At 34.4% G+C, this 138,184-nt stretch overlaps 2 protein-coding genes across 4 annotated transcripts; both read left to right on the plus strand.

Annotated features, from left to right (window-relative positions):
* The first annotated feature begins 9,981 nt into the window (after window positions 1-9,981).
* Window positions 9,982-97,504, plus strand: LOC149421377 (plasmolipin). The gene is made up of 4 exons (XM_089634366.1): window positions 9,982-10,401; window positions 84,191-84,358; window positions 90,082-90,195; window positions 94,225-97,504. The coding sequence occupies exons 1-4, from the start codon at window positions 10,258-10,260 to the stop codon at window positions 94,312-94,314; spliced, it is 516 nt and encodes a 171-aa protein (XP_089490492.1). The 5' UTR covers window positions 9,982-10,257; the 3' UTR covers window positions 94,315-97,504.
* Window positions 97,505-102,418: 4,914 nt separating this feature from the next.
* Window positions 102,419-134,814, plus strand: LOC149421378 (uncharacterized). 3 transcript variants are annotated; one of them, XM_089634362.1, is made up of 5 exons: window positions 102,419-102,569; window positions 130,159-130,294; window positions 132,683-132,871; window positions 133,704-133,820; window positions 134,522-134,814. In XM_089634362.1, exons 2-5 carry the CDS (start codon window positions 130,181-130,183, stop codon window positions 134,594-134,596), a joined length of 495 nt encoding a protein of 164 aa, XP_089490488.1. In that variant the 5' UTR covers window positions 102,419-102,569; window positions 130,159-130,180; the 3' UTR covers window positions 134,597-134,814. The 3 variants fall into 3 exon arrangements, with proteins under 3 accessions (XP_089490488.1, XP_089490490.1, XP_089490489.1); XM_089634364.1 differs by lacking the exon at window positions 102,419-102,569 and adding an exon at window positions 103,009-103,207; XM_089634363.1 differs by lacking the exon at window positions 102,419-102,569 and adding an exon at window positions 110,852-110,994.
* Window positions 134,815-138,184: the final 3,370 nt, after the last annotated feature.

The raw sequence follows: 138,184 nt of genomic DNA on the forward strand, positions 1-138,184 counted from the left end.
ATAATATTAGTAATAAATTACAGAACAAGTAATGTGTACACAAAAATATTATTGCAAGTGATACAGTTGTTATGAGGAAGCTATAAGCCAAAAATGTGTGTATTCTTGGTATACCTTATATTGTAGGTAATAGGCATTAAAATTGCTTGACTAACGGAATCTAGAAACATTCGAGTTCAAGCACAATAATGGTTTTTATTTATTTTGTAAATAATTTTATGAGAAAGCAAAAAATTTAATCAAGTGAAACTGTCTCAGATAATCTTAGCTATTATACTGTAATTTTAAAAAGTTGTTTTCTTTACGCGTTCATACATTTCTATTGAAAAAATTTTTTTTAGTAGTTTACTTTTATATTTTTTATTGGGTAATTTATTTTTTTATTTGTATTCTACTCAAGCGAAACGATAGAAAAACCTTCAATTTAACTAAAGCATATTGTTTGGTATTCATAATTTACATCAATTCGTTATAAAGATCAAAATAGTGATTTAGCAGCTTCGCCTTAATAGAAGTGCAGTGAGACAATACATAATTAACACTTGAATAAATAGTCAGTGTAAAAACTAATATTGCGTGTGCAAACAAATGATTAATCTTAATATTCCTACCATGCTAGGTATTAAGAGTATGTAGAAAAAATTTAATTTTAGATTATTTTTTTTCATCCTCTGGGACAATAATCACGTGGTATCAAAATAAAAATTTCAAAAATATATTTCAATTAAAATAGCTATTTGTTGCTTAGTTACCCAATCAAATAGTTACCCAATCTTAGTTACCCAATCAAGTAATCAAATCACAGATTATAAATTTGAGATCTCTCTCCCTAAAAGTTGTTGTGATTGATTTTAAAGCATAACTTGCAAAAGGTTTGTTTTCATATATGAATTAAATTAACGCCATCTATGAACGCGTAGACTATAGAATATTTACCACGAACCTGCCAAGCCAAGCTACTTAATTTGTCTTCGAAATTTGTTCGTCACTTTCATATAATTTCTTCACATTCGAGTTTGATTGTTCGTTTTAAGGTTAAACGCAACGCTCGTTGTATTCTACGTGTTCACAGATGGCGTTAATTAATTAATTTTGTTTAAATACGCTTTTGCAAGGTATTGCTTTACAGTATTAAGACAAATTATTTGTTTGCGCCCTCATATACGCAATATGAATATGAATAAATAGTTTTGTCCATATAAAAACTCAATTCTATCGAGAAAGGCATACAAATACAATATTGGATTGAATCATCGGTAAAATATTGTATTTGTGTGCCTTTCTCGAAAGAATTAAGTCTTTAAACGAACAAAACTATTGATTCATATTCATATTGCGTACCTATATACGGGCGCAAACGACACGGACAGTGACGGTAATGTAGCAGGTACCTGTAGGCACCTTTCAACAAATTACTTATACGGGAAAATACGTTTGTCAATGATTTTTCAGTAAGAACGTGATTTAAAAAAAATCATTAACAAACGAATTTTCTTGTATAAGTGATTTGTTGAATACGTCACGTTAGGAGATTAGAAGAAACATTTGGTTTGAATTCCAACATCAAAAATTGACTGGTATCCTATCTATCCAATCGCTTACAAGCCGTGAGGGTTGGAAATAAATTATCTAACTTCGCAACACTTTAGTGGATTACAAAGCTATCAAGGATTGCAACAATAACATTTGGCTGTCATCAGTTGTTTTGTTTTACTCTATCTAAAATTAATTTTTTTCCATTCTATTTTGTTTTCTGGCCAAAAAAAAGTGTAGTGTGTTGTGCCTTGAGGTTTCTTCTCCCTTTTGATCTTCCAGGAGTCACTTTTCGCTGCTGATTTCCAGATATTTATAAACTTTTTTACTTCTGTCATTTTTCATACTATTATTGTAGTTGTTTACTGTTGTGAATAATGGAGGAAGATTTCCCTCCTGGACCCCCTACAAAGCCCCCAGATCCCTCTCCGGACCCCCCAGACGGGGAAAATGTAGAAATTTCTGACAGTGATTCTGTCATTTTGACTTCTACCAAAAAAAGGAAATTTACTCCTTCTTCCCCAATAAAACTTGACTCGCCTTCGACTTCACAGTCCCCACCAGCACTTTCTCAACTTCCTCCAACAAACTTTTATTCTCCTCATTCCCGTGGCCCATTCATAGTATACGCCCAAAAAACTGAGCAAGGAAAAACCATCCACCCTCTTGAATTTGGCAAATTCCTATCAAATAGCAAGAATCTTTCAATCAAGCCTGGAGGTGTAAAAGCCGAGGGTCGCTTCCGAATCTCCGTCGAATTCCTCTCAGGGTCAGCTGCCAACAGTTTCATCAAAAATATCTTCATTTCATCTAATTCAAAGTTTAAGGCATATATCCCTACTTTCAATGTCACTCGCATGGGCCTGGTCAGAGGTATCTCGACCGATCTGTCCATCGAAGAAATTCTGTCTTCACTTTCAACCCCCCAACACATTGGCAATCCCATAAAAGCCAGAAGGCTAAATTACAAGGACTCCTCTGAGGGTATAATTTCCTGGAAGCCCTCCCAATCTGTCGTTATCACCTTTGAAGGTCAATCTCTTCCCTCCCATATATATTTATTCTTCAACTCATTACCAGTTGAAATGTATACTTATCCCACCACTCAATGCTTCAATTGCTGCCGTTTTGGTCATACCAAAGCTGCATGCAGATCTCAACCCAGATGTTTTAAATGTGGAGAAAACCACGCAGCTGACCAATGTCCTTCTTCCTCCTCACCTAAATGTTTTAACTGCTCAGGCTCACATACAGCTATCAACACATCTTGCCCAGAACAATCTCGCCAAAAAAATATTAAAATTTCTATGGCCTCTCAGAACTTGTCTTTTCTGCAGGCTTCCAAACTATTCCCGCCTGTCAAAAAATCATTTGCTGAGGCTTTATCCAGCAACTCCTCATCCAAACCTCTTCCCTCCACTACAACAACTTCTTCTCGTTCAACTAAATTCACATACAAAAACGCTATTTCTAAACCGGCTCCTGGATACGATCAGCAACAACACAACTCACTACTCTTAAATCCCAATGGTTCACCTCTTTCAAATGCCACAAATGGGTGTGCAAATAATTATAATCCGTCCTCAATGAACTCTCTTAAACTTTCTGAAAAACTCTCCCAAGACAATTCTTCATTTATCCAAACTCTTATTATGCTTCTAATTGACCTTATTTCTTCTCAAACTAATCTACCGTCCAACGCTGCTACTATTATTTCCACATTAAAATCATTTATTCAAAATGACTCTTCAGGATGTCAGAATACTTCAGTGGAATAGCCGAAGTGCTATTTCTAACAAATCTGATCTCCTTAACCTATTAAATTCCAACATTATTTCTTTGGCTGCTATCTCGGAGACTTGGTTTACTCCATCCACCCACTTTAATGTGGAAGGGTATTCCTGTCTCCGCGACGACCGCCCGGAAGGTTCGGGCGGCGGTGCTGCCCTTTTTATTAAAAAATCCATATCATTTTCCCCAATAAATAATATCAAACCCCCCAATGCTGACTTCCAAATGGTTGCAGCTAAAATAAAGGACACATCCTTTATTTCAGTCTATCTTCCCCCAACAGCCCACTTCAATAAACAAACTTGGTTGCAAATTGTAAGTCAACTAAGCCCTCCTTTCTTTATATTAGGCGATTTTAATGCCCATTCCCCCGTCTGGGGTTCTGCTTTCTCCGACCGAGATGGTCGAAGTGTGATGGATTTCCTAGATCAATCCAACCTTTTCCTTTTGAATGACGGATCTCCTACTAGGATCTCACGCCCCAGCACAAACCCCAGTGCAGTGGATCTATCGATATGTTCTACTAGTCTGGCTTCTCTCTCCTCGTGGGTGGTGTCCCCCGACCCTTGCTCCAGTGATCATTTCCCGATCACCATTACTTATCAAACTTCTTTCCAATCAGACAAGTCTCATATTTCGACAAAAATTAAAACGAAACACACCAAATGGGATGAATTTAACTCTCATATGGACAAGTTCCTATTAAATTCACCCGCCACCGATATATTTTCCGTCAAAGATGATTATAATAACTTCAAATCAATGCTCATAACTGCAATAAATAAATCAAATCCTCCCCCTAAAACTAAATCTCTCAAAAAACTCCCTCCAACTCCCTGGTGGGATGAGGAATGTTCTAAAGTAGTAAGAATTCGGAAAGCTAAATCTCTTTCCTATCGTTACAATATGACTATGGAGAACTATCTTATATACAAAAACGCTGAATCCAATGCCAAAAGGGTATTGAGGTCAAAAAAAAGATCCGGGTGGTACAACTTCTGCAGTTCAGTATCTCCGAACACTCCAATTTCGGAAGTTTGGTCTATGATCCGAAGATTTAGATCTTCCTTCAGTTCACCATCTCCTCGAGCGTCTCATTCTAAATGGATTGATGAATTTTTGGACAAAATTGCCCCCCCTTCTGTACCTAACTTAGATGAAATAACGCCCATCTATAATACTCCTATGTCTAATCATTGGCTAGACTCTCCGTTCACCTTAATTGAGCTAAAAAATTGTTTATCAACAGTCAAGGACTCATCTCCAGGCAGAGATGGTATACCTTACAGCATAATCAAAAATAGTAATGATAATGTTCTAAACCACTTCTTAAGCATCTTAAATAAAATCTTCCAGACTGGTATAATGCCTGATGACTGGAGTTGTCAAATAATCATCCCTATTTTAAAAACAAACAAATCACCAAATTCTGGATCCAACTACAGACCAATCGCTCTTTCATCCACCCTCAGTAAACTTTATGAAAAATTAATTAAAAACCGATTAGAATTTTTTGTCGAGAGTAAACAGCTTCTCTCTCCATCTCAATTTGGATTTAGGAAAAAAAAATCCACTCAAGATAACCTTGCCATCATCAGCACTGATATTAATTTATCAATTTCTAAACAGGAAGTTTGTCTTGCCGTCTTTATAGATATAGAAGGCGCCTTTGACAATGTTTCCATCCCAATCTTGAAAAAAAAACTTCTAGGCCTTGGCCTTCCCCCCATGTTTGTCCAATCTATTATTAATCTATTTCTAGATAGAAAAATTTTCATTGAACTTCCAGATATTTTTCCTCAAAGTAGGTCTATTTGGAAGGGTTTACCACAAGGCGATGTATTGTCCCCCTTACTGTATAATATATACACATATGATATGCATGGCGCTATTCCCCCACAAGTAAAAGTTATTGAGTTCGCAGATGACATAGCTTTCTTCTTATCATCCAAAATCATCCCTCTCGCCGTCAAATATCTTAACGAAGCCATGAATGCCCTTTGCACATGGCTCACGTTAAATGGTCTTGAACTTTCAATCCAAAAGACTCAGTGTGTCACCTTCTCAAACCGCCATAAAAACCCCCCTGTTCAAATTTTATTTAAAAATTCTCCAATCCCCAACGCTTCTGAAGTAAAATTTTTGGGAGTAACATTTGATAGGAAACTTAAATGGTCTTCACATATTAATAATTTAGTTACTAAATGCGAAAAAAATTTAAATATCATCAGATCATTATCTGGCGTTTGGTGGGGTGCTCACCCTACTTGCATTAAGTTGCTTTACAACGCACTTATTCGAAGCCATCTTGACTATGCCTGCCCACTTTTTAGTACTGCCTCAAAAAATGTACTTGATAAATTAGACAAAATTCAATCTAAATCTTTGCGAATTATAACTGGAGCGATGCAATCGTCACCCATCAATTCCCTTCAAGTAGAATGTTCTGATCCTCCTCTTTATTTAAGGCGTCAACTATTTGCTGACAAATTTGTTCTTAAATGTTTAAATTCTAAATGTCATCAGGTTATCCCCAGCGTCTCGTTGTTCATTGACTCAACCCATTCATCTACAAACAGAGCTTCAACTAAACCTCTTCCTGACATCTGTAAAAATTTTAAGTCTCTCTCAGAGCTTCACATCATCCAAAATGATCTACTACCCTTATACAAATTAAAATATAGTCACGTCACCCTATCCCCAACAATAATAGAAGGGATCGGAATCCTTAAAAGTCATTCCAATCTCCCGGCCCGAACTGTCAATAATATGTTCAATGACATTATTTCATCTAAATGGCCCAACTTTTCTCTTTTATTTACTGATGGATCCAAATCTCCCGACTCTCCTAACTGTGGTATAGGTATTAACGTTTACCACAATAATTCTAATGACAGAATATTTCATTCAATTTCAAATCAATTTTCAATATTTTCAGCCGAGTGCATTGCTATAATAGAATCTCTCAAATATATAATCAAAAATAATTTTGAACATTCCCTCGTTCTCTCTGACTCTCTCAGTTCCCTCCAAAAACTTAAATCCAGTCCTCTTCTTCATCCTGATGATCACTTTGTATGCCTTATTCGAGAGATGATAGCCTCCATTCAAAGCTATGGTAAAACTGTAACTCTGATTTGGATTCCTGGACATGTTGGTATCATGGGTAATGATATTGCGGATGCCTTGGCAAAACAAGGAGCGTCCAACCCTGTTGTTACCCTCGTAAACCACATTCCCCTATCTGACATTTTTTCCATCATCAAAGATAGATCCCGCAATGTTTGGTCGGAGTATTGGCACATTGCTAGTCAATCCAAGGGAGCCTGCTATGCCTCAATACAAAGGACTATTCCATCAAAACCGTGGTTTCAGCAATTCCCTCATTTTTCCAAAAAAGAAATTTCTTCACTCATTCGAATGAGGATCGGACATTGTTCCGTTCCTTCCCATCTTTTTAAAATTCACGTTGTTGACTCCCCAGATTGTACATTCTGTGGTCTAGAAGTGGGAACTTTAGATCACATATTTTTTGGTTGTCCCTCTCTAAACAAATATCCTCTATTCTATCAAGCCTTATCTAAAATTGCCTCCCCTCCATTCAACATCTCGTCTCTTCTAAGTCTGAACTCGACTCCAATTTTCATTATAATTTTGAAATTTGCCTATTTAAATAAAATTAATATTTAAATTCACCTTTCATTTCTCAATAATTTTAAATGATGGCCAAGAACACCCTTGAAGGGTGAAAGCCAGAAATAATGTTAAAAAAAAAAAAAACACTTTAGTGGTACCACAGGGATCCTTTTTGGGTCCACTTCTCTTCATCCTTTTTACATATAATGTCGCCAAAATAATCGAGTCATTTGGTCTATTGTCTCACTGCTACGCTGACGATCAGCAAGTTTATTTTTACTGCGCTCCAAACGAAATTAATAATCTCATGATCCGTATAACTGAATGTCTAGAAGCAATAACTCGTTGGATTTCTTCAAACAAGCTGTAGCTGAATCCATCTAAGACTGATTTTCTCTGGGCGGCCACAAACAAACGTCAACATTTCATAGAAGATTCACCTATTTCTATTTCCGCCGGCGATATCATCCCAAAACAACAGTCAAACTTCTCGGTGTCAATTTAGATCCAGACTTTTCGTTTAAAAGTCAAATAAATAGGACTATAAGCACCGGTTTTTTTCACCTAAGACAACTCAAGTCTGTCCGAAGAAATCTTCCTACAGAAGCAACAAAACTACTTATCAACTCTTACGTAGTCTCACGTCTCGATTATTGCAACGGCATTTTTGCCAACCTTCCAAAATATCAAATTGACAAACTTCAATCAGTGTTTAATGCAGCAGCACGGCTCATAACCGGGGTTTCAAAATATTCGCACATTTCAGAACACCTTCGTAACCTTCACTGGCTCAAGTGCCCTGAAAGAATCCAGTACAAATTGTGCTGGATGGTGTTTAAATCCATCAATGAAATGGCCCCACCCTACATCTCTGAACTATGCGTCCCGGAAGACACAGGTCTGAGGCAGTCAACTCTTAGATCGGCAACATCAGCAGCTGTAGGCAGACTGATGGAATCTAAGCGCAAGCCAAATACTAAGTTTGGTGATCGCGCTTTCGGAGTATCATGGCCGAAGGCTTGGAATAAACTCCCTCCGGAACTAAGATCCTTAACAAGTCCAACAGAATTCAGGTCTAAACTAAAAACTTACCCCTTTAAGCTGTCATACCCTTAAATTAAAAATACCATTCCTGAGAGAATGTCCAGTTTTATCCAATTTTTCAATTATGTCCTAAATCCTGTATCTAAATTTCGCTAATAAACAATTAATTTATTAATTAATTGTTAATGTCAAGTGACCTACCAGGTAAGTATTGTACTGTATATTATCTTGATATATAGTTAGTAATATACATTGTAGAAATGTATTGTAAATTTGTACAGCGCCCTTGAGGTGATTTTGCACAAAAACGGCGCTAAACAAATCATCCAATAATTATTATTATCTACCTAGCAGTAGCACATAACACAAACATCTGGAGAATCTAGAATTGATCCACTAATTCTAAAAAACGTAACTCTTCGCTTGACCGAACGTTTTTGATGTTTCGTTTCGATTTTTGTGTGTTTGATCTTTATGGCGATCATTATTTTAATCAAATAGCAATTAGAAATCAAATTGGTACCTTCGTAATGAAGGTAATATCTATGCCTCGTACCAACTCTAATGAAAGTTTGAAATAGGCCAGTCGCCTTTCTTAGCAGACACTAATTTCAATACAATATCTGTTAGCGGTTCTGATTAGCGATACAATTGATAGGAAGATCATTTGTGGGGTGGTTTTCATATTTTTATACTGGCCTAATTGCGGTGAAGGTAAATTTACAGTAAAGTTGAGTGCAGCGTTTTTTTCTTGCGTACGGGAACGCATTGAACGCAGTAATAACAGTTGTGTTGTTCTTCCCCGCGCAAGAATTTACCGAAGAACTGGAATGGAAATACTAGCGTCAACATTGAGGTATGCCAAACCTTTTATAGCAGTAGTTATTGATCGAAAAAGAAAGTATATTGTGACAAATTAGTAGTTCATATTTCTAAACCATATTAATATCGGAAATAATACGATTCTTGTATGTGCATGTATATATGATAAGATGATAACCATATTATGCATAAATAAACCCATAGATATACCACACACCATAAATAAACCACTCACGACATATGATAACTGATAACTAAATCAAACAGATTTTTCATCTCTTAAAAATTGATCATTTAATTTTCATTTTTATTGAGTTGACCAAAATAAAAAAAGTAGGGTACGTACCTACTTAATATAAATTCAATTATTATCACGGGAAAATTTGTTACAAATAAATAAATACAAACGGCAAAAGTATGTATTATCTAGAGGTAAACAGCATTTAAACGGCTTTTTAACCAGCATTCAGGTAAGGTAGATCTTACCTGAATGCTGGTTAAAAAGTTCCCCTAGTGTCGCAACGCCTTGTGTGTGCACCCCAGTTATAATATAAAGGGTTTTCCAATAAGAGGTGTTATTTTGATATTCAAAGAAAAATGCCATTTTTTAATATAATTGTGTTAAATCACAAGATCTCGGTGGCCAATTGTGATCACCTCTTCGAGAGATAACACGGTCCGGAAACTTTTCCCGTAAAAGATCAATGGTTTCGTTGCTTATGTTGCACTTAGCGCCGTCTTGTTGAAAGTAAACGTTCTCCAGATCAATACCATCCAATTCATTTTATGGCCGGAATTAAATACACATATCACCTCTTATTGGAAAACCCTTTACTATACCGCAGTAGATTTTGATGCAGCGACGCAACTGTTACCCGCAACTAAAGTTGCTCGTGTACGTCTAGCGGTGTGTAGGTTCAGCTGGAATGAGTTCTCGAACCCGAGTCCTTTACGGGAAGCGAATCCCACTTCTACTCCTTTTTGGGCAAAAGATTGTGAAAGTTTTGTTTATTGTTAAATAATATTGATTTATTAATATTAATATTGATTTATTTATTTATTAATTTCAAATGTTTTCTTTTCCGTGTACCGCGTTCGAACCCCTGCTTCTTTGATTATTCAGATTGGTGATGGTGGTGGGAGGGAGTCCACACCGCTAGCCGCTACTCGCGCCGCACTCTCCGCCCGGTGAACACCGTCCTCAGTAGTTCTTACCTGCCAACCAGTCGGTGGACGTCTCCCTTCGAGTTGTCGAGTTCTCGCGTACCACAACACTTCGTGTCGCAACGCTCGCAGCCCGCACGCACTAACATTCAACTTCCCAAAGAGAACAACTCTCTTCGCGCGAAAGTGGGGTATTGCCTGTGCCGGATCGGTGTGTGATATATTTATTATTTAATTCTGTGAAAAGGTGATTCGTGTAAATACATTATGATGGCACCCGAAACGGTTGTAACGATTGACAATAATCAACCTGGAAATAAGGCGGCGGAACCCGAGCAGCCCTTGAGCTGGCTCCGGCTAAACATCGACTACTTTAAAACTATCCCTGGTATCTTGAAACTAGTCGAATTGGTAAGTCCATATTTTCTTACAAATCAATTATCAATAATTTATTGTTGGTATTGTCTTTGAGCCGCTTAATGTTTTGCGATTAACAATTATAATTACTGTTCTAGTGAGTACATAATAATACCTACTACGTGTTTATCTATCTTTTGTTTATTTTTCTCATATCTCTAAAGGCTTTTTAACGCCGCCAAGGACACCTGTTTGTACTATACAACCTACGCTACGGGCTCCATTATGATATTATGAACAATCTCCTACAAAGAGTCGATATTATAATGTTATTGTAATTACCGCGGAGCGTATTCAAGCGGAACCGGTTATTTACAAGTGTAGGATTGCCGCCATTCACTAAAAGGGCACTGGCAACACTGACAGCTTTCTCATTAATGCAACAAATCATGGAATCTTTGAATATTTTATAAAATTTTAAAACCAAGTGGTTACTCACATCACTGTAATCCTTACATCGATTTTCAACTGAATTTTGGTATCAAGAATACGTAAATGCATTTTTTAAAATTTCATACGTCTTCTAGAAATGATGGTAAATATTGAAATACGTTGAACGTCCGATACGCACAAATTATTTTAAAAACACTTCGTATCAGTTCAATTACAACGAGGAACATCTATTTCAGTCTCCGGAGAAGCAAAATAATGTATTTTAATATCTATTTCGTTAAAATTAAAATTGACAAATTCATCATGTTCAATTGGTCATTTACTAAATTTATGATAATAGGCTTTGAGGTTATTTTTATATACAGATATGATGTCAAAATATGGCGTAAACAAGAGGCGTTAAATTATCCGTTTATTAATTTGAACGAAATAGAGATTTTACTTCTCCTGAGACTGAAATAGATACTCCTCATTGTTATGTTTTTTTAATGATTTGTAATTTCAATAAAGGATGTCTAGCGTATCTGAAATACCCGGATATTTACCCTAGAAATTTAACTGTTTCAATTGTCACAGTGGCCAATGTAGGACTTGCAACGTGTGGCAACATTTATCACCTATTAAATTAGGTAATCGATATATTAATATTAATAGGGTGGGCGAAGTTTATGAAAAATGCAAATGAGAAGTCGATCCATACTGCGTAGGTACCTACTTTGCAGTTTCCAGTCCATGGGCGGGCGTGCTTCAAGGCGTTCTCCTCATTTCTAGGTGCCTTTAAAACTATCCTCATTTTCGGTAGTTGTCAAGATTTTATCTACGATTGCTATAGAAAACAATTATGTATTATCTAATTTAACGGTAAGGGTATGCGATCAAAGCTATTGTTGTGACATGTGGAACATTCCAGTGGCGGTCGGTCACCTCGATTATTTTGCTTATGTTTTGAGATTCTATGTATTATTTATCCTTAGTAATAGACAAAAAATATTCAGAATTATTAATTAAAACATGACGGAGAAGTAAACATGGACGACTAACTATCTATAAAATTAATGAAGCTGGGAAATAGGAATCAAACATTTAATATAGTGACTTCTTATATTTTGTGTAGTAAAGGCAATAGAAGCTAACTTACGAAAGGCGCGGGTTCAAATCATGGTGTGCGCAAGTAAATTTTATCTGATTAATTTGTGTTATTTCACAATTTATTCATTTAATATAATACAAGTATACTTGCGTCACGTTCCAGAGTGGAAGATACTCTGAGTATCGCCTTGGTGTAAAACCACCATTCAGAATTGAAAAGTTGCTCGAAATTGCTTTAGCCGGGTTTGCTTCCTCTTCCCCTCTATCCTCCATCTCCTTCTCCTCCCCATAACCTAAAAAAATCTTCTTATCATCTCCACTGAGGGTGGAAAATGGCGCTAGTATCATATAGTAAGTTATGCAAATATTTAAAGCTGAAAATGTTAATGCATAACTCGGAAACAGTAGAAATTCTTACTTGATTGTAGATTTAGGAACAAATAAACATTTTAAATAATTTTGACAGTAGGTTTATTCGAATAGTGCTCTGTTTTTGTGTATTGCACACCCCTACTACAAACACACCAACGCTAATAAATTTATCTTGCCGTTGCAGAATTACTCATACAACAAGACCTAATACAATATCCACATTAACTCACTGAAATGTAGTTACATACTTCATTTCAGATTTACCTCGCAAGTGCCGACGCGTTGTGACTTGCACCTTACCTACTTTGTAATGTTTTAAAATTAAAAACACACCAAGCACGAATATAAAAAGATAAAAGTAATGGCAAAAGTAAATCATAATAAAATAAGCACACAAATTACTTGTGTAAGCTCTCGGTTATCTCCAATCACAGATAAATAATAATACCTCGAAAATCATAACTACAACCATAAATCAAATAACTACAACGATTAATCTACCTTGGATTAACTGGCGAATTGAAGGAAAACGAAGCATTGGTTGACAAACTCGTTAATAAGAGTAGTATCATTCTACAGTTCTAATAATTGCAGATAATCTTTTAACTAAAGGGTTTTCCAATAAGAGGTGTTATTTTGAATATTAATTGAGGAATTAATGATAATGGCCGAAATTGGATGGTATTGATCTGGACAAGGTTTACTTTCAACAAGACTGCGCTACGTGCCACACAAGCAACGAAACCATTGATCTTTTACGGGAAAAGTTTCCGGACCGTGTTATCTCTCGAAGAGGTGATCACAATTGGCCACCGAGATCTTGTGATTTAACACCTTGCGACTTCTTCCTTTGGGGCCACGTGAAAGAGAAGGTCTACGCCACAGACATAGGAATTAATAGACGAGAAGATAATGGCGAGGGGTAAAATCAACTGTCGAAGAACGAAGCGGGTAAGGCTGACTGTGATTCGTCAATAAATCAATCTGACAGTAAATAGGCATCTCGCATTATAATATCACCATTTAGTTCTTAAAAGTAAAATCTGCTTTTGAATGAATAGACATTTTTACATGGGAGCGCAAATTACTCGCCACGTTATGAACTAATTTGCGAAGTCCAAATTCGGCAAAGTAAGGCAGCTTCTATTTTCAGAGTCGTAGTTAGTTTCAGAGTATTTAGTTAAGACACTTTTACAAATGTTTCATAATTTACTTACCCCAGTAAACAACGATGAGCACACTTGAGAATCGCTACATTGTGATGTGATAGTATATGTTTCTAAAACTGATCCATACAATACGGTGTGAATAAGCTTAAAATAAAGTAAAATAATGCTTACTTATGGAATGTAATACGACAATTGGGTTTATTCTCTTTTTCACATCTATTTTTACAAGTTTTCATATCACAGGTCAACATTTTGCAGTGTTATTTCGTAAAATGAACCGATGATGCCTCGACCATAGTTCGCACAAGAATGATGACGTCACGTTTTCAAATTTCACTTGAGGCCATACGAGAGCACAGCCGGCTCCAATGGAACCGGTATGGGGAGTGGGGATAATACGCTTTTAATCACTTAGGGCAGGTCTACTAATATTCATATGTCTATGGTCTACGCCAACAACCCAGCGTCGATTCAAGACCTCAAATATGGAATTCGTGAGGCTATCGAGGACATAAGGCAGCCACTTTGCGATTTGGTTATGGAAAATTTCATGAAAAGGATATGGTCCTGTAGGCGTGGTCGTGGTGGTCATTTGACTGATGTTATTTTTCACTATTAACGGCATACCTTCCTCTTTATAATGAAATAAACATTCGATCATTTATAGTAAAAAATGGCATTTTTCTTTGAATATCAAAATAACACCTCTTATTGGAAAACCATGTATAAATGTAATCTGTTTGTGTCCCCTGACACAGGGCACTTGGCGTGATACGATTTGTACCTTAATTAACTTAATTTCTAGTAAGTAAGTAGCATATATTAATACGAATAACGTACAAACGTCCTAACTGCTCCCAACCATCTGGAGCTAGTGAGACTATGGCATCCCCAATTGGGGTATGTTGTGAGGCTGAAGGTAGTTAGGAGAGGAAGGATATGATGAAGAGGAAGGTGGGGAATTACCTGGATATTCAGATCTGGTCACCAAACACTGCTAAAGCCATTCCAAGCAACGTTTCAATTCTGACTGGTGGTCTTAAACCAGGGCGATACTGAGAGTATCTTCCACTCTGGAATATGCCTCTAATATATCTTATGATTTTAAAGAAATAAATTGTGAAATAACACAAATTAATCAAACAAAATTTACTTGCGCACGCCGGGGTTTGAATCCATAATCTACGGATTGCTAGCCGAAAGCCGCACCCCGCAAACATGGAGGCCGTCAAATCGACTACTCTTTTCAATTAGCAAAGTTATTTCCATCATGGACTATGTAGTTTTAAATTATCCGAAAATAGAATTTATATACACGGAAACCAGTCCAATTTTCACAACGCCAGAGCTCACTCAGAGTTATGGCTACTTCATTAACACGGATATTCTTATAGATACCTATTTTTGTGATTGAAATACTTGAGTCTTAGAGAGTCTTAAGATTTAGAATAACACAGGAGTATGTACAATACGATATAATGGATATAAGGAGTAATAAGGAGTATGTACAATACGATATAATGAATGTGAATGACGCAAGGACTGTGCGCCGAGACAGAGTTGTGTGGCAGTCTGTCCTCTCTGCCTACCCTTGCCAGGAAACGGCGTGATGTTTAGTTTTGTCCTTGGCCGAAAGCTAGAAATTCTATAATGATATACGTTATAATATAAATAATAAAATAAACTAATTTATTTTGTCTAAACCAAAGCTTTGAACTGTTCCATGTTTTATCAACAGTTATTTAGCTTTCGGTTCAAGGCCTTAGTAATTTGCAAAACGTGAGTGTAATATTACCCACTGACCGTTAAACCCCACCTTTTACTGTTACTGTTACTAACCGGTTTTGCCAGGAGACATCTTCATTGCATAAACTGTTAAACAGACGTCGCTAAATAAAAATCCTTTCTGATTTGTCTTTAACACCTCCCACGCTGACGACCAAATCGAAGTAATTTATTTAGCACACCGAGAAAACTTACTGATTTAAAATTTAAGAATCTCTTCAGATTATTCGTATTCCGGTTAAAAATCTGACTGCAGGCCTTTAACGAATTGATTGACAGGTTTCCTAATAAACTATCAGTAAAACACGATTGTTTTATGGGAATGTCGGAACTCGGAACACGTGATCATAAATTTTCTAATATTTTCTTATTTCGTTCAGGAAAAACGCAGGTGCATGAAAACGTGTACCGATATATTAAGAATGTACTAAAAGTTTAATAGGAAACGGCATGGTGGCAACAGGATTTTAATAAATCAGCAATACTATTTTAAGCTAGATTTAAGCTTATTTCAGATATATTTGCCGCACATTTCAAACTGGAAGATTGAAGCGTTGCTTGAAATGGTTTCAACCGTGTTTGGTGACCAGATTGAATAGCCAGGTAGTTCTCCACCTTCCTCTTCCCAATCTCCTTCCTCTCCCATCTACCTTCAGCCTCACAACTTACCCCAATTGAGTTTTGTCATAGTCTCATTGGCTCCAGACGGTTGGGAGCAGTTGGGACTCTTGTGTAGGTCTCACATAAAAAACTGTAAATCGTATTAAACATACTAATTTCGGTTGTTGGTGCATGCATGTATGCGTGGTGTGAAATATTCCTGTGTAAATGTATTACTTCATTCAAGTTCAATGAAGTTTTAATTTAAAATTAGAACTGATAAGTATAAAAGCATATCAGACAAGCGATTACGTAGGTACCCACAATTATTTTATTTTAATAACTAGGTGACCCGGCGTTGCTGGGGGTTATCCTTAGAAAATAGACATAATACTATATCACACTTTTCTGTACGCCTGTTCAAGATGTACAATTCTGTGTACATTATTTTGATGTATCCAATTAGGTTTAGCCAGCATTAGCAATGTAAACGCCTGAAAATATATTTTCTTACGACTTGATTACAAAACATTACGAATTTATTTTATACTATTTTGAGATTATCAACAACTAACTGTAGCCCGCCACGGTGTTGTTTAAAAAATAATGTTTTTACCTGTCACAGGATACATCTATACAGGGTGTATCGGCACGTACCCGACAAACTTTAACCAGCTATTCCTTAGCATATTTGGAGTAAAAAATGTTATGGGCACTTTGCTGTCCGGTAACATTTTTTTTTATAAAAAATTTATCATTCATATTTTCACCACATGTCACCACTGTTTTATCCTTTGTCACAGTTTGAAAACCCATCTGGCAATATTTTATTCGAGTTTCGTTGAATAATGTACGTACGTACCTACATTGGCGCGCTTTTACAATCACAACGAAATGGCATGGCACCATTCGTCTCATTTTTAACTATTATTATTTAGTGTGTATGAAAGAGCGAAGACGCTTTTTGACACACTTGCTAATAACAGCTGTTGAACACGAGAAACAATGCCAATGACAGTGACGGAGTGTGGATTTTTTTATAATTTTTTGTTTATAATTGAAAAAAAAATGTTACCGGACAGTAAAGTGCCCATAAAATTTATTACTCCAAATGTGCTAAGGAATAGCTGGTTAAAGTTTGTCGGGTACGTGCCGATACACCCTGTATAACGTAGGTATACAAAAACACACGCGTATTCAAATGCAAAGTTGTGTCAAAATTTCAAAGCAATCTGTGAAGAACTTTCTGAGATTTAAGATTTTAAACAAACGAACATTTACATATTTATTTATATTTTTATTGATATATAGATGATAATAATTCTATATTTGAAATTTGTATTTATTTTCTTTACATTTTGAAAGGCCGTTAACTTGTTTGATTTTGTAAGTGATTAAAATCAATTAATTTCTCGTGAAATTAAGCGTGTTTATTTATTTGTGTCGAGCTTTTTCGGTGAAAACTGTTTCGATGGGCGTCGGAATAAAATAAACAATCTGCTGGGATTAAGAAAAACACACAGAATCGCTGAAAAGAAGATTAAATTATATTCGTATCTCCGCTTTTCTTGTCGCTGCGTAATAGTAATCATTCATCTCGTAACTAGGGCGGTGTTTTCCAGGCCGACCTAATGTCCACTTTTATAAAATAAGTTGAATTATTACATATTTTTATCTTATACTGTTTACATGTATATTATGTTTTCTTGTGAATGTACTGGAATGTTAAAGTTCAAAACAAAACTGGCCATATCCAGTGGTTTTTATTTCAAACCTGGCCATCTCCAAACGATACAAATCATTTATATTTATATTTATAAACGATTTATGTGATCTTATGATCCCTGGTAAAATTGTATCTTACGCTGATGATACAGCAATAATAGTGAATGGATAATCATGACCTGAAACTTTTTTTGAAGGCAACAAAATGTATTACATATGTTTCATCATGGCTAAAAATAATAGATCCTTCTTAAACTATAATAAAACATTTCACCTAACCTTTTATAAAAATAGTAAAAATAAACCTCACAATAACCTTAAAATTAGAAAACATAATGTTTACTGTAATCAAGAAATATGCTCATCTTGTTTTGAACTCGGAAAGTTGAAAAGATAAAATATTTAGTTATTATTATTGATACAAAATTAAATTGGCAGTCACAAATTAATAATACCGTCTGTAAATTAAGATATCTTACATACACATTTTACAGACTAAAAGTGCTTAATGTTGAAAAAGAGAAAATTATTTATTTTTCTTTGGTGCAATCTTCACTCATATACGGACTAATAGGATGGGGCGGTGCGCTTCATGCACATATACACCTTTACAAATAACTCAAAATTATATTATCAAAGTTATGTACAAACATGAAATACACCTTAAAAACAAAAATAAATTTGAAATAAATGAAAACAGAATCAACATTAGAAATAATAATGTATTTTATACTACCCTATCAAAACAAATGCAAACACACTGCAGTTTCATTGGACCTCGTACTTTTAATCTTTTACCGAAAAATATTCAAGTGATTACTAAACTTCCTCAATATTTAATACAGTTGAAACTTTTTTTATTTAATTTGTATCAATGTATGTTTCTCATAAAATATTCACCATTTATTACACCAAACACTTATAACTTCACTATACACCAGTGCTCCGCAACCTTTTCTCACCTACGACACACCAAATTTCTTCCTAGAATTCCGCGGCACACCAAAAGCTAAAATACATAGGTATTAAATTGATACACAAATTTTACAATAATTTCTTGTTTTTTTATTCGAAAAGTATACATACATACATATAACTATAACATATTTATTTTTACGCAATCTTAATAATTTTTATAAAATAATAATAAATTAATGAGCGATTAATTGTTAAATTAACCTGCGCTTGTTTCAATGAACACAAAAGTTTTATATTTGGCTCGGTTTTTGACAGCGCAACCCGAAGTTCTTGGTCAAGACCTTTTAAGCATGACCGCTTATCATTTTCAATTAATACAAGCGTTGAAAATTTTTGCTCACATAAATATGTCTTTGAAAATGGAAGTAGTGTTAAGAATGCTTTGACGAAAATGCAAGGATATTCTTTTTTAACGTAAATCCAGAAAACATCTAATGGATCTTCGGAGAAGTGAATTTTTAATGTCATGTAATTATTTAAATCTGTAAATTCCTCTCGAATTTGCAGAGGCAGTGCTTCCATAGAATTTATTGCATTGGTTGCAAAAGGATTTTGAATCCAATCGCATTGTTCCGTATTAATGGAATAAAAATATTGATCAAATTTCTGCTGAAACAAACTTAAATGTTGTTGGGCCAGATCCACAGTTAATTGTTTTTTTTTTTCAATTGTACTATGGTTGGTCCTTTGGTACATTTCCAAACATCCCTTTTGCAACTCTTTCTGCCAAAGTTCGTTATTAAGTTCATTCAAATGCTCGAATATATCAGCCATGTATGCAAGTTTGGCTATCTAGTAATTATCATCTAGGTGCTGATATAGTTTGGGCATATTTTGATTTAAAAGAAACTCACACACCTCGTGAAGAAGCTAGATTTGGCTGGAAACAATCTAGCCAAAACATTGCCTCGGGATAGACAACAAATTTCAGTACAAAACAATAAGGATTCATATTCGGCTCCCATTTCTGCACAGAGTATTCCAAAGATTTGTGAGTTTAGGGCTCTTGATTTAATTATGTTTACGATTTTAATTCATTCATTCATTCAACTTGTTCCAAAGTTCCTCCGTAAATTTTTGACCATCAATGCTTCTCGATGTATGCAGCAAGTGTGTAAATTGTAATGTTGGATTTTTTTGTTTTAAACAAGAGACAAAACCCTTTTTATTACCCGTCATTGCCGCAGCGCCATCCGTGCAAACAGCAATGCAATTGCTCCATTTAATATTATATTTTTTAAAGAAATCATCGGTTACTTGAAAAAATTCTTCACCGGTAGTTCGCTCTGGAACCTCCTTACAAAATAAATAATTTTCTTTAATAAAGTCCTCGTCAACGAAACGTACAATAGCTATCAACTGTGCTTTATTTTTAATATCGGTTGTTTCGTTGATCTGAAGCCCAAATTTTTCAGCCAATAACAGTTTTCTAATCAGTGTTTCTAATATATATCGTAAATACCTCTTTTAACAGTATCGGCAGACAATGAAAAATAGAAAATATTATGACAAATATTTTGTCATTGTGTATTAAATACATAATGAAATATTGTAAAATGTCAAATAGATTGAATTTGACCGCGGCACACCTGTGTCCGGCTCACGGCACACCAGTGTGCCACGGCACACCGGTTGCGGAGCACTGCTATACACTATTGTTAACACTTTTTATACAAACCGCTTAGACAAAATGTAATCTTGTTTTAGTTTTATATGCCCACAGTTTGTTTATTTCTAGGTACAATAATATAATAACTTAAATATAGTACCCATGCACAGGCTGCGCATTAGTGGGTTCCCATTATTCATATTGATTTATATAATATTGTATGTAATTAATGTATAAATTTTGAAAAAAAAAATACCTTGAAATCAATAAGCGCATCTCTAAATAGTATAAAATATAGTAGCTATCTGCGTGTGTTTGTTTGTGCGTTCGCACTTGAAGTGAAATGACACTAAACTGCTCTATACCTTAGTTCTTCTAAACTACGCAATAGATTTTGATTTTGAATGTGTTTTCGGGCTGTGCACTGTTGTTGAAGGAATCTATAACGCCCGTTGTCTGGAGCATCTACCATTAAAATATTGGTTTAACAAGAATTTCATTCAAAGACTGAAATCCATTCGTTATAATGGAGTAGTACGTTTTTTTAAGTGATTGATTGCTTCCATTGACAATCAATAATTTTGACAAAAACTGTTTACTATACATAGGTACATATTGCATTTTAATCAATTTTAAAAGGCCGTCACAAACACCCGTGACTTAGGCATAGACCCAAAGATCTTACCACTAAGCTACGTAGATAACTCTTAGAGATAATCAGAAAGCCATAATCTGCTCTAGTAATCCATTGGAATTAATGTTATAATTAGTTTGATAATAATGTTATCATCACCAGAAATTATTTATCAATTGAGTTAGTAGGTGCAGTTGAATTTCTTTATTTGCCGTAAGTACCTACTAACGAAAATTTTCGGAATTGAATTTAATTATTGTAATGAACGTATGTCTAAATGTATGAAAGAGATAGCATGATAATGCTGACGTATAAATGGGTATGCCTGCTTTTTACCAGTAACCTTCCTTCAAGTAACTTGTACAATTAGTGCGACTTATGAGTGCGACAATAAAGAGTGTAAATAGTGTACCCAAACTTTGTTATTAATAAGTAACCATGCTGAATATTACTCTACGATAACTTACTAAATCTCTACGAGAATTACCACACTAAAGTATTAAAAACTGGAACCAGTCCACCACAATTGGTGAAGTCAGGATGATCACAATTATATGTATAAGTATCGGACAGCTAGGCTATATTATTTTACTACAGACTATTAGGTCAGTTTTAAATGTGCCATTGGCTACCGTATTACTTATGTCTCGAAACATTGCCGGAAAACAGCGTTAGCAAATATCTGAATTTTGTCATTTGTTTATGACAGTTTCGTGGTTAATATTGCGGTTAAAATGTGAAATTATTCATTTAAACCAGAAACAAGGAACAATACACGATATATCATTTGTCATTATTTGTCAAATTACTCAACGGTATAGTAATATGAATGCCTTGTAATTGATAATCATTAACTTTATTACCTGCTTATTCTTATGCTGTTCAAATTGACTCGAGAAAGTTGTGTAATTATTACAATTAGGCAAACACTCATTATTATTATTAGATCGTTGTAATGATAATGAAGTTACAATCTGAAGATTAATATTGCGTTAAATCAAATGGATATAGGCGTCGATCGTGCTCAACTAATTGCTGAAATAAAATAAAAATACGACTGGTTTCGGTTTTTTCGGCATAATTTGGCGTTGTTTTGTAGGTAGTAGAGATGTCGTCACCTTTCTTACAAATTGCATCGTCATAGCTTCGACAAGAATCTGTTTTAAATAAAAAATATACTTTTTAATTGGTGTACCTCAGATGGTAAAATAGTGATACTTTGGTACTAACAAATAAAATAAATTATCTATACATACTTCAATTTAATTTAAGATACCTTCGCCTGTGAAATATTATAACTGCCTTCATACTCACAACTCACTTAAGCCTCCATCTCCCTACAGTCTTAAAACTTACTTTTTGAGATCATATAGTGGGATTGGTATCATCTTGTTATAAACTTCTTGGATTTGTGATAACAATAAGCAAACAATTCTCCAAGCCCGAAGCAATGACATCGATGTTCAACTGCGTTATATGATCTAAATTAGAATACGCTTCTGCTGTCTGGGCCCCATACCAGCAAAAATACATAGAATTATTAGAACAAATTCAAAATATTCTAAGATATATGAGAACGCATGGTGAATACCCACGATTTATGTATCACATAGATTTGCTCTTCGAAACGCACTACGAAAGTCTCCAATCTAGGAGAATTGGGACCCTTAAAGTAACAGCTTTTAAAATCATGAATTATTACATTGACAGCCCATACCTCTTGGACTGCTATAAATTGTTTATTCCGAACAGCTACCGTTAGGGTCGAAGCCACGACTTGCTCTGTATTCCACACGGCAGAACGGACGTTCTTGCCCAGCATAGCACGACAAGAGGTATATGGTGCTGCTAAATAATACCTCTAGGTCTCTTGACATTTTCAACATTGGCCTTGAAGATTTCAAAAGTCATTTTAGGCAAGAACTCTAAAATATTAGTTATTGAAAAAGGTTTCATTTAAAGCTTTGTATATTTCATGTGTATTGTAATAGGATTACAGCAATCTGTAATGCACAAAAAAAAACAAACAAAAAACTCCATTCAGCATCAACTACCTCAACCTCACAACTTACCCAATGGAAGATGACTCAGATTGGCTTCGAACAGCTGTGATGCTTGTGCAGTTATACACTTGCAAAAGTAATATTTATTTTAGGCTTGTACTGGTAATTAATTCTCGTAGCGAAATATAAGTTTGTGTAATAAGATTCAATTGAAAGTGAATGAATTAATCTCGATTCAGTGCGACGCGCGACATGTAGAGTGTACAGTAAAGTGGCTGACGCGTCGGCGTCGATCTGCGGCGCCGCGTCGTTGCGTGATGCGTGCTGTGTATATTTACTCGAACTCGGCCCAGACGCGTCGATGGCAATCTCGTTCTCGAGATCGGGTCTCACGACCGGCGGAATCACAAATATAATCGGAACAATGGCTCGGTCCAAATATACGCGTGGGTGAAAATACTGTAAATAACGGATGACACCGAGAGACTAGGCACTTTAGCGGGTCAATTGGCCATAGCGAAGGGTCTCTCCCGTTACAATATTCTGTCATAGGGCATCTTAGCACTCTGCCAAGGTGGCCGCCGATGTTTTTTACAACTTGGATGTTTATTAATTTTCTCAAATTCTTAACCCTAATCTAATATCCACCATAAACAAGGCTGACGACACTAAAACCACGCACATGAGCGGGTCAGTTCCAGTTGGTGTAACTGGTTCAGTAACCAATTATTAAAATAGAGGACCAAAAATATACGAAATTTTATTGCATTAACTGTAAAATGGTGCCTGTCTATGCATACACCACCAAAGGAACTGTCAGTGTCTAGACAATTATATACGGTGTTCGAATCCTCGTAGTTCAAGCGGGGAACTGGTGAATCTACATCACATTTAATTTGGAGTCGATTTTAACAACTTTTATGATTTGAGCTTTCATTTAATATCTTTTAAAATGCTTGGAAGTGTGGCACTGTCTCTTTAAGAATTCATCCCATTATTTGTAGAAAAAAATAAAAAGTTTTTATTTTATTTTAATGTGATGTAGATTCACAAGTTTCCTGCTCATATTGCTAATTTCCGTACACCGTGTACTGAAAGGTTAATCAATAAAGTTGACGTATTTTTAATGCCTTAGCTTTTGTTACTGCTTTTTAATGGTATGACAAATTTTTCGTGTTTAGTTCATGAATCTATTAACCCCGATCTACTATCTTTTGCGATATTTTTTAAATGTAGTAGGTACCTAGATATTATCCGATAACCGAGCGAGAAGGGAACAAGCTTCTGTAGCAGACTAATAGTTAATTCATTCACGTGAGTTTACACAAGATATCGATTTCATTAGCATCTAAATCGGTCATAAAATCTGTGTAAAAGGGCCAATATCAGTTTTTCGATATTTATTTTTTTAGATTACACACTAGAAAAACGCTTTTCTTAAAAGTTAAACTTGATAAAATCAAATTTTACACAGGCTTCTTGAAAATTGATGACATTGGTCCTTTTAGAAGCAAGCTACAGAAATTTCCGAATAATAATTTTAGAGTTAATTTTTTTGTTAAAAAAATGAAGACAATGTTGGTAGTTCTTATTCGAAGTATGATACAGTTAAAAGTGACCGAAGAGGATAGGGTCCCATTAGCGCAGTTGGTAGAGCATTGTCCCGGAAAGACAAGGGTCCTGGGTTCGCGTCCCAGATGTGACCGTTTCTTTTTCTGATTTTTCTGTTTCAGATTTTCGTTTAAAAATCACTAATATTGTCTTCAATATTTAAATATTACAATTTGAGGTTTTACTCAATAAAAAATATTCCGAAAAATAATAAGTTAATTTTCTCTTTGCGCCTCAACTCGTTTTGGCATTTCTTTGTATGGTTTGAACTTTCACATTTATTGTACATTGTACATGCTTACATTTAGAGATAATTATTCTAATGTTCCACCAATACACTGTGGCAACTCTCGGCCATGACGCGGCCAGCGACAGTGCCACCGCGGGAGGTGTTGGGGTGGTGCAGGGTGGAAGGTGGAGATTGTGTTGGTTGTTATAACCAAGTAACCACTGGTCGTGGGGTGGTCAATGGCCATTTCTTTACAAAAACCCGCCACTTAAGAGTTTAAAGGTCAATCGCCACATGAATCAGGTGTTAAAAATAACAAACCCGCAAAAAAAGAAGCCTGTTCGTAGAATTTTTATTGTGTTGAATAGTCCTTATATTGGGCTGTGGTTCACATGAAGTAGCTGTGTGAATAATTATTACATCATGGTCATCGTTTTAACCAAACTATGTATATCGACCATACCATATAATGTATATTAAATAATAGCATGCAAGAACTTCTGTTACGAACATTGATTGCTCGACTATGTAAGAATACAACGTTTTATGGCAATAAAATATCCCAGATTTCCTCATTATTTTACGCGAACTATCGTTTTTTAACGTATTGTTGTAACGCTCTTGATTTTAAAAAAAGACTGAATAACTTTTAGAAGAGTAAAACTATTGGTAGAGTAGGTATAAGATGTTGGTGAGATGAGAATTTAGAATGAGATCTGTTCTGCCGTGGTAAATAAAAACACAGTCTCTTCATTGAGTGTCTCAAGGAAGACATGGTGTTTTTAGTTATCGCGGCAGTGTACCGTAGTATGACAAATAATACGACAAGTGTAATTTTTTTGAGCAGTAAAACAAAACTTAAAATAATGGAAATAATTCAGAACAGAGGCATGAGGTCTATATTGTGCTGTAGGAGATATACAGGGTTTTCCAATAAGAGGTGTTATTTTGAATAGCCCGCTATTTCAGTAAATGTTACTTTTGAAGCTGTCATTTTTTGACATTTGACAATTAGAAACTACGCCATTAATAAAAATGGAACGATACACGCTTCGACAACGCATTGAAATGATTAAAATTCACTTGAGTGAATCAAATGCAAATCATCTTGAGTGATGAAACCCATTTCCACCTCGGTGGCTTCGACAACAAGCAAAATTGTCGCATCTGGGGCTCGGAAAACCCAAGAGTTATTGTTGAAAAGCTTCTTTATCCTCAACGTGTGACTGTTTGGTGCAGTTTATGATCCGGCGGAGTCATTGGACCTTACTTTTTCGAAAATGAGGCTGGAGCAACAGTTACGGTGAATGGATTGCGCTATCGAGAGATGATTAATATTTTTTTATGGCCGGAATTGGATGGTATTTATCTGGACAACGTTTACTTTCAACAACACGGCTCTACGTGCCACACAAGCAACGAAACCATTGATCTTTTACGATTGAATATCAAAATAACACCTCTTATTGGAAAAACCTGTAATAGGAAAAACAATGCAACGCCAACTCAATCTTCGAGTGTGTGGCAACGTTTAGGACTCTTTAGTCCAACCCGAAGCCCGATGATCATAAAAAAGGTTTAAAAAATTATCGTTATCTGAGACCATTTTACCTCTCCAACTGGTCTCTCTTGACCTAACGCCTTGCGCAGCAGCGGGATGGATAGACCATTCGTCCGTCACTCATGGACACACTGATCCGTAGTTTCCTACCCACCCCTCATACCTTTTTCCTTCCCAGAACTTCAAAAATACCCTCAACGTAGAATCCCCAAAAATGACATAGGCCCTGAGGGAATTTTGGAATTTGGAGAGGGGTTAAAAGGTCCCCCGCCCTTGCTTTAGTATATAATACCCTAGTTACATATAAGATTAAAAAAAAAAAAACAAAATGTTACCAGATTATATGTTGCTTTAGTCTATAATACCCTAGTTACATATAAGATTAAAAAAAAAACAAAATGTTACCAGATTATATGTCAAAAGGTGTTAGTATTAAGACTACAGTCCATGGCTATCCTACGAGAAGCTGCAACGATTTTAGGCTTCCTAAGACAAATTCCTAAGCAACAGAAAATAATAATTTTTACTATAAAGTTTTATAAATGTTCCATGAACTCCCCGTAAAAGTCTTGTAGCTTTTCGTGCGATATGGCTCAATGTTGTGAAGTCCAAATAATAGTACGTAGGATATATATTATTACAATAAAAAACACACAAATTTGTTATTGACTACTTAAATTTTATTTACACTCTGCAGGTTTCAGAAGAACTCTTCTTCAATTCTTCAAAGAACTCCAATAAACACACCGATCAAATTTAAACACACCTATTACTGAAGATACTCGGATGGCTTTATTTTTAAATACAAAAAAAGTAATCCCCAACATATACGCATTGATTACTAACGTAGGGCTTGGGTTGGGAATGTGTCCGATGAATGTTTTTTGGTGGAATGCCCAATATAATTAGCATCTGTTTTTGGGTCAGCTCAGAAGAGACTGCAGTAGGTACTGATATTAACCGTGCAACAGGATATGATGCGTTGCATCTTCTAAAATACAAAGAAAAATATTTTTTACATTAACCCCACACAATATCGCAAGGCGATGAATCATTGGATGAGCCAGTTGGAGAGGTTGAGGGGTCTTCCCAAACCAGCCTCTCTCAATCTGGTCACCCGACGAACTCGAGCACCCCTGCTAAACCATTAAACGCAGCTAACCACTTGTGGTGATCTATGGCAGAGGTGTTGGTTATCCAATAAATGGTTCCTGGGGCGGCGAATTATTATAACTCGTACTCATACTCGACCTTCTAAATAATACAGGGTTTTCCAATAAGAGGTGTTATTTTGATATTCAATCGTAAAAGATCAATGGTTTCGTTGCTTGTGTGGCACGTTGTCCAGATCAATACCATCCAATTTTGGCCATAAAAAATCATTAATCATCTCTCGATAGCGCAATCCATTCACCGTAACTGTTGCTCCAGCCTCATTTTCGAAAAAGTAAGGTCCAATGACTCTGCCGGACCATAAACCGCACCAAACAGTCACACTTTGAGGTTATCCTTTATAGAAGCTTTTTATTTTCTTTATAGAAGCTTTTCAACAATAACTCTTGGGTTTTCCAAGCCCCAGATGCGACAATTTTGCTTGTTGACGAAGCCACCGAGGTGGAAATGGACCTCATCACTCAAGATGATTTGCATTTGATTCACTCAAGTGAATTTTAATAATTTCAATGCGTTGTTGAAGCGTGTATCGTTCCATTTTTATTAATGGCGTAGTTTCTACTTGTCAAATGTCAAAAAATGACAGCTTCAAAAGTAACATCTACCGAAATAGCGGGCTATTCAAAAAACACCTCTTATTGGAAAACGCTATAGAAAGATTATCTGTCAATGTCTGATTTCTAAAAATTCCGTGTGAAGCCCGGGAAAGACCGAAGACTTCAGCTAGTACGATATATTTTTCACCAGCATAACGTCTTTCCTGTTAACTTCGGTTGAATGCCTGATTTGTGGATATGATAATACAATGCTTTAAAAATAGAAAATTCTTTTTATTCCAACGATTAAGTAATTTAGGTTGCTACTTCTCTAAACATAGACTACGCTGCCTTCGACCACGGAATTGTTATGTATTACTACACCCTTCAATCTTTACAGAAATAGAAAGAGCGTGCTTTACAATAAATTATAGGTTGTCTCGTACTAATTTAGTTTCTATTTTTAGTAGGATTTACGTAGCATAAATTTTCAGCGTAGACTTTTTATACGATTGTAAGAGTTCGAAGTCGGAGACAAAGCGTGTGGAAGTCTCAAAGTAAATGGCGTAACTCTTTGTTTATTTGTGGCAATGATCTGATTGTCATCTGGCGTCATGTTGAGTGCTCCCGGCTCATCATGGCGTGTCTTTCCTCCGAGAAAGTGGAGAAATTTCACATTGTCATCAATCATGGCGGATCGACCGGTAAAACCGGTAAACCAGTCGGCGACATTCAACCTGCCGCTGCTAAAGACTGTTGCTAGTAGTTGTTGTCACCGACTTTGTCTACTGTTAGACTTGACTGGGGAAGTGTAGAAATCATTAATTTAATCAGACTACATTAAACTGAATTTCATAGATTCCGTGAAAATAGATCACACACAGCGAAAACTTACTGATATTAAATACTGTTAATTTATTAAAAATCTGGTCAAATAATTCGTTTTCTGTTAAAAACGCAGGCCTTTAACGAATGAATTGACATAATTCCTAACAAAATATCAGTTAAAAGCGACTGTTTTATGAGGACGGCGGAACACGTGTTGATACAAAAACTGATATCGATATTGACGTACTGATATATTGTCGCTTTCTGTCATGATGTTTATTAGGAAAAAAACACGTGTTCTTGATATATTCTGAATGACTAACATTTTATCAGAAAATTGATCAACAGACTCATTTTTCATGTGGATCAGGATCAAGTGGGATCCAGGCTTAAGACAGAGATTGCATTTTTCTTCGTGTAAAATACATCAGGTAGAATCCTGGTAACACAGAGATCGCATTTTTCTTCGTTTAAAATACATCAGGTAGAATCCTAGAAAGACAGATTTCACATTTTTTTTATATTCGCTCCACACAATATTCAATCCAATCGCTCCATACTTGTAATATTTGGGGATGCTGTGTGGGTTTTTAAAGAGAGGAAGATCTGGGAAGTAAAAAGGTATTAGGGGTGGATAGGAATCTGGGGTTCAGTGCGTCCAGTGTGACTGATGTTTGAATCCATCCCTCCAACTATGGTGCATAGCGATGAGTCGAGGGAGTCCTGCTGGTGAGGTAAAACGATCCCGTGAGGGAGTTATTAATTATCTCACATCAATTTGTGCTATGCAATAATGTTCCGTTCACGACAAGACTCTTTTAGTGCGTGGTTTGTAATTAAGTAATTATTGGCGTTCTGATTGTTTTATGAAATCTGACTGTTCACACGATATTATGTTTCCGAGTATTCTAGAAATAGAGGCTCGGAGATTTTTACTTACAAATATGAACGGGGTTTTAGTAATATTACAACGCAAATCTCAGGCCATAAGTTTTGTTTTATTCAGTTTAAAAATACTGAAGGATTAGTAATGTAACTTTTCATGGCTGCTATCTTGGTATGCCCTTTTCTTACCCGCATTAGAGTTGTACTGGTAGCCGACTGTTAGAAACAATGGAAACATTTTCTTATCTATAGGAATGTGTAGGTGACCCCTTGAAAATACGACTGCATATTTATTAATATTACATTGTGACTGCAGACCACCCGTGCACGCCAAGAGTGATTGCTGATTACGGAGTGATTGTCGCTTGCAGACCTTCATAAATATTCTAACACAACACGGGGTTTCCCTCTTTTCTTCATACATTGTGCACGAATTAATAACGCCTTTCTATGATGCATTGGCTAGTCAGGTAGATACTTAGGTTGGTAGGTAGGTACTCGCTAGTTACCGTTGTAGAATAAATACTGTCATCCATTATTTATCATAATACCCATGTGATATGTTATGAAGCAACTTCAAATTACGCGTCAAAACAACATTCTTTTGTTATGCAATTATGCAACTGGATTACATTAAATTACCAGAGATAACAAATGTGTAGCAGCAATACTCGTTTTTTTATCAAGTCGTCCGCAGTCACCACAACTTTTTATAGATACCACACGACAGAACAGATGTTTTAGCACAGCATAGCATGACAAGAATGACATTTCTACAAATGTGTAGGTGCAATACTCGTTTCGCTGTCAAGTCCTCCGTAGTCATTGCGACTTTTTTTAAGATACCACACGACAGAACAGATGTTCTAGCATAGCATAGCATGACAAGAATGACATTTCTACAAATGTGTACGTGCAATACTCGTTTCGCCATCAAGTCGTCCGCAGTCACCGCGATTTTTTTAAGATACACACGACAGAACAGATGTTCTAGCACAGCATAGCTTGACAAGAATGACATTTCTAAAACAGTGGGTATTATATTTCTCACTCTTTAATAACCTATCTTCCCAAAGTTATCTTCTAGGTACATACTGTAAAAGGATAATTGAGTCTACTTGCAATTTCGCTCTGGATATTTCTGTTGGTTCTGACCTTCACAAAAAATGTAAAAATAAATAAAGTGTATATAAAAACTCACGCGTATTCGAATATACAGGGTTTTCCAATAAGAGGTGTTATTTTGATATTCAATCGTAAACGATCAATGGTTTCGTTGCTTGTGTGGCACGTAGCGCCGTCTCGTTGAAAGTAAACGTTGTCCAGATCAATACCATCCAATTCCGGCCATAAAAAATTACTAATCATCTCTCGATAGCGCAATCCATTCACCGTAACTGTTGCTCCAGCCTCATTTTCGAAAAAATAAGGTCCAATGACTCCGCCGGATCATAAACTGCACCAAACAGTCACACGTTGAGGATAAAGAAGCTTTTCAACAATAACTCTTGGGTTTTCCGAGCCCCAGATGCGACAATTTTGCTTGTTGACGAAGCCACCGAGGTGGCAATGGGCCTCATCACTCAAGATGATTTGCATTTGATTCACTCAAGTGAATTTTAATAATTTCAATGCGTTGTTGAAGCGTGTATCGTTCCATTTTTATAAATGGCGTTGTATCTACTTGTAAAATGTAAAAAAAATGACAGCTTCAAAAATAACATCTACCGAAATAGCGGGCTATTCAAAATAACACCTCTTATTGGAAAATCCTGTATAATCTGGAATAATAAACATAAATAGTTAAACAAGTTCCGGCCGGGTGATGTTCGAATAGATATTTTAGTTTAATTGTTTTCGTTTATCGCCAGTTAAATATGTAATGAACAATTCATTTATATTTGTATTTTATGATCACCGCAACTAGGTCATTTCTTTAGAATTTCTATCGAAATATCTATCGCCATTTTTGTGCTGTCCTTCAGATTGAAATCAACCGTTAATTATTAATAATTGAACACAAAATATGACAAGCTGCCACTGACGGTTCCATGATAACTCAACACAGTGACAATTCAACACACTTTTAAAAAGTGATATAAAGTCATTAAAAATGGTGATTTTTTTAAATCTTTTAACCTAACCTAACCTACATAACCCAGTTAATAAAGTTTTTGTATCATCACTTTCCATGATTTTATATAACTTTTTCAAGACGTGATGAATTATCATTGTGAATTATCATTTATCCGTTTACCATATTCTGTCTATCTGCACAGAAGGACTGAGCCACAGCAATGCGGGACGGGGTTTTGAATAAAAATATCACGTTAAAATCTATGAATCACCTACCTACAAACATTTTTAAAAACCATTGATCACATTATTAATGTTATTTTTATTCATTAAATTTCAAACAGATCCACTTAATGTGCACTAATACGAACCTACATTTTAATGTACACTTTTTCAATCTTGTCTTTAAATATGCTTAACTAGGTGTAATTTTAGAACTAAGCTACACCTTTGAATGCCTTTAAACAGTAAACAAATCTGTGTTTATTATTTTTACAATATTTTTAGTCTAATGTTTTCATTCTCTCTTTTGTGGTGAATGTGGAAGTCTTTATTGTTATGTAGTTTGTCTCTAAAAAAAGTCAATAAATTGCTAAAAACAATGCAGATAAAAATTAAAACGTTATATAAAATTCTTTGTTTTACACTCATTGCATCTAATTCCTATATTGATTCACATGTACTATACATTTGGACATTTTTTTATTATGGAATCGATAGTTTTATTACTAACGAATAACATAATAATACACACTCTATTATTTCTTTCAATTTGTTCCGAGAAAACCCCGACGCTATCAAGGCTTTTGGCCCAGTTACTCAAAGAGATAACAATTCTCTATGTTATGCAACTTGGAGGTTTAGCACGGACGATCGATAAAACCCTAGGTCAATACGATTTTTACGAAATCCGTCATCTATGGTCAGTTACCGATATTTGCGAGCACCGTCAGAAATATAATTTCACTAGACAGTCACTAGACAAAAGCCGCTACTTTCAGCGCATCTTCAGTGTCGGATAGGCTGTCAATATGCACAACTTTTTGTATAATGTCGTTCGTTGAGCAAAATAACTTGCTTATTAATGAATGGAGGTTGATTAATTAAGCTCTTAGAACTGAAAGAAATAGTACACACGTTCCACAGACTTAATTAATTCATTTAAGACGCGATCAATTGATTCCGTTCCAGCTTCGAGGAACAAAAGCTGTTAGTTATGTTATGACTTATGACTAACGACCTCATTAAATTATTAACTCCATTTTTAGTGTAAAAAACGCACACGCTGACTGCCAATGTATATTAAACGTTAATATTACAATTCGACATTGTCAATTAATTAGTATTTTTAACTTTTACATAGCCGTCGTTTGGGAATGTCAATTCATAGAAAATACCTCCAGTATTGCCAGATTATGTCTACCTCTAATTTATTACATTATCAATATCGGTATGGCTGTCAACAACCCAACCGTGCTCGGTAAATCGATATATAATCTTCGGTAGTTACGTCTATCGACCCGATATTGTAAAGTTATCGATTTCTCTGTGATAGATCCCCAGTTACTCAAAGATGTTTCAATTCTGTATGTATTACGCAACCAGGTACCGAGAAATCACATGATTGAATTACATTTTTCAATCCATTTTAAGACTTATTTCATAGGCAATCGATTTAGGCCGCGTTTACACAAACCACTGTTTGTTTGAATTTCTAATTGTATTTCTAGTAGGTTACTAAAATAACCATTCAATTTCAGTTCAAACCGTCATGACGTGTTTCGCGTTGTTTCTGAGAAACGTCGGGACGCGTCGATGCAGTTTTGTTAGCACAGATTTTATTGCTGTTAATATAAAACTCAAATAAGCTTGTGTGGGTTTTGGCGGAAATGTGGGTTTACTTGGTATTTGGCTTGTGTGCATGGCATCCCGATCCCACTGACCAGGCTTTGGACATGCGAAACCTCGATTGGAGTAGGGACGGATTGGTGATTGGTGACGGATTGAGCCCGCAAAACTTCAATTCAAACGGCCTTTTACAAACATTTTTTATGCATAGATATAACACTACCGTTCGTATTTAGAGCCAATAGGACTGTACAGACATACTGTTTTAATAATTAGATTCTTACATGCCCATTCAACTTTGGTGTGGTAAAGCCGGCCTTGAGCCTGGTTTCAACCAAGTTTTTCACTGTTCTGACCATACGTGGCGCGTAATATTTACACTACGTTTTTAGTACGGCTGATTGATTGTGTTTCACGCCCATATCACGAAACTTCATTGGTTGATATATTCACCATAATTTAAGAAAAAAAATTCATAATAGAGGGAAATAAATAATAATTCATAATAGAGGGAAATAAATAATTCGTTCTTTATTTAAACGTTTGGCCACATGTACAGTTGAGTTTGAAAATGTATTAACTTTTCAGTTTTCGTGGTTTTAATGGATTTTATATTGTTCTATTTAGGTACCCCCGCCCAATTTTAATTTTCAATTCAATACATACATAGTATATAGGAAAGATAGAGAGGTTGCAATGGAATGCCAGTCCACCTCTGTCGTGTAGTAATACGAGTGCTTCATATTTCATGATACTTCTGCACGATCACTTTACTATCGCTATCGCTGAAATAGCGTGGGATTCGCTTTCTTGCATAATTATTAACACATTTCCAAGTTACTCATTCTGACAAAATGCCTGAAGAGTCATTAATTACAAGTATCCAACGAACACAGCCGTGAACGGATAAGAAAATAAACTGTTTTTCTAATAAAGTTTTTATTACAGTATATAAAGGCAATGCCCTGTTCATGCTGGGAGTGAAAATTAAACTGCCAAGGTAACAATGGCGACCATAGCGACACTTTTTTGACGTTCTCATTTGGCTACAAAATAACGCTGAGCTGAGTGCTTTTTGAGCCCCCAATGCGAAAGGTCATCTAGCTCTCAGAATTTGGCGGTCTCTGTTTTTTAAATTTATTTATTTTGAAAAGATACATCACATTATATGGAAGGAAGCTTTTGACTGTCCAACTAGGAAGGTTTCCCGTTTTAGGACAGTCAAATTAACAGGTTTCAAAAAATCATACATGTACACAATTACAATTACATAACAGTAAAATTACATAATAATACAGAAAAAACCAAGAGATTATCCAACACACCTAATTTTTGAAGAATTTAAAGTATTAAAATTTAATGATCTTGTCCAAAAAAACATAATAACTCAAATAATAAAAGAAAAACAAAATCAGAGCTTTTTAACTGAAAGTCGTACTCGTCAAAAACATATATTTCCAACACAAAAATGTAACACCACTTTTGCTCAACATCATTGCTATATATCTAGGAAAAAAATACTTCAACAGCCTACCCGAAAATACCAGAACAATAGAAAACGATAAACACCTTCTAATAGCAATTAAGGAGAAGTTCAATGTAAAAATATGAAAATGATGAAACTATCTTTTTAATTAATTATAAATTTTAATATTCATAATTACAAACACTAAATATTCCTAATCTTGATACTCACCACTCTTCTAGACACAAGCGCCAGCTTCAATAGAAGAGGAACATTAAAAAATCAAAAGCAGTGAAAACTAAGTGTATAATAGTAAGCTGTCGTACCCTTAAATTAAATATACCATTCCTAAGAGAAAGTCCAGTTATATTCAATTTTCCAATTATGTCCTAAATCCTGTATCTAAATTTCGCTAATAAACATTTAGATAATGTTAATTAAGTGTTAATCTCAAGTGACCTACCAGGTAAGTATACTGTATTTTATCTCCATAAATAGTTAAGTAATAACATAGATCACTGTAGAAATGTATTATAAGTTTGTACAGCGCCCTTGAGGTGATTTTGCACAAAAACGGCGCTATACAAGTCATCCAATTATTATTATTAACACAATTACATAATAGTAACACTATCTTGTTGAATAATATGACAAGCAAATTGAGTAGGTAATACACATTTTAGTGTGCTATTTTATTATTATTTACGTGTTATTTTTTACTAAATATCGTCGTATTTTATCATTATTTACGTATTGTTTTTTAGTAAATGTCGTGCTATTTTATTATTATTTACGTATTATTTTTTACTAAATATCGTCTTATTTTATTATTATTTACGTATTATTTTTCTTCGCCGGTTATCGAACCCTCAATTTCTCAACTCAATTCAAGTCAAATATGAAGGTAATTTCGCCATGGAGACCGTTAGTTTTGACATAAATGTCATATTAAGTGACGCGCGTCAGCAATATAAGCATGTTTTCTTTAATGTTTTTGAAATTTGTATTATGCGACACAAATGAACTTCATTAGCATGACGCGGCGGGTGGTATCAAATATACTCGGTGCAAAATTATTATTAATATATCGCGTTACCTTCGCGATATGAAAATATGAATATTGTAACGGGAAAACTTCGGAAAGCCATTCGGCCACTGCGGTCAGAAACAGGCCCGGATTTCACAGAAGGCTAAAAGGGTTATAGCACGGCGCGCCCCAGGGTGTATCGGCACGTACCCGACAAACTTTAACCAGCTATTCCTTAGCACATTTGGAGTAAAAAATGTTATGGGCACATTGCTGTCCGATAACATTTTTTTTTTAATAAAAAAATTACTATTCATATTTTCACCACATGTCACCAATGTTTAATCCTTTGTCAAAGTTTGAAAACCCGTCTGGCAATATTTTGTTCGAGTTTCGTTGAATAATGTACGTACGTACCTACGTTGGCGCGCTTTTACAATCACAACGAAATGGCACAGCACCATTCGTCTCATTTTTAACTATTATTATTTAGTGTGTACGAAAGAGCGAGGACACTTTTTGACGCACTTGCTAATAACAGCTGTTGAACGCGAGAAACAAGGCAAATGACAGTGACGGAGTGTGGATTTTTTATTTATTTTTTGTTTTTATTGGAAAAAAAATGTTACCGGGCAGCAAAGCGCCCATAACATTTTTTACTCCAAATGTGCTAAGGAATAGCTGGTTAAAGTTTGTCGGGTACTTGCCGATACACCCTGTATAATTAAAAGTAACATGACTTTGGGCTGCAAAGAGTTTGAAAGGGAAGATATTAAAAATATAATGTATTATTTAAATCAATTGCGTAAAAAAAAATATGATGAAATATTATGACATCACGATAATACAATAGTATTTAATTAAAAGCTTATCAGGAAACCTATCAATTCATTCGTTAAGGGCCTGCAATCCCGTTTATAACATACATCATCACATTACATTTGGAGTCAATTTTTTGATGTAACTTATTTGATTTGAGCTTTCGTTTTCGAATAAATCGAGTCCGAAGGTGGAATTTTTTAGGTCAAATTTGGAAAAAATCAGTTACTAGCGGTTTATTGTATTTTTGCGTCCAAGCGTGGACCCATCGTAGACGCGGCTCCAAAAGTTTTTTTAACCATTTTGTTGCCGATAAAAAATAAATAAACGAAAAAAAAACACGTATCATATAAGAAAAGTTATAAAGGAGCTCTCAGTGGCAGGGCCGTACCAGCGACAGGCCGTAACAGCCAAGGAGAAAGATCTTTTTTCACATTGTCTTGAATAAAAATACAAAAATATTATATTTGATGATTTAATATTTTTTTTATAATTTACTAGCTGACGTATATTGCTCTGGCACTTGTAAATGGTTTGAGAGAAAGTTTTGAGGTTGTGATTTCTAGAGTACCTGACAACTGAGTGCATTTTTACAGTGGAAATAATATTATTGGTAATAAGTATTGGTTTCACTTGATTATGCCATGTATTCCTCGGGCATCCCCAACTTCTTTTACCATTCAAACCAATCTCTAAATACTCCTGGCGCTAATAAGAACAAACGAGGATGAACAGTATAGGAACGCGTACGGGACAAACAAAGAATCATTCATTTATGTATATAGATTTTTGGATGTCCCCATTTTGTTTTTCCAGGTTATCCGGCCCTATTTAGCAAGGACGATCATTAGATCGTTGAATTATTAACGTGATTGAAATGTTATTGCATTTAGTTGCATTTTCAAGTAGCGATAAGCTCCATGCCTGATATGGTGGCATGCACAGCCATCAACCATAGTTACTAGTCAGCCATCACTGCATCAGTCACCAGCCAGCATACCATCCAGTGACCATACATGAGGCCGGTGGTGGTGGTACTAGCTAGACGAGAAAGTATGGGCGGGAGAAATGGCGACCATATTAGAAATGAAGAACTGTATATCTGCGCGCTAGAGCAACGGGACTCGGTAAATACAAGTTACTCCATACTCTATGCCAGCCAGTAGTTCCACGGCTAGTTCTTGCGGCCAATGAACTCTGAGATAATGTACTAACTAACTACTGGCTCGTAATATAGATTATAAACAATGCTTCATAGAAAATTGCATTTTCCCCCTTTTAAAAAACAAAACAATATAATCAGTGTTGACTAATACTGTCTTGAATTAATTAATACTGTCTTGAAGTCCAATTAATATTTGCATAGATCCACCAGAAAAACCACAAAGTCTTAAAAGTACATTTTCAAGATTTTAGACACTATGCAAATTAGAGAACTTTACGTTAAATCCGCAATTTTTCATCTGTTCAAATCCAATTAACAAAAATAACCAGATATTTAACAAACTACACCCTAAGGATGGATTGTATAACATAATTAGAACAATTCATAAAATTTCAAAGTTAAAATTCAAGTTCTGTTAAAGTTCTATTCAAGTTTTGTTATTATCTAATAATAGTCCGGTTGTTTCACTGTACATGGATAGTAACAGATCTCTAATAGGACTTTCACAGAACTTGAATATTGACTTTGAAATTTGATGAATTTTTCAAATTTTGTGAAACCACCCGTCCTTAATATTACCACCCACGGATAAAGAGACTTTATGTATTACGCAATTTAACTATATAATCACACTCGTACACCATTCAAACAATCCAGAATAAACCGACACACATAATTTACCACAATGTTTCGATCTGGATAAAAACAAAAAGTACAGATTTTTTTTCATAACTTAAGAACATCAGATCAAAGATAACCCTATTAAACTGTTCACCCAGAAGAAACCCTTCAAAAACAAATTAAAATGGAAGTGTTATGGTGTTATACATTGACTATGGTGTTATAGCAACCTCAATATGGAAAATTTTGCGATGATGAAGATGCAGGGGACGGAAGGGAGGAGGAAAATTGGGAAGAAAAATATCGCTAAGAACTTGGTGATGCTGATCTGGTTATTGCATAGCAATTGTGCTTTTAAGAATGTTTTGGCCCGAACCACAAAATGTCTAAATTCCTCTGCCACGAAGGTGGTTATTAATATTATAAGAAATAATGTGCTACTTTCCGAGTTTTCGACATTCAAAAAGCCAACATGGTCGCCGTAAAAGTCATTAAAGGAACTATACCCATCATTTTTCATTTTCATGTTGATTTTAGTACTTCCGTAGGTACATTCATCATCGCTGCTTTCTAATCTTACATATAAGTAGTACGATAATCTCGTCATCTCGGATGTTGATAACTAAATTAATACATACTAATTTAAAATTGGACTTTAATTGCAATAATATGCCTTCAAGCACAACCAAAATTTCTCCAGTACCCAAAATAGATTAACTTCTGCTTACTTAAATAACGTGTGTGTGTTCACATCCGCTTTGTCCGCTTATCTATCTAACACAGGATGGTTGCCATGATAATAATGCAACGTTCACAATGAATTCGAAATTTGTATGAAGAAAAAAACTCGATATAAACGTTTAACAAAAGCTATTAACGAAATTCCAGTCGGTTTTTGAGTCGCTTCGTCCAAATAGCTTGGCAAAGCAATGGATTTATTAAAACTATTAGAATAGAGGTTAGCCATCATCTATCTACACATAACCACTTGCCGAAAACAGCTCCAAACAACACAGCAGAACATCACTTGTGACAGTCACCCATTTCATCTCTTGGCCTTACATTCTATCAATCATCTGCTTCATTTTTAATTACCTATATGATTGATAGAATCGTATTCTTGGCCATTCGAAGAAGAACCATGAATGAAGAAACCATGAACATGAAGAATGGAAATAATAAATAACCATGCAGAAATTTCCCTCTTGGTCAGAATCAAAATCAATATCAATCACCATCTACTAAACTCCCGAAACTTTCCATAGTCCTTCTCAAAGAACCAACTTAACCTTCTTTCGACCTCTTGTGCGAATGGAACATCCATTGTAATAGTAAGATTCCGGTAAAATTTAGCGATGTTGATAGGCCCAGAACTTTACTAAATTTCTTGAATCTCTTGTTTTCACTTGATCCAAACATTATTGTGTCTTGTTTGTTGTTGTTTTACGTTCATTCATATTGATGTACATTGTTATTGGACGGTTGGTATTTATTATTTGCTTTTCTTTTTAAATTTACCCTCGTCTGTTGTGGACATTATAAATAAAGAAAATATACATTTAATGTATAGATATATCTGTCCATTATGATTAGATCAACATCAACAGGTATCTTCCTATCTTCCGTGTCAATGCTTAGCTTCTACTTATATTTCTTATATTTAAATAAATTGAAATTTAATGTCTACAACCGACTTTGATATTCGACATTATTTTGTCACATTTTGGACTGATTGAGCTGTCTTATGCGCTGTAAATTATATTGACATGTCAAAATTATATTAACGTGTCGAAGCCATTTTATGGTTTCTCCATATAAATGCTCATTGTGATTCGCACATCTTCCGTGGCAATATTTATCATGGTCGCCGTATAAGTTTTATTGCCACGACAGAATCTAATTTGGGAATTCCGTGACATAGATTATATAAAACATTAAACCGAAATAATACCCCAGCCTTGGTTTTGAGTTAGAAAATAAGCGTTCGGTATATTTGTGCGAAACTGAGGAGTGGGGACTGCAGACTACGGTGATCGCATTAATTATCCTGATCAGTGGTCGCGATGATCACCCTTGATGAAGTAACTATTGCTAAGGCGATGATTGCATTTGGTGCTGACTGGCGTCTTCTGACGCCACACAAGAGTCCCACTGCCAGTGGGACTTTGACAATCGATGAATGTTGTGAGATGAATCGAAAAGGAGGTGTGGAATATTGGGAAGTACCATGGAAGTAAGCAGGCTTTTAGGAAGGAAGTACTGTTTTAAGGAGGCTTTTAAGATCTATTCAATATTGATTTATGCAACAACAAAAAACATCGTCAAATATTTATGATTTATTTTATTTTGTGAAGTTCTGGCACAAATATTAAAATGTGTTCCGATCATAATCCAAAGAACTTAATGTTCTACATTTTACAATGATACCATTTCAAAAATAGGGTTTGAAAGCAGGAGATGGTACCATTTTTTATTGGTCCTATACTTCTTCGAAGACTATTTTTGTCTAAGACTCAAGACTAAGAATTCTCTACAATATCAAAGGCCATGCATAATATCTATAATATATGTAAGCGATCAAATTTTTAAAACTTGATTTTGCATTATTAGCCATTTTGAACGAATGAAATCCAAATACCAACCATTTTTATAAAATTTATAACATGTAATTAAATTATGTGTATAAAATGTATATTTCTGATTAATTTAACGTAATTCAAAATCGAATAATGAAGCACAAGATCTGTTTACTAATGTAACAATAACTATCAAACAGTGCCCTCCATCGTGAAATTTGCACAGCTTTTTCTATTTGAAATTCATAGGTAAACTGCTTGGTCATATTGCTTTTTCCTTATTTTTCGATTGTTCATTCGAAAATAGTTGTTGTGACATTTTAATATATATCATTAACGTTCTGCGTCCTCCAGCTACTGTAGGCATGTTATCTCCACCCACGGCAGATGATTTCTTAGCTAACAATTATTCCGGAGGTGATGTAATTGGTCAACTGTTAATCGAGTCCACTGTCTGCTTCTGTCCGGGCTCAACATGGCTGTATGGGCTCAACACAACACGATACTGCACACGTTAGTGAATCAGCGCTTTATCTTTTGACCAGCTGTTGTTTTCAACTGAGCACTCTTACTTTACAACTGTTTTGTTTGTTTTTTTATTACCTGCTCAGACCCGTGAAAAATCACGGGATATTATAATTGTAGGATTTTTGAAGCTGAGAGTATTTATAAAATAGTTACCTTAGGGTCATCATTGCCTTTCAAAAACAAATAATTTTGTCATAATTTTCTTTATAATGTAATTATATTTTGTTGTTGACACATCTGTCAGAAATTTACCTTTTGAATTAAAACCGTAAGTGAACATAAAAAATCACGAAATATGTCAAAAATTTAAAGAAAAGAAATATTTAAACATTTCAAATACACAATTATCTATAAAATAATGTAAATGTTCGTTTGTTCAAAATCTTAAATCTCCGAAAATTCTTCACCGATTGCTTTGAAATTTTTACACAATGTTACATTCGAATAATAGCGTGTTTTATTTACATATATTATAAAGTAGACGTAAAAGCAACACGTGCTATTGTTTCTCTATCAGCACAGACAGACTGAGGCACAGCAACGAGTGGCGTGGTACATCTTGTTAATTATACTACCATAAACCTTATAATATACATGTCTTCACATTCCTTATATTATACATGCCTTCACATTACTAGTACCTAATTAGTACCTACTCCGTTTCGCCCACTTTTCAATACTCTGTTATAGAAAAAAAAACTTTTTGAACAATGAAAAATATAGATCAAACAATATGGCGTCTCATAATGATTTATTTTTGGGGTATTATGCCGTGTTTTGCCTACCTTCTTCTTTAGCCAACGTTTCAGATGTGAGACACCTTTTCTCTGATGATGGACACTGTAACTCTGGTCGTAACGTTAGGTAAAGAAGGAGGTAGCGCAACACGGCATAATAACCCAAAAAAAAGTCAGTATAATACTTTTGGTCGCGAAAATCTCAAATAATTGTGGCGTCTCGTCTTATTTACTTACTGAAATTTTTAAAACTTCGTAACTCGTGATAAAAATGACGCTGCGGGCAGAAAATGGTTCAACGGACATAATTCTAGACAATAATGTTGGATACCAAAGCTCACTGTTTCAAAGTAATACTAAGTACTTACCACAAAAGTAAAAGAGATTTCGAATCAGACAGGTATATAATTTGAGAAGTAGTTAGTTCCACCTAAAATGGCTTTAGAAAGTAGGTATGTCATGTTTACACGCACACTATCAATTATTTAGAACAAAAATAATCATGCGTCAAAAATTGTACTTTTTGACGATAATAAAAAACTGTCATATATGTTTTGAAACTAGCTGACACGTACCCGGCGTGGCTCGGTTTTGTGTAAAGTTTTGAGGTTATGAATACAGTACCTGATATTATTGTATTTTAAAAAGTATTTATTTCACTTGATCGTGCCATGTCTTCCTCGGGCGTCCTCGACCTCTTCAACCATTAACTTCCACGTCACACATTGTCTTTACACCTCTCCTTTCACTACTACTTATGTCTTCCTCGTGCATCCCCGAGTTTTTCTACCATACACTTCGTGTAGTTTCGTTGTACCCTCAATATTACTGTTAAAAATTTACATTATGTCGACTTTTATTCGCCTCCTTATCTCATTCCAGTGCAGAGATAAAGACTGTTAAGGCGATGCCATACGTAGTAATGCAAAATCGTGTGTTTTTGGTTTGAAAATTTGGTCACCTAGAAATTTTTCAGATGCTTTAATTAAATACTGCGAGTAGAATACATCTTGACCTTTGAAATAATCGGGTATTTTTTATAAGCTTAGAAAAAAATAATGTAAAGGCCTGTGAAAACTGCTTTAAAGTTCAAAATCTCCTACTTACGAACCCATTTTCGGTAATGATTTTATTGTATAATGTGGAAAATTAAGTTATTTATAAAATGATCGGAAAAAATTAAATATTTATGCCTGAACATCCTCAAAATAAAATAAAAGGCACTTTTTGGCCATGTTTTTTTCTTGCAATTTAAACCTTATCGCCATTTACGTAAGGGTTGTTATTGATAGCGGCTCAATTTAAAATATTACACGACGTAGTGCATCGCCTTAAAGTCTTTCCTCAGCGTCTCTGACCATTCAAACAAACCTGACCTCTCTCTAAACACTCCTGGCACTAATAAGAACAAACAAGGATGAACGGTATAGGAACGCGTTAGGAACATTCATTTTAATACATTTTTTATTAAATAAAATCTGGTTCCACGTGTTTATGTTAAAAGGTAAGAAAGCGAAAATTACATATATTGTGTTGGAATTTGATAATAAAATTTTCCGGGATTTTGAATAATAATATGTCTAAGGGAATTGAAATAATTTATTTTCCAACTTCATAGGGATTTCTCGGAAATAATGATTGGCTGGCTCTCACCTTGTTCTCAGTAAATAGCCTCGAGGAAAATATTTACCCTTGATTTATGATCGTAAAGAACAAACATATTTTTATCGTTGCCATCACTTCACAAGTTCGAAATAAAATTATTATGAATATAATATTATAGGTATTTTATTGAAGAAAATATATTTGAATGCCATTGAATAACACGACAACTTAGTGGGTTGTTATCTGCCGTCAAAACAACGCAATCTATTTGTAGTTTAGTTTTGAAGTGGAATCCATTATGAAAACTATTTCCTCAACGTGTGGGACAATCTCCTATTACAGAACTAATGGACTGCACTTATATGATATTGCTTAGTAATATTATTGTACTTAACCCCTCAGGCCTCTGGCATATTCTGGTAAGTATTTCCGCCTTGCAATAAAATCAACATGATTTGATTATTTTTGAACGTATCCAAAAAGTATAAACCGTTTTTGAAAGGTGTTAAAATTTGCTTTCAAATTTCATTATTAGAAATAAACTTAGTATATACAGGGTTTTCCAATAAGAGGTGTTATTTTGATATTCAATCGTAAAAGATCAATGGTTTCGTTGCTTGTGTGGCACGTAGCGCCGTCTTGTTGAAAGTAAACGTTGTCCAGATCAATACCATCCAATTCCAGCCATAAAAAAATCATTAATCATCTCTCAATAGCGCAATCCATTCACCGTAACTGTTGCTCCAGCCTCATTTTCGAAAAAGTAAGGTCCAATGACTCCGCCGGACCATAAACCGTACCAAACAGTCACACGTTGAGTATAGAGAGGCTTTTATCTTTATTATATACCGATATAGCGGGCTATTCAAAATAACACCTCTTATTGGAAAACCCTATATATGTATTTAAAACAAACATAAAAAAGTTTTTAGAATGGCTGATCTTACATATTTTCTAACTAAAATTACTGACAACGAAAAAAAACATATTTTATTACATTCAGACAAATGTATTTATAAACGTTAATTATCACTTCACTTTTTATCGTTTCCTATACAAAAATAATAATAAAAATATCTTAAAATTTCATATTTTTTTCTCAAATTGTGGTAGGAACCTTCGGTTTCATAAAGGTGTACATTTTAATTCTTATGGGGATCACTTATGGATTTAAATATAAAGCGTGGTGTTTTCTCTTTCTAATACTGTTTAGATCATATTTAACAACATGGGAGTAAGGGAGACACAATGATTTCTGTGAGACCATATGAGTTGTTCCGAAAAGCGAACAAATTAGCCTGAGCGGTTAATTCATATGGCTGTGAGTCGTTGGGTTTCACAACGGGAACTTTAGCTTACTGAACTAGTTTGGGAACCACCGCGAGCAGTGGCGTGCGGTCAATGAACGACGAATATGACGGCCTCCGTGGTTGAGTGGTTACGTTCCTTGGCTATTATGTGATGCCGCACAAGAGTCCCAACTATTCCCAACCATCTGGAGCCAGTGAGACTATGGCATCCCCAATCGGGGTGTGTTGTGAGGCTGAAGGTAGAGGGGAGGTGAAGGAGATGGGAAGAGGAAGATGGGGAAGTACCTGGCTATTTATATGTGGCCACCAAACACGGCCAAAGCCATTTCACAAGGGCGATACTGAGTGTCGCAAATATACTATATATAAATTATGAAAAATCACAAATTATTTAATTAAATTTACTTGCGCACGCCGCGATTAAAACCGGCGAACTCCGGCTTGCTAGTCGAGAGCCCTACCCATCGACCAGTGAGGCTGTCAACATGACATGTGACATTTCACAATTAATTAATTAAAAATAATGTGGAATATATTTGCGAAACGTTCTAGAGTGATAAATACTTTCAGTTTTCAGTACCGCCCTGGTGAAGGACCACCACTCAGAATCGAAATGTTGATTGAAATGGCTTTAACCGTGTTTGGTGACCAAATCTGAATAGCTAGTTACTTTCCTACGTTCCTCTTCCCCATCTAATTCCCCTCCCCACTACCCTAATCCCCTCAACATACACTTCTCACTGGCTCCAGACTATCTTGAGCAAAAAAACAAACGCCGAAAAAATACGCATTTCTTAAAAGTTTAAAATTTTGCCACAAAAGGGCCCCAGGCTTCCCACCTAGATAAATATATGTCCTGGTTAATGTTATTCTTAAGGGCTTATTACATGATTAATTGTATACAAAAATAGTTGCTCAGTTATAATAGGTATTATTGTTTTTCTTCCAAAGTTGTTGTTGACGACAACATTGATTAAGTCACAGCTTATCCATGGAAGAACAATTAGTACGCCATTGGTTATTGATAAATGACTTAGCTTCCACACAGCACGTGGCTACCACATTCCAACATTGTTGAATATTAATTTTGGGAACGGGTATTAAATTTGGTATCTATGACACCTCGTCCTTGTGACGGAGTTATTAATATATATAATGTACTGCCTTATAAATCATTATTTTCATAGTATTTGGCTAAATTTGTAACTAATTCGCAAAGTATTACGAAATTACCTCAAATGGATTGTAAACAAATATATCTCAATTACCTATAAATCAAAGTACCTACTTACCCAAAATGCCGTAAAAAACATTAAGATTAGTGGGATGAAATTCAAGGTTAAAACTGTAAAAAACATAAAGATTATCGAAAATTGCACAGTAGTTACATAAGTAGACTGTAACATAGAAAGCGAAATATCGTGTGCTGAGACGACCTAGGCTTTGAATGGAGGGTTTTCAGCGACTTCTATTATCTTAGTTCTACTTTTTCACGTTTTGGGTAGGGTATTTTCAGTAACTTCTATGACGATGTTTTGGGTAGGGTATTTTAGTAACTTCTATGACGATGTTTTGGGTAGGGTATTATAGTAACTTCTATGACGATGTTTTTTTTAAATAATAGTCAATTTTCTGATAATTCCCTAAGCAAAAATTAGATGGATTTAATGTAGTCATTAATTGAGTTTAACTAGGTTGGATTTTTTTGTATTACTAATACAGCTAAAACATTCATAGCTTTTTTGTCCAAAACACACAGGAGTGTATATATATACATATATTTTTTTAAATTATTATAATATATAGATAGAGCAATCCCGATGAGTTACAAAACTCATTGTAGGACGAGAGGAACAAAATACATTGGTATTTTGATATCAAAATTATATGTTTCACATACAAAACAGTACACAAATAGAAAAAGGGGAAGTTAAGAGAACAACCAAGAAGAAACAAACAAAGGAAACAGACATAGATATACACAGAGTCAATGTAGGAATTTAGAAGAAGGTACTTACCCACTAATACATTGGCAAAAATAGATTATGCTCAATTACAAATACAGGGGATAGAAAAAGAGAGAGAGAAAAGGTACAACACGACAGGAATTACGTATTTTCGTTTTTATTGAATGTAAAAAATATCTTTTAAAGCCTTTGAATTTTTGGATTACGCTTACTGTTTTTATACATATCTGGAAGAGAGTTATAGAGTGTGTAGGCAATATAGTTTATAGACATTTTATTCCATATTTCGTAGTGTGTGTTAGAGGTATGCGGATTTTATTGTTATTCCGAGTATTGTGGTTGTGGATGGCTTGATTGTAAAGTAGCTTGATGTTAGTATGGGTTGATTGTTAGATAATTTGTAGGATGGTGGTCGTGTATTTGGGAAGAACTGTGATTGGAAGGATACCGGAAATTGAATAGATATCCACGACATGTGTGTCCCATGGAAGACCAAGAACATTTCTGAGAGCTCGGTTTCGGACCACCTGCAGGTCAGCTATCAGTTTCTTTGAGGCAAAGCCCCAGATATAGCAGAGAGAGAGAGGATAGGTATGAATGTACCATGACATAATACACCGAAGGTAGTTATGAATGGATAGTAATATTTAGTTTGACCGTTTGCTCTGCTCTGGTTATATGAGTATGTGAAGAGTGCCTTTTTGCCCTTTTTAAGATGATGAACCAGAATATTTCCAGCATAGGTTTTTTGTGTACTTGAAACGTCGAACTGTAAGATTTTTGTTGTTGTCCTCATGGGGACCTTTAAAGTGGTCTTTATAATGCATTTCTGAGATATATTTAGTCGTATTATGTGATTTGATGCTGCTAAGTGGCATGGAGTGAAACATTAAATGGAATTGAGTAGGTAACCCATCTCTTCGTCTTCCACTAACTTAATGTCAAAAACTCATTGATTTATTAAAAAAACAACTCGACAATGAATTCATTTTACACCTTACATCTTTATCACCTCCTCTTGATTTACATAAAGTTACTACATCAGGTATGCAGTAGGTATCTACGTATTGTATGTTGAATGCGCGGACCACTCGGGCTAGCTATACCACGTTCTGGCACTGGGTCACGATGCGCACGCGTTCGACGCGCACTCCCATTAACGGTTCAAATGTGATTTCCGCTCGTTGAAGAGGAATGTGCCACTTGAGGAAAATGCTCCAAACTCGAATTAGGAAATAAGTGCTTCCGATTTGGGTGTTCCTGTATGAGGAAATGTTGACTTGGGAGAAAACAATCAACTACAAACGTTACTAGTGTGTGGGTTACCTAGAATACTTCTTTTTCGGTTTTTAATATAATCTTTTTAGAAAATTATACCACTTTGACACCGTGTTACGCGTATTAATCCTCTTATAACCGGTATCTCCATATTATAATTAGTTAAACTGATGCTGTTTTTGGGCGTTTAGTTTTGGTTTAGCCGTCAAGTACCGGAATCCAAGGACTGTTGGACTTCAATTGCTTTCGTAATTTGACGTGCTGGATGCGTTTTGGCTCATCCCAGGACTTCGGGAACATATCCAAAATAATAGTCGGTTTCTATTAAGTACCTTGCTACCTACCATATATATTATTATTCTGAATACTTGACATTAAAATAAATGATAAGATAAGCATTATAAGCAACTCCATCCTTCATTAACTAAATCAGCGCAAATCCACGGGATTTCGTTATTCCGATAACTGTTTGGATCCTACGTTATCTGGACTGGCGATTAATTCGAATGGTGATTCCTAGATTGGTGATATTATTGAACATGCAGCAGATTTCCAGTGTCAACAGAGGCAACCACCGGCCGCAGAAAGATTCTGATATTTCCACCAGTTTAGCGGTCATTCACCTCTGCCTTGCAGGTCCCAGCTCTCACAGTCTCAGCTATGTTGGCTGCAAATTACTAGATACATGGGTTCTACTAGCTACAGTTATATGTTATGGTTCTACTATCTCGTGCCTACCGTCGCACAGTGGGCTGAAAATCGCCTTTCATAGACATAGAGACTTGAATTTTCAAGGGTATTTTTTTGGCTAGAAATGGATTCTGCTGATCATTACTATGCTATAAAATGTCATACGAAGCAATTGCGTGTACAAATGAAGGAGTTATGATTTTTTTAAGAAAAATTTGTATGGCGCTGACATTAAAAATGAGGCTATTTCTGGAATCATAAGGTTGGCCGTTCTATCCTACACACAGATAATACTACTATTTATTTGTATTTTTTTGACATACTTCATATCGTGGCGCAACTTGCGATTTTTTTTTTTAAATCCTCAAAGTTGAAAAAAACCCCTTTTAATGTTGATGATTCATTTTAATGCTTAAATGCTTTTAGGCTTGCAGTGTAAATAAAATATTGTAAACTAGACAAAGCATACTCATATGTAAAGCATTTAAGCATTAAAATGAATCTTCAACATAAAAAAGTTTTTTTTTAAACTTTGAGGATTTAAAAAAAATAAATCACAAGTTTCGCCACAATACAAAGTATGTCAAAAAAAATACAAATAAATAGTAGTATATTTGTGTGTAAGGATATAATGGTCAACCTTATGATTCCAGAGATAGCCTCATTTTTAATGTCAGTTCCATACAAATTTTTCTTAAAACAATGGTGACTCCTTCATTTGTACACGCAATTGCTTCATACAAAATTGTATAGCATATTAATGATCAGCAGAATCCATTTCTAGCCAAAAAAAATACACTTGAAAATTCAAGTCTCTATGTCTATGAAAGGCGATTTTTAGCCCACTGTGCGTCGACTGAATACTTACTTGACTTCTATGATTCAAGTTCGTAGATAGTACAGCAGTATTTGCGTTAGTTATCTTATCAATGCTGAGGGTTTATTAAGTAAATACCTATTTGATAATATGGATATTGAGGTAGTAGGTTCTAGTCAGTGGAAATGGTATTCTGTCCATAGACATAAACATTTTATTGTAAAGATTGGAAGCTATTCACCGCTCAATACAGTAATGAATATAAATAATAGGTATACATTTCCATGGCTCCATGACATCTCAGGACAGTGGCAATCAAAGTTGTTGTGTTCTATTATCTTTGGCGGCTATTCAATATATGTTTGAAAAGTTTTTAAGGCGAAGCTTAATATCTTTATTACGAATTGGTTTACATTTTGAATACCGGTATTTTTTAAATACATTGAAGCTTTTCCTTTCGTTTCCCTTGAGTAGAATTAAAATAACATTATTAATTACTCAATACAAAATATAAATATAAACTACAATTTTTTTTTCAATACGACCGCATAAAAGAAACAACTTTAAAAAATACAGTATTATGGCTAAGATTATCTTTGACAGTTTCCTTGACTAATAATATATTGTTCACAAAATAAGTAAAAAAAACTACGTTTGCGCTTGAAATCATGCGTTTCTAGACCCCTTTCGCCAAGCGATTTTGATGTCTATTACCTACATTCGTGGCAATATAAGGCATACCAAGAATATACACATTTTTTGCTTGTAGCTTCTTCTTAAAAGTGATGAAAATTGTCCTATAAACCTAACTAGACGAAACCTATTTAACCTAGTTTTTTCATCACTTTTCATGACTTTATATCAGAGTTGCTCGGTTACCTGTTGCATGAATTTAATCTTACCCCTTTAACATTTTTATTTCAGTTTTTATCACTCAGTTTAATTTTAATTAAAAATTATTGTTATGGTTTATATGATGTTTTTGTGAATATATTTTTTTGTTTCTACATTTATTACGCTTTTTATTATATTATGATATACCTAACCTATATATGACTTCCGTGATACGGGAGTGAGCCTATTGGCGAGATAAATTAATTATAGTGTAAAATGTATATTAAATTATAAAAAAATGCAAAGATACATTTATTTATTTATTCGTTTCATCTATTTAGGTAAGTACCTTTCGTATTCGTGTCGTAAAAGGCGTAATCAAAATTTGAAATTGTTTGTAATAGTGTTGAACTCGATGCATCTTGTGCTGCATATAAACAAACGGGAGAATTTCCGCGAGCCGAACCAAGCAACCGCAAACGGCGCGAAACGCAGCTTGCGGTTGCTTCGTTACTTTTACATAATTCGTAGCTCTGCTCGCGAAAATTTTCTAGTTTGTACGCAGCATTAAACCTGTATAAAGTCTAGTAACTATCTGAGTTCCCGTTGGTAGTTATAAAGCTTTCGACGGTGAAAGTCTAAACACACTGTCGCCAACTAATTTCATCGCCTATTTCCAAAGCATTTGCCATCAAGTTTCACCACCAATATGGATAGATTGGATAGTTTCATTTTCAACAGGTTTTTTAAAAATATAAAATCTAAAATTATGGTCATAGATTGCTTACACGACTATCCGTAATGCAGTGTTATTACCATAGCACATGTTACCGTTTTACACGATGTATTTTTCATCCAGTTTCCACACGTAGGTCGTTTTTTCATAAATATCGATTCGGGATGAAATAAAGGACGTGAGTATGTAGCACGGTCGATCGATTGGGGTATTTATCGATAATTTCGGTAACTCTTCATCGTTCCCGAGCACGACCGGAGATGACACAACGATTAAGTATTCTTAGTTTATTTATTGTTTGTTCGTTGGCGATCTGCAGTCATGACAAGTTACGATGACAAGTTATCGATAAAATCTTTATCGATCGATTGTGCTAGATACCATGGTCTATTTGAATCTCGATTTTTGTATAGTTTAAGATGGCTGACATTATTTGACATTACTGTCATTTTTTACATAATTATTCACATGAATCTAAATTAGTGGTACTTTTATGTGGAAATTTAATGTTTATTTCGTTTTATGTTTGAAATATTTATATTAAGACTATAAACATGTTTATTACTTATTGTGAACATGTATTACTGTTCGATATTGTGAATTTCAATGGCGAAAGCAAATGACATGTTATCTATGGTTATCTTCAAGGTGTTGACATTTTTTGATGATTAGTACCGTCCTAAAATATTATTTCTTATCTAAAATGGCAACCATCTTTCTGCAGTCGAGTATGAAAAAATTATCGTGCTAAGCTAAGATTTTTTTTGTGGGTCTTGATATAGTTTCCATATAGGAATCTTTTGGGGTTGGGTATATCTGAATAATAATCAGGGCGTCAGAAGTATCAGTTATTGCTATTGATAGATATTATGATGTACCTACCTACATGCAGGAACTATTCAGGTGCGATTTCACGTTGCTGGTTGCAGATTTATTGCGCTCATTCAATATTCTCGCTTGCATTATATTATACGGGTTGAAGCTGTTTAGATTGCATATTATCACGAATCGAACCAATGACAGTTTTATTATATCTCGTAAACCTGTCTGTATACAATGTGGATGTGGATGCACACAACTCCACTATGACCATGAGCAGAAGCTGTGTACTTTGAATCTCAGCTTTCACGATAATATTAGTAATATAAGTTGTCTAGACATCTTTTTATACCTTTGTAACTCTGTCATAAGCGATAATTGTTATGGCATTTTAAATCTTATCACTTCAATTAATAATGTTTTAGACCAAACCAGGAAACCTAGGCAGAGTTCTTCCCAACAAATGCTTCCATTGAGATGCTTAAGGTGAGGTCTCAAACCTGTTCAAGTATTTGTTCCATTGTGGCTCCAATATTTATTATTTCAATTCAGATTCTACAATAGTGACCAGTTGGTGAACTCACACCGATATCAAGTATAATTTAGAATCGGTAGCATCCTATAAGCTGAAGTCCCAATATTTGGTCAACCTGATTAACCTCAAACTGATTCACAATAATATTTTCTTAACAGATTGATTGCTGTCTCCAATCGGCATACGAAATTTAAACTGTATTTTGAACTATGGCGGTTTCCTCTAAAGTGCATTTGTGCAGTGAACTCCCATAAAAAAGATAAGAAAATAAGACAAACTTATAATATAATTTTAACACATTCAGCGCGCCATTCAAATTCCGTGCCAAAATATTCTTCCGTCCGCCTCCGTAATACTGCCCACTGCCCGAGAGCTAGTCCAAAATTAATCCCATATGTGCGTTATGAATTCAGCGCCTTAGGGATTTTCTGTTCTAAGAAATAGTTCAAACAAAACATGCTGGTGACGCTACAACGGTAAGCCTTGAGAGCGTGCAAACTTTGAGAATTTACTTGCTGCCCAGGTGTGTAGCGGCTTTGCGATTTGTTACATCAAATTTGTACGGAATAGTATATTGCAAGAATCAATTGTTTTTCTTTCAGTGATTTTCTTGTTTTAATTTGTTATTAAAGTAAGTTATTTCTTGCGTAAATTGTGATTTTCGTATTTAAAACTTTTTTGTAACCGTGTTTCATTAGCAACGTTTTAATGAATGGTCGAAATGTTCCTTATTGCTATGACGCTAATTACTGGTGCAGTGATGTGATATAATTTCTTTAGATATCTAGGAGAAAACAGACCACTGTTTCTGCGTCTTAGGATAACTAGCAACATTAATCCTTTAAAAAAAGGTTCATGACACCAACACGAAATTCTGTGGGTTAAATAGGAACACACCTGCTTGTTTACAGTTGCTTTCGGCATCATAAAACAAGTCGTTTCTCAGACTCATTATTATGTAAAACGACACGAAAAATGTGTGAACTTCAGGACGTCCATTATTATCTTTCCTTCGCCCCCCGTTAAATGTAAAATACCACAAATGGTAACACCGGGAGTCGAGTATCAACTATGCGTCAGAGTCAGCTAGAAGTTACAAGTCACCAAAACCAGATAGCATTCTGAGAAACCAGTCCACTATCACATTCGTGAAGTAGTATTTCCTTTGCTTTGTCCTCACTCTGTATTCAAAGGTGTAAAATTACACTTTGCATTGTTTAAATGTAACACAAGGAAGAGTCCATTGTATATTTGTTTTGCATGGTTTTATTTAACAAGTTTTCTTTACACTTTGTTGCGTTAACGCTAATCTCGATTTAATTGGCATACAGCTTCCTTACTTCTAGAAAGCTACGCGCATAATCAATTTCATGAGAGATATATACGTTCGTCAAGTTGCAACCTGCTAGGAATCTAATCCGACTGATAACATTCCTCAGTATACTGAAATACCGGCCCTCAATATTGTTTGATATGTACCACCGTTCAGAATCAATGTTTAGTGACTTGAACATAACCGTACTTTTCTTTCCCTTCCCAACTTTAAAATGTCTTTAAAATGCCTCAAAATGTTCTCTAAATCAGGGATTCTATAGTTAAACTGGCTCCTCATGTCGATTCCTTACCGGATACCGGTCTATGAGGAAGCCGTCTTAGGCCCGGTATATCAGTCAGTCCGTATCCTCGCTATGTACGACATTCCTCGCTCAAATGCATGCTAAATCAGCCGTTCAATCCTTGATAAGCCGCAGAAAAGTTTACCTTTTAGACGCCGAGACGTTACCAGCAACACATGTCATATTTGACATGTATGTAAATAATTGCATACGTCCATATCAACGAAATTTACGTAAATTGCCTAATTTTATCACTGTGGATTATTATATTCGTCGAGAGATGTGGAATGTTGATGTTATTAATTATTTTTTTCATACTTAATTGTATTTCATATTTTTTCCCCACTGGGATATCCCGTGCTGGGGAAGAGATTTTACATTTTGATAAATAATAAATAGTCTTGTAAGGTATCATAAGATGGATTTTAAAAGTTTCAACGTTAGAACAGTTTGTTTTCAGCGGTTAGTTTGTCATAATTTTTTGAATAGTGCACTGACTCCAGCAAAACAAATACTATTAACATTGGAATCCTCGCGTATGGCACCATGCTGATTGAAGCGGGGTTATCAAAAATCGAATTGTAAATTAAACTTTGTAATTAATATTGGTGATATCAAGGCATACCATCTATATACGACTTATGTACCAAACCGCGCTAAGCTCGACATTTAAACCAAGCTGAGCTTAAAATCAGCTGATGTACCGGGCCTTAGACTTACTGAATGCAATACTTCGTTTTTGTGAAAGTTTTATTAGATTTACTTGTAGCTTTGTAATTTACCTAATTCAAAATTCAAAACTCAGAAAAAGCTGGGTAAAACTGCTACTAAACAAACAATTAAAAACGCGGTGTTCAACATTAATGAATCGTCTAAATTTAATGCAGTTATTTGCCTTTTATATTGTCAGTAATTGCGGAAACGTCCTCAGTCACAAATCATCCTCAATTCGCATTATGTTGCTGACATCAAATCTGACAGCGGCGACCAGTCTGTAAATATATCTGATTTGTGTGTCCAGTTTTATCCGATAATTCCAGCAGCAGAAAGTTTTGCAAGTGTCCTACTGCCCCCGGCGTTACTAGAGAACTCACCACTTCACAGCCTACACTGAACAGACAATGCCAAGAAGTGCCATCTGTATTCTAACCGTCTTACTAATTATGTTACTAAACGCCTGTTCAACGTTGATGTAGTAAAGCCGGCCTCGAGCCTGGTTTAAGACCGTTTTAAAACAAATCGTTACCAAAAAAACGCCGTGGTAGTAAGTGTAAACAAAATCTACTCCAAATAAAAAGTAGATTTACCAGTTTCCTGCTTGTACCATTAGTTGTTCATGAAAATCCTAATATTTTCGAATGTCGTCACTATTTTTTTTTTTTTTTTAATTTTTTAAAAGAAAGACAAACATTCCCGGGTTACGAATAACCCAACAATGTTTGAAAATCTCCTACTACCACCACAGAAAGCCGAAAATGTTGCTTGTGTTGTGATGGAGGATTTAGCCAGCCGAGGAATCGAACACGCGACGCTCGGGTGAGACCCAAGCGCTATGCCCACTCAACCACTGACTGTCTTATATTGGCAAAAATGCACGTGCATGAACACGTGTTCCGATATATTAGGAATTTACTAATATTTTATAAGGAAACGGCCTACAATACCGTTTTTATCCGGATTACAAATAATTTGAAGAGTTTCGCAGTACTCATTTTTCGGACAAAACCAAGTAAGGACATTTTGAACCTACTTCGGACTCATCCACACTTGTCCTTGTTCATCTGTGTGGTGGTAGCTACTGGCTACTGACACTGACTGGTCAGTAGGTCGATCTGCGAACGCCTGCTGAATGTTAAAGCTTCTAGAACTGTGCAGACTGTTGACTGTTTTGACTCGGAACTGTTCCAGATTCTCTGACACGGATAGCTCGTTCTCTTTCCGCTCCCAAAACATGAACAGCGCACAACACAACCGGAATACTGAGCAGATTCGTAAAACCCGTTTACAAACAACAGTCAATGGGTCTTGTCTTCATTTCGTACGCTAATCTGGGCAGAAAGGACTTACTCTATAGTGCAACTTTAAATGTGAATACCGCCCAAGAGTTCCAACTACTCCTAACTGTCTGGGGCCAGTGAGGTGAGTCCAAGGGAACTCCCCACCGGCCTCAGTATTGCGTAGGAAAAAAAGAGAAGAGTACACGGAGAAAAATGAGTATTGCTAATTTATTAAGAATCTCTTCAAATTTTTCGTAATCCAGTTAAAAACGGGATTGCACGCCCTTAACGAATGAACTGATAGGTTTCCTGGTAAACTTTGAGTAAATACAAATGTGTTATTACGATATCAGAACATGTGTTCATAAAAATCCTAATATGTTTACATTTCGTTATTATATATTATCAAGGTACATGAATACGTGTTCCGATATATTAGGAATTCACTAAACGTTTTTCAGGAAACGGCCTGCCAACCCGTTTATAACCGGGTTACCAATAATTTATTAAATAAGAAATACTCATTTTTCTCCCTGCAGAAAGAAAAAGACCGTAAAAAGTCTATTATTTGGCCAACTAAGGCATTCTGCCTTCAAGAGACAAATCTGGAGAGATATTCATAATTATTAGAAAATACAAAAAGTAAGGTAGACTCTTTTCGATGTATCTGTAACATTGAGATATTATAATACCTACGTCCTTCTAAATCTGCGAAAATTTTTGAGAGGGTTGAAGGAATCATAGGTCTCAGAAACTCCGAGAAATTATAAGTCTCGTAAAGACGCATGATGATTACTTGATCACGATTCTCAATCCTGAGGCAATGACCTGGAATACGCCATAATGCCTCAAAGCCGCAAATGTCATCGAGGAGAAAGGTGGGATTAAGTCCACTCGAAACGCCTTGATTACCACGTCAAGTTTCGTGCAGCCAACAACGGTAATGAATTGATTTCGCTTTTACATATTTACACTGCATATGCCCGAACAAATGTCTGAACGACTTCCTTCAGTACCTGCGCGTGCGAGCTCGTTTTTGTTGCAATTACGAAATAGTTACGATTAATACGGTTGAATGCTGAACGATAGTTGATCACCTAATGTAGGCAGTCGCTAGAAGCATCCACAGAACTAAAGAGGCTTCCCTTGTAGGGATAAGCGACCGGTGGGAGTGCGCCCACCTTCCCAGCCTCCTCACACAGAGATGTATTGCGTCATCAGACAGATAGATTTGTATCTCTTTAAGGTGATATTGTGTTTTCACTTTTTTCCCAAACAGATGTTCTGAACGGAGAAGTGATCTACCCAGCCCACGCCACAAACTACGCCAGGCGTTCTGGTCAAATTGGCACAGATTGCTTCAACCGCCTCGCCTCGACGATTGCTGATCTAATCTTATTTATCTGTTCTCGTTGTAGGTTTACGTTAATCACATTATGATATAATTATTGGTTATATTTTGTTTATTAAGACTGTTTTATTATATCGTGTAGAACACATGTTTGCGTGTCATTATCCACTTAGCAAAAATCGCAAGAGAATTATAATCACTTGTTCAAAACAACAGATGTTCGTGGGAATTGCGACTTTCTTAAGAACTGAATCATTCCTAAAATTCACGGATATAACATTCCAACACGCTAAATCACTAAACTGACAATTTGTCTTATTTTGGTTGGTTTTTAGGTGTTGTGTATCCTCCTTCTTTCGGATTGCCTTGGTGTGATCATCGTCATTGATTTGACGCCTTATGATGCTTACTACAAAACTCTAGGATGAATTCAAGAATCAAATCAAATAACTTATAATATAATAAATTTTGACCGCGAGAAACTTAAACCATACCAGAACTGTCTATGAATATGTCTGCAAAGTTTCGTAATTATTCAGAAATTTGTTAGAATTTTCCCTTATGCAATTGAATATCATTATTTGTTTATATTATTATGATACCTTGCATTTTAAACGTCAACAATTTGCATGAAACTGTAAATTCGTGTAGGTGTCAGACATTAGAAATTGCGCTTTCTAAAAGTGACGAAATCTTAGTGATTCGGAGTTAAAACTTTAGCATTTTATTTTATTAAGCCTAACCAGAATCAGGTGCCTGTGCCTCTATCAGTGCCTTTGCCCCTACCTACAGCTCTTCTAGCCCACAGGCAATAGTCACTTTCGTTTTTTGGTCATGGTCGAGAAATATGTAAATTGTTGAAGCAACAGACGAACAAACCCTAATTTTATTTGTAAAATTTCAATGAAACGCCGGTCATTCTTTCATCTAGCCATTACATAGTGCAAACTTTGTAATACATAGTAATAAAGCAGTAGTATATTATGTATAGGTAATTGATTGGCTATAAATAAATCCTCGTTCTAGCATTGGTCATAACATGATGATTAATATGAATGTAAGTTTGCAATCATACTGCTTTTATAAGTGTATGATTAATCGCGTATCTTACTTTTAATGATTTCTTTGTTCTTTGATCAAGTAGGTAATGGTTATGCATAACATACATATAACCCGAACATTTTAAATAATTAAAAATTAGTTTAAAAATATATATTTTTAAAACAGTTGCAATGAACAATTATTATCATTTTTAAATATGACTTATAAATATGTACAATTAATTTTGTATCCGGAGTGTTCTTTCGATATAAATCAATAATCAATATCCTAAAATATATCATATGTGTGCAGAATTGGATTTTTTTAACTGTAGTAAACAAGGCACAATGGTACACTGCTTCACGATTTCAAACACTGCAATTATTATTATTTTTACCTCTTTATGAACGTGTGCATTACATTTCAATTCACACAGACTACAATATGCTATTGATTACGTTAATAAATAATATAACAAGCGTCTGAAGTTTAAGCTTTGCACACAAGACAAAATAATAAACATAAAATATTTAAAGATATTGTGCATTTCCATGCTCATTTTGGAAAAACCGTTTCTCTCCTGGTTACACGTTCCGTCTGTATGATAAATCTGACGCTATATACCTATAACCTAAAATTGTTTACAAACTATCGAAGAATAGCCAGAATATGTCGAAGAATTCTCATTTTACTGTACAAAATTGTTAATTTAAGATTGGACTGCCCCGATGCCATAATTTTGTTACCACTACATACCTACACCTCCGAAACATACTAGATGGAATATATTATTTTAGAAGAATAACTTCGTGTTCAATTCTGTTATGGAAACAATACATAGACTGGGGAATAAGCTTATAGATGCCGCTGATATTTTCGAGTTAAATCTTGATACATTCAAAGCCAAACTAGTTCAGCACTTTTTAGATGATGTAAATTAACGAGTAATAACAATTTAGGATTCAAGAATTCTTTTTAAATTTTAAATGTTTTATTAATCATATATAAATTTAAAGGGTTTTGAATCAAGTACATTGTATTTGATGCTTTATTTTTAAAATCTTTTTTATTTATGTTATACTGTTGTTTTCAATTTAATTTATAATCGTTTTGTAAAGGCACAGCACGGCGTTGTTAAATAAATAAATAATCACATAATTGCACTACACATATTTTCAGATGACGTGATTTGTTCATCTTATTAATCAGTGCGTTAGGTCAATTTTCGTTTTTTATCAGCGTTCAACATCATTGTAAAAGCTCGACGACTGTTTACTTACGGACCGGCACAATGGCCAATTGTTTTGCTCAGTGATATTACATAAATTTATCACATTCGTGCAATCAACTGCCTGATTCTCAATTGTCTAATTTGTCTGATCTCAAAATTTAAATTTTTACGACATCCATGGCATAGCGGGAAACGCAATCGTTCGAAACCTGATATGGGCAATCAAAATTGGTTTTATTTTACGTGGATTATTTCAATTAGGTATAATGTAATTGAAATTAATATACTTACTAGCGCAGACTCGTGAAAAATCACGAGAAAATAAAAATAATAAATAAACGTATTTAAAGAAATATAAATGGTTTCCTCGTTATGTGATTTTTAACAACTACTGCCACTGAGCAATTTCTATAAATGTTTTTAATAATAACAAAATGGAAAATACCCAATCATATTTCTGTGCACCTGGTATTTTGTTCCTTCCGGCAAGTTCACGTTTTGATATGTTTATTTAATTTAATAAATATCTACTGCAGACCAGTGAAAAATCACCGATAGTCTGAATTTCGACAAATCATTTCCAATTTTTAAAATAATTTAATGTTGAAAATATTATATTGTAGATTGGTAGGTACGTTATCCCTTTTCTGAATTCTCTAAACGAACACTTTCAAATATTGAAAATTAGACATGAATTCAAAGCAAAAGTTCTAGAGTTTATTTATTGAACCGGAGTTACAGAGAGACAAACTTTAGCAACCTGAAAAGTCAACATTATGCAACAGTACTCTTCCCCTTTTCTCTATCCTTCCCCTTTTACCTAACCTTCTCTCTTTCCCTAACTTTCCCCTTTTCCCTAACCTTCTCCTTTTCCCTATTATTCCCCTTTTCCCTAACCTCCCCCTTTCCCTAACTTTCCCATTTTCCCTATTCTTCCCCTCCCACAATGTCTTCATATGGAATTTAGATAGTATAGCTTGACTCGGTTAACCTTGTGGATACAAAAATCAATGCGTATGAAGTAAGTTCGTCTTTTAATCGCCTCAAAAATGAACGGTGTCAATTATACTGTCCAAATACAATGGAATTTTAAGCAGTGAATAGCATCATGGCTTTCGTTGTAGCTACATATTTAAAAAATGTAAATAATTTAATCAGATTATTTAGTTATATGGTTTGGAATAATGGCTTTGATATCGCAATTCGCAAGGCCTTATCGCTGCTCAACTTATTCTCTGGTGACATTCCATCAGTGCTGCCGATCGCCAGATTAGTAGTTTACTTTCGTAATTCGCATTCCTCGTGTGCATTACTTTTATCGCTTCCCGTTTTATGTTTTTAATAAACATAATCAGTAATCATGAACCAAGTATTTATTCCATGCATATTCTCTGGCTGGAATTTTTAAAAGTTTTTTGATAGTCATGAATATTTGATTTAATTATTATTTTTGTATTTACCAGCGTGTCAACACGCGGGCAGCTGGGAAGTTACTTGTTTGGCGCGCTTTCTTTTTAATGTTTCAAGTATTCCAATACGAAAAATAATTTTGAATATAGGCCGGTTTACTATCGTAAACTGTCAACTTTATGTAGCGCCACTAAGTGATACAATCACCCCAAGGGCGCTTATATAATAAATAATATAATATCATTCAGGGTGATAAAAATTCAGAAACAGTAGTAGCCAAGCCATTGCAGGTCCTAAGTCATTGGTCCGATAATGGCAAACAATAGAAAAGCGTCAGTAAAGATACCCGATCAGGGCGTAGCCTCGTACAGCCAATAATAACTAATAATCAGTATAATCACACATCATCATCGCATCACATCACTTAGACGAGAGGAGTCCTTCACGCGCCAGACGAATGATGTCATTGTTACACCAAGCAACCAACAATCACTCGTGCCTTTTGATGATCTTATAAATTAAATGGGCAGGTGAATGCCTAAATATTCGCAGATTCAATGTCAACTTCAATATCTGCTTTTGTAGGTAGACATAGGAAGTAGTGGTATTTATTAAATATTATCATAAGTTATTACAAACAAAGCTAACATTTAATTGTTTTTATTTATTGTTCTGTAGTATACCGTTATCCCTTAACCCTTAAATGCATGATTTATTATTTTTTCTGGAAAAAAATATATTTTGTAGATATTTACATGCATATGCAAGGAAATATACAGAATTTATTTTTTTTGTAATTTTTTAATTATATTTGATTTAAAAAAATTGTTGCAGATTTACAACACCATGTATTTAATAAAAAAATAATATGAACAATTTACGTATGAATAAAAAATAAAAAACCTAAAAAAAATTCTCAAAACTAACAAGTGTACCGGAGTGATTACATATAAGTATTGTATTATTGTATCTACTTACCTAAGAAAATCAAAATAATAACAGCAAAACCAAACTGTAATTCTAACCCCCAACCAATTTTCGAGAATCTTCACTTTGTTAAAGAAAAAGTGACATTTGACATTCGCGAAAGAAAAAAAAGGTGATGCCACTCGATAAAATATATTACCGTGAACTTGATAATTCTAAAACGGCATGCATTAAGTATACACCAAAGAGTTAAAGGTGGTTTGAACGGTATGTTGCCGTTTTGCAACATTACGCATTTAAGGGTTAAGTGATGCAGTGAACAAAACATACGTCTGCGACGTTAACCCTTAAGTGCCGCTGTGAACAAAACTTCAGTACCTATGTGATTTTAAAAACTTCTCAAATTAAAAGTTATAGTTTATATGTGGTTTTAATTTTTTAATCACAATTCTTTCAACAAATAAGAGATATTTTCACTGTTGAACTTAAGACGGCAAAATTGCTTTCACAAAAACATAACATCCATAAACAATAATTAAAATCTAATAATACACGCAACACGCACAAACACATATATCATTATAAATGCCGATTTACATTCTCTTTTGATATTTTTCTTTTAGTGTTATAATTATATTTTAATTTTTAATCTTTATTTTTTATTTTAAATTTATCTTTATTTTAATGTTGTTTTTCTTTTATTTTTTTAAATGTATAAATTCTTAAATTATAAAATGGGGGCCTCAGCACGGGTAAACAACCCAGTGAGGCCAACATTACTAAATTGAAATATGAAATATTGTAAAAAAAAATGTATCAACAACAATAAAAAAAAAAATCTATAAAAAATATGACATCTTCCTTACTAAAAATGTATTTTAGTAACGAAGTTGTAAAAACAAAACAACAATAACTTTGAGTCTAAAAATACTGGCAATAGGTAAAGTTACATGTATTTTGGCACTAAATACTACACATCTTGCACGATCTGGGATTGAATCTTCGGTTTACAGTTCCTACAATAATAGCTGACGCTCGACAGTGTCTATGAGATATTTGTGGTATTATTATGGTATTTATGGTAATATTATTTATTTATTAATTTAAACGCCCTGATGGGCTTGATGATACATATTTTACGTCATTTACGGCATAATACAGGGCCAACAGAAGATTTTTATTTTTTAAACAACGATTAAAAATAATAATATATAAATCAAGTATGTCCGTACATGTATACTGTCATTATATTATGGTATTTCTGGTAATATTATTTATTTATTAATTTAAACGCCCTGATGGGCTTGATGATACATATTTTACGGCATAATACAGGGCCAACAGAAGATTTTTATTTTTTAAACAACGACAAAAAATAATAATATATAAATCAAGTATGTCCGTACATGTATACTGTCATTATATTATGGTATTTATGGTAATATTATGGTAATTATGGGATTTAGTTAAGATATATATTATTGATCGAAGTATATAAAATTAGCTATGTCATTCTTTATTAAGGAATCGTCTCATCATGTCTCCAAAAATCGTATTCCAGCATCGGTATGTTATATTTTACAGTTACCTTTTCTAGTTACTAAATTGGTTTTATTGTAACTTGTAACAAGAAAATGAACAAATATTATAGACTAGCCCCGTGCTTTTTCAAGTTGAATTTCGTGGGATTTGCGAAGTTGAAAGTAGTTATAAAAATATTTGCCTCAAGATTTCAAATGTTTTTATAAAAATTAGAGATTCGTCAGAAATGTACTTTTTGAATCAACACGGTTAGTAAACTTGTGAAAAATAATAATATCTGTCAAAAATATTAACAAAAGAAATAAAGATTTCAAATATAGAATTTTTATTGAAATCAAATAATTTTGTTATAGTTACCTACTTCTTTATCGCATGGTACCAGTTCTTCTAATATCTTTGCATGGTACCCACATTAAATTTCAATTCTTAATTTTTTTTTTATTTTTTATTCATAACAATATATTTGAATACAGTTTTTTATATGCTTTTCGACTACAACACTAGACACATGTCCGTATTCTGGTAGTCGAAATTTGTGTATAATTATATAAATGCAATACATGATTCATTTGTTAATATATTATTTTGTGAAATGTAATGTATTTGTGAAATAGGTAATACTTTAACTGAAAATAAGAAAGAGATGAAAATAAAGATAAATTAATTAATTATTTTAAAAAGAAATTTTAAACAGAATTTAAATGAAAAGAAAAGAATAATAAAGCAAATGAACTTAATTTAATGATCTCAGGCATTCTTAAAAATAGTTCCTTCCCTTCATAAATAACCAATTCTGAATATATAATATTAGGTAGATTGAATCTTGTAAAAATAAAGATACAAATAAAAATAAGGTAGGATACAAATAAAAATAATAGAACATGTTAGGGATAATAGAAATAAAAATAAGAATAATCGCATCAGCGTAATATAAAGTTTTTGTTGAAAGTTAATTTGGAGATCAAATTTTTACTCGAGAAATATGAAAAAATAAGAAACGTGTTAAGATGTAAGGCATTCTTTATAATATTTCCTTCCCTGAGCAAATAACCAGTTCTGTACATTAATGGCACTCAGTAAGTTGAACATTTTAGGCGCTATATAAGAGAACTGTCGTTGGGCGAAGGCTGTTTTTGTTGGAGGAATTTTACATTTTTGGTGTGATGAATAGCGGGTGCGAATATTTTGTTGAGTTTAGCGTGTTAAATCATTTTTTCCTTATGTGTACGAGAATTGTCTTAACTTATAATTGTCTAATGTCTAGGATTGCGATTTTTTTAAAAAGTGGGTCTCAAGGGTGAGATGGGTGACATTTTAATATAATCCTTAGTAGCAGTTTTTGAATTAAGATCATGGGATAAATAATTGAAGCTGAACAACCTCCCAATTAAAAGTTCATTGAACTTGAAAATTTTTACGCATTACGCAGGAATCTTTTACATCAATTCACGCATGAATCGATTCTCCGTCTACCAAAATTAGCATGTTTAATTAACCTTATAATATAATTCAATTTTAAATTCAATTTTTTTGGTAAGATTCCTCGTTTTTAGAAAGAATTTTTACGTCCAAATATTACTTTGATGACTGGTAACCACAAATATTCCGCATTTAAATAAAGTTCCCAAAGAAAAATCACCCTTTTCTCAATAGCAGGTAGGTGACGATGGTAGGTAGGTACATATTATTTCCCCCGTTTCGTTTAATTGCATATGTTATAGTTTTCCCACCGTTAAAATACGCTGTTCGCTATAAAGCTCAAGTACCTACTGGAGTAATCCCAAGAGGTCGCGAGCAGGCGGGCTTTTACAGGTAGGTAATATTATAACGTATGGCTTATGGCGGCACAGCACGGAAAACAATGAATTATTAAATACGTATTTACCGTCAAATATCTGATCGCGCTTGCTCCGTCGTACCTAACTGCTGAAACACAAGGCGGCAAACAAATTAAAAACAGTGAGTTGTCGACCTTCACATAATTCTCTCGGCCGTCTCTAGCTCCTAGCCCTGCCCGGCTCACCTGGTCTTGAACCGGCCAGACCCGAGCTAATGAAAGCCCCCGAGTGGGAAGGTGGAACCACATTCCTCTCCTTTAATTAACAGGGTAATACGCGAAACGCACCTATTCAGAAAGTGGCATCAGCCTTGCTTTTTTTGCTTGCCTTGATGGAAACCAAATTCTTAAGACCGCATTCCACCTGCGGTGAACAAGTGAAAATTATGACGGAGTTATTTTTTTTTATAAAGGCTCCACGAAGTTATAGATAGTATAGATACCTCCATACTCTATACATTTCTACAAATGATTTTATCAAAACATATTGTAAGCGTCTCGCTTATATTCAAGGATATCATAATTATGTGCTTATAATATTATAGAAGATTAAGTGTATGATTACATTTGGCTGAAGAAATCAATTGATAGCAGTCTTTCGGGTTTTTAAGCACATACTAAGGTCAGTACTGATCTTATTAAAAAAATTGGATTTAAAATGCAAGGGATACCTGAATACATTTATTTTTTATGAGAATACCGCACAAGAGCCCATCTGCTCCCAACCGTCTAGAGCCAGTGAGACTATGGCATCGCCAATTGGGGTATGTTGTGAGGCTGAAGGTTAGGAGGAGAGGAAGAAGAGGAATGTGGGAGAGGACCTGGCTATTCAGGTCTGGTCACCAAACACAGCTAAAGCCATTTCAAGCAACGTTCCAATTCTGGCATGTGGTCTTACACCATGGCGATACTGAAAGCACCTTCCACTCTGGAACGTGCTGCAAGTATACTAAATATTATGTTAAATGAATAAATTGTGAAATGACACAAATTAATCTAATAAACTTTACTTGCGCATTTCGGCTTGCTAGTTCGGCCTGAAGAAGCTACGATTGTAGCGAAACCCGGTCGGGATTAAGTATAATAAAATAATGTGGTGTTTACTGAGTTATTGTTTTATTTTAAATTAATATATCATTTAATAGTTTACCGACAATTATTATGAAAACGAAAGGAGTACACAATTTGTGGGAAATTTCCTAGACGCAAGGTAGTTGCGATAGGTACCTACACAATAAACAAAATGGACTGCTAGTAAAAATGTGTTTTCGTTCTTTATTGAGATAGGCGACACATTACGCTATTCGCGTCACGGCTTGGCCTATCACAGGCAGAATAGCGCGGTCTGTCACAGGCATGATACTTCTGAAACACCGATGTCAGGTGGGTAGGCAGTAGGTACCTTAGATAATATACAGTTTAATGTTTTTATTTAACCTTATTGTTACATTTTAAAGTCTCTTCAATAAAAACACTCGTTTGAAATGAGTTTTATTTAAAAAATTAAACAATACATGATGATTTTAAATAGATATCTTCACTAAAAAGGGTCCGTTATCTCGTTCCCACTCCCCCTTTATATTTGCATTAAATCACTATCTATTTGGTGTTAAAATATAAACCATATTATTTCACTTCTTTAGAAGGTACTCCACTAAACATAGTAAACATATACATACAATTATTTTGCAGGTTAGTCTGTTCTAGAATTTATTAATAAAACAACAACTAAATTGAACTAGGTAGCTTGTTAAGCCATTAGAAATACCACCAAACTTCTAAGAAATTTCAAAGAAAAATTTATAGGTCTATAAATTTATTTCGGAATGCCAATACAGCCCTACTAAACCCTATTTACGCATTACGAATTTGTCCAAATCTGTGATCATAAAAATACACATATTCATATTTTCTCTTTGTGTGGTGTTTTTCATAACAATGTTTGCCTTTAGTCGTTTGCTTTTCAGATTGTGATAACAAACCATAATATCTACAGATAATTCCTAACGTTGGTCTAGGTTGTGCTGTTGGGTGTGGTTCTAGATTCTATGAAAAATTATGTTGTTGTTATTGACAGTCAATTTCTATGAATTGACATTCAACAAAACTAGTCATGAATCTTTGAAATACCTTTTAATATGCCCAAAAATACGCCAAGACGCCTCATGGTTTGATTCATAATTTTAATTTAATCACTAGAAAAAAATTAGAAACCTAGTATTAACTATTTGGTAGTTTTTTAATCCAATACTCGTCTAATAATGTCAATTAGTTGCCAGTTGACATTATATTATATTTAGCTTTATATTTAGCTGTATTATTGGAATCTACTTGAAAGTTCTTCAACAAATTTATTGCACTATTGTTCAAATTAAAATAATTTAAAAGTTTTATTTCTTGGAAGTTTATCTTGTAAATCTGAACCTTCGACAAATAAGTTCCAGTATTCGTATTTTGTTTTAGTGCTTACATGCTTTGGAAAGCGACCTATTATTATCTATTAAAAGAGTTTACTTTCATAACTTTCGGTGATACGTAATACGTAATACACAAGTTGTGATTTTTAATTAGAATTTAAAGTAGAAATAATTGGAATATTAGGTCGTGAACTGAACTCATTAAAAGTTATATGTCAGAAAGATCAGGTCAGGATTCAAAATGAAACAATTTAAATCCAATACGGTGTTCCACAAGGCAGTGTCTTAGGCCCGATTTTGATGTATATCAATGATCTATGTAGTCATATACTCGATATTAATGATATATGTAAAGAATAACACGAGATATTATGTTCGCGATCGTGTTTTCAGTTTAGGCCTATATTTCTATGCAAAACTGTGTTTTACCATCATCACGAAATTCAAAATTATGGCGATATACAACTTCAGGCAAATATAAGAGAGACCGTGTGCTAAATGAATTAGAACCAAAAGGTACTAAGTCAGTAGCATTCAAACACTATAAATTTTATACTGAAACATGTTCACGAATAATGTGAATGCATTCGATTTCCTGATTACAAAGTGGTAACATAACGCCTGCAGAAAATCTATCAGGAAATCAGAACAGAGCGGAGTAGGTGTGCAACGAAGTGCGCAGGTTTGCGCTGTTTTCAGTATTAGTGCGCACTGCACAGGTGCGCCATGTCCCTAGATAGAAGAACGGCTCATCAGCATTCAGGACGCGTTGACAGAAGCGTGAAAGAATAAATTATTATAAGAATGGCAACAAATACCTAACTATCGTTTTCAAATAGTATTATGAATGCATCATTGGTATTATTTAGTCTATGAAATGCATTCATTATACCGAATTCTAACTAAACGTATTCATGGAAGCAATAACGGTATCAAAAAACATGTTACAAAATATTTTTACGTTTGCACAACCTTTTTTATCATACTGATTTTCGTTTGGCCTTTGGAGACCGCGTCACTTATAAAATTCGATATTTCTGATTTTTACTGTATTCTATCTTTTGTAATAAAGAATGTTTGACAAAGACGCCAGGTGATATTTTCCTCACAGTAATCAGCAAAAGCTGACACGACAGCATGCTGTTAATTAACGTTTATGATAATGAGCAGTAATTTAAGCAGGTACCTACCTCTAATAGTTTATCTGAACGCATTGTGAACGCTGCACGTAATGAACGTGTTGCATATTTAGTCATTCGCTTGCCTAATCGTGATGCAATCTTCTCAAAGCATCACTGACATCACGCATCAGCAAAATCAGCATCTCGGGCGTCCGATGACATCAAACATCTGTCGCGACTTCTGCCTGTTGTTGTCTGTTGACTATGACTTATGATCGTACCGAGTCTGATTTCAGGCTACAGGAACCGCGCCGGTCAAGTTTCATCATAGGAAATGGGAAGTGTGTAGGCTTCCATTATTGAGATCATTCTGCATTCAGAGAAATTATTGTGTAAGACGTTAATTTACATAATTCATTCACAGCGTCCACTGGGTTTTGAATCGTTGTAGCCTTTGGTTATAGCTATAAATATAAACATTTATTTAATGACAACAAACACTAGGGGTCTGTTTTGTCACCGATATTCAAATGTAGCATTGTCAGCAAAGCGCCAATCAACGCCATTATGTTTTTTTTGTTGTTTATATTTTAATTGTCCCCGTTAAACGCCTATTTTAGGCCAGCTCAGCTTTGTGTTCAAATGTTTAATCGGGTAAAAATCGGCGTTTAACGGGAACGGAAAAAATAAAACGGCATTGATTGGAGCTTTGATGACAATGTTATGTTTGAAAATCAGTGAAACAACTAACTGTATTTCAGAATCTTTTTATTTTCATAGAAATTTCACTTTTCAACGGAGAATTAAAACTTTTGGGACTAAGTTTATTTCAAACCCTGCATAATCAATAACCATTCAAAATAAACTGATTGTGGTTATCAAATTGACGCTTTATCGAGTCTTTAAGCTAAAAGTAAAGCAGTAATTTATTAACTATTACTTACAACAAAACAGCACCTGTGTTTTTGTCACTGTTCTGATTTCTGATAGCAGTCTGCTCTGTAACGTTGACATCACTATGGCGCTTCTTGTTTTGTTTACCTGGCCTGTCAGAGGGTTAGAGACCCCATCTTTCTCTGTAATCTCTTCTCAAAAGCTGTCCAAATCTTTGAAGAACATGTATCAGGCATATTATCGTTATCTATATTTTTGATTTCCAGCTCTTCTTATCCCAGAGTAACTATCACTAAATAAAAGTACCTACATTTATAATTATTAAATTATAACTAACCATGTAGAATTTTCCTCTTGGCCTTCAGTCAAAATCAATATCAATCACCGTCTAATAAACTACTAAACCCCGAAACTTTCCATATTCCTTTCCAAAAAACCAAAGAACCAACTAAATCTTTCATTAACCTTAACCCTAACCATTCACAACAACTTGTGCGAATGTGTTGCCTATAATATAACATCCACTGTAGTGGCAAGATCGGTGCGATATTTAGCGGCGTGGATGGGCTCCAGAAATCTCTTGTTTTCACTTGACTTCACTTGACCCATACATTATTTTAACTTGTTTTTGTTTTCATTTTATTTCTACACATTGTTATGCACCGTTATTAAACGGTTGGTATTTATTATTTGTATCTTTTATATTAACCCTTTGTGGCATCTAAGGCATCGGGAGTAGGGTTGCCAGATGTCCGGTTTTGGACCGTAGAGTACGGTTTTTTGAACGGCTGTCCGGTATAGAATATTTAGGAAAACCGGACAATAGAATGTCCGGTTTTTTGAAAATACGCGACATATATATCTCACTCACGAGATAATTTACAGAGCAAAAGCCGTAAGCGATTCTGGCGGGTGGTAGCAAGACTTGCTCAAATCTGTTGAAAATGGTACAATATGTGTGCAGTGTTCCCGTCTCCAATGCCTTCGTAGAAATAATTTTTATTCTGGACTATCTGGCAACCCTAATCGGAAGGTATAGGGGTAAAGAGAAAGAGAAGATGGTGGGTTTAACGTATTCATTTAAGTTATTTCTCAAAAATCAATTGTAAGACGTGTCATCGTGTCAAATTTCAACCCATTGTATTGAATGACCCTGCCCGCTACGTCAAACATAATATTCTATTTCTTTATTAATATTAAGATAAGCATAATATTTTCGCTAACACAGCTGGTGTTGTATTTAGATTCTGCTCTGCATTAGTAAATCACCATTTTGCGTACGGAGCCACAGATAAATACAATGAAGTAAGAATATAGTTATTGCGGGTAGGCGAAGAGCCACACCTTGTATAGAATCTCAAACACAAGGACGCTGTGAGAATAGATAATATAATATTTATCTCTGGTATTTAGTGCAACCCAAATTATTCAATACCGGACTCGCATGTTTTCATGACTGGACTATTCTCACGAGGTTACGCAAACTAACGGCAATAGCGCGAATACAAATATCAAAACCATATGTACACAATGTATTTTCGCAGTGTTTTGACCTTGGCAATTCTAATCAATTGAAGGTGAAACAATGTAGAATGTAGGTACACCATGATTTTCTTACACAAGAGCAGAGAGAGCACCATTCGTTTATATACCGGTTTCTTATACAGAATATTTATGATTTGTAAGGCAATAATATCTTAACACTATATGGTCGGGCATTTTACCGCCAAATTGGGCAAAATTAGACTTTCCGCAAAATATTCATATCTTATGATCTATTTGATATTTTTCGATGAAACTTTCAGTGTTTTACGTTGCAGGGGCACATTGCAAAACTTGCACAAGTACCGCGTTTCACTGCGTAGTTTGTGAGCGGAACATACGCGACAACGATTTTATTTATTTTATTTTTTGTTGTGTTTCAAACTCATTGTATTGACAGGTAGATAGATCGGGTACCGCCGACAATAGAAAACACATGACCCCGCACCCATTTTGAACCCCCTGTTTACAAGTTTCCCGCTCCTTACCGCTTTGCGCAACAAAACGAGTAAACTCGTTTCCCGCGTCTTATTGTAAAAAGGCGTATGACGAGTTTTCTCATTTCCCGCAAATAATGTGTTAATATTGCATGATTACATTATATTAAAAATCACAAAATCTGATTTTACTCATCAAATTTAAACAAAAGAAATACACATTTTAAATGTAGAATTGAGATAATTTTCTTGTAAAAAAATATATATATATAATCGGTAGGTACTTTATAGTTTGTCTGAATTCTTGACTCTTCAGTTGGCGGTCCGTCCTCTCTGCATTCCCCTGCGGAAACGGCGTGATAATGTTGATTAATTTTGTATGTAGATACCTAGGTTCTTTATCACATAATCATTTCCAATGTTGGTAAAATAGAAAAAAACGCACGAAAAAAAAAATAAAAAAAGATTTCATTCCTCATATTTACCTATTACGTCACGTGATAACCTACCGATGTTTTTGTCCGCATAAATAGTATTAATAGCGAATAATGATGCATTGTTCAAAATATCTGAAACCAGTTTTTTTTAATGTAAATTAGTGTCAAGTTTGCTACGAGTGGTTATTTTTTTATATTTACACTTTGAACAGTAAACGCAGGTATCCGGAGAACGCGCCGTGTTTTTACTCGATATGTTTTTTGCTACCGGGTCAATTGCTTTCAGACACTTTCGATTGAGAATTAGGCGTGAACCCGCTGTAGCTGACAATGTATTTTGACGGGCGCATATCGATTGATTGGTCAGAGTTCTCTAATGCCAGTAGCCTGTGGCCCGTGAGCCGGAAGGCCCCATCAAAATAACACCTAATGAACCTAAAATGAAACATCAACATAAAAAAGTTTTTTTTTCAACTTTGAGGATTTAAAAAAAAATCACAAGTTGCGCCACAATACGAAGTATGTCAAAAAATACAAATAAATAGTAGTATATCTGTGTGTAAGGATATAATGGTCAACCTTATGATTCCAGAGATAGCCTCATTTTTAATGTCAGTGCCATAAAAAAATTTCTTAAAAAAATGATGACTCCTTCATTTGTACACGCAATTGATTCATACGAAATTTTATAGCATAGTAATGATCAGCAGAATCCATTTCTAGCCAAAAAAAAATACCCTTAAAAATTCAAGTCTCTATGTCTATGAAAGGCGATTTTCAGCCCACTGTGCGCCAGCTTCAAGTGCTCCTTGAGTTTTTGTAACATTTAAAATACGACTACTGATTATGGTAAAACCATATTTACCGAAGAAAGGTTGCACCTTTGCGTTACCCATCTTTTCCAGTACGACTTGTACAGTACCTCAGCGAGCATGTCGGCATTTTGAACTTATCGCCGGAGACCTTTTCCCGGCGACGCGAAATCCATGATATATCATAGCGGACAATTAACCGATGTTTGTGGCCCGGATTCGAACGCTAATGTTAGCTTTATCTATATACCTCAATGTCTTCTATGGGTACATTTATTCACAATTTAGCGTTCGCCCGGTTTTGATCGGTGAAAGTGACCTAAAGATATTCATTCAACAGGTAATTAAATGTTTTTCGTTGAGCCATTATGTCGGTCCACTGCTTCGTAGATATGGACCCTAGCCTTCTAGCTATTCGGCATTGTAAAGGTAGGTACGGGCCTCTTCGTATACAACACATCACCCCGCTACTGACGCTGACAAGAGTGACAAGCCCAATGTGCCCATCCCGTGTCTCCAATGGCCCGTGATTCCCTTAAACAGAGCCCACGTGCCACGTGCCCACGTGCACAGTGCCGGAAGTGCCCCCTTCGGAATAGGAATTGCCTGAGCTAGGAGCTGTAAGAGGTCATTGTCCTGTCCACCAATTCCCGCCCATATCCAGGCTGCCCGCCATTTGGAAGGAAATGCCCCTTCAAATAATAAATACGTTACTTACCCAGTTCCTAGTCAATCTTCATTATCACGCTAGGTGCGTGTACAAACAGCGATAAAGAACAAGATGAATGGGCGACAGTTAGTGGTAATTATAAGATTACAAGAAAGACAAATAAATGGCTTTCAAAATGGAGTGCCTCTTTTCTTCAAATTATTGGTAATTCCGGTTAAAAACAGGATTGCAGGCACTTAAGGTTTTCTTAACCCTTTCAGCCCCAGTGTTAATTAACATGAACTTTGTAATTTTTTTTTTACCGTAACGGTAGCGATTTAGAAAAACCATGTTTTCGTTTTCTTATAGCTTGTAATCTTTTCTGTGGCGTCTATTTTTTCCCTTCGGTTGAAATCCTTATTACCGCCACAACAACGATAAATATTTTGACATCTGATGATTGTGAGTTTCATCGAATTTCTGCCGTCATTGATTTTCTACTCGAATTACAAATATTTTAACGCATTAAGATGTGTTCTATAATAATAACATCAGTTCAATTCACTGATCACAGTCATTTTTCAGAATATTGTAAATGAATTTCAATGTTCATTCAATTTTTTATTTTTTTATTTATTTATTTATTAAGTTAAAAGAAATACATATTTCGCTTTGTTAACTTAACTGTACATTGATTAAAACAGAATAATATATATTTATATATATATTAATAATTATATCATATTTTTATTAAGTAAGAGCATTTTAGTTTTGCTCATTGATCTTGAGGGCAAACAATTTTTTCTTGAATATACTTATTTTATTTACAGTTGTCAGGCTATCAGGAAGGAGATTATATATGTGTACACCCTCATGGCCTATGTTTCTTTTACCACACTCTGTCTTTGCTGAATTTGTGTATAATTTATTATGTTGTCTTGTGTGGTGGTCATGTACTTGTGATGTTTTCATAAATGAAGTATTTGTGTGTATGAGGCCATTTTGTATTTTGTGAATTAATAGGCATATGTTGTATTCGTACAGTTTTCTAATTTTAAGTAAGTTAGTTTCTTGGTATACTCTTTTGGTGGGGGTATCTGGTCTATTTGAATTTCGTTTAGATATGTGATGTTTGTGTTTCCCCATATTTCTATGAGATAATTTAGATGGGACTGAATTAAACTAAAGTATAGTCCCATCTTTACTTGTATTGGTAGAAGATGGGCTATTCTACCAAATACACCAATTAGTGGGATAATTTTTTCTTTTACTTTTTGTATGTGGTGTTTAAAAGATAAGTGTTTATCGATATGAAGTCCCAGATATTTTTCACTATCTGAAATTTGTAGGTTTTTCCTTCTATTTGCAAAGGTTTATGAGACGGCATTTTTCTTTTTTGTGAACTTAAGATCATGTAAGTAATTTGTTTTTTTTTTTGTGTTAATAGTTAATATATTTTTAATTAGCCAGTTATTTAATTTATTAAGATCCAGTTGGGCTTTTTCAAGTAAGTTTTCTAAGTTTTTACCAAAGTAAAATATGGCAGTATCATCCGCGTACAAAAAAATTTCCCCATTTAAGTTTAACTGACAGATATCGTTAATATATATTTGAAACAAGAGAGCCCTAATATGGATCCTTGAGGAACACCATAATTTATATTATTGTGTTGACTGTTTTTGTTATCTAAGCTGACATATTGCATTCTGTTATTTAAATACGATTTAATGAGTTGGAGAGCAGGGCCGGTTACACCTATTTTTTCAATTTTTTTTAGTAGTATCACATGACTCACGTTATCGAATGCTTTTTGGAGATCTACGAGGATTGCTATAGCGTAATTTCCATTGTCTATGCTGGTTCTTAGTTTGTTTATTAGATCATTAGTTGCCGAAAGAGTATTTGATTTTTTTCTGAAACCGTATTGTTTATTATATAGCAGTGATTTGTTTAGTAGAAATTTGTTTAATCTTTCATAAATTACATGTTCGAAATTTTTTGATAGAATTGGTAAAATTAACACTGGTAGTAACGGACATGTTTTCGACTAGTATGGCGAATTTTTAAAGATTTATTATCCTTGATTGTTTCTTTATTTCTGGATGAATTTTAGTTAAAATGTTATTTTTTGTACCTTAGAGATTATCACTTCATTGTAAATGTGCATTTTTTGACATGAAACAGTTATTTGTATGACTTTTGTGTTATTTTTATTTTACCTTTCTATTTAAAAAATACCCTCTGACGCCCAATGTTAATCCAAATTAACATAAAAAAATTAAAAAAAAACAAAAAAAACAAAAAATTAAATACCAAAAATTTTCAAATAATTTTATGAGGTATTATCAAGCATTACATATTTTATATATGTGGAAACAATAATGCGGGTGTGAAAGGGTTATAAACTTTTAATAAATTGCGAATACATTATCATGATGTCGGAACACGTGTTCCTGAAAATCAGAATATTTTGGCATTATAACAAAAATTTTTGTATCCTCATGATATCAAGGCAAATCGATAAAACATTCTTAAATTGGTGTTTTTAAAACAAAGCGTGTTAATTGTCATGATAAATTTATCGACAACGCAAAAATCGATTTCTCCATAGAATAAAGAATAACACTAATAGCCCAGCGCTCCATCTCACTTACACCCGCCTGACATCCTCCATCCCATTTGAATTTCGTAAACACAGTTTTGTATTGAAAATTTAAACCTCCATTACCAGGCACTTGTTGTGTTATTGTTTATTATATTCTATTTTCCGTCAATAAATAAGTTTGAACGTCTGAAAATATTACCTGATTTTACAATTATTATTACAGCTCATAACGTCATCTCTATTTTATTTTAGTTTAGTTTATTTATTTACACAACAAACAGACAAGGCTTAGTAAAAAAAAATACAAAGAAATAATCTAAAATAAAAATGTAAATGTTCGTTTGTTCAAAATCTTAAATCTCCGAAAGTTCTTCGCCGATTGCTTTGAAATTTTGTGTGTGCTTTTTAATACGCGTGTGTTTTTTTATACCTACGTTATATAGATGTATCCTGTGACAGGTAAAAACACGCTTCTTGAAAAACAGCGCCATCTGTTGGACGTAAAAATAAAACGTGCTATTGTTTCTCTATCTACACAGACGACTGACCAAAGCAACGCGTGGTGGGATCCAATAACGGTTTACAACAATGTGTTAACATAAAACAATAAGTATGAAAAAACAACAACAAAAATAAAAACAAAAGACAATAAAGTTTGAGTCAAGTTAAAAGAAGAGATTTAAGAAATTTTGTAAAGTTTTGGGGGCTATCGCTAAATATTTCCAAAATCTTGCCACTTCAATGTTATAATATTATAGTCGACACATTAACACAAGAGGTTGGGAGAAAGGTAAGTTGGTTTTTTTGACTGGAATATGGCGGGGTTTCTTAGTAGACGGTGATTGATATTGATTTTGATTGTGACAAGAGGGAAGCCTCTACATGGTTATTTATAATTTTGAAAGTAAATTTAGTGTCATTTTTGTCACGACATTTAATGTTTCTAATTAGAAATATTCTGGGCGTTTCTCATAGTCGTAAGTAGTATCAGATATCAGAGGTTACATAGCATTAAAATATTTCATCCATTCTGTAAAGTAAATTGGACCAGACACGAAATTTTTTATTCCATATTATTTCTCGTATAGATAAAATAGTGTTGATTCTCGTAAGGAACCTATTAGTTTTTTGTATACATCTTTAGTTCGAAGTCAAGTAGAATATAACTTCTCTATCTGGTCCCCCCATAAAAAATACATTCAGATTCAATAGAAAAAATCGATATACCCATTGAAAGTATAAACTAAATTTAATTTAATAACTCGCAGATAAAAGAATTATATCCGACTTAATATTTATGTTCAAAATTGTAAATGGTAGTGTAGACAGCCTTGATTTATTTAACCTCATTGAATTTCATGTACCCATTAGAGCTACTCGTTCTAATACCCTGTTTAATTGTAACAATTCCAGGACTGAGCATTTCAAACACTCGCTTGTTACCTAGATTACATGAAGTTAGTAATAGGTACGCAGATGTAGCGGATCTGTTTAACTGCACAGAAGCTAGGTACAAGAAGGATATATATATTTTTTTTTTTTATAGTGAATACCTCACAAGAGTCCCAACTGCTCCCGTCTGGAGCCAGTGAGACTATGGCATCCCCAGTTGGGGGATGTTGTGAGGCTGAAGGTAAGTGGGGAAGGGAAAGAGGAAGGTGGGGAAGTACCTGGCTATTCAGATCTAGTCACTAAACACGGCTAAAGCCATTTGGAGCAACGTTTCAATTCTGAATGGTGGTCTTACACCAGGGCGATACTGGTAGTATCTTCCACTCTGGAACGTGCCGCAAATATACTATATATTATTTTAATTAATTAATTGTGAAATAACACAAATTAATCAAATAAAATTTATTTGCGCACGCCGGGTTCGAACCCGCGACCTTCGGAATGGCAGTCCAATGCGTTTCCACTGGACTATGCCGGCCGTCATATCATATCTTCTAAATCATTACTAATATAACGTAAGTCTACTCATACTTGTTGATAATATTTTGTATGTAGGTACTTGTATTTCCTTCTATTATTAATTTTGTACTGTCTGTCGTCATTTTTCGATCAAATGCCACAGTTAATTGTTATTCTGTTACATGAATATGGTATGTTTATACCGTTGATATTCAATAAATAAATAAATAAATTAGTAGTAGTATAAAGATGTGATACGATGATTTTCTCTCGTCGTCTGCCCATATTCGAAAAAAGCAGTCATACATTCAATATTAACCTCTCACGGCCATATAAATGATATTTTTTCTTCATCTATACGATATTTTTTCCGGTGTCGATTTTATTGTCTAATGAAAGCTTTATTAAGTCTTATACACTGACTGGTTTATTTTTAAGGATTTTGAGAACGTTTAAAAATAAACATGTTTAGAAAGAAAGCACTAAAAAAACACAAAACGTGTTAAACATGTTTTGTAGAAAATTTCTAAAAGGTAACTTCATTTTATTACCTTATAGAAATGTGGATGTTTTGCAAAATCTAATTTAGCATCATAAATAAATAAAACTAGTTTTTTCAAGTGTATGCTTGTAAGGCTTGTCTATAGTATATATTAGAATATTTCCAAGGTTTCATGCTGTTCAAAATAGCAGACACTATCGTCAAACATACTAATTTCGGATGTTTGTCAACGTTTAATTTTCGTAATAACTGATTGTGGAAACAATTCAGACAAGCGATAAAGTAGGTACCAAAACATTTTATTTAGATTAATTAGTTAATAATTCTACATTTGAAATGTTTATTTCTTTCGTTTAAATTTTTGATAGATGATTTTTCTACTTTACTAACGGTGTTCATTCGATACGTAAATTTTAAATGGCTTAATTTGTGAACCAAAAAATGATATTATAAAGAAATTTGAAAACATTTTGTTTTTGAAAGGTGATGGATTCAGATGAAAAGATTCTATAAATGCTTTCAGTTTCAAAAATATTACAATTATAATATCCCGTGATTTTTAACAGTCTGGGCTAGCAATGTATTAAAACAGGAACATTTAAAAAAATTATGTTTACGTTCTGTACTCGATATAATAATATTAAAAAACCGTGAGTCAACCCCATTCCTTTAAAAAACAAATTACTACGAAATGGATCCTTACACACGGAATACATTACAACTACAATACCTATTCATTCTACACTCTCAATACCTATTCATTCTACAATCAATTTAATCACCTTTCAGACAAAACATATTACATCCTTATTCCCTAACTTAGCGGTGTAGTAGGTACATAATTAATTAGTGTGATCTATTTACTAATAATTTCTAACATTTTTCATCTTCTTATAATTCTCTAACTTCTCCATCCACTTCGTTTCACCCAAACTAGCTATATATCATTTTTCTTTTTTTCTTTTTTATATTATAGTAAGGTATAGATTCTATGTCCGCAAACTGTAAAATTCACCCGCCATAACACAGGGTCATCCCTAGCATGGAGGGTGAAATATCACAAAAAACCACATGTACTCTCTAAATCATGTATCAATAAAATAAAATAAATAAATTACTCGTATTTCTGTGAATAATGGTGCAGCCACACGCAAAGCTCACATCAACAGATAATATAAAGCACAATAGCGCTCGCCATACAATCCCATACAGACCCGACACACGTAAAAAGATAACGCGCTATAAGTGTGGTTCTGAACTTCGCTAACCGAATTTATTTTACGTAACCGCTCCCGACGCGATATTTGAAAAGTTATGCGTCCCCCTCTCCGCCGTAAAAAGGAGAGGGGGTCATTTTAATTGCGGAGCTACCAACTAAGTTCCGTGTTCCCTTTGACAGCCATGACATAAGCAGCCTAATAATGCATTTCTTATTTATTATGTTAGCTCATATCGTCATGTGTGCTAGTAAATTTAGAAACATAAAAAACTTTATTTGGCAAACATACTTAACATATATTTAAAATATAAATATAATCAATATTTGAATTTGAAGTAAACAAATTTTCGCCCTTTCAAAATTAATCATATTTTTAACTCAGTATGTTTATTTGGTAATATCATTCGGTTTTTTGATAAAGTTGGACGGCCCGAAACCTACATAGAGAAGCTTCTAGTTTGTTCGTTTGTTGATTGTTTTCAATTGTTTTACTGGGTAATCTGGTTTGCTCTCGTCAGCTCTCGTGCTCTCTTCTCGTTCCCTGCCCTGGTGTTGGTCCTTGCCGCCTTTGCCTTCGACATTTTTAGAAATCGACGTGAGCTTATTTTACAATAATTTATTATATGTCGCTTTCGTCGATCGGCATGCGAACTGCGAATTTCCTGATTCGACGGAGAGGTTATGTCAGGTTATGTGAAAATGCGCTATTTACGCGCAGATTGTTTAAAATCTAAACAGTTTATAAATAGCATTTATAATTATATAGTTGGCGGCATCATCATCTGAGGATGAGCTGTCCAACAGATCCAGCAATAGGCGACAAGTATCATCCATTTCGAAAACGTGCTCAAGCTGTCAGTAAGTAAAGTTGTCACTTTGACAGATGAAATTATGTTCCTCGGCCGCTCTCGAATTCAACTGACCCCCTCTCCTACCATAGGAAGAAATATTTGATAGCGTCGTGTGTCGGTAGAAAAGATGATGCGCTGTACATTAACTTTTGATGTGAGCTTTGCGTCTGGCAGCACCATTAATCCCCTTTCAGGCCAGGTCAGCAATACTCGCAACGAAATGAATAAAATTGTTTCTAGGTGATTAATTGTTAATTGACTTTACTTTTAATAGATAAATTATTCATGCAATAGCAATTTTGCGCTATAGAATAAGACGTAATACTTGTCCTGAAAATATTGTTGTTCTTTTATCTTCGTGATCAAGCTATGACACGACAGTTATTTATAGATTGTACAACAACTTCATGTGCATATTAATGAGCGTATATACTTTTTTGTGTTTTTTTTGTATCAATATTATTGATTGAATCTTACCTAGTAGTGATCTTAGAGTTGAATTATTCGATGTTTTTGGTGAGATGAGAAAAACTAATCATTTATCTCATTGTAATAACTGAAAATGGTAGCAATGCCCTAGAAATTCCAGATCAAAGCTAAGTGATATATAAAAGCTAAAATGTCGTGATACCAGAGCTCATCGTTCGAAAGTTCTTGCTGATTCAGAAAAATAAAAAATTTTCTGTTAAAGCTAGTTACACACGCTGACTATAGTATGAATATATAAGCGGGCACGGCCATACAATCCTATACCACCGTCACAGTTATACTACCCGTCTGTGTAGAAAAAGAAGAAAACATGCATTTTAATGGAAACAAATGTTCTATTTGGCCCAATGGCACAATATTCTGTCTCACTTACACTCGCCTAACATCGTAGATTTCCATCCCATTTGAATATCAAAAACACAGTTTATGGCGAGCGATATCTTGATATAGGTCACGTGCGCATATTATATTCCTCGTGTGTAACAAGCTTTATATATTCACGTCCAAGTTATGATCGAGTAGTTTTTTCGAAATACCCAAGAAAGGGTAATTAAATAAAGTACCTACCTCCAATTTCATCGAGAAAATATTTGCTGAAACAATGGATCGTGGAAATTAGTGCGTGTCGGGTCATTTTTTATTCTTTCACGTTAAACGTCTGCTTAGAGTAGTTAATAGTTACCTCGTACATAACACAGTCTTGTAACATTTTAAGCATCGAGGTTGAACTTGTGACCAAACCAATACCTATATATTATTGTAATCCACGGTAGTCACAAACAATGCTATTTTAAAATATATTTTTGAATAATAAATTAAATAGGTAATGGTCCCAACTTCTCCCAACCGTCTGGAGCCAGTGAAACTATGGCTTCCCCAATTGGGGTCGTTGTGATGTTGAAGGTAGTGATAAGGGAGAGGGGAAGGAGATACCTAGATAGGGAGTATCTGGCTATCCAGATCTGGTCACCAAACACGGCCAAAGCCATTTCAATCAACGTTTCAATTGTGAATGGTGGTCTTACCGATGGTCTCGATAACTTGTCATCGTTCCCGTGCATGAATACTTGACAGATCGTTGTTAACGTTATCGATAAAACTTTGCAGCTGGACCCAGAGTGATCGACAATCATCCTCGACCCTGTGAGAGACCTTTATTTATAATCGAAACGTTAATGATACGGTTTTGGCAATGTTTAGTGACCAGAATCGAATAGCACTTCCAAGCCTTCTTGTTTCCCATCTCTTTCTTCTACACCTCCTTTTTACTCAACAAACCGCTCTTAGATAGAGCATAGGACAGTGCAAATGGGGCATGTTAATAAATAATAACTGTGTGACTTCAAATTGAATGGAATAAGCGAGTGACAGTAATAAAATGTTAAATTAAAAACATTTTAACCAGAGATTCTTCTTCGATGGCGCTACAGCCCATATCGAGCTTTGGTCTCCTGCAACAGTCGCCTCCAACTCCTCCTGTCCTCAGCGGCTGACTTCCAGTTTGTCACCTGGAGAAGCTGTGCTGCATCCCCTCTTACCTCATCTTCCCACCTCAGTCTGGGTCTTCCCACTTTTCTCTTTCCAACTGGGTGACCAGTCAGAATTCTTTTTAACCAGAGATTACTGAGCACAATTGGAGTTATGCGCTACGTATGCGCTCTGTGCCATCTGAACGGTGCTGCTGGAACTAGACGGAGTGCGTATCGCTTGATGCTCAGAGGTGACATCTGATACAAATATTTTTTTAAATAACCCTTTCAACTTCATCAATAGACGGATATTATCGTCTCAAATGACACATAATTTTTCTGGTGCTGCAACATGGCAAGCTTTTAAGGAAGACAGAAAATTAAAATACGTATTTACTGATATTTGACGGCCGGCGTGGTCTAGTGGTATACGCTTTTGACTACAGATCCGAAGGTCGCGGGTTCGAACCCGGCGTGCGCAAATAAATTTTATTTGATTAATTTGTGTTATTTCACAATTAATTAATTAAAAATAATATATAGTATATTTGCGGCACGTTCCAGAGTGGAAGATACTCTCAGTATCGCCCTGGTGTAAGACCACCATTCAGAATTGAAACGTTGCTTGAAATGGCTTTAGCCGTGTTTGGTGACCAGATCTGAATAGCCAGGTACTTCCCCACCTTCCTCTTCCCCATCTCCCTCCCCTCCCCAATACCCTCAGCCTCACAACATACCCCAATTGGGGATGCCATAGTCTCACTGGCTCCAGACGGGAGCAGTTGGGACTCTTGTGCGGTATTACTGTAAAAAAAAAAAAAAAAATTATGTTTTTGTTTCCAGGTATTCGGGATAATATGTATGGCCTGCGCCTCCCCCGCCATGCTGGCTGGCACCCACTGGTTCCTCTTCGTAGTGGTCATGTCCTTCATCTCTTCCCTCATCTGGACCTTCGTCTACCTCCTTGGAGTGCGGGAGGCACTCAAGTTACCCATCAACTGGATATTGACTGTAAGTACATATGTTTGTAACCATTCAGGTATTAGATCCAAACGTCCGACAGTTGTCTCTGTCATGTGGTACTTCCACTGACACCTATGGAGATACCTTCTCTCTCTGGTTTCAATCCTGGGATTGGTTTGCAGCAATTGATACCTTGCGAGATACCTTAAAACTACATAAATTATACTTTGAAAATATACACTCTAACGACATCTGTTGAGCGGCACTGAAACTACGTATATATTTACAGACACTACAGTTTTGAAATGAGAATATTGGTTGGTTCCTACCGGGATGTCATTTATCCAGTGCCTACCTTTCGATAATCTTGCTGGAATATTGTTTGTAATTTTAATAAGAAAATTAATAATACGCCCAACTCCACTAAAATATTGGCAGTAGGTATTTACCTACATTGACTGGCAACTCTGTCCACCGGAGGCACAGGTGTAGCGCGGCGTAAAATCCATTAAAATGTATTAAAGAGAACCAAGCCGCACAACTCAGATCAGCAACATCATCAGCTGTAGGCAGACTGATGGAACCTAAGCGCAAGCCAAATACTAAGTTTGGTGATCGCGCTTTCGGAGTATCTGGGCCGAAGGCTTGGAATAAACTTCCTCCGGAACTAAGATCCATAACAAGTCCAACAGAATTTAGGTCTAAACTAAAAACTTACCTTTTTAAGCTGTCGTACCCTTAAATTAAATATACCATTCCTAAGAGAAAGTCCAGTTATATTCAATTTTTCAATTATGTCCTTAATCCTGTATCTAAATTTCGCTAATAAACAATTAGATAATGTTAATTAAGTGTTAATCTCGAGTGACCTACCAGGTAAGTATTGAACTGTATATTATCTCCATAAATAGTTAAGTTATAACATAGATCACTGTACAAATGTATTATAAGTTTGTACAGCGCCCTTGAGGTGATTTTGCACAAAAACGGCGCTATAAAAATCATCCAATTATTATTATTGTTATTATTATTAACTCTAGCCGTTAGGAGACAATAGTGTAGCATACTGCCATCAAAATGAATGGGAAATGTCAGAAGTTGGAGGTATTATAACTATTATACAGTAGTGGGGATGGGAAGGAGATGGGGAAGAGGAAGGTGGGGAAGTACCTGGAAATTCAGGTCTGGTCACCAGACACGGTTATAGGCTGTAGCCATTTCAATTAATTGTACAGGGTTTTCCAATAAGAGGTGTTATTTTGAATAGCTCGCTATTTCGGTAGATGTTACTTTTGAAGCTGTCATTTTTTGACATTTGACAAGTAAAAACTACGCCATTAATAAAAATGGAACGATACACGCTTCAACAACGCATTGAAATTATTCAAATTCACTTGAGTGAATCAAATGCATATCATCTTGAGTGATGATGCCCATTTCCACCTCGGTGGCTTCGTCAACAAGCAAAATTGTCGCATCTGGGGCTCGGAAAACCCAAGAGTTATTGTTGAAAAGCCTCTCTATACTCAACGTGTGACGGTTTGGTGCAGTTTATGGTCCGGCGGAGTAATTGGACATTATTTTTTCGAAAATGAGGCTGGAGCAACAGTTACGGTGAATCGATTGCGCTATCGAGAGATGATTAATGATTTTTTATGGCCGGAATTGGATGGTATTGATCTGTACAACGTTTACTTTCAACAAGACGGCGCTACGTGCCACACAAGCAACGAACCCATTGATCTTTTACGATTGATTATCAAAATAACACCTCTTATTGGAAAACCTTGTATATGGCCAAGATCACCCTTAATGGGTGAAAGCCAAAATAAACAATAATAAAATGTTTAACTTTAAATAAATACATAGAATAATAACTCTTTCAAAGAAAAAATAAATAATAAAAAATAATTATGGTATAAGATTAAATGTTTGACATTGGTAGAGGGCTTGGGGGACAATCAATGTAGGTTGAATTTGAATGCGTGTTGGCTGAACTGGAAAATGTTCACGCGTGTATAGTCATAACGGAATCAATTATTTCACCCAACGCGTGTTGTACAATGTACGTTGTGTATGTTTAATAAATCCATGTTATATTTTTTTGCCTGTAACGACATCTCTAAAATATTTACGTATCCATCCTACCGTGTTCAAGAGCGTGATCTGTTCATATCGTTGTTGTTGTTTATATCAACGTAAATGTATAATAACCGTTATGTTTGTAAACAAAGTAAAACACAACAAAGAAAAAACACTTGCGTTTAACGCCTAGGTATTAAACGCTTCTAGGTCAGGAAAACTGTACATCGTATTTTACAATCCAATAATGGTGAGGTACTTTTGTGTACAAGATCAAAAAATATGGGATTACAGATTCATTTTTATGAAACTTTTGGAGGACGGAATGCGGTTGGCGCTACAAACAAAATTGTACAAAGAAGCGAAGCTAGCAGTCCACAATGGAGTATTTGTACCTACCCTGATGTATGGCAGTGAGCCATGGAACTGGCCGAACTGGAAGGACGAAATTAGATTGAATCCTGTAGAAATGAGATCCCTGAGGCATGTGTGTAGTAAAACATCTATGATCGTATGAGAAATTTGTTCGCAAAGAATGCAAGGCTGATGTAAACATAATAAGTAAGATTAAGAAAGGGACACTTAGATGGTTTGGGCATGTATAGTGAATGAACGAAGAAAGGAGTGTAAGGAGAATAAATATGTAACGCGAAATGTGGAATGGTAGAAAAAATCGGAGACACCCGAGGAAGACATGGCACTATCAAGTGAACCAGATAGTCGGGCCATGTCAAGAGTCGGAATAACAGAAGAATATGTATGAATGTGATTGACGCGAGGAGTGCGTGCTAAGACCGAGTTGTTTGGCGGTCCGTACTCTCTGCCTACCCCTGCGGAAGCGGCGTCATGGTTTTTATATAAATAATTATAATAACCCCACACAGGTGGCTCTGAGGAAAATAATTTCCCTCACGGCCTATGTCATCTTTGAGGATGCTGTGAGGAGGGTCTTTTTAAGTAAAGGAAGGAGAAGAAGTCCTGGGAAGGAAAAATGTATGAGGGGTGTGTAAGAATCTAGGTTTGGAGATTTTATGTATATTGATGTTTCAGGCTAGTAATTATTGCTTATAATAATTTGTTTTTCTTTGTGCTATGCATAAAAACCTTGTTTTAGAAACATTAGTTTAAAAAAATCAAATGCAATTAGGATTCTGAATATCCGCAAACATTTCTTCGGTCGTTAGGAAAGCCTAAACGACAATTTCTAGCCAAGAAGGTATTTACTTCAAGATTTCTGCATTGTCGATCAATAATGCGCAAGATTGTCGTGTATATTGCTTATGTTGTCAATATATTGCTTAAATTGTCGATATATTAGCTGGCCTCTCAGAAGCTGGGCGTACTGTACAGGGCCCGCAGATAATTTAATAGTACACAACTGCTGACCCTGTACAAATCGCAAGTGCGCCCTACTGTCGAATTTGGCAGCCATCTCTGGTCCGGAGCCCCTAAATACCTGAAAAAAACCCTTGACTCTGTGCAAAAACGGGCGGTCCGTTTGATAGATTCCCCAATCTTAACAAACGGATTGCAATCTTTAGAGCACAGGCGACAGGTAGGTATGCTGTCCTTGTTCTATCGGTATTACAATGGAAGATGCTCTGAGGAACTAGCGTCATTGATCCCTTTGGCACCGGTGCGTAGTCGGGATACACGCCAAACGCGCGCCCAACATTTGTACACGGTTGACATTTCTCACATGAGAACGGGTCGCTTCTACGATTCGTTCTTAAGTTCAACAGCTCGGCTGTGGAACGAACTGCCGGCCTCTGTGTTTCCTCCCTCCTACAACATGGGACTCTTCAAGACCCATGTTCACTCCTTCCTCTCCACAAAAAGACCCTCCACACAGCATCCCCAAAGATGACATAGGCCCTGAGGGAAATTATTTTCTTCAGGGCCTCCTGTGTGGAGTTAATATAAAAAAATATATATATATATATATTCCCTTGTCTCGATGGTGAGTTCGCCCGGCTACCGATATTACGACAATATTGTTGAGCCAAATCTGTTTTATTCTCACTATGTTACGAAATACCTATGTGCTATGTGTTTCTATTCGCCACCTATGTGCGTCGTTTATAGAAAGGCAATAGTCTACCTGCTACCTGCTACCAAAACTCATCATTTCAAACGCAACAATAAATACGGACAGCGAACCCTAGAGTATAACGTGCCCAAAATAATAATAGAAGTAATATCAAAAATGCGAATTACTAAATAGATTCAGATATATGCTGAAAACATGGCTTCTAAGTAGAGATACTTTATACTAGTCATCACTATTTGTTAATAGTTGTTATCATTAACATGTAGATTTAATCTTCAATAGTTCAATTATTTGATTATTTGATTCACATTTGATTATTTGATTCACACTAAAAAAAACAATTACTGTTACATATGTATGTAATAATTTATATTTAGATTATTTTATCTAGTTAATCTTTTATTTTTTAATTACGTTTCTTTTTCCTGTATTTTGTATTTTTATTTATTTACTTTGTATTTTTATTCACTTTTATTATTATTGATATATGTAATGGTAGATACTGCTACCCGGCTCAGAACAGATATTGTCTAGTGAGTCGGGTAGCGCTCATAATATGTAAACAAATATTGATGTCAATAAACGCCCGGGTTACCGGCAAATTTCCAAAAAAAAAATCTAATCTTTAAATAGTATCAAATAAAGTCGCTATCCGTGTCTGTCTGTTTGTGCGCTTAGTTCTCCTAAACTCGCAACAGATTTTGCTAGGGTTTTCAATATCGTTTAGAGACTTTCTGCCGGAAAGTTCAAATATATAAAAAATGCATTATTTATAGAAAGTAAAGAAAAGCAAAAAACTCACATGTACTCGAGCAACTTCGAGTACATGTCAGTTAGTTATTTTATATTAGGTACGTGTGTCAAAAACAATAATTCATATATTTATAATTATTAATAATACTATGTTTATATATTTACATTGTAATCGAACGTGGACATCCTCTTGACAAACTGTTTAATTGTAGTTAAGGCGATGCCATACGTAGTAATGCAAAATCATGTGTTTTTGGTTTGAAAATTTGGTCGCCTAGAAATGTTTCAGATGCTTTAATTAAATTTTTGCGAGTAGAATACATCTTGACCTTTGAAATAATCGAGTATTTTTTAAAGTCTTTTTATAAGCCCAGAAAAAAATAATGTATAAGGCCTATGAAAACTGCTTTAAAGTTCAAAATCTCCTACTTACGAACCCATTTTCGGTTATGATTTTATTGTATAATGTGGCAAATTAAGTTATTTATAGAATGATCGGAAAAAAATTAAATATTTATGCCTGAACATCCACAAAATAAAATAAAAGGTACTTTTTGGCAATGTTTTTTTCTTGCATAAATCAAAACAGGCGGATGGTGTTAAGCGTGAATTTAAACCTTATCGCCATCTACGTAGAGTTATTATTGATAGCGGCTCAATGAAAAATAATTCATGACGTAGTGCATCGCCTTAAAACAATAAATATATATTTTTTAATACTTTCGATATTTTTTTAAGTTTACACAAGTTTGCTAAAGTTATCGCATGCGATCGTCTTGTGAATTTGTCTTGATGGGCCTCGACAATGTCAGTTTTTCCTGGTTCTGTTTGTTAACCAGCACTTGTTGCTTATAATTTAATAGTTTATTTGTTTACCTTGTTTCAGGAACTGTTCAACACCTCCCTTATCACGATCATGTACATCATCGCCTTCATCGTCCAACTGGCCGTGTGGACTCCCCCCTATACCTTCTACAGGGCGTCCAACCTCACAGCCGGTGTAAGTTTACTTTCTTATCTCTATCATTATATTATAATCTTTATCCCTTACTTGATCCGATTGAAAAAAATCTTCAAATCACGGACTCTTAGGACCGGTTGTTTCGGAGAATTTGAACAATTCATCAAATTTCAACGTTAATTTGCGAGTTCTGTGAAAGTCCTATTCAAGTTCAGATATTATATCATTATAGGCTAGTTGCTTGACAGAACTGAAGTAATAACAGAACTAGAAAATATCTTTCACAGAACTCACAAATTAACGTTGTAATTTGAAGAATTGTTCATATTCTCCGAAACAACCCGTCCTTAATGCAACAAACTATTACGGTAACGTTACTCGTAAATGACGAAAACAACAACAAAAAATCTTTTAAAATGAGTGGGTTTTCTGATTCCAATTTAATCCCCTTAAACCCTTACCGTCTTACCCCCTTACTAATAAACGCGGTGTATAAGCAGAGGCGGATTTGCAGTCTTGGCCGCCCTAGGCCCCAGACCATGTAGCCGCCCCTTTCTCAGTACCCATCATAAGTTTGGCGAGGGCGGCTGCGGGGCGTGGGGGCGCGCTGTGTGCTGTGTGTGAACACGCTCTTGCATATCGCTATTTTGTACGTAGAATATTTAGGTACTTAGGAAGAAATTTCTTGTTATCATCTATGTCTTTTTTTCACGATTGGCCGCCCCTAATATCTGGCCGCCCTAGGCCCGGGCTTACATAGGCCTAAGGGCAAATCCGCCTCTGTGTATAAGGTATAAGCGAAAACTTAACTCATTAGCGCGGCGTTTGTACGGTTAAAGGCCTTCTTTTCCACACCATCGTTGAAGGGACGTATAAGAATCTAATTAGTCAGACCGTTGCTAACTAGATTCTTAAACGCCCGTTCAACGTTGACGTGGTAAAGCCTGGTTTAAGACCGTAATTTTTACACCGCGTTCATAAGTAAGGGAGTTAATCTTTTCTTTCAAAATGGTAGTCGGTATTTTTATTCTTTAGGGTAATATATTAGGTGCCTACTTATGTTGTTTTCTTTTCTAAGAAAACCAAGGAAGATTTTAACGTTTATTGTCTAATCCAGTTTCCGTAACAATGAAGAGATATAGTTACATCATAGCGTAAAAACAGATTTCCAACAAAAATCTTCTGTTACAAATATCATGTTTTCAGCTAACATACATGCTTCAAATTACAAGTAAGAGAAATTTTATCTCCATGGACATTTTAACATGTTACCGTTTTTTAAACTAAGGTTTTCTGGAAACCATCGACCATGTTGTGGACCGTTTGAAAAATATTGTACCAAGACATATTTCAAAGTCCACAATTTTACAATTGTGTTTTATTGGACTGGAAACAATAATTTACCGATTAGTTACTACATTTGTCTGCTAGTTTACTATGTATTACACATACATCTTCGTTAGCATCGGAAATAAACTAGCATTACAAATTATCATAAACGTTATTCCAGTGATAAATAGTACAGATTAATGTAAAGGTAATCGTGAATGATACATACGTCTATTGTATTCAGTAACCGCGGAGGTACTGCAGTGGCGTAGCTAGGTAACCAAGGGCCCTGGGGCAAATTAAAAAATGGGGCCCCACTGCTATGTAAACTGATTAGGTTTTATCAAATAAAAATATGAAATATACAAACACTTTAAAAATGCTAAGCTACAAGCTCTTTTTTGTGCACTGCAGACTGCAGGGCAGGTAATAAAAATATTAAACAGCAACAACATAAATTACAATTAATACTTGGTAAAGGTTTGGCTAATAAAACGAAATAGAGAAGATTCAAGGGTTTATTATATAAAGGTCGGGCCTACCAACTGACTAAATAACTATTATATTTACATTTTTTTCCTAGCTTTAGTTTTCGCAAAAGTATCAATGACTTCGTCTAAATCCAGGCTTGATGCGGTTTTGTTTTCAATTGCTATTAGCGATAAATGTCGGAGTCGAGTTTGGCCCATCTTATTTCTTAAATACTTTTTAATTATTTTTTAAATGACCTTCCAGCTGCCGCAAAAGTGACAGGAATTGTAAAGAATAATAACATTAGCACTCCATATTTGCTCATTATTTCCTTACATATAATTGGTGAACAGTCCATGATTGAGTTAGTTGAGGTAAATATTAATAAATTGAAGTTAAAAACTAGGGCCTATTATATCTGAATATTTTCTTTGGAATTCGTCACACTTTTGTCACACTACTTCAAAGTTGCTTCATAAACATGTAATAAAAATGTTGGTGTTAGAAAATCGAATATATGACAGACTGCACTCATACCAATAAAACGTGTATCTAATTGAGATATTACTGTGTCTAGTACATTATTGAAAATCTCAATTTTAAATATTTTTTCTCGGTTTGGAAATCGGTGATCAGCAGCTAATTCATCAAAATGTTTTTTAACTTTTCTTTGCCTTTTTTCTTAAAAATGAGTATCAATACCATATTTTCTTGCAGTTTCACTGGCTTTGCACTTGAATAATTCGAAATCATTTCTATAAATTTGCAACTTTGCTTTGGTCTCTGCTAAAACTTTACTCGCCTCGCCTAAATTGATGTCGCATTTTTGTAAAGTTTTGGATGCATAATTGATGTCGTTCATTATACACTGTGCATGAATTCGCAAAGCAACACGAACTCGAAATTTAGCATTTTTGTTTTAAAACTCTCTGCTTCACTACGCTCATCTTTATTAGGACTCTTTAGAACTATTTCTGATAATGCTTTGATAATATCAAAATAACGAAGTTTTATTGCAGATATCGTATTGACCCTACTGGACCATCTAGTCGGATTTAGTTTTTAAATGTAGAGTATTGTAGAGGTTTATGGTTCCTCTAAACCCTCCGCTCTTATGTGTGTCATGCAAACATCATCCACGTTCACATGATCGGCGGCGGAGGTATCTCCAACTGCAATAATTGTCGAATCTTCTTCAGTAGGCTTCTCAACCAACACTGCAGTTACCACATTATTTGAATCACAATAAATAGAAATATTTTGGCCAAATGTACTTGCAGAAGGCTGACTAAAAAACTTGTCAATTTTGGGCAATTTTTGTTTACTATATTCTCTTTCTTGGCGTTGTTTGCGTTTAAATGCACCACTTGGTTTCTTCATTTTATCTATATTTTAATACGCTACAAGTGTCGTTGGGGAATGACGCACTATCGTCAAATTGACAACACTGCCAACCTACAGAAAAAAATTAGGGGAATTCCCTAGGCATTACTTTTGAATTTCTCTCAACTGAGTTGTCATGATTAAAGTGGGGTTGCAAGATGCAACCTGTCATATTTATTTTGAAAATGGGAGAAATTTCCAAAAGTTCAGTTCGATCGAGATTTCTGGTAAGGATTCGAGGGCCCCCTGAGCTTGAGGGCCCCGGGGCACTGCCCCGCGTAGCCCCTAGGTAGCTACGCCGCTGAGGTACAGGTCTGTGCGAACTAATTACGGTTAGAGATACTAATTAAACTGTTGTTTCGCTTCATAGGAAAGAAGGTCACGGAATATCTGCTTTATATTCAAGGCCGTAACCTGACTGAATAGGTGACGGGTGACTTCATCTTATTACAGACACTGCAATTATTATTGAACAACGCCCCTTTTTAAAATCTTCATAATATTATAAAAATAAATACTCTACCGTTTGGATTGAAATGCCATTGTTATAAGTATTATAACCAGTGCTGCCATCCAGCGGGTTTGCGGCGAGGATTTGTCCAAAAGGTTAAATTTCCGGAAATCTGTTTTTACACGTTCTAGCTACATGTTTTAAAAGTTTACTATTATTGTAACCATATAAATAGAAAGAAGTTTCCACGGCGCATGTGAAGCACGAAAAAACATGTCTTCGTTTGCAAATAAGTAGCTTTTTGTAACTTTACTTACGGTTTGTTTTGGCAGTTTTTTTTTTGGAAGCCCATTGATACGAAGATTGTATGACACCACTTGATAATGTCGACAGTTAGAATGTGATTTTAATGGCGTGTAATATTATTATTTCAGAGTTTCGGACTGTTTAACGCCCTGGTGTACGCAGCAGCCGTATACTTCTTGTACAACGAGCACAAGGCGGTGGGCCCCGCCACCTCCTGAGTGACACCTGGCGCCAGCGGCCGGTACTAGTTTAGCAGAGAACTACACCACCGAGCCTAGTTCGGACCCGCACCCAACATCGCCGCCCGACACTAGCGCCGCCTGGCCTCAGCCATAACAATGATCAAACAAGGGACTACCCACAAAATAAATTAAATTTAAAATGAATGGTGATTGGATATCCAAAAGCAATGTCACGATTGAAATGCAGGAACTTTGTATCATTTTATATTATTTTGTTACAGTTTGTTACAAAGAGAACATATGCCATTATTATGACATGCTTGCATTATTGTCAATTGATTACTACCATATTATAAATATATCATAAATATGATAAAGTTCATCAAAATTTTACACAATAACCTAAAATTTGCACTTTAAAAAATCCCTTAAGCTGTTCTTCTAGTTTTGTGTAAACAACTGATTTCTGGATCCTATCTCTTTCATTTGATAAAATATGTTTTAAAATACGACAAAGTACAATATAATCATTTTAAAGAGATTCTTGCTTGCGCAGTGGTCTACTGTATCGCTGGACTACTGCGGGGTGTGAGGGGACTGCGAGTAGGTAGTACAAATTTTTAGAACCATTTTGAACCAATATCGGTGTTCATCAACAAAACATTCAAACATGTGCTCTTTAAAATGATTTGCCTGTATTTGTATTTGAATGGCTTATTTTTGGAATGCAGACACATTCGTGCATTTAATTGATTTTTACATTTCTTTAATCGATAGCTATTGCATTATTATTTTAGTAGAAAATACATATTATTTTCTTGGAAATGTTTTACTTTTTGATCAGGTGTTGTAGTTAGTTGTTAGGATGTTCTCTGTTATAATATTCTAGTTATTATTTGGAAGGCATTCTTGTTCATAAATGCAAATAAAATAACAGTGGAATCTCACTAATTCTGCACTAAACCTGACTGGAGAAATACTGGAATGCATGAAATACTTATAAAAATCTTTAAATGCAAAAGTATTTCTGAAGTGCCAGATTAGTGAGTAATGCTTTGCTATTAAAAGCAGTTCCTCGATAACTGATTTATTAAAGTCATCGGTTTGGTAAATATTGTTTTCGCATTGTTTTCTGTATTCATTTTACATTATTTTAAGCCTTTTTGGATTGTTGGTAAGCAATTTTATCAAGTGTAAGGGCAAGAATGTTTACCAATAACTTTTAAAAGGTCAACAAAGAGTATGCCTATTCGAATAGTGCCTTCACGAAAAGTGCCTTCTTGAATAGTGCCTTCTCAAAAAGTGCCTTCTCGAATAGTGCCTCGGTGCTAATGCATAAACAATTTTATTTATTTATTAATTAGTTTATAAACATAAGATATTAACAAAATAATTTAACATTTTAGTTTGTACAGTTTTATAGTTTAAAAGGATTTACAGTGTAGAAGTGTACAAATTTCGAAATATTTTATTGTTATGAATTGCATCTGATTTATAGTGATCTAACTGTTCATACAAAACATAAACCACATTCAGCAATAATTTATGAAAGAACTTCTGACAAAATCTTTGATAACAAATTATTATTATTATTAATAAACTTCCGTAACTTTTCTTTATATTAACACAATTTTCTATAATTGAATCAAACAGAATATTAAATGGGTTGCCAATACTACAAAAACAGTGCATGTCACATATATAGTCTATTATTTAAAACAAGGATTTTTATTGTTATTACTGAAGATAGGTTTTGAAATTATACCTGTTCCAATTTTCATATTAAGAAAGCTAATCTTCAAACGTTTTACGAATCCTTGAATGCATTGAGAGAGCATAGAATTTGTTTTCTGTGGCAACCCTGTATTAATATTCAAGTAGGAATGATTAAATAAATTACACGTGATATAGAAATTATTATATTACTGAATCTTGTTGAAATGTTACAATGTAGATGTAATTATTATTATTGAGGGTATTATAATATTACATATATATTATATGAAATTCACTGCTTAGTAAAGTTACATTATCACCAACTTCCATCTTAAGGGTAAAAGAATTCATAATCTGCTCTTTCATAGATGACGCTAATTTACGCTTAAATACACGTTTTATTAATACGCATTATTTGTTTGCGTCCGTACATACACAATATGAGTAGTTTTGTCAGCGTAAAAACTCGATTCTTTCAAGTAAGGCCTACAAATACAATAATGGATTGAATCACCCATACAATATTGTCTTTGTATGCCTTTCTTGAAAGAATTAAATTTTATATACAGACGAAACTATTTATTAATATGTATTCATATTGCATATGTACGGGCGCAAATAAATAGTTCATCTTAATATTTTAAAACATAACTTTCTATAAGTGTTTTTTCATAAAATAATTAATTTTTCGCCATCTATCAAAGCGTAGATTATAACGGACGTTACATTTAACCTTAAATTAATCATCTAGCTATCTTTAAAATATAATAATATATTGAAATACGAACCCTTTCTCATGTAAGAAAACATGTTATTTTGTTCTGATTGGTTTTTACTTTTATGATTGTTTTTAATATTATTGTTTTCATATTTTGCACTAAGAATTGAAGCGAATGTCGAGACACATTATAGAATTAAGTAAAGATGAAGTGTTTTATTTATTTCCTCGTTTCTTATAAAACTTTTGGACTTTGGGATCTCATATTTGACGCCTGCCAAGAAGGGATGTCACAATTACGCAACTCCAAAGCTATGCAGATTGAGGAATATGTTAGTGTTGTATTTGCAAGGTTTACATGCGTGAATACGCAAGGCGTATATTTGGTGCCTGTCGGGAATAGCTTCCGCAATCTAAGCTTTGCAGATTACATGAATTCCATGGACAGGCCGTATTTCGGACCTACGCTAGATTCTGCAATGTAGATAGCTTCAGAGCTGTGAGAATTGTGTGAGTGAGATACACCAGGCCAATCATGCTCATATCTACATAGCTTCAGAACTGTGAGAATTGTGTGAATGTCGGGAATGCAATCCCGCAAGAAAATGCCAATCCAGGTATTTGCGGGACTGAACAATCTTAGTCCGGCTGGATCCAGGTATTTGCGGGATCCAGCAGAGTGGACTTAGATATCTAATCAATCGTATAATATAGACCTCGATCTACCAACCTTGTTTTTAGACTTTTAAATTTATACCTATAATAAAACAAGTTCTTTGGGACATTTTAAATGATTTATTAATATTTAATAATATATACCTTTAGTTAGACATAGGTAAAGTTTAAGTTATAAATTGGCAAAGAATAAGATGAGACATAAATTTACATAACATACCCGCCTCGGAACAGACTTTGTCTAGTGAGGTGGGTAAAAGAAATCTATGTACACAAATGAAAATAAAATAAACGCCCAGATTGCCGGCACTGAAACTGAAACTGAACTGAAACTTAAATTTAAATAATAACGTTCACACGGTAAACAATATTCTTGTACAATGAGCATCATAAGTTTAATTAAACATTATTTTGGAACTAGTTTCGTAAAAAAGTTAAAGTATTAATTGTGTCATCTGATAAACGGCTTCTGATATTGGACCCAAGGCAGCCAGCGGCTGAAAAAGCTCCTTCAGCTTCCACGCTGGTTGGCACAATAGTCATTAGCGCATTGTAAGTGAATTGAAGGTAATTCTCTGTAATCCCGCCAGTCCAGCGGGATCCCGCAAAATTTTCGACCGAGATTAGTCCCGCTAAATGTTTGCGGGATCTCGGTATTTCGGGATCCCGGTATACCGGGATTGCATTCCCTATGTGAATGTGATACACCAGGCCAATCAGGCTCATATCTACATAGCTTCAGAACTGTGAGAATTGTGTGAGTGAGATATACCAGGTCAATCAGGCTCATATTTAATTTCAATTTGGGAGGCGGATTTGTGTACCGCCGCCACGGTAACCATTTATTGGATAACCAACACCTCTGCCATAGGTCACTCCAAGTGTCAAGCTACGAGGTGTGTTCTGGATGCGCCTGCCCACCAGCCTCGTGCCAGATCGGGATGGGATGGTTTGGGGAGACCCTTTAACCTCTCCAACTGGTCTTGCGACACATCTCCTAGCACCGCAGTGAGGGAGATATATTCATATGTCCTTCACCCCTGGACACATTGATAGCACACACACAGCACCCTTGAGGTGTTTTTTTTTTAAATAAAAACGGCGCTGTACAATTTATCCAATTATTATTATTATTGATCCCTAGATTCTTACCCAACCCTCATACCTCTTACTTTCCCAGAACTTCCTCTCCTTCGTTTCCTTATATATAATACCCTCGTGACAGCATCCCAAAAGAAGAAATAGGCCCAGAAGGAAATTATTTTCTTAATTGTGGGATTAATGAAAAAAAATAAAAATTCATCTTCTCGCTCTTGTGTTCCTGGTAGATTTTCCGTATATGTTGATTTATTGACTAGTTTATTCAGAATTTTAGTAAAAAATTTCTTCCCAGCCATATGAAATTACTTTTCTTGGTATATTTTATTTAATTTTAATTTTACCGCTTCAATTTCTTGAGCTCCGGGTAGATTTCGCAAGGCAATGAATTTTAGTAATTGGCGAACATATAAATAATGTATTGAATAGCAGTGGCGTTCATTAATATTGATCTAGGACAGTGTAATTTTTCAAGTTCGGTTACGAATTATTGTGCATGGATTATTTGAAATTCACCTTTTACCATTCGCGATTGATGTAGGTAAGAGAGAAAAGTTGGCCAGAATTTTGTCCTTTTTATTATCTTTCAACTAGTGAGTCAGCGTAGCGATGTCCTGGTTTGACTCAACTACTTTGCATTTCGTCTGTCTGCAAATTTAGGTGTTTCATGTCCGGTCAATCCTGTCAAGATGGTAGCCGTGTTTGATAGTACTAGTTTTATGGTTCGTTTTTCTTGGAGTAGGTTCACCTTTTCACATTTATGAACTGCACACTACTGCTTAATATTAATTACAGCGTGTGCCATTAATTACTGCCGTGGTAACAGTGTTTTCCTAGAGGCTCTTAAGGAAGACACTGTGTTTGTACTTCCTACGGCATGGCAGCATAACAGGTACCTCCTACTTGAGCTTTTCACCAGTTCGTTATGCGAATTGTTTGGAAACATTTATTTCTTTCACGTCTATTAAGGCTTTTACATACATATACACGGTGTCCGGAAACTCGTAGTACAAGCGGGAAACTGGAGAATCTACACCACATGGGGAACCCAAAAAAACATAAAGTTTTTTGATTTGAGCATTTTCAAAAAAAAAAAAAAAACCAAAAAAATATATTTTTCGGCTATTTTAGGGTTAAAGTTTTTTCTGGTGTTTAGGGTTGAGTAACAGATGTTTTAACCCTGCAGAGCAGAAATATTTTATGATTACACCGGGTTAAATGAAGGGTGATTTCAAAATAATGCTTCAAATCCGAGTTTCTTCATTTGTTTTACTTTCAAATAGTTTTAATTAGTTGGGTTCTTTGATCTTCAGTAATAATTTATAAGAATTTGATTAAAAAAAAAAAAAAAAAAATCAACTTCAAACTCGATTTACTCGATAACGAAAGCTCAAATAAAAAAAAAATATACCACAAAATCGACTCCAAATGTGATGTAGATTCACCAGTTTCCCGCTTGTACTACGAGTTTCCGGACACCCTGTATATAAAAAATATTAACGATTTTATACATGAAAATAGTGCAGGCGACTATTTAAAACAATTGCAGAAAAATAACTATAAAGTCAAAATATCACTGAACTTTATCTACACAGCATGCAGGCACAAAACATAAAAAATCCAAAATATTTTTTTCTGTTTCAGTTTACAAAATTATTATGTGTTAGTCAAATCAAATTAAATACCTTTATTAAAATATTCCACTATTTGATGAAAAAAACTTCAATAAGGTATGCTTATATATTGAAATTGATGTACTAAATATATCAACAACATCGTAGTATTTGTTTCCTAGCTGTTGAATCCGTAATATATTAATATTGACATAAAATAAATAATTACAATAAAATTATAACAATAAATTGAAACAATACCAATTTATCGAAGATTTCAAAAATTGCGTGCAAGAATATATAAAGCCAACATGCCATCATGGTCAAGTAGCCAACAGGCCGGGCCTTGGCGGAGGGTAGGAACTGAAAACAACAGACTGATAGACCGAAGTTTCAGTTTCAGTCAGTTTTGGCCAATAACGAGTTTCAGCCGCGGTTTCGGTTACGGCCAAAAATTTATCGAAGTCGAAACTTGCGTTCATGACGGCCGGCATAGTCCAGTGGTAACGCATTGGACTGCCATTCCGAAGGTCGCGGGTTCGAACCCGGCGTGCGCAAATAAATTTTATTTGATTAATTTGTGTTATTTCACAATTAATTAATTAAAATAATATATAGTATATTTGCGGCACGTTCCAGAGTGGAAGATACTACCAGTATCGCCCTGGTGTAAGACCACCATTCAGAATTGAAACGTTGCTCCAAATGGCTTTAGCCGTGTTTAGTGACTAGATCTGAATAGCCAGGTACTTCCCCGCCTTCCTCTTTCCCTTCCCCACTTACCTTCAGCCTCACAACATCCCCCAATTGGGGATGCCATAGTCTCACTGGCTCCAGACGGGAGCAGTTGGGACTCTTGTGAGGTATTCACTATAAAAAAAAAAAAAAAAAATGATGCGTGGATCACGTTCAGGCGCGTGTGTACGCATCTAGAATAACTTATATTATTTTAAAATAACTATCTGTTAAATAAAATTGAAAGAGTTTGTAAATTTAAAAAAATATTTATTTTTGTCAAAGTTAATCGTTTAAATAATAATCAGTTATTGTATGTATTGCTATCGCTGTTGTCTAACATATAGACGACTCGACTGATCTGTTTACTATAGACGTTCGATATATAGTTAAATATTTGTATATTTTTAATGCATTTAAAGCCAAAGTACCTATATATAGTAGTCCTACCTCTCGCTGGGACTCTCGTACAGCGAGCTTTAAAGAACTGTTAAAAGGTAAAGCTATTTACTTACTCCTTAAATTAATGGCATCCATTTCATTACTACATCATTGATCCCTTCGGAACCGGTGCATAGTCTGAAAACATGCCAAACGTGCAACATTTGTACACAGTGGATATAATGTCACATTTCGTTTCTACTGGGTACTACGCTTTTTCTGGGTTCAACAGCTCGGCTGTGATTTAATGGCTTCTGTGTTTCCTCTCTCCTACAACCTGTTCACTCTTTCCTCTCCTGAAAAAGAACCTTCACATCCCCAAACATGACGTAGGGAAATTATTTCCTCAGGACCTCTTGGGCGGAGTTAATGTATAAAAAATAACTCTTACAAGTTTAATAATAAAATCAACAAATTTCGGGGTATAGAGAAAAATCGATACCCTCACGATAAATTAACAGACCTTATTAATAAAATATTAATTAAGGAATGTTTGATCAATTTGCCTTGATTAATAATTGTAATTTATCATGAAGATACAAAGAATTTTCGTCGTAATGGAAAAATATTCAGATTTTTATTAACATGTGTTCCGACATCATGATAATACATTAGTAATTTACTAAAAGTTTATTAGGAGACCTGTTAATTCCTTCGTATGGCCTGCAATCCCGTTTTAAATCGGAATAACCTATAATTTGCAAAGATTCTTAATTAATTACCCAAACCCCTTTTCTCCGTGCAAGGCTTCGGTTTCGGCCGAAACTGGAACAGAAGCCGGTATTTGGTTTCGGTCAGGGATTCGGCTGAAAATATAGTTTCTGTCGGTCAAACAAAAGACATCATACAAAAGAGAAATTAGTGATACCTTATAATAATATGGTACGTACTTAATTGTCTTATAATACAATATTCAGCAGGTAAGGAACAACAGCAAACCGCCAATGTTACAGCACGTGCCAGATACATACGTGAGTGGATCGTCTTGGCATATTTTGGCTCTCTCAAGGTTCTCACGTTATTATTTCATTGTCCAATAATTCCGATAAACGATACCTACATGTGTGACCAATACGCATAGCCTATCTTCACGGCCATGAAGCGGGCGGGCGGGGCTGACCGGAGCGGCGATGCAACTTCTGCCTCCTCCTAGTGCCGATAGTCGCCGAGTCGCCTCTGCGCTCGTCGTTCTTTGCTTCAGTCACCCGATAAGCTTTTCGCCGATAACCGCGTCCGTTCTCTGTGCTCCTGTTTCCCAGTGAAACCCATCTGTCACTTTTCTTTCACTTGCAAAGGTAAACAAAGTTTATTTTTACTTTTCATAAATGTTAAAAAACATTGATATTCAACATATATATTATACAGTTTTATAATCTTATCATTTACATGATTTTCACGATATCATTGCAATTTAGAGTAGCGCTTTTCTTTGAATGTGTGTTTGATGCGTGCCTATTTATTTCAATGGACCATACTTTTTTTAAATGTTGCGATAGCTAATAATCAACATAGAGTCATCAATAATTTTTACGACTCTTCAAAGAAAAACTTCAAAAGTTTATAAATAATGGATTGCTTGTAATTTAATATCGAAAATTGCTACGAGTTTTTTGTCTTAAATCTTTTAAATGATTTAATTAGTCATATAGTTTTATTTGTAAGTCGGTAATGCACATAATTTAATAATAAAGTTGTTGGTGATTCATAGTTTGTCGATGGCGTTTATTATGTACACAGCAGATAGCACTTGTTCGTGTCGGAAAATGGTTGAGTCGTTTGGAAATGGAGTTCTATTTTGGTGTTGTGATGTGTTCCTCGGAAATTAAAATACTCTGAAAGAGCGTCTGTAGAGCGCGTTTTCCTCGTCTTGGGAAATGGGCGATAATAAAACTCGGGGAACTGGGAAAATCGTGAGCCAAGACACAAGACACAAGTTCGTCATTTTCGTTTTAGTTGATTACAATAGTTGGAGATTGTTGCACTGCAGAAAATAACATTGTATTTACATTTATCATTATTCCTACACTATAAGCATGCTAACGACAAGTGTCGGCTTACAACTTTTTTGCGCTGGAGTAATAATTGTAATAAGGAATGTATTGTTGAAGATTGTAGAGGAAAACGACTTGAAAAGTAAACATTTTTTGTGAAGATTTCCAGCTATTTACAGATTCATACAAATATTCATGCAAACAATGTTATATTTTCGTTGTTGGCTGCCCAATGATTTAGATACACTAACGAGCTGGATATAAAAATATTCACAGAAGATTACAAAACAAACGGCTCTTTGAAATTTGTTTCTGTTCGGTGCATATATTTACGTTTAAAATTTCATAAACTCAAAATAAAAGCTGACTTCCATCAATATCGTTTTATTTACATTCATTGGAGAGTTAAGCTTGTTAATTTAGTATGTTATGAAAATTTTCGTTGTTATTGTATACTTTATGAACTCTTATTAAATCTTCTGACATCAATTTGCACATAACTGGCGATGGCGTCATTTAGAGCAGAAACCACCCCTTCCGGAAGTGGTGCACCCACCCTAGCCCAACCCCACTTCCCAGGCTAAGGCTACTGTGTGCGTAGTGTCTGGGGGTGGGTGGTCTTGTGTCTAGTTGGGGAGTGTTGGGTGGCAGTTGCGTGCAAAGTGGCCACCCTGCAGGACCTACTTGTGGCGTCACGAAGGCGCGTCGCTTTTCCCGCCAAAAGTAGCGTTGACGCCACAAAAGGGCGGGAATCCGACTTATCGATTCTTCAATAGCCAAAACCTTTTTGGAATTTTCTGCAAGCGTCACAACAATGGAGTGTTATCGCAGTTGTTTATCGCTGTGACAAATCTAACCATTTGACATTGACAAATGGACATGTTTGTAGCGTGTTTGGAACAGGTGGAAATCACAATATTTTCGTATTTAAGAGGATAGAGGCAATACGCAACCTTCGTATTTTCAGAAGTAGGTACCTACATAATTTCCTTTGCCCGGTGTTACAGTTTTAATAATGGTCTTTAAACGTACAAGGCACGCGTATATTAAATAATTTTCTCATGGCTGTATGTGAAAACAATATGACTTTCCTTAATACTTTAATTATATTCAACTGATTTCGTGATCGATAACAATTATATTCATAAATGTAAATATCATGGTTCCAACAATACATACATTGATTAATAAACTTTTAGCCTTACTAAAAAACGTGGTGTAAATATTATTGGTGTAAGGTCAGAACACTGAAAACTTGACATATTACCATGTCGTTTGTTCGGTTAAAACGTTCTTAAACCAGGCTCGAGGCCGGCTTTACCACACCAACGTTGAACGGGAGCGTAAGAATCTAATTATTTTGTGAAGACGGTTTGTGTTTAAAAGCACAATAAATTAATGTATATTTTTATTAAAATATGGCAAACATGTTTATTTTTTTGGATTTGCACAATTTGTTACATGAACGTTGTTCGCGCAATATATATGGGATTGTTAGGTATGCATCCACAGGCTTAAAGGACAAGTGTAATGTCAATACCAAATCCTGCAAATGTCCTACCTACCCTCTTACCCATCCCAAAATGTCACCATATTAAAAATATTGTTGCAACACATGTAAAATCTGACAAGTGGTGTCAGTTGCTTATCAGAGTTCGGAGTGATAATTAATATCAGACAGGGCGATAATACATATATTTTGTGAAGTGAAATCAACCAATACTCCTGGAGACGTGTGATAGTCATCAACGGGTGAGTCCATCTTTCCTGCATTCCAATCTGGGCTTATCTTGTGCTCCAGAAGCCCAGATTTATACCTTTGATTATTGCACTGTCCATCGGGTTTGTCGGATGCATATATCGTCCCATACCTATCATTCGGAGTAGTTTGGGACTGGTCCTTTGGGCGTGTGGCATAGGGCCTCATAGAGCCTCTGCACCACCTCTAAAATATAGTGGAGTCGCAGCTTCGCGACATCATTTTTGGTTCTTTCGAGCCGGATTACCAACGGGGTATTTAAAATTAACATATTTAAAGTTATAAATAAATATTATTTCCTCTTTATACTTTGTTAATTTGTATGTACTAGGTTGCATTTGTAATTATTGTTGTGTTTAAATTTCTACATACAATTAATCATGGCGACTAGCGATAGTACTCAGGATATTAAAATCAAGTTAGTAGAATCGAAGATTAATTTGATGCATAATCGTGTTAATGAATTATACGAGAAAGCGAAAAGTATTGCGGACAGGGAGACGAGAAGTTCGGAGGATTTTCTTAAACAAACGGTTAATATAGCTACATATTATGCACAATTTAACACATTTTGTGATGAATTTCATACACTTCAGTTGAAAAAGGATTCAAATTACAATATGAATTTCGATTTATGGAGTAAATTCGAAAATAAGTACTGTTTTGTAGTTTCTATACGCGAAAGCATTATAGCAAAGCAAGATTCATCACGTGATCGACAGAAGTTAAATAATTCACCATTAATTAAACTCCCACCGATCGAGATGCCATCGTTCGATGGTAATCAAGAGAATTGGTCGATATTTTATGAAGCTTTTAAATTAAACATTCACTCAAATCAAAATTTGAATACGTCGCAAAAGATGCAATATCTGATAGGGAAACTCCAAGGAAAGGCGTTGTCAGTTTTTGCGGGAATACTTCCGAACGAACAAAATTATTTTTCAATTTGGGAAGCTCTCGAAAAGAAATATCAGGACAAACGCGTGCTAGGTACCTTTTATCTGAACAATATTTTGAATTTAAAATTATTGGCACCTAGTAACCCAAATGAGTTAAATAATTTTATTGAACGGTTTGCGTCTTCCATAGCTGCACTCAAGGAATTAGGTATTGATGACCTAACCGATTTTATAATATTACATGTTGCACTGAAAAAATTAGATATACAGTTGGTGCAAAATTTCGAAATGTCTATACGGGAGAAAGCTATACCTACATATACCGATTTAATAGAATACATTCGGTCGCATGTTAAAATCCTAGAACGAACTGGGCAAAATGATAATAAAGTTGTTAATAATAAAAACAAAGTTACGCATTCATTCGCTGTGGTCGAACCGAAGTCAAGTAATAATAATCGTAACAGGTGTCGGAAATGTAATCATTCTGATCATGTTGAATTGTTTAAATGTGAACAATTTAACGAATTAAGACCAAATGCTCGCTTTCAGTTTGTGAAATTAAATAATTTATGTGTAAACTGCTTAAGCGATAAACATAAAACTGTGAAATGTCCATCTAAATCGGATTGTAGAATTTGTAAAAAACGACATCACACCGCTCTGCATTTTGAGAGCACGGTGAATACTGAAAGTCAATCGAAAAACGAAGCCATTACATTAATAGCGCGTAATCATAAACATCATAATAATTTTTCTTCGGGTAATATAGCTACGAATGTACTACTGTCAACCGCGCAGTTATTTGCTTATGACAATAAAAATAATCAAGTAACCGTAAGGTGTTTAATTGATTGCGCCTCGCAACAAAATTTAATCAGTTTAAACACTTGTAATGAATTAAATCTTAAAATAATTCCTTTAAATAATTCAGTAGTTAAAAGTGTTGGTTCAGTAGAGACACCAATATTGGGACACGTTGCGTTAAAAATTAAATCCCGCGTTTCAGAAGATACTTATAAAATTAGTCTATTAGTTGTCGATAAAATAACTGATAAGCTTCCTACACAACATGTTGACACAAAGTCATGTGAGCATTTAGTGGGTTTAAACTTAGCGGATGAATCCTGGAACGTTCCATCCGATGTTGATATCTTATTAGGTGCACAGTTATTTCCATATATTCTGCTGGGGAATAAGGTTTTATCTAAACATAATACGAATGCACCACCGGCTATACAGACAGTATTCGGGTATATTGTAATGGGTGAAATACCTACGTGTACGCCGGAGGTTTCGTGGACGTTCGGCCCCATAACCAATGTAGATTTATATAATGCGTTATCCAAGTTTTGGACGATGGAAGACATGCCTATTAAGTCGTTGATGAGTGCTGAAGATGCAGAATGTGAGAAAATGTACCTCGAGTCAGTCCAACGGGATGAATCGGGAAGGTATATTGTATCTTTACCGTTTAAGATAGATCCTAATAATTTAGGTGATTCGCGCCGTGTCGCGCAGCGTCGATATGAATATTTAGAACGGAAATTTAATACTTCGCCAGAATTGCATTGCAGTTATAATGAAGTAGTTTCTGAATATCTGGAAAAGGGATATATGAGGGTTGAAGTTCCGTCTTCATCTAATATTGATGAGGGATATTTCATTCCTCATCACGCAGTAATTCGTAAAGATAAATCAACAACTAAAACTCGTGTTGTATTAGATGCAAGTACAAAGACCAGTTCAGGGTTTTCACTTAATGATACTTTGTATACAGGTCCAAATTTGCAATCTAATTTATTTACACTTTTAATTAAATTTCGCTTATTCGCTGTAGCATTAACCGCAGATGTTAAGCAAATGTATCTACGTATAATGGTAACGGAAAGCCATCGTAAATATCAAAAAATTCTTTATAGATTTCACGAAGATGAACAAATTGGAGTTTATCAATTTAATTCACTCGCGTTTGGTTTGAACTGTTCACCATTTCTAGCAATGCGAACTATACGGCAGCTAGCGAGCGATGAAAGAAATCGTTATCCGAAAGCGGCGGAAGTTGCAATTAATGATTTATATATGGACGATTTTGTATATTCTGTAAATACTATAAGTGAAGGCATCACTTTGGCTACAGATTTAATGGCGATGTTCAAGTGTGGAGGATTTGAATTAGTCAAATGGTCGAGTAATTCTCCTCATTTACTGGCCCAATTACCAGAGTCGCACCGCGCGACAATGGATTTTTCGGATAAATGTAGCATTTTAGGATTAAAATGGGATCCGATATCTGATTGTTTTCGATTTATGATATGTCCGACGGAGGAAAAAACTATATGTAAAAGATCAATTCTTTCCACAATAGCTCGTTTATTCGATGTATTAGGTTTGGTTGCTCCGGTAATTTTATATGCCAAATTACTTTTACAAGAGCTGTGGTTAGAGAAAGTAGGATGGGACGAGGAACTACCCCAAAGTATTGTTAATAGATATGTCAAATTCAAGGAAGAATTACCGATGCTTTCTAATTTAAATTTACCTCGATATTTGGGAGTAAAGGAGGACTGCACGATAAATATTATCGCCTTCGCAGATGCGAGTATGAAAGCATACGGTTGTGTAATATATCTTCATGTCACGGATAAGGGTGGCAACACTACAATGAATTTGATATGTTCTAAATCCAAGGTGGCCCCTCTGAAAACAGTGTCACTCGCTCGATTGGAATTATGCGCTGTGCTTATTTTATCTAGACTCGTTAGATCTATTATAGATACTTATAGAAATCGCGTTTCGATAAACGATATATTTGCTTTTTCAGATTCAAAAATAGCACTTTCTTGGATTCACTCGTCCCCTCACCGGTGGCAAACTTTTGTAGCTAATCGAGTCAGTGAAATTCAGGAAAATTTACCCGCGAAACATTTTTATCACATAGATGGCGTTACCAATCCTAGTGATTGTTTATCACGAGGACTACTGCCTGCTCAGCTGGTCGATCATTCTCTTTGGTGGCACGGTCCGCCCTGGGCTGTGAACCCAGTATCCGAGTGGCCTGTCGAAAGATTTTCCCCCTCACGAGAGGAGGAGAATACTTTGGAATTGAAAAAATCGCATACATTTACGATAACGTCAATAGAGGAAAATTCTCCGATATATAATCTCGCTTTAAAAATTTCCTCATGGCCAAAACTGCTGAGAATTGTGGTATATATTTTACGATTTATGCGAAAGTTATCACGCTCAACAGTTATAAGTTCCACGGAATTAAACATTGCTGAAATGAATGTATTAAAAGCTTTACAGAATAGGTATTTTAGTGCCGATATACAATTAATACAGAGGGATAAATTATGCTCACCTTCAATCCGAAAACTAAACCCGTTCTTAGATCATAATGGCTTGTTACGTATAGGTGGTAGATTAACAAACGCGAATATACCTTTTGAAAACAAACATCCAGTACTTCTGCCAAGACAGGATCATATTGTCGATATAATTATAGACTTTCACCATCGTGTGAATTGTCATACTGGTGCACATCTCCTTATGTCAATAATTAGACAGCGTTATTGGATCTTATCGGGGAGAAATCTAATACGCAAAAGAGTACATGCTTGTAATTTCTGTTTTAAAACTGCACCTTCTAATATTATACCGCTAATGGCAGATTTACCTACAGCTAGAGTTCAGGAAGCAAAGGCATTTACACATACGGGTGTAGATTTTGCCGGACCAATAAATATAACCCTTTCTAGGCGTCGTGGGGTAAAAAGTCAAAAGGCATATATATGTCTATTTATTTGTTTAACAACGAAGGCTATACATATGGAAGTGGTATCAGATCTAAGCACGGACAATTTTTTAAACGCATTTAAGCGTTTTCTATCCAGACGCGGACCGGTTTCGTGTATGTACAGTGACAATGCGACAAATTTCATAGGCGCAAAGAATTGTCTGGATGACTTATATAATTTTTTAGAGGCAAATTCAACTAAAGAAGTTCTTCGTAATGAATTTAACAATCGGAGAATTGAATGGAAGACGATTCCACCCCGCGCTCCTCACTTTGGAGGATTATGGGAGTCAAATATTAAATGCATTAAATCGCATCTGTATAGGGTTGTGGGTACTCAACTTTTATGTTATGAAGAGCTTCTCACAGTTCTGACACAAATAGAGGCTGTACTTAATTCACGGCCATTATGTTTATTAAGCAGTTCTCATTATCCAGAAGCTCTTACTCCGGCTCATTTTCTGATGTCTACCCCGATTCAGCATCTACCTGCTTATGATTTGACTAATGAAAGCATTAGTCTACTGAAAAGGAAAGAGCTTTTGGACCACCTCGTTCAATCTTATTGGAAGAAGTGGCATATAGAGTATCTTCACTCTCTGCAGATGAGAAAAAAATGGAATAGTCCCGCGAATAACATTCTAGTAGGTACCATAGTATTGGTGCATCAAGAGGATGCGCCTCCACTTTATTGGCCGGTGGGCGTTGTTGAGGAGGTGTTCCCTGGTAAAGACGGAGTGGTTCGTGTCGCACGCGTAAGGACCCCTTCCGGGAACTTTAAACGACCAGTCGTAAAATTGTGTCCTTTGCCTACACAATAATTATTATTTCTTTATTTCATTATTTTATAAATTTTCGTTTTAACTTTGCAATATTAATAGCGTATTGATAAGAATATTTATATTTCATCTTTCGTTTTACATTTAACTTTTTACTTTATTTGAAAGTACTTAAAATTTCGGAAGGTACTTTCAACGCCGGGAGAATGTTCGCGCAATATATATGGGATTGTTAGGTATGCATCCACAGGCTTAAAGGACAAGTGTAATGTCAATACCAAATCCTGCAAATGTCCTACCTACCCTCTTACCCATCCCAAAATGTCACCATATTAAAAATATTGTTGCAACACATGTAAAATCTGACAAGTGGTGTCAGTTGCTTATCAGAGTTCGGAGTGATAATTAATATCAGACAGGGCGATAATACATATATTTTGTGAAGTGAAATCAACCAATACTCCTGGAGACGTGTGATAGTCATCAACGGGTGAGTCCATCTTTCCTGCATTCCAATCTGGGCTTATCTTGTGCTCCAGAAGCCCAGATTTATACCTTTGATTATTGCACTGTCCATCGGGTTTGTCGGATGCATATATCGTCCCATACCTATCATTCGGAGTAGTTTGGGACTGGTCCTTTGGGCGTGTGGCATAGGGCCTCATAGAGCCTCTGCACCACCTCTAAAATATAGTGGAGTCGCAGCTTCGCGACATCAAACGTAATATGTATATCGAACTTTCACTAGATAGGTACTACACCATATTGAAAATTCTAATACACAACCTAAGGTCTTTAAATTTGTGGTCAGATATATTTTTAAATTCAACTTCAGATTATGATGTAGTACAATCACGTCCGGATGCGGTTTGCTAGAATTGCCAGTATGTGTGAAGATACTTCAATACCAAGTAGAAAATATACCTAAGTATTCTCTGTGAATTTTTATGTAAATCTTAAATAAAAAACTTCGAGTTTTAAATAAATAATAACGATATAAACGGCATCAATAACTTATTTTTGTATTTATGATAAACTATATGCATTACTCGCAATTCAAAATGTGTATTTTGACACCCTGTGAATTCTTTTAAATGTACATAAGAATTTGCATGATCAAATTTTAAAGTTCTGCTTGTATAGGTGTGTTTTCGAACAATAGTATCAACGGGAGATACGTAAGAAAGAAATCATCAGAATATTCTAAATGTATTTTTAAATGTCGTATAAAAGCTGTAGGTAGTTATTAATTTAAATACAACCAATTAATTACCTATATTAATATGAATATAGGTTGTAAAAAAGTTATCTATATAGTATAACTAAAAATATATAGTATAAGTACAAAAAGGCAAGAAAAACATATAAAATTAATGTTGACTTATATCTCCTAAAGATAACCCCCAGCAAAGCCGGGTAAACGTCACATATTATAAAATAATAATCTGTTATTGCAGATTATTCTATTTAATATGACGATAATGATCCCTAATAGAATTCAAAAAGTTTTTAAAATTATTTTTACCTTATTTTGAAGTTTATACAGGGTGTATCGGCACGTACCGGACAAACTTTAACCAGCTTTTCTTTAGCGCATTTGGAGTAAAAAATGTCATGGGCACTTTGCTGTCCGGTAACATTTTTTTTCAATTAAAAACAAAAAAATATAAAAAAATCCACACTCCGTCACTGTCATTGGCATTGTTTCTCGTGTTTCAACAGCTGTTATTAGCAAGTGTGTCAAAAAGCATCTTCGCTCTTTCATACACACTAAATAATAATAGTTAAAAATGAGACGAATGGTGCCATACATTTCGTTGTGATTGTAAAAGCGCGCCAATGTAGGTACGTACGTACATTATTCAACGAAACTCGAATAAAATATTGCCGGATGGGTTTTCAAACTTTGACAAAGGATAAAACAGTGGTGACATGTGGTGAAAATATGAATGAAAAATTTTTTATTAAAAAAAATGTTACCGGACAGCAAAGTGCCCATAACATTTTTTACTCCAAATGTGCTAAGGAATAGCTGGTTAAAGTTTGTCGGGTACGTGCCGATACACCCTGTATATACCACTGAAGAAGAAGATAATACTAATAAATCTAAACAAAACATGACACAGAACAAGACACAGAGAAATAAAAAGTTAACGGTCACAACTAGGAATTGAACCCAGAAATAGTTGCAAGATATTATTGTTAATTCTGAATTTGAAAAAATGAGATCGACAAATATGACGTTTAACAAATAAGTCCCAATGGTCATGTTGGTTAAGACACCTGTTCCGGTAAAACAAGAGATCCTGGGTTAAATTCCTAGTTGCGACCGTTATCTTTTTATTTTTCTGTGTATGGTTCTGTTTCATGTTTCATTTTGATTTATTAGTATTATCTTCTTCTAGAATGATTTTCCGATGATGCCAAACTGTACAAACCCATAAATAACCTAAATGATTATCAAATTTCTGGATGTCTTAAATAGCGTAGCCCATCTTTTGTCAGAATAACCATTTATTTTTAATAGTTCAAGAAATGGCAGAATATAAATAATTGTAAATAAAAATGAAACTATAGTAACTAACAATATAAATGTTTATCTAATCAAATCACAAACAAAGCAGCCAAAATACCTCAATTAATACACACAAAAGACTTCGAAAACATTGTCATATCAAATAACTACACTTTATAAACGTATGAAGACATTTAGAATTTGTGTCGACCATGTGGTCTCCTATTATGCATTTCATACATATATGTATATAAATAAAATTGAATCAACCATGAAACACATTTTTAGTTAATATAATTATAATATCGTCTATCTTACCACATGTATGTACTCGGGCAATAGGTAGAATTAGATTTTAGCTAGGTGTATTATTTTCTGTTGGGGATTACTGATAGTAAGGCACACCTTTAGTAGATTTAATTGATACGATGTTTTCGATAAATATAAAGTTGTTTGAACATTGATTGTTCACGAGCAGAGAACCTCTGTAAAAACCCAGTGTAAATAAATACGCCAACTTATTCGTTTAATCTACACATTTTAAAAATTGAATTAGTTCATCGAAATATTATTCTTTAGTTGAGTTTGAGTTTATTCTCATGATTTAGAAATGTTCACGCGTTGTTTATCGCACCATTCTGTCGCACACTCCTAACTAGATTAGCTTCATGCCTCATTATAATATGATATACAAATGAAGCAAAAAGTTAGCATTTCCTTCTATCGGGTTCATGCATCGGTATTTTTTTTTTATTTATTGTTTTTGTGTTTCGGTGTTTGATTTATGGTCTTTTTACACGATGCGTTTTTCATACCGATCCCAGATGAAAAATATATAGGGACCATTGATGTCTTATTTAGTCTATGATAGGGACCCATATGGAAAACCTTCGCTTTAAGCGATCATTATTTTTAAACTTACGATTTCGCATCGAGAAGAAATAATATTTTGGGAAAATTTCTAAATTGTCAAAAAAATGGCAACTATTTTTTTTTATTTTATTATTTTTATTTATTTTTTTTAAAGAAAGACAAACATTCCCGGGTTACGAATAACCTGACAATATTTGAAAATCTCCTACTACCACCACAGTAAGCTGAAAATGTTGCTTGTGTTGTGATGGAGGACTTGGCCAGCCGAGGAATTGAACACACTACGCCTGGGTGGGACCCAAACGCGATGTCAACTCGGTCACCTATTAAAAATAACCATGAAAGCATCTGTCCTTATATTTACCGTTGCCGTAAACAAATCAGTAATTAACACATGTTACCTATACCTAGTTTTTTTAAATCAATATTTTAAATATAAATACACATTCAACATTTCCATGTAATATGGTTACGTAAAACAATAATTATAAAAGTTTTATTAATCTTCATTTTTTTGTTACAAGTAGAGATAATGATATCTTCACTGCGATCTTCAGTGCTGAGGATTTCACTTACATACTAATTATTTCTCAAGTTTTGTTAACTTTAGAATGGGTATTACAAATTACAAGGGAATATCAATTATGATTATCTACTGCGTCAACTAAATTTATTAAATTTACCCGACCGTAGAAAAATTAATGACTTAACTTGTTCGTATAAAATTAAATAATTGACAGCCCTGAACTATTATACTTGATTTTGTTTCCACATACCTCGCAAACCGAAATCGAGGCAATATGTACCGTATTATTGCGACAACCCCAATATAGAATAACAATTGTATACTCCCGTTCGCCGTATAAAGAATTAGAGATTATAATGATGTTGTTGACATATTTAACGCACTATATAATATATACACATCTTAGTAGAAATTATATCGGCAAGACGAATAACAAAACATCTTATTAAACAATGCTACAAAGTACAGTAATTAGTACTATTTCCAATCTACAATTTTTCCACCATGTATTATTGAGTATTTTGCGTTTGTTTATGATGTTTTAGATGTGACATTTAGACGTTCTTTGTGTTAAAAAAATAAATATGAAAAAGCCCAGCTGGGCGTGAAATTAATTAGTTGCTGAAAGAATTAAACATATAATATGATGTAGTGTTTTTTTAGTGGAGTTGTGTGGTTTCTGTATCAGTCTGTATTTGGTGTAAACTTTATGTTTTGTATCCAGCTTATTATTCGATTTTTAAATGTAATGGGGTTGCTGTGATTTTTGAATGAGAGTGGAATTTTGTTTTAGAGATTAGTGCAATATTATAAGAAGTTTTTTGCAATGATAGACGACTGCAATGACAAACGAAACATGTAAAATAATATCTGCCATCTTAAACTGTACGAAATCAGTGGAAAACAAACCACGCCCTTTTTTCATCCCGAATCAATAATTTGAAAAGACGGCACTTGGAAACTTGACGATAAAAAGTATCGTGTAAAACGATCATTAGTTGGTCGATGGGTTCACGCTGTATATATTGTATCATTTAACAGTTTGAAGTATTGAACGGTGTCCGGAACAAAAAATTTACTATAATGTCCACAAAATCGGGACAGCTGTTTCGACGTTCAAAATCATAATTGACTGAGGTTAGACCACATGGAGACGACTAAACTTAATGTGAATTTAGTTACTCAACCATCGTTACACTTTAATTTTGGTGCCTACCCATAATATTTGTGCTACCCATCAAATAGTGACTTTAAAATTGGGAGGCCGGTATGGATACCGCCATCCCTGGAACCATTCATTCGATAACCAACACCTCTGACATAGGTCACGACAAGTGGCAAGCTACAGCTGGTGACTCAGCAACTGTGCGACGGGCCGGATTTGGAGAGACTGGTTGAGGGAGATCTTTTTACCTCTCCAGCAGGACTCTCTCGATCCGTCGAGACCCTTCGATATTTGAATTCGGGAGGGAAGAATTCAAACGTCCATCACTCCTGGAAACACTGACCCTCAGATTCCTAACCACCCATCGTATCCTTCCCAGATCTTTCTCTCCTTCCTATCCTATCCTTATAAAAAAACCCTTTACATATCATCACCAAAGATGACATTGGCCCATCAGGAAATTATTTATCTCGTGGCCTCCTGGGGGGTGGAGCTAATGTATAAAAAGGAGAAGGTTCTATCACCGAGAGTTCCGATATAGTCACGGTACGCCTCATAGTAAACATCATCTTAAAGCCATCGACATTTTGTCAGGTTGATTTGGAAGTCAAAACAACAGGAAGGTAGTATATACCTATGTACATACCTGTTGTGACTATCACAAACATTAAAGATTGCAGATAGCTATACGATGACGCTATGGTCCGATGAAGTCACTATTACATGCCGCTGAGAGCTCCGATCAAACCTCTCTCTCTGTTACAAGTGTGGCTTATGAGAAATACGGATAGGTTGCAATGGAGTTAGAAGCGATCAACTACCATTATTTTTTCGACTGTTTTTGTTGTGTCCTCACCATCGCACGCTGTCAACAGTAACAGTTGGTCAGCAGGTGACGTCACGGTTCAGTAAGTATCTGACTTCTGCAAGCACTCGCCGCACACCTGATGGGAATATTTGGTGGTGGGAAAGCAAGGTTATGGAAGAATGCCAAGAGAACCAAGGTGAGTTTAACTCAGAAACAATATGAAATGTCCAAACATAAATGTATGGTTAATCATTATTTCAAAGTATTTAACAATCTTACACTCGATACGAAAGATGAAAGAAACATCTCACTTACAAAATTAATTAAGAACTGGATTCCTGAACAAAAAGACAATATTACAAAAATTTCACATGATAAAAAAATATAACTGCATTTCAAAACTAACCCACAGTAAGTAATATTTATACAATGCAATAAATTGTAAGGTAGATTGAATTTTAGATAACACAAGGAGAAAACGTACTGTTATAAAATATTGCTAATTTATTGAAAATCTGATCAAATTTGTCGTATTCCTGTTGAAAACGGGACTGCATGACTCTAACATAAGAATTGACAGATTTCCTAAAAAATAAACAATGAAACACGATTTTTTTATTAGGATGTCGGAAGACGTGTTCATAAAAATTAAATATTTTCGCATTTCGTCGTTATATTTATTCGGATAGCTGCAAGAAAACGTGTCCCGATATATTCTGATTTAACTGATATTTTGCCGGGAAATGGCGTGCCATCACGTTTTTAACAGGATTTTAATAATTCAGAAATTCTCATTTTTCTCCGTGCAGACAAAGCAGAATTCCAATTCAAAAATTTTATCAAATGTTTAAAAAATTTTTTTATAAAATTACTTGTATGCATATTTAAAACACACTGCATCATTCAAAAATATAAATCACCAGTCAAAAAGAAAAAATATGTTGATAAACATAGAACAGACTGAAATCTAAATTAAACCTGACCTACTTTTAGTTCGTCGAAGCGCATTTATCAAAAACTCTGAAGGTTCTATTTTTTTTATTGCGTTTCATTTCAGTATACCAGTTAACATAATTTAAATTCATATACGACCAATTTAGTTATAGTAAAGATGAAGAAATTGCTTTTTAGGATATTACTAGCGCAGAACCGTGAAAAATCAAGGGATAGTATGAATTCTTGACAAATTAGTTCTAATTTCAAAATTGATAATAAAAGTAATTTTCTGTTAAAAATATTAAACTATAGGTAGTTACTTTATCTCTTGTCTGATTTATTCACACAATCAGTTAACAATTTGAAAATATCACTTTAATTCAAAGAAAATTTGAGTTCATTGAACGCACAAAAAACCGAAATTATTATTTTTGAGAATTATTAAGTTATATGAATAATACCTTGACTATTGCATGTCCCACTTAAAAGTAGCAAGCGGGGAGCTCTTGCGTCCTGAAATTTGTGCAGTTATTTCTGCCTTTCATCACGTAACATAATTTCCATCACAGTCGTTTAAATATCAAATAACCTGAAAAAATTGTATTTCTAATTTATTAAGATTCTCTTCTAATTATTCGTAATCCGGTTTAAAACATAGAATAGATTAATAGGTTTCTCGTTTAAATTTTAGTAAATTCCGAATATATTATTACGATATCGAAACACGTGTTCATGAAAATCCTAATATTTTGACATTTCGTCACTATATATTATCAAGGCAAACGCAGGTGCATGAGCACGTTTTTCTATATATACGAATTCAATAAAAGTTTACCGGGAAACAGCCAGCAATCCCGTAATTTAAACGAATTACAAATAATTTGAAGAAATTCGCTCCTTTTTCTCCGTGTATATTTAACCATATTTATAATTAAAATTATGTTCGATAAGAAAGAGAAGTGTAAAGTATAATATAAAATTAGATATCGCATTAAAAGCGGTAATTTTTATCGTTATCAACATAATTTTAAATAAGAAATCAGAGAATTAGCACTAATAACTGTAAGCACCTATAAATGACTATACATTGTGATTCATCGTTGTTGACTGCGGTTGTAAAAATGAATGATTGTGATTTACACGAAGGCATTTGCAAATCACGTTTGATGCCTGTATTTTTTTCACTTCCGATTGAATAAATTACATATTAACTTTATGGCTTTCTGATGTGAGCTCATCAACGATAATATATTTTCTATCTAGATATGAAAAAGGAATGTTTCATTGTAGACCCAAAAACTACTGGACCGATTTGGTTAGGTTAGGTTAGGTTTACATTCTCATTAGTTCCAGAAGTGTTTGAATGTTAGAAGATTTCGGAGACGTTCGAGGAAGTAACAACGCACTATTTCTGCATTGGAATAAGATACGGAGTAGTTATAATGTAATAATGTAGATTTCATGATACTACATAAAGGGAATGGTAAAAAAATGTTGGAGATGCCCCAGGAAGACATGAATTAAATAATTAGTCTTTGTAAAATGAGGCGTATTTGATTAAGGCGATGCACTACGTCGTGTAATATTTTAAATTTAGCCGCTATCAATAACAACCCTTACGTAGATGGCGATAAGGTTTAAATTCCCGCTTAACACCATCCGCCTGTTTTAATTTATGCAAGAAAAAAACATGGCCAAAAATTGCCTTTTATTTTATTTTGTGGATGTTCAGGCATAAATATTTAATTTTTGTTCGATCATTTTATAAATAACCTAATTTGCCACATTATAAAATAAAATCATAACCGAAAATGGGTTCGTAAGTACCTAGGAGATTTTGAACTTTAAAGCAGTTTTCATAGGCCTATACATTATTTTTTTCTGGGCTTATAAAAAGACTTGTATAAAAAATACTCGATTATTTCAAAGGCCAAGATGTATTCTACTCGCAGTATTTAATTAAAGCATCTGAAACATTTCTAGGCGACCAAATTTTCAAACCAAAAACACATGATTTTGCATTACTACGTATGACATCGCCTTAACGAAGAAAGAGGTGTAAATAGAATGTATTACGTGTCAGTGAACGGCAAAAGACACTCGAGGAAGACCCGTCAGTTATTTATTTATTATTAATTATTATCGGGCTTTTAAAGAGGAACATGACAATTTATGTATGTGAGTGTAAAATAATACATTGATAATAGCATAATAATAATATTTGAATATTTGGCTAATTTATATAGCGCCGTTTTCGTGAGAAATCACATCAAGGGCGCTATAACTATATAAAAAAAAAAAAATTAAATGCTAATACTAATATTAACATCAAATCCAAATAATAACACCTGATAATTAAAGCAAAGTTTCAAATATAAAGTAAGTATGTACATTGTACATTCGTATATGCATACAATTATTCATGTTTGTTGCAAACCAGTAAAATTGAAAACAGGAAAATAATTTACTAAAAAATAAATATATATAATATACTGATATGTATTATAAAACAGAACATTAAAAAAATAAGAAAATAATATCTGTTGTATCTAAAAACAAAACTAATAGGTAATGGCAAAATACCAACGCTGTAATTAATATCGAATTTAAATAATAGTACTTGAAATGGTAAATAAATCATAATATAATATACATATCAAGTATGTCCGCATACAGTCATTAATATGCGTGTAAACTAAGGAGTATGTGATTTAAACGTTGTAAGGTATAAAGAAAAGACTTTTTTTAAAAGCTAATAAATAAAACAAGTTAATAATAATAATAATAATTGGATGACTTGTATAGCGCCGTTTTTGTGCAAAATCACCTCAAGGGCGCTGTATAAATTTATAATACATTTATGCAGTGATCTATGTTATTACTAACTATTTATGGAGATAATATACAGTACAATACTTACCTGGTAGGTCACTTGAGATTAACACGCGAAATTTAGATACAGGATTTAGGACATAATTGGAAAATTGAATATAACTGGACTTTCTCTTAGGAATGGTATATTTAATTTAAGGGTATGACAGCTTAAAAAGGTAAGTTTTTAGTTTAGACATGAATTCTGTTGATCTTGTTATGGATAGTAAATAGGTGAATAACTACTAAATAGGTCTGAAATTAGTTGCCTTTTGAAACTCACAAAATTATTCACACCGAATAAATCAATAAGTTCACAGTTTTTGTTTGCAAATTGATGATTTCTCGGAATTGGTGAATATGGTGAGTAGTTAGTATGAACATAAAACATTATACGCAATCCATATAACTATATACATATTATTTCTAATTCCTGGTAGTGATTGCAGTTTGTTATTTTTTATCAAATAATATTATTGCGTTATCACCAGTAGAGTAATAGTGTGTGATGAGACGAGATGTTTATTTATAGCGGCTTCTCTGTCACGAATCTGACTCATTCTTGCAGAAACATTGTGTGCGCTGTAAAAATATACCGCGGTGTCTGCACTGTGGGCGAGGAACTCTCTGACCCGGCCCAGTGGACTTCTGGCTGTTGGGAATATTGAAAGACTTTCATAAAAATATCGTTTTCTTTTCCAAGGAGATGGATATAAAAGAAATTAAAGAAATCTTACGGCAACATCGGTATTAATGAAGGATGAATAACATGGTTATTTCAAAGCTCCATAACTCTTGATGGCAAGAAGATTTGAGATGAAAATAGTTACGTCAGCCTAGAAATTACAGACGGAAACAGAGGTGTAAATTTCATAACGCCAAAACTCACCGTTAGTTTTAATGCTTCATACAAACAGATTCCTTGAGAATACAATTGACTGAGCGTAGGGAAGGGAAAGTCCTGTTTTAACTCTTTACTTTACTATTTTGCATTTCGTCTCTCCGTAAATTTATTTGTTAGGTTTAGGTTTCCTTTCCAGGTGGTGGCCGTTGAAACGGTTCACTAAAGATAGTTTGTTCAAATATAAAGTAGTCGCTATTTTTTGCAGAAAGTTTAAAAACAGAATTATAATTGTCATTGAGATAAAGACATTTCTTTGGGAAAAATGTATCCTTCGTTATTTGAAAAAAAAGTTTAATTTTTTTTGGTAGGTATTGAAGTGCCTACTCACAAATCTTACGATTTCAGGGAAAATTTTGGTTTATACTAGCTAATGTGTAGGTACTGGAGTTAAGAAAGGGACAGGCTTGCTTTAGTGCACCGTTTGTTTTTTATTCACGTAACAACACACCAACTTAAACATGCAAATTATTGACATCTGGTATTCCAATAACTTTTCAATGCAAGCGTTTTAATTATTAGCATTAAATTAAATTAATTTATTCGTATTTCCACTGGGAAAATATATACTTCCATGCCCAATACACACGCGTACTGGAAGGCGGTTCGTGGGCGACGCCTGGCGACATCTATTGCTAAATAATGGCGTCCTCATTTCCCGCCTTAAATTTTTGTAATTACATCAAATTTTACAGTTGTTCAATTCATTTCAAATTACCTTGTTTAACGTGTTTGTGAGAGATGTAAACATAAATATAAACAACAACATATTAATTATATTACATCATCCACCATGGCCTTAAAATTTCCCGGTTACCTCGAAGAGCCGACCGAATTGAAGTAATCTTTATAAAATGCTGAAGTCCCCGGCGCTTCCCGGGCTTCATAAGTTTTTGAAAATCGCACGTAGAAAGTTCTTATTTTGAAGGTCACTGCTCTCAACCACTGAGCTATCACGGCAACCTTAAGGCGATGCCATACGTAGTAATGCAAAATCATGTGTTTTTGGTTTGAAAATTTGGTCGCCTAGAAATGTTTCAGATGCTTTAATTAAATACTGCGAGTAGAATACATCCTGGCCTTTGAAATAATCGAGTATTTTTTAGATAAGTCTTTTTATAAGCCCAGAAAAAAAATAATGTATAAGGCCTATGAAAACTGCTTTAAAGTTCAAAATCTCCTACTTACAAACCCATTTTCGGTTATAATTTTATTGTATAATGTGGAAAATTAAGTTATTTATAAAATGATCGAATTTTTAAAAAATATTTATGCCTAAACATCCACAAAATAAAATACAAGGCACTTTTTGGCCATGTTTTTTTCTTGCATAAATCAAAACAGGCGGATGGTGTTAATCGGAATTTAAACCTTATCGCCATCTACGTAAGGGTTGTTATTGATAGCGGCTCAATTTAAAATATTACACGACGTAGTGCATCGCCTTAAGGTCCGGTGTATCGGTCAGTCCGTATCTTCACTATGTACGTCATTCCTGGCTCAAATTTAAGCGGGCTAAATCTACCGCTCAAGCCTTAATAAGCAGCAGAATAATTCATTTTTTGGACGCCGAGGTACTAGCAGTCACATTGACAAACTTGACGTTTACATGAATAATATCATTCTCACCGAAATTCAAGTAAATTGCCTCATGCAGATAGAAGTCGGAAATTTTATTAAAAATCAACTCGTAATTACTGCTGTGTAATAGCTCTGTGAAAGCTCAATAACTCCCGATGACAGTGGAGATAATAGATGTTACACCATAAACACCCACGTATATAATAGTTTGGTTTTATAAAGTAAAAAATAAACACATTTCTCTATTAAAATCATAGACACTACGTGCAATATTGGCCATATCTAGGCTTACAACCTATATACAGTTCCAAGCCTCGCTAAGCTCGACATTTCAACTAAGCCCAGCTTAAAATCAACTGATATACCGGGCCCACAAGTCCAGGTGATTTTCCCGTATGTATAATGATAGTGAATATTATAACAATATGTTTACAATTTATTTTTGTACTATGCCAAATTCATTAACCGTTATTTTGTAATTATAAAAAAGACCCTAACTATTTACACTCCGATTAATAAAACCGTTCATATAATATCTTCTTCTAAAGTATGTCCTGTCACCACGCAATAATCTTATCTTGTCTATAAATAGTATAAAATAACAGTGAATAATGTAGACCAGTGGTTCGCAATCAGCAAAATTTAGAACTGGGGATAAAACATTTTGGTTTAATTAGCCAAATCTACACGTATTCATTCCTATACATGTATTTTAATAATATAATATAAAATATAACAAATACACGTACATTGCATATAGAACAATATATTTTATCGATTACGACAAGATTTTTAAAAGTACATGAATTTTCAAAGTATATCGAAACAAATTTTCTCTAACTTTTTAAGGTTGATAATAATTTTCATTTTATTTATTTATTTAACGCCCAGAGGGCTTTTACATGGTTGGTAGTATACATAATTTTAATTTGACAGATACTTTAAAAGTTACAAAAAAAAAAATTACATTTGATAAAAGCTATGCAACAAGTCATACAAACACAAGAAACAAAAACAGAAAATTACAGCTATTTGTAGGTTTACATGATGTGTTTAGGAGTATTGTTGAAATAAATGTTTTAAATGATCCACAAAACTTGCCAAGTTGGTATTGAATATGTCAACATCACCCAAGTAATGATTTCCCATGATGTGAAGTCGTTGTATCGGAGAGTGGGCAATGTAGTTACGCTTATGTGTGCTGCTGTAGAATATTGTATTTTGTCGTGTTGTTACTGTGGGTGTATGTATGTTTATAAGTTGCAGGAGTTCACAACAGTCGAATTTAGAGTTAAGTATTTTGAATAAGAACGTTAAATCGTATATTTTACGTCTATCTTCTAATGTATGTATTTTTAGAGTATTTAATAAAAAATTGTATTTAATTAATGCGTTTAATACCTAGGCGTTAAACGCACGTATTTTTAGAGTATTTAATAAGAAATTGTATTTTAAGTCTTCGACAGGGATATTTAATTTAAAATTTATAAAACGTAGAATTTTTTTTTGTATTCGCTCAATGTTGTTAATGTGAATTTTGTAAGATGGAGACCAATCTACTGAGTTATATTCAATTAGACTTCTTACTAGAGATACGTATAATAGTTTAATGGCTTGTAAAGAATTAAAGTTTTTAGTTGTTCTTAATACGAAGCCTAGTGTTTTCATACCTTTGTTGACAATTTGATGGATATGATTGGTGAAACTTAGTTTTTCGTCCAAAATAATTCCAAGATCTCTCATTTCCGTGACTCTTTCTAAAGCCATGTTATTGATGGAATATTCGAATAAAACAGGATTTTTGTTTCTGAAAAAAGTCAAGGTTTTGCACTTTACTACTTTTAAAAATAAATTATTTTGAACGCACCAATCTCTAAAATATATGAAATGTAACAAGACACACAAAATATTTAGGACCTAATGGTCGAGTGGTTAAAGACGCTGTCCCGGTAAGACAGAGCTCCTGGATTCGATTCCTAGTTGTGACCGTTAACTTTATATTTTCTTTGTCTTGTTCTATTTCATGTTTCCTATAGATTTGTTAGTATTATCTACTTCTTCGATGATATATAAATTTTATTTTTAAACTTTCTTATATTATAAAACATACAAAAGAAAGTTATTATATACATAAGTTGGATCAGGCTGAAAATGATAGTAAAAGAGTATGGACGGTGATAAATGAAATAATTGACAAAAAAAAAATACAGGAATAATGAAATCAGTGATATTAATCATGATAACTCGAAAACATGTTGTAAAGAAAACCCATCAAAAGCTGCAAATATATTTAACACCTATTTTGCAAACGTAGGGAAAAATCTAGCCAATCTTATACATATTGACCCAAATATAACATCTCCAGACTGTAATATTGATGCTGAAAAAAAAATGGCAACATTTGAAATCACCACAGAGGACGAAATAGTTTCTATTGTAACTGATATGAAAGGAGGTTCTGCTCCGGGCTTTGATGCAATTACAGTTGATATTTTAAAAAAATTAAAAAACTAATTTCCAAACCATTAATGCATATAATAAATACAAGTTTTCAAAGCGGAGTATTCCCATCAGTTTACAAACAAACTACCATTACTCCAATATTTAAATCAGGTAATCCAGAAGAAGTAAACAATTACCGACCCATATCAGTCATCTCAAATATAGCAAAAATTTTTGAAAAAATAGTTAAAAAAAGAATGAGCCAATTTATAAAATGCAATAGTATAATTAATGAAAACCAGTTCGGTTTTATGGAAGGGAGAAGCACACAGGATGCAATTGCAAAATTGAGTAGCCTAGTATATAATTCTTTAGATAAATCATTTGAATTTTCATAGATCTCAAAAAAGCATTTGATAGCATATCACATGACAAACTTATAAGTAAATTAAGAAACATTGGATTAAATGGTACAGCTCTAGAATGGGTAAAAAGTTACCTTTCCAAACGACCTCAAGTCGTAAAAATTAACAATGTGTTTAGCTTGCCAAAAACGAGTCAATTCGGCATACCGCAAGGTACAGTTCTGGGTCCGTTACTGTTTATCATTTATTTTAATGACATATTCATACAAAAACTAAACGGGAAAATAATATCGTATGCTGATGACACTGTCATAATAATCGAAGGTACGGATTGGAATAATGTTAATAACTTGGCAAATGCTGATATTAATATACTAAAAATTTGGTTCGATAAAAATCTTCTCTCCCTAAACACAGAAAAAACAAAATTTATCCCATTTTCAATCAATAAATTTAAATCAGAACCAGATTTAAACATTATAATACACCAACACAAATGTGACAGAACTAACTGCAATCAAACTTGTCCTATACTTAGTCCAACATCCAAAATCAAATATCTTGGTGTATATAAAGATCAATATTTTAAATGGAAAACACACATTTGTGAACTCGTCAAACGGATTAGGAAATGTATTTATATATTTTTAAGACTTAGAAGACTGGAAAACCTAAAAAGAGTGTACTATGCGATTGTTCAATCTATATTACAATATGGTATTATTGGTTGGGGAGGAACATATAATAAAATTTTGAACCCACTTAAAGTAGTTCAAAGATTGGTAATCAAAGTAATTTTGAAAAAACCATCAAAATTTTCTACCGAAATTCTTTTTACAATTTTCAAAGTACCTACAATAGAGAAAATGTATCAAAAATATTCAATACTTCAAATTTACAAAGAAATGCAGTCAAATACTCATAACTTGCAATTCAATACATCAGCAAGATACCAGAAAACTATTAAAATCCCAAAATTTAACACTAAGCTTATTCAAAATACCTATCTTTATCTAGGCATAATTTATTTTAATAACCTTCCATTAAATTTAAAAAATATCGAAAATATTCAGGAATTTCACCTTAAATTAAAAAATTACCTTAAACTATTACAAGTCCAAAATACGTTTACTACTTACATCTAGAAGTAATATTGTTTAAATCTTGTGTTGTTTCTTTATAAATTATTTACCTTAATACTAACATGTACATAATTGAACCAGAATTCCCTCACCAAACACAAGAGCATTGTCTCTTTATGGTGAGGAAAGGCTACTTTAATTTCTATTGTTTTATATCTTTTTTTATCCTGTATACTTATCAAAAAAACTTATAAATTTTATTTTTTAATTTTTTTTAATTGTTCTATAATATAATACACACAAGCTCACCTCTCCCCTCTTATCACGAATCATAAAATAAATACACTCAAGCACACCTCTCCCCTCTTATCACGGATCATAAAATAAATTGTGAACAAAGAAGAATGCGATTTGGGAACCACTTACGTATCTAAATGTTTAACCTTTAGATTAAAATACACGTTCTTATTTACTTAAAAAATGAGTAAACATTTAGCAAATACTGATTTGTTATCGTGATTGATTTTCTGGTTACTTGTATTGAGCTACATCCTTTTTTAGTCAACATTTCGGACAGCGTTACAATGTCAATCATTAGGGCAAATGTTGATGGTGGACACTATAACGCGTTACAATGTCAATCATTAGGGCAAATGTTGATGGTGGACACTATAACGCGTTACAATGTCAATCATTAGGGCAAATGTTGATGGTGGACACTATAACGCGTTACAATGTCAATCATTAGGGCAAATGTTGATGGTGGACACTATAACGCGTTACAATGTCAATCATTAGGGCAAATGTTGATGGTGGACACTATAACGCTGTCCGAAACGTTGGCTAAAGAAGAAGGAAGCACAACACGACATAATAACCCAAAAAATTAATCACCATAATACTTTTTGTCGTTTTGTATACTTTTTAAAAATCTCAAATCATATCCAGAGAGTTTAAATAATTTTTATACTTTTTGGGACTAGAAAGTCCACTTACCAAAAGTGAATAACTTTCCCAAAACCTAATACGCCTGAGTATTTAGTTGAGTTCGTCTATCTTCATATTTGCAAATAAATGGTAACGCGTTCTGAATATCAAACTCCTAGATGTAATTTATAGGATAGAAAGTAACATAACTCCTAGATGTAATTTATAGGAGAGAAAGTAACATAATAATATACTCAAATGCCCACTGTCTACCAAAAAGTTTACGCACACGGTACAGGATGTAGGCCCGGTATATCAGTCGGTTCGTGTCTTCACTATGAGCGACTTTCTGCACTCAAATTTGTAAGCCGCAGAATAGTTCTCATTTTAGACGCCGAGGCGCTAGCAGTATAATGTGACTATTTTTTATTAAAGATAAACTTATGTTTACAAGACAAGGTTTTTATGCACAAAGGATAACAAATTATTTTAAGCAATAATTATTAGCCTGAAACACAAATGAAAATTGAAAAAATCTTCAAAAAAAAAATTAATGCCGCCGACGGGAAATGAACCCGCACCTTCTGATTGCTGGTCAGAACCACTGTGCATGTCGGCTTATTTTTAATCGCCAAAATTTACTTAAATTTCCTAATTTTATTAGTATAGACTATTTATTCATCGAGCGATGAAGGATGTTAATGTTATTAATTGAAAATCAATCTAAAATAGATTAATAGTCCAGTAAGGTTATTATACGACGGATTTTTCAACGTCGGAACAGTGTTTTCAAATGTTTGTTCTTCAAAATTTCATGAATAGTGCATTACTCCAGCAAAACAAATGCTTTTTAAAATTAATATCCTCGCATATAGCACCATACTGATTTTGAAGTAGGGAGTTTTATCAAAAAATCAACTTGTTTATTAAACCCGCTTAAACCATTTGATATTTTTTTTAAGTTCTCGATCTCTCGATGCTAGTATCATAGTAGCATAGATATGCCACTCACGTTGACAGTAATTTGGTTTTACGTAGAAAAAGAAGCACAATCCATAAAATCAACTGATCACTGGGCAAAAGTACAGAATATGTATACCCAAGTATCTAGAACACCTAAGATAATCCTAAGTAATTGACTGGGAGGTGATCACTCGGACTACGCTATGTACGATCAAATAATTAAGTCAAGGTCTCATTGTGATCAGAATTACCATGATCTTTACGTCGGTATTCCAACCAATCTAGATTCTAGAACTACAAGATAATATGTACATTAGATGCATAAATAGTATGTCCCTCGTTTGGTGGTTAAAATGATAGAAAATGACGTTATGAATATGAATAACGAGCTGCAATGATGTCACTTGCAAAATTGAGTGTTTGCACCAAGAGTCCATACACCTCCACAACATGTTTTTGACATATTTAAAGGAGGTACGTCATCTGGATTTTAGGAAAAATATCGTTACACCTTATACCTGTTATGAAGAATTTGTTAGTGGAGTGGCAGTTTTAGGATTTTGATTTATTAAACTCACCAGGGAAAAGTCAAATAATATCCTAATGTTGTACTATATTGCTGTTCGAGATGATAGTAACGACATCAGTGTTGCGGTTTTGCTTCAATAAAGACTGAGACATATTAAAAAAAAAACGAAGATAAAAGATCAAAATAAACCATTGAAGAAGATAATATTAGTAAATCTAAACATGAAACAGAACAAGAGACAGAAAATTTTAAAAAAAGGTGACGGTTGGGTTGAACTTTCTAATCACACGAAAATATATCGGCCAATAAAATGTTGGAAAAGGCGAAACTTAATGCTAAATCAATATTTTTAATTAATCTTTACTACGAATTGGTTTACATTATGAATACAAAAAAAAATGCTTTGGATACATTGAAATATTTCCTATCGTTTCCCTTAAGTAGAATTAAAATAAATTTGTCAATTACTTTATAAAAAAATATGAGCGTAGACTACTAAAAATGTATTTTAGAATGGTTTGGCAAGATTAACTGTGACAGTTTCTTTTGATTATTATTTTTTTTCTTTCTTATAAAATTATAAAAAAAAACAATTTTTCAAAAAGCGTTCTTGATTTCGTTGGCTAAAAGATTTTTTATGGCTGTTACCTATATTCTTGGCGACATAAGGCACACTAAAAATACTATACGATAAAAATATAACATATATAACAGAGGTCCTGCGTTCGATCCCTAATTTCAACCATTACCTTTTTATGTTCGGTGTCTTGTTCATGTTTAAATTATTGTGTAATATAACCTTCAAAAGTTATTCCAATAAATTGGAAGAAATAATAATTTCACGGTTGTTAGTGATGCAAAACCACGTCTTTTGATATACTTTATCGCCGCAGAAAGTAGGTTTAAAAAAGGTTTATAAATCCTAATCTTCTTGGTTGTTTTAAGGCAGACTTTTTGCCCGGTGGAGATTTCTATCAACTAAACAAGGTTTACTCTGGAAATAAAATATTACGCTTTATTTTGTATGCAAGGAGTGTTTGTAAATAAATAACATAAATAGATATGTATATTAAATCTGTAATAGTTGGATTACTAAGAATCTTTTTTCAATCCAGAAAATACATTGTTGCAAAGGGCAGGGTGATAATAAATATTTTTTTCTCTTTTCAGGACACTAAAATAAACAATCAAAATGTCGCACAGCGTCACGATAACCAGGACCACTACATCCACCACCACCTCAGCCATCATCCTCAACACAGGCTACCTCAAGACAGGACCTGGCTTCCTCAAACTCGCCCAGCTGGTAAGAAAAGACCCCATCTACTATATTACTCCAATGAGGAACCGAAGGTATTCAAAAGATCTCCGTACAGGAGGCCACGAGGTAAATAATATCCCTCAAGGCCTATGTCATCTTTGGGGATGCTGTGTGGAGAGTCTTGTTTTAAGTAAAGTGAGAAGAGGGAGTTCTGTGAAGGAAAAAGGTATGGGAGATGGGTAGGTATCTGGGGTCAGTGTTTCTACAAGGATGATTAGAGTACAGGCCAATTTACGAAGTCAGTGCTGTCGCTAAGTAAACTTCACTGTTTAAAATAGTCTAATCACTCTAGTTATTTAATATACTTGCGGTAAAACCACACAAATCAGCAGCGATTTCTTACAATTAAACTGATTGATCAGTTTTGTAAGATCTAAGTAAGAGAAAATAATGTACAAATTAAAAAAAAACTGAATAAACACATATAAAAAAAAAGTAACAACGAGTATCAACAACAATCGATGCTATTTGCAAACTGTCGTTTCTCGATGGCTCTTGATCACGTGACACTTCAAAATCCTGTACTCTAGTCGGCCTCGATGTGTCACCCGGACAAACCTCGCCCCATGAATTCGGGCATTCCTGCTAAGTCACCAAACGTAGCCAATAACTTGGGGTGACATAATATGACAGAGGTATTGATTATCTAATGAATGGTTTCCATACCAACCTCCCAAATTGTAATTGACTAATCCAACCAAATGGTACACAACCCATACTTTATCACTGGTTACTTTCTTGGTGACATCATTGTTTCAAATAAATTATGCTGATTAATTCCTAATGAAGGTTGATATTATTCAGGTTTTATATAATGATTGTTATGATATCATCTTGTAACATTGAGTAAGTTGTTTATAAAAAGATACATTCCTTCAATTCCTTGGAGACTTGTCAGTTGTTACCGGTTCAGTGTAGTTGGCACTGACCTATATCTGAATGAGTCTACGAATCAAAGCGTGCATTTGCCTACTAAAACTGGTGTTTCTTATTAAATCTTCGATCTCCTGGGGCCAATGGTGTTTTAAATCAAATTTCGAAATTTTCTAAAAGAATTATAAGACTAGTTCAAACAAACAAGTTAATTAACTAAAACCCACATGAGATAATATATTGCAGCATTATAAAGCACAGCGCTGAAATTATGAACAAAACATGTATATGCCCCAGATAGTGTCGAGATAGAGCGTAGAGGATTTCGAAAGAATCCATTAACTGCTGAAAGGACGATAACACGAACTTGTTGATAATACTCTTTATTATTGATGAAATATATCAGGAAACAAATTCAAAAATCCTAAACACATTTTTCCTAGTTTATCATCCTTGACTAAGAAACTATAAACCTTTTGTTATCCCATATTTTACCTACTTGTTGAATACTGAACACTACGACCGCAACATACATAAGTCACTTTCGATAACGCCTGGAGAAAAGCCAACAGTCATAGCCATAAAAGGCATCTTGTATGCAGACGGGCTTTGAAAAGACCTCTTGTTTGGTGCGAGATATGACAATTATTACCCCGGAGTCGACCTCAAGTCGCGATTTCAACAATTCACTGAATTCACTACAGCGAGTCTATAATCGACACTGACCCAAATGATTACATCGACGAGACGGGACGGGAATGATGCTTTTGGATTCGCTGGATTCTCACGTCATGCGGTATGAATACTGTTTACCAAACAACAATGTCACGTTTTGCCGAATGGTGTATCGATTCATAAACAACTTCGATTAATTATATTTGGCTGTGTGTTATTGTCATTTACATATAAACAAAGGTGAGCACGCATTGTAACTGAAGCGATAAAATTTATGATGTTTGTATTTTGGGATATTGGGAAGTTTCCCGTGTTGCGTTTCCTCTTCATGTTATGTTTGAGGGAACATTTTATGCAGCCTCATGGTGTCCATCATCAGGGAAAATATTGTTAACCCGTCATCCCAGAAGTCGATTGGGAGCTTGTAAATTTCATTTGCCTCCTTGAAATTAATCGAAACGTAGCCCCAAGAAAGCGTGGGAAGTGCAAAACGACTTTGGTTAAAATACAAACAAAGTCAAACACCAACAAAATGTATGTATAGTCTGATGTGAAGTACCCACTTCTGGAATGATTCCTTCTGGCTTAATCCAATGCGAACACATTAGACACAGGTCAGGTTTAGGCCCAACATCAACAACCAAAAGCTTTTAAAAACCAGAATACACAATACAGACACAGCCTAGGAATGTGGTAATCGCCTTGTCTAACTCCGAACTGATGCAGATTACAACATTATAAATTAGTCCTGGGATATTCTGGCAAAAGATTTCATTATGTTTATTTCTTTATTGGTTAGTCAATACTTATTTTTGTATTTTACAGATTCTGGGCACGGTATGTGTGGGCATCGTCAGCTACTACATGAGTCGGTATTACAACAACTACGCCAGTCAAATTCCTGAACTATTCTTCCTGCTGATGGCGGTAGCTTTCCTCATAGGAACCTTCTGTTTGCTGACGTCCTGTCTAGTCTCGCTGGCTACATCCTCCATCATTTCTAAAACCATCTACGTAAGTTATTTGTGACCTTATTATAAACATGATTTGTACGATTTTAAATTTCATTCGTGGAAGCTATAAAAGACCTGCTGGCTTCCGGCGGATCAGATAGACAGCGAAATCCATATCGCTTCTCATCGTTAATAAAATTATTAAAAATATGTATTTAAATACTGAAATTAACATAGAATCACATGAAGTGAGTGGATTAGTATATTACATAACTTTACATATATTATTATTATTTGATCCGGTCATGGATCTATTTTATATGTAAGATGATGAAATTGGAGTAAAAGCGAAAAAGTAAATATGTAGAAGGATTCGGAGGCCTTCTGGAAACGATAATAGTAATAGTAATAAATGAAAAATCAAGCAGGATTTCACATATTTATTTCTCTACACTGTTAAACAATATTTTGGGCTTACTATTTCCTAACACAGTACCAACTGGCTGATGCCAGTGATTTGCCCAAATCGGGGATTGTTGTGAGGGGGTGGGTAGAAGGTTGAGAAGTTCTCAGATCTGGTCATCGAAATAACTAATTTTTTTAAGCGCTGTTTCGATTTTGAACGATTCTTTCACGTCGCCTATAATTAGACAATTTTCTACAACGATTACAACGTGGAAAATACCCATCTAACGACCCAACTACGAGACAGCCTAAATTTTTACTTTCTTCCAAACTCTTTTCTGCACCTGCAGACCACCGAACATATTGTGGATTGATAAGTCCACACCACAGCCCTATACTGGATCGCAAACCTAGATGTCCCCCTCTGACTCCCCATCCTACGAAAGAAGAAGAAGAATAATGTATATGACGGTATGTTCTGTTTGCAGGAGGTGGTGTACCACGGCATCGCGTGTATCCTGTACTTTTCGGCCGCCCTCACGCTCTTGGTGGAAGTGAACCACAGAAAGTACACCTACAACTACGAACCTTACTTGGCTTGTTCCGTAAGAAAACTCATTCATTTGATAAAATATAGTAGAAAGGCAATACATACTGTACATTAAAGTCTTAAAAATATTAAAATAATTGAAATATCTCTCATTTCGATCAGAAACGATCAAATTCTAAGAACTAATCAAAATCATTGAGTGACTTCAAAACATATATGTTGATAAGAAATCTTAGATTTAGGGCAAGGGTTGACTTTCACATCAAATCAAAATCATCGAGTGACTTCAAAATGTATATGTTAATAAGAAAAGTTATGTTTAGGGCAAGGGTTGACTTTCACAACAAATCAAAATCATTGAGTGACTTCAAAATATATATATTGATAAGAAAAGCTAGGTTTAGGGCAAGGGTTGACTTTCACGGCAAAAAAATCAAGTAGAAAAAATAATGGTATTTTTTTCACCAAAATTTCCATAATTTTCCTTGCAAAAAGTTAATTGCTGGGTCGTGAAAATGTATCAAATGGCATTTAGTTCATTTCTATTTTTTTCGACACATTACCTACCGCGACGGAGCAATTTCAACCACATAGCGACGACTTTAAGGCTTTTTTGAACATACTCGTACATAGCCTTACACATTTCACTAGATAACTTGGTATTATATGCAATTTGCCAGTAACGAAAACGTTATATAATAAATTAAACAACATTATACATACATTTGACGATGATAAATGATATTTTCGTTTCAGATTATTGGTCTGATAGTCTCTGCGTTGTACCTCTTCAGCACCATACTGGCCACCAGGTCCTACCGAGGGATCTAGACCCCTGCAGTGGGTGTACTACTCCCACCCCCTCTTGGCACAGCAACCCCAGTCTAAAGGACGATGGAGATACCCTACCAGTAACGCCAAAATAACATCTCATCATCATCCTTAACTCTCATCGTGTTTTCTTATAAAGATATTTTATTTTATTTGTAATGGTAAATTATTTATTTATTGTTTTCGTCGAATGAAATAATGCAACCCTATTTTATATATTTTAAATAAAAATACATTGTAATGGTAAATATTATATTGTAATATTTGCAGTTATGTTTATAAAATGTTTAAACCCAAAATGATATATTAGATTGATGGATATAGGTTTATATAACCTTCAAAAGTTGTTCCAATAAAAATAAACAGGTCAACAGGTATCCCATATAAATAAAAATCAGATATGTTTATCAGAGACACTATCTAGGCTACAAAACAATTCTTTATAACTTTGTAATCATTCAAAAAGATAGCTGCCAAATATATGGGTAAAATTAGTTGCAAGATAAAATTGTTAATTCTGAATTTGAAATATGAGATCCACAGACAAAAATTACGTATATTGATTAGGTCCTAATAGCCGAGTGGTAAAGAGAAGTGAGTGTGTAAAGACTTTGTCCCGGTAAGACAGAAATTCTGGGTTCGATTCCCAGTTAATACCGTTATTTTTTTGCAATGAAATTTTTTACATTTCTTATTTTATTATCGAACAGTTCAAAATGGAACATTTTAAATTAATTATTTGGTGAAATTAAAGGGCGTGTCCACTGTGTTCGATGTTACAATAATAAAAACATATAATTATTTTATGGCAGATTCGTAATTCAAGGCTTTGTTTTTAATTAACTTATGACCCGTAATATTTAATAATGTGTAATAATTAATTATCGTATATCTAAAAGTAGGCTTGTCTTGTAACTTTATATAATTAACGTGTGTATTACAATTATAGTTTGTTGTTATGCCTTAAAATACCTTCAGTGCCAATTTCAAGCCTACTTTCAGTCGCTGAAAAGTATTCCGGAATCCTTTCTTCCTGTAAGACATGTCTTCCTTAGTATTTCTTCCTTGTTGAACTTTCTACCATTATACTGTCATTAATCACTTTCATAATTCATATTAAATATTAAGAAAGCAGCATTCGATTAAGAGAAATTGTTTTTAGAAATTTTACTGAAGAATTTTTTTTAAATGAGTTTGTAAAAATAAAAAAATATAAATCACTCGGCCGTCGGTTTGTAAATTACGTCCTAATCTACGCAAATAAATGTATACAATACAATATTTGATTGAATTACTGATACAATATTGTATTTGTATGTTTTTTTTTAAATAATTGAGTTTTTTATAAGGACAAAACTATTTATTCATGTTTATATTACGTATGTACGGGTGCAAGCAAATAATTTGTCATAACATTTTAAAGAAAAACTTGCAAAATTTGTGTTTTCGTAAAATAATGAAATAAAATGCCATTTATGAACGCGTAGATTACTACGTAATTTGAATATTTCGCACCTAAAAACATCATTGTATAATTTTTAAAATTAAAGGTTATCTTTTCTAATAAAATGGTTATTGAAAAAACATTTATTATGAATATGTATTCTGGATTATAACTATAACTAAAATTACGCTGATGGCTTACTTTATATATGTCTTTTGACGAAGATTTACTATATAATAAATTACATGTTTTTCTAGAAATGTTACCATTTTCGCATAATGTTTAGCTTTAAGGCGTTTTCATACTTACAATAAATTATTATTACTTATGAATGTGTGTGTCTTTATGTAAAGCTAGGTACATTTTACTAGTAAATTTTCGTGCATTTATATTAATATAATAATAAAGAAAAGTGTACCTCCTTTTTACCATTTTGCAAGAATGTTTTGTAAAACATTATTTTGCGTCGATGTATTTCCTAGAATTAAAATACATGTTAAGTACGTTTTTGTCTTTCATTCGATTATTTTCAATTTCTCTATTAACTGTATCATATAAAAAAATCTCTTCAAATTATTGGTAATCTGATTAAAAACAGGATACAACAGGTTTTCTGATAAACTTCTATTAAATTAAGTTTATCAGGTAACCGGTTAATTGAGTAAAAATACCTGCAATCCCGTTTTTAACCGGATTAATTACAGATTATTAACACTAGCATTACTCATATTTCTCCGTGTGTCTTTTTAATGCAACGTGTTCGACATTTAAAAAAAGTGAAAAAATTCCCAAATAAAAAGTTATGATAAATTCTCGTTTTTGTGTGGTTTCCAAAGCGTTCGTATAAAACACCTTTATAATAATCATGTTTTCGCACTTGGTCAACTTTTCTAATGAGAGAGTGTACGGAGAGAAATCGAGTTTTGCCCTCACAATAAATTAACAGGCCTTACTAATAAAAAATCAATTTAAAAATGTTTTATTAATTTGTCTTGATATATCATGAAAATGCAAAGAATTTTTGATGTAATGCAAAAATATTCGGATTTTCATAAACATGTGTTCCGATATCATGACAATATATTCTTAATTTACTATAAGATTACCAGGAGATCAGTCAATCTATTCGCAAAAGCCTGCGATCCCGCTTTTAACCAGAATTACCAATAATTTAAAGAGATTCTTAATAAACTAGCAATGGTGATTTTTCTCCGTGTAGCCATCTTGGAGGAAGATAGCCATTTTGTTATCCGAACATATGCATTACTCGCAAAAGAAAAGCTTCAATATAATTCAGATATTTTTTATTTCAATAAATACATATTTGTGATTAGAATTGGATAGTTTGAAAACTTCGTTAGAATTTTTTCCTAAGATTATCACGAATAAAGTTTCGCAGTATGAGCATGGAACACGGTGTATACATTTGTCGGCCTTGTCATCCCATAAACGTGTCCAATAATGAAATTTTCAAAGAAAACCATCACCATGTAAAGTAAAACATTTAGGTATGTGTTAATAAGAACACAAACTAAAAATGCATTCTGATAATGGAATAGATCCAGGTAGGTAGGTATCTAATAAGTACATCTTATGCTGCGTATACATTTGCGAGCTGAAACGAATTAAGACCAACAAATCTAAACAGAACAAGACAAATACAAATAATCCAGTGAATGACGCTGTCCCGGTATGACAAGAGATGCTGGGTTCGATTCCTAGTTCTGACCGTTATCTTTTTTTTATTTTCTGTGTCTTGTTCTGTTTCATGTTTCGTTTAGATTTAGTTAGTATTATCTTTTTCTTCAATAATATATTGCATTGTTGGGTATAACCTTCAGAAGTTAAAGAAATGTTAGTCCAATAAAAAAAAGATAGTAAAAAAAGAAGAAAAAAAAACACTATATAATATCCTCACTAAAAAACCCCTGCGCAAAAACCTCGTATAATAGTTCCACATTGTTTCACCACTTACCATTTAATAATGTACGCTATCTACGAGAAAATAAGCAACAAGGGTAATCATTTGTCATCTCTGTTTCTAAAATATATACTCATTACTCGTTTTATAGTAAACGTGCTTATATTTGGAATAAACAAAGAACAAGATTAATTAGTTTTTCAATTGCTTTTTTATCAACAAT

Source organism: Hesperophylax consimilis, chromosome 8 (genome assembly GCF_061612785.1).
Source record: "Hesperophylax consimilis isolate HC1 chromosome 8, BYU_Hcon_1.0, whole genome shotgun sequence".
Lineage (NCBI taxonomy): Eukaryota > Metazoa > Arthropoda > Insecta > Trichoptera > Limnephilidae > Hesperophylax > Hesperophylax consimilis.

Excerpts from the sequence above, each read along its gene's own strand:
- LOC149421378 (XM_089634362.1), top strand. The coding sequence starts at position 130,181 with ATGTCGCACAGCGTCACGATAACCAGGACCACTACATCCACCACCACC. Across the intron at positions 132,872-133,703 it reads TCATTTCTAAAACCATCTAC|GAGGTGGTGTACCACGGCAT; the intron begins GTAAGTTATTTG and ends TTCTGTTTGCAG. Across the intron at positions 133,821-134,521 it reads AACCTTACTTGGCTTGTTCC|ATTATTGGTCTGATAGTCTC; the intron begins GTAAGAAAACTC and ends TTTTCGTTTCAG.
- LOC149421377 (XM_089634366.1), top strand. The coding sequence starts at position 10,258 with ATGATGGCACCCGAAACGGTTGTAACGATTGACAATAATCAACCTGGA. Across the intron at positions 84,359-90,081 it reads CCATCAACTGGATATTGACT|GAACTGTTCAACACCTCCCT; the intron begins GTAAGTACATAT and ends ACCTTGTTTCAG. Across the intron at positions 90,196-94,224 it reads CGTCCAACCTCACAGCCGGT|AGTTTCGGACTGTTTAACGC; the intron begins GTAAGTTTACTT and ends TTATTATTTCAG.